We start from the raw sequence: 131,007 nt of genomic DNA on the forward strand, positions 1-131,007 counted from the left end.
CCCTTGAGGGTCCCTCCAGGTGTGGGAACACCTCCATCCTCTCAACCACCCCTCAGGGGCACTGGTCCTGTCCAGCCTCCACTTCTCCCCTCCCCTCAGTCCCCCCACATCCTATCGGTTCCCTTGGGGGTTCTCCCCATCTCCTTGGATGTTGGGGTCCTCCACCAGCATCTGCAGGTGCCCTAGTTGCGAAAGTATTCTGTTGAAACACGTTTATACTCTATGTGAAGTAGTATAATATTATTTGAATTCTTACTACAATAAGAATGAATACTGTAGTCCTAGAATAATTACTAAAAACAACACAAATTACAGGTAATAATCCAATAAATAAGATAGAATGGAATCATAAAATAGTAAATTAATCTGAAAGAATTTGGGAAAAGAGAAAAATCAGAGAACCTAATAACAATTTCAAAACATATTTTAAAAAACCTGATATAACTGAAAAAGGGACACAGTCAAATCCACAATTAGAGTTGAAGATTTCAACACTTCACCCTTAGGAATAATTAGAACAACTAAATAAGGCTATAGAATACCTGAGCAAAGTCATTAGATAATTTTGCCTAATTAATAATTATAGAAAAATCCACTCACAAAAACAGAATCCACATTCAAATCCATATTGATCATTCAACAAGATAGGCAATATTCATAAAAAAATTAAAAGGAATCAAATTACATAAAGTATACTCTGAACAAATTGAACTTAACTAAAAATAAAAAAATAAAAACCTGTCTGAAACACCCTCAAATAATTGAAAACTAAACAATATAATTTACATTTAATTTTCTTTTTTTGTAGTGTTTTTATCTGGTTTTGATGTTAAGGTAATGGTGACTTCATAAAATAAGTCTAGGAGTGTTGCCTCTTCTTTAATTGTTTGGAATAGTTTGAAAAGGATAAATATTAATACTTTTAAAAATGTTTTATAGAAGTGACCTGTGAAGCCACCTGCTTCTGGACTTTTGTTTGCTGGGATTTTTAAAATTTTATTACATATTCAATTTTATCGCTAGTGTTCAGTCTGTTCAGATTGTCTGTTTCTTCCTGATTCAGTCTTGGAAGATTATATGTTCCTAGAAATTTATCCATTTCTTCTAGTTTGTTCAATTTGTTGGCATGTAACTCTTCATAGTATTCTCTTATGATTATTTGTATTTCTATGATATCAGTTGTTGTTTCTCCTCTTTGATTTCTTATTTTATTTATTTGGGTCATCTCTGTTTTCTTCTTGATGAGCCTGGCTAAAGGGTCATCAACTTTGTCTATCTTTTCAAAATACCAGCTCTTGGTTTCATTGGTCTTTTCTATTGTTTTGTTTTTGTGTGGGTTTTGTATTATTATTATTACTTTTGGTCTCTATTTCCTCTCTGATTTTTAAAAAATTATTTATTTGGCTGCACTGGGTCTTAGTTGCAGCACACGGGACCTTTTAGTTGCGGTATGCAGGATCTAGTTCCCTGACCAGGGATTGAACACAGGCCTCCTGCATTGAGAGCGCACAGTCTTAACCACTGAATCACCAGGAAAGTTCCTCCTCTCTGATCTTTATTCTTCCCTTTTGCTGACTTTGGGCTTTGTTCTTCTTTTTCTAATTTCTTTAGGTTGTTTATTTGAAATTTTTCTTGTTTCTTGAGATAGACCTATATCTCTATAAACCTCCCTCTTAGAACTGCTTTTGCTTTGCCCCATAGGCTTTGGAAAGTTGTGTTTTTATTTTCATTTGTCTTGAGATATTTTCTGATTTCCTTCTTGTTTTCTTCATTGACCCATTGTTTTTTTTTTTTTTTTTTGTGGTACATGGGCCTCTCACTGTTGTAGCCTCTCGCATTGTGGAGCACAGGCTATGGACGTGCAGGCTCAGTGGCCATAGCTCACGGGCCCAGCTGCTCCACGACATGTGGGATCTTCCCAGACTGGGGCACGAACCCGTGTCCCTTGCATCGGCAGGTGGACTCTCAACCACTGTGCTACCAGGGAAGCCCGACCCATTGGTTTTTTAGTAGCATGTTGTTTAGTCTCCACGTGTTTGTGTTTCTCCCATTTTTCTTCCCATAATTGATTTCTAGTTTCATACTGTTGTGATTGAAAAAAATGCTTGGTACAATTTCTATCCTCTTAAATTTGTTGAAACTTGTTTTGTGGTCTAGCATGTGATCTATCCTGGAGAACATTCCATGTGCACTTGAAAAGAATGTGTATGCTGCTATTTTTGGATGGAATGTCCTATAGGTATCTATTAAGTCCAACTTATCTGATGTGTCATTTAAAGCTAGTTTCCTTATTGATTTTCTGCCCAGATGATATGTTCATTGATGTAAGTGGGGTGTCAAAGTTCGCTACTATTATTGTATTATTGTTAATTTCTTCCTTTATGTCTGTTAATATTTGCTTTATATATTTAGGTGCACCTTTGTTGGGTACATATATGTTAATCAGTGTTATATCCTCTTCTTGTATTAATCCCTTTATCATTACATAATGTCCTTCTTTGTCTTTTGTTACAGACTTTGTTTTAAAGTCTATTTTGTCTGATATGAGTATTGCTATCCCTGCTTTTTTGTTATTTCCGTTTGCATGGAATATAATTTCTACCCCCTCACTTTCAGTCTGTGTGCGTCTTTAGCTGTGAAGCGAATCTCTCGTAAGCAGCATATAGATGGATCTTATTTCTTTATCCAATCAACCATCCAATGTCATTTGATTGGAGCATTTAATCCATTGACATTTAAAGTAATTACTGATAGGTATTTAATTATTTCCATTTTGTTACTTGTTTTCTGGTTGTTTTTGTAGTTCTTCCCTGTTCTTTCCTTCTTTTAGTTTCTTCCCTGTGGTTTGATGATTTTCTTTAGTGATATGCTTGTGTTCCTTTGTCTCTAGTTTTTGTGTATCTATTGTAGGATTTGATTTGTGGTTACCATGGGATACATATATGTTGACCTCTAGCTATATCTACTTGTTTTAAACTGGTATTCATTTAAGTTCAAACATATTCTAAAAGATCTACACTTTTTACTCCCCTCCCCCACATTTTGTGTTTTTGATGTCATATTTTACATCTTTGCATATATTCTTTTACTGTTTATTATAGTTATAGTTGATTTCACAATTTTTTGTCTTTTAATGTTTGTACTAGCTTATTTAAGTAGTTCGTCTTCAGCCTTTACTATATATTTGCTTTTACTAGTGGGATTTTTCCTTTTCTATAGATACTTCTTGTTGTAGCCTTTTCTTTTCCTCTTAGAGAAGATCCTTCAACATTTCTTTTAGGGTCAGTTTAGTACTGGTGAATTCTTTTATCTTTTGCTTGTCTGGAATGTTCTTCATCTCTCCTTCAGTTCTAAATGATAATCTTGCTGGTAGAGTATCCTAGGTTGTAGATTTTTCCCTTTCAGAATTTAAAATATATCATGCCCCTCCCTTCTGGCCTAAAAATCTTCTGCAGAAAAGTCAGCTGATAGCCTTATGTAGGTTCCCTTGTATATGACTGTTTGTCTCTTGCTGCCTTTAAAATTCTCTCTTTATCTTTAACTATTGTCATTTTAATTAGGTTATGCTTGGTGTGAGTCTGTTTGGGCTCATCTTGTTTGGGATCCTCTGTGCTTCTTGTACCTGGATGTCTGTTTCCTTCTTCAGGTTCAGGAGGTTTTCAGCCATAATTTCAACAAATACACTTTTGACCCCCTTCTCTCTCTCTTCTTTTCTGGGACCCCTGTAATACAATGTTGGTATGCTTGATGTCATCCCAGAGGTCTCTTAAACTGTTTTCATTTTCAAATTTGCTTTACTTTTTTCTGTTTTGATTGGTTAATTTCATTTATTCTATCTTCCAGATCACGTATGCATTCTTTTGTATCACCTACTCTGTTCTTTCTCGTGTGTTTTTCATTTCAGTTATGTTATTCTTCAGTTCTGGATGCTTCCTTTTTGTATTATGTGTGTATAATATTTTCCTATATAGAACAATTTACAGACATGTTTTATTCTCTTATCTTATGTGTACTTTGACTAACCCATGGTTATTTGGACAAATTTTGAATTATTTTCCTTGGTAGGAAATAACCAAGACCATACATTTGCAAGGGGTCTAGCTAAGCTCATGGGCATACCTAGAGCCTTGAAAACATTTTTCTCATGGCAGCTCTGACTGAGGTGACTAGAATTTGAGTGTAAATCCTGCCCTGACCAGTGAGAAGCAGTCTCTTAGTCACTGAGCTGACATGCCAAGACCTCTTCTCTTGCCCGGGATAGGTTTGATGTATACACCTCAGGACTGTGGGTTCAGGATGCTGTGTGTGTCATTCACCACCATGCTCCATCTTCCTTCTCATCATGAACAATGAACACCATGAACAGGTTGGGAGGTGTGACCCTTCTGTCATTGGGTGGCTGCTCACCAGCTTCAGAAGGAATGCACTGACACTAGCAAAACCCTTAAGGAGAGGAAATGAGAAAACCGAAGATGAAAAAGCAGCAAGGCTTCAGAAACTTGGGTGCATGTGGTGCTGAATGGCTCTTCAAATTGCTATGATTTGTTCTTGAGAATTTTTCAGGAGGATAGGAACTGCGAAGAGAGGATCATGCAATTGGGGCTTTTAGCATAACGAAGCAGGGCTATAGGTGCCGTTTTAATAACCAAGCATATTTGGTCAGGTTAATAATTAGCCTTCCCCTTTCCCCTAAGCCCTGCAACACACTAAGCCTGTAAAACAGATATAAATTTGAACTGTAGCAACCAGAATATGCATTAAACATAAAATAGAACTTTTAGAACCTGTGATTCCTAATGAGGAGGTCCAGCAGAATCACCTGGGATTCTTTTTCAGAATAAGCATGTCTGAATTCATCTCAGGCTTACTTTATAAAGGGGGCTGGAGAATCTCCATTATAGTTTGGACTCACCATTGGGAAGGCCCCTCTTCTATTTTCATCTTTTGGAGCACCGGGCTCCTTGAGAAGATTTTCCCTATTGATGTGGACCTAACTTCCCTATCAGCTCACATTTGGCAAGAAGATGGCCCTCTGTGTATATAAAGCACAGGACCTGGTAATAAGGGGACAAGTTGTTTTCTGAAACGCCAGCAGAGGGAGCTGAGATACAAGTTTTCCTCTTGCCAAATATTCCCATGGTTACAGATGAAAAAATACAAACTTTTCCCTACTAGGTTATAATTTGGAACAGATTAAGCGAAGATCCTAATATTCCAGAATTTGGCAAGTGAGTGTGCCTGGTATTTCAGTACCACTTTCCTTCCTGAGCCAGCCATGTGGTCCTTGTCTTTGAGTGATGGGAGAACAGATGTAGCACTGTGTCCCAATGTGGACATTTATGCTGCCTTATGATCCTCTTCTGGTAGAGACAAAGAGAGGAGAATCAAACTGGATTACAAGACAAATGGCTAATACATTTCTCTTCGGATTTTTTTCTAGTAAGTTAAAGAATGACTTTACTTAAAGTAATAGTGTTATTTATTCTTTGTGAGAGATGACTTATTGAGGAGTCTGATGACAAACCCTTCCATTTGATCCATAAAAAGAACAGCTAGGGGCTCTCCTGGTGGCGCAGTGGTTGAGAGTCCACCTGCCGATGCAGGGGACACGGGTTCGTGCCCCGGTCTGGGAAGATCCCACATGCCACGAGCAGCTGGGCCCGTGAGCCATGGCCGCTGAGCCTGCGTGTCCGGAACCTGTGCTCCGCAACGGGAGAGGCCACAGCAGTGAGAGGTTCGCATACCACACACACAAAAAAAAAGAACAGCTAATTACTCAGGACAGATAGTATGAGGTTGAGTTTATGCCAGGTCTGTAAATGAGTCAAATAGATAATTTATAAAGGAAAAGGAGAATCAGTCATAGAAAGGGAGGAAAAAATAATAATTCAACCTAACTTGGCAATTGTGAAGAGAAATGGAAATGCTTAAGAGAAAAAAATACAAACTTGAAATGTCAAAGACGTGCACTGATGAACAGAATCCGTTAAGTTCTTGAGTACATGGAATAATGACAATAATTTTATATTAGTGGCAGAACTTCACATTATTTCCTGGGTATTAGTGGGGCTAATAATCAGGCTAAGAACAGCCGTAGGACTTTTATTTATTTAGCCCCTATGATAAGTCAGGCCTGGCTTTTCTGATTTCTGCATAGATGAACACCAGCCTAGGAGCACTCTGAGTTATTCCATCTGAAGAACATGCTCAGTTTTTGGAATTTAACTCCCAGTCCAGGTGCGAGCTCTGGACACACCTGGACCATCCCCTCTTCCTGGAAGATGTCTCTGCAGCAGTTGAGTAAGTTTCTTCTCAGGAGTTCAAAGCCCTCCGTCATCTGGTTGAAATATTTTTTCCTTGATAGGAACTTGGTGGCTTTTTCTAGTTCTTATATAACTAACTGGTATGTCAACTGGGGGCTGACCTGCCCCTTGAGATGTACGTAAAATTACCTTCAACTCTCTAATAACTGGGCCTGTGGAAAGTGAAACAAGATTTCTGCTACATTTCCCTAGGGCAGACCAGTCTTACAGTGTTCTCTGAGTCTCCTCTGCCTCTTTGGCTTTCCGCTTCCTCCTGGGTTGTCTAGGTCATCCCATGCCAAATGTGAAACATAGTCGCTTTAGTTTCCACCACAAAAACTCACTCAAATAAGCATGTGTAAGACTCTTAACAGAAGAGGGCCCTGAGGAATTGATGAAGGATGTCTAGGTGAGAGGTCACAGCTCAAAATGCAATTCCTCCTTCTCAATGGCACACAATTCTCTCTCTCCTCCTCTCTGCTTTCCAGTGGATTTCCTGAGGAGGTCCAATGACTTCTCCTTTTATTTTCAGAGTATTTCAGCCCTTTTCTCTTGAGCCTTGGTTTTGGCCTTCATGGAGGTCCCTGGTGATGGTGACTGAGGAGAAGTGGAAGTGAACTTTCCCCCCAGGTTCTTCTCAAATTATTTTTCTAAAGGGGAAGAGTCTTCTTCCTAAGACAAATTTTGGTACAAACCATAGGTTAATATTTTGTCAACCTCATGATAATGATTTGAATTCAATTACTCAATAGCAAATCCCACCTACATTAAGCTCCATTCACAACATTGATATTGATACATAGAAATGACTGGTTGGAAAAAGGAGGAACTGAAAATATTCTTTAATAAGAAAAACATGCACTACAAAAGCATTCTTATTAAAGCAAGAATACAGATGAAAAGAAAAATCCAATCAGTTCAGATGGGCATGTAATCATAATAAAATAACTCATTACTTCCTTCTGCCCCCTCTTCTCCCACCTGCTCCCCAGAGGCAGCCACTTTTGACAATTTCTGCTTTTAGTTCTTCTGATGGTTACAATCATAACTTCCCTGAATGAGAGAAATGACTAAGCCCTGAGCATGAGTGCAGACCATGTGCACTAGAAGGCTTAACTTGAAATATGTGGGCAGGAAGTTAGGTTAGAACTACTTAAAATGCTGAAAGAGTATAGGCCCTTTCACTGCTATTTGCCTCCTCGAACCCAGTGATCATGATCAGCATCACCTGGGAACTCTGCAGAAAAGCAATTTCTCTGGACCCATCCTGGGACTAACTGAACCAGAACCTATGGGGTGGGGCCCAGCAATGGGTGTTTTAGCAAATTCTCAGGGTGATTCTGATGCATGCTCAAGTTTGAGAGGCACTGCTCTAAATCAGCCACAGAAATCCTATTCCTCTTGCCCGTGATTGGCTTAGGGTGGACACGTGACCCTGTTCTGGCTAATGAGATGCCACAGGAGGTTTGTTTGAGGGGCTTCTGGGAAAAGAGTTCTTGTTCTTAAAAGAGGTGCATGGAAGATTGGGAGCCATCCTTGGTCCTTTCACCAGATATAGTCATCTCTAAGTGAGAGGATGGAACTGCTGTGGCGTCTATCGGCGGTAGGGTGAAGTGACAGAGTGAAGAGGGCGGAGTTGAGAGGTGGAAAGAATCTGATGCCCTAATGATATCCCAGGGCTCCAAAATTAACAATCTTGGACTCATTCTCCCATGGACTTTTTTTGTTGTATGCATAGGGGAGGAGAGGGGATAGGTGAATGAACCTACTCCAGCATTTATTCCATAGACATTTGTTCAATCATTTTCACACCTGACATGCCTAAATCCAGGACCCCTCTTCTGCTGCAGCCTTCTCTTGGGCATGTTCTGAGCTGATATCCCTTCTGCCAATGTTTATCCCTCAGTGTAATTCTACCCAAGAATCATGAAAATCCTTGGTCTGCTGATCCTCTCCTATGCTCTCCCCTCTTCCTGGTCCTTCCTTATTGCCATTTAGATGGGATGTGGGGAGACAAGAGAGAGAAAGGAATATGCTTAGTTTGCTAACTTGAATCAGAAGGCCTAGTTTGTTTGTTTGCTCTTATTGAGACTTGGCACTCATTGTCCCTGGTGACCCATTTCAAAAGGAGAAGGAAAGATGAAGTGCATGGAGAAGGAGGAGAGCTGTTCAGTGTGGTCTCTTCTGGCACATCCATGTAACTCTTGTGGGACGTTTCCGTATATGGAAATTATGCTTAACTCTTTTATGCCCAAAATGTTGACCCTTCAAGAGAGACGGGAATACTGCAGCAAGTCATTGTGGCAATAGAGAAGGCCAGCAGGGCTCCTGAGCTTGCCTTATGTGGCTTCTACCCTTTCCTGGAGCTTGGGCCAACATCCTTCCCTCCCAGAAGTTATTGAAACTGAAGTTTCAACGGCTGAGCACAGAAGGATTGAAAATGTGTATATAGTTATATCCAAAACCTCAACCACATGATGTAATCTTTTTTAGCATACCTTAATTTAACATAACTTATTTTTTTATTTTTAATTTTATTGGAGTATCGTTGATTTACAAAGTTTTGTTAGTTTCAGGTGTACAGCAAAGTGATTCAGTTATACTATACATATATTCATTCTTTTTCAGATTCTTTTCCCATATAGGTTATCACATGATACAATCTTGAGTTAGCACTTACACTGGTGAGAAACCACCATGGGGTCTCTAGGGACATCTTGGCTAGGCATCTGTATTCTACTTTATAGAATAATTTTCCAGCTTACAAGTCCTTCAACCTGATGTGCCTTTGCCACAGCTATTTCAATTTACTCTTTGATCATAATTGAACAATACATGTGATTCTTTTTCTCTCTTTAAATGTCAGAACATGACATTCTGTTGTTTAGAAGAACAACCCTGGGTTGTTGAGGACGGCCCAGGATGGAGAGGCTTTTACTGCCTCTAGAACTGAGTCAATTCACTCCTTTCTTTTTGAGCTTCAGTTTCTTCTGCTGCAAAAGATGGAGATTAATCACAGCTTCTGACAGGTTTGTGGTGCTGAGGCTTGACAGCAGTTGTAGGTAACACTGCAATGTTGTGTAAGAAGAGCCAAAGGTCTGAAGTATAAGTAAGTACACCATCCCCACCATTGACAGCAGCAATAATCACTTGACCTTTTACATTTTCACTTAAAAAGTTGATGCAAGAGTGCGATTCTTTCCAGGGAGGCGTCCGCATGGTACCGGGAGTGTGTCTGATGAGGAGGATGTGCCACATGGCCTTGGCTTCGTAGTGGTCCAGCCTGAATGCCAGTTCTTCTTCTCCAGATTGCAGTTTCATCTTCCACAGGTTGAGCAGGGCTAGTGGTGCTCACCCATCCCAGGTGGGGGTCCCTGATGCCAGGCCTGGGGTGGGGCTCCTCCCCCACCCCACACCCAACCCTGCTAGAGGCTGGGCCACGTGCAGTTCTGAGTCCCCCAGGGCCACAGCCCAGGAGAGTGAGGTGCCCAAGCCCTGGGCAGCTGAGGAGACGTTGAAAGAACAATGGCAATAGAAAATCAATACAACATGAAAACTGGAATCTGCTTCTTGAATGCATTGGAAAATCAGGGACTAGTAGAAGGATAGCATACCACACAGAAACACTCTTCCATTCGTTGTTGCCGTGTGGCTGACAGGGTCTTGGTGCTCCAGCTGGGTGTCAGGCCTGAGCCTCTGAGGTGGGAGAGCCGAGTTCAGGACACTGGACCACCAGATTGGCAAGAACTCTCCCAGAGATTTCCATCTCAACGCTAAGACCCAGCTCCACACAATGACCCACAAGCTCCAGTGCTGGACACTCCATGTCATACAACTAGCAAGACAGGAACACAACCCCATCCATTACCAGAGAGGCTGCCTAAAATAATAAGTTCACAGACACCCCAAAACACACCACTGGATGCAGTCCTGCCCACTAGAAAGACAAGATCCAGACTCATCCAGCAGAACACAGGCACCAGAAAAAATGGAAAGAACTGAGGAGAGTCTTAGAGACCTCTGAAATTATAGGAGTCCCAGAAGAAGAAGAGAAAAAGAAAGGGACTGAGAAAATATTTGAAGAGATTATAGTTGAAAACTTCCCTAGTATGGTAAAGGAAATAGTCACTCAAGTCCAGGAAGTGCAGAGAATCCCATACAGGATAAATCCAAGGAGAAACATGCCAAGACACATGTTAATCAAACTATCAAAAATTAAATACAAAGGAAAAATATTAGAAGCAACAAGGGAAAAGCAACAAATAACATACAAGGGAATCCCCATAAGGTTAACAGCTGATCTGTCAGCAGAAACTCTGCAAGCCAGAAGGGAATGGCAGGACATAATTAAAGGGATGAAAGGGGAAAATCTACAACCAAGATTACTCTACCCAGCAAGGATCTCATTCAGATTCAAGGGGGAAATTAAAATCTTTATAGACAAGCGAAAGCTAAGAGAATTCAGCACCACCAAACCAGCTTTACAACAAATGTTAAAGGAACTTTTCTAGGCAGGAAACAAAAGAGAAAGAAAAGATTTATAAAAACAAACCCAAAACAATTAAGAAAATAGTAATAGGAACATACATATCAATAATTACCTTAAATGTAAATAGATTAAATGCTCCAACCAAAAGGCATAGACTGGCTGAATGGATACAAAAACAAGACCCGTATATATGTTGTCTACAAGAGACCCACTTCAGACCCAGGGAGGAGAGCCGAGTTCAGGACACTGGACCACCAGATTGGCAAGAACTCTCCCAGAGATTTCCATCTCAACGCTAAGACCCAGCTCCACACAATGACTCACAAGCTCCAGTGCTGGACACTCCATGTCATACAACTAGCAAGACAGGAACACAACCCCATCCATTACCAGAGAGGCTGCCTAAAATAATAAGTTCACAGACACCCCAAAACACACCACTGGATGCAGTCCTGCCCACTAGAAAGACAAGATCCAGACTCATCCAGCAGAACACAGGCACCAGTCCCCTCCACAAGGAAGCTTACACAACCCACTGAACCAACCTTACCCACTGGGGGCAGACACCAAAAACAACGGGAACTACGGACCTGCAGCCTGCGAACAGGAGACCCCAAGCACAGTAAGATAAGCAAAATGAGAAGACAGAGAAATATGCAGCAGATGAAGGAGCAAAGTAAAAACCCAAAAGACCAAACAAATGAAGAGGAAATAGGCAGTCTACCTGAAAAAGAATTCAGAGTAATGAGAGTAAAGATGATCCAAAATCTTGGAAATAGAATGGAGAAAATACACGAAACCTTTAACAAGGACCTAGAAGAACTAAAGAGCAAACAAACCATGATGAACAACACAATAAATGAAATTAAAAATTCTCTAGAAGGAATCAATAGCAGAATGACTGAGACAGAAGAACAGATAAATGACCTGGAAGATAAAATACTGGAAATAACTACCACAGAGCAGAATAAAGAAAAAATGGAAAGAACTGAGGAGAGTCTTAGAGACCTCTGAAATTATAGGAGTCCCAGAAGAAGAAGAGAAAAAGAAAGGGACTGAGAAAATATTTGAAGAGATTATAGTTGAAAACTTCCCTAGTATGGTAAAGGAAATAGTCACTCAAGTCCAGGAAGTGCAGAGAATCCCATACAGGATAAATCCAAGGAGAAACATGCCAAGACACATGTTAATCAAACTATCAAAAATTAAATACAAAGGAAAAATATTAGAAGCAACAAGGGAAAAGCAACAAATAACATACAAGGGAATCCCCATAAGGTTAACAGCTGATCTGTCAGCAGAAACTCTGCAAGCCAGAAGGGAATGGCAGGACATAATTAAAGGGATGAAAGGGGAAAATCTACAACCAAGATTACTCTACCCAGCAAGGATCTCATTCAGATTCAAGGGGGAAATTAAAATCTTTATAGACAAGCGAAAGCTAAGAGAATTCAGCACCACCAAACCAGCTTTACAACAAATGTTAAAGGAACTTTTCTAGGCAGGAAACAAAAGAGAAAGAAAAGATTTATAAAAACAAACCCAAAACAATTAAGAAAATAGTAATAGGAACATACATATCAATAATTACCTTAAATGTAAATAGATTAAATGCTCCAACCAAAAGGCATAGACTGGCTGAATGGATACAAAAACAAGGCCCATATATATGCTGTCTACAAGAGACCCAATTCAGACCTAAGGACACGTAGAGACTGAAAGTGATGGGATGGAAAAAGACATTCCATGCAAATGGAAATCCAAAGAAAGCTGGAGTAGCAATTCTCATATCAGACAAAATAGACTTTAAAATAAAGGCTATTACAAGAGACAAAGAAGGACACTATGTAATGATTGAGGGATCAATCCAAGAAGAAGATATAACAATTGTAAATATTTATGCACCTAACATAGGAGCACCTCAGTACACAGGGCAAATGCTAACAATCATGAAAGGGAAAATTGACAGTAACACAATAATAGTAGAGGACTTTTATTTTATTTTATTTTTGGCGGTTCGTGGGCCTCTCACTGTTGTGGCCTCTCCCGTTGCGGAGCACAGGCTCTGGATGCACAGGCTCAGCGGCCATGGCTCGCGGGCCGAGCCGCAAGGACTTTTAACACCCCACTTTCACCAATGGACAGATCATCCAAAATGAAAATAAATAAACACAAGCTTTAAATGACCCATTAAAAAAGATGGGCTTAATTTTTAGTGATAGGACATTCCATCCAAAACCAACAGAATACACTTTCTTCTCAAGTGCTCATGGAATATTCTCCAGGATAGATCATATCCTGGATCACAAACCAAGCATTGGTAAATTTAAGAAAATTGAAATCATAGCAAGTATCTTTTTTGACCACAATGTTGTAATACTAGATATCAATTACAGGAAAAAATTCTGTAAAAAATACAAAGGCATGGAGGCTAAACAACATGTTACTAAATAACCAAGGGATCACTGAAGAAATCAAAGAGGAAATCAAAAATACGTAGAAACAAATGACAATGGAAACAAGATAGCCCAAAATCTATGGGATGCAGCAAAAGCAGTTCTAAGGGAAGTTGATAGCAATACAATCCTACCTCAAGAAACAAGAAAAATCTCAAATAAACAAACTAACCTTACACCTAAAGGAACTAGAGAAAGAAGAACAAACAAAACCAAAAGTTAGCAGAAGGAAAGAAATCATAAAGATCAGAGCAGAAATAAATGAAATAGAAACAAAGAAAACAATAGCAAAGATCAACAAAACTAAAAGCTGGTTCTTTGAGAAATTAAACAAAATTGATACACCATTAGCCAGACTCATCAAGAAAACGAGGGAGAAAGCTCAAATCCACAGAATTAGAAATGAGAAAGGAGAAGTAACAACTGACACTTCAGAAATGCAAAGAATCATGAGGGATTACTACAAGCAACTATACGCCAGTAAAATGGACAACCTGGAAGAAATGGATAAAATCTTAGAAAAGCACAACCTTCCAAGACTGAACCAGGAAGAAATAGAAAATATAAACAGACCAATCACAAGCACTGAAATTGAAACTGCAATTAAAAATCTTCCAACAAACAAAAAGCCCAGGACCAGATGGCTTCACAAGCAAATTATATCAAACATTTAGAGAAGAGATAACACCTATCCTTCTCAAACTCTTCCAAAATATAGCAGAGGGAGGAACACTCCCAAACTCATTCTACGAGACCACCATCCCCCTGATACCAAAACCAGAGAAAGATATCACAAAAATGAATACTAGAGGCCAATATCACTGATGAACATAGATGCAAAAATCCTCAACAAAATACTAGCAAACAGAATCCAACAACACATTAAAAGGATCATACACCATGATCAAGTGGGGTTTATCCCAGGAATGCAAGGATTCTTCAATATACGTAAATCAATCAATGTGATACACCATATTAACTGAAGAATAAAAACCATATGATCTTCTCAATAGATGCCAAAAAAGCTTTTGACAAAATTCAACACACATTTATGATAAAAACCCTCCAGAAAGTAGGCATAGAGGGAGCTTACCTCAACATAATAGAGGTCATATACGACAAACCCACAGCCAGCATCATTCTCAATGGTGAAAAACTGAAACCATTTCCACTAAGATCAGGAACAAGACAAGTTTGCCCACTCTCACCGCTATTATTCAACATAGTTTTGGAAGTTTTAGCCACAGCAATCAGAGAAGAAAAGGAAATAAAAGGAATATAAATTGATACAGCCACTATGGAGAACAGTATGGAGGTTCCTTAAAAATCTAAAAATAGAACTACCATATGCCCCAGCAATCCCACTTCTGGGCATACACCCTGAGAAAACTGTAATTCAAAAATAGTCATGTACCACAATGTTCACTGCAGCACTATTTCCAATAGCCAAGACATGGAAGCAACCTAAGTGTCCATCAACAGATGAATGGATAAAGAAGATGTGGCACATATATGCAATGGAATATTATTCAGCCATAAAAAGAAATGAAATTGAGTTATTTGTAGTGAGGTGGGTGGACCTAGAGTCTGTCATACAGAGTGAAGTCAGAAAGAGAAAAACAAATACCATATGCTAACACATATTATGGAATCTAAAAAACAAAAAAAGGTTCTGAAGAACCTAGGGGCAGGACAGGAATAAAGATGCAAATGTAGAGAGTAGACCTGAGGACACGGGAAGGGGGAAGGGTAAGCTGGGACGAAGTGAGAGAGTAGCATTGACATGTATACACTACCAAATGTAAAATAGATAGCTAGTGGGAAGCAGCCACATAGCACAGGGAAATCAGCTCGGTGCTTTGTGACCACTTACAGGGATGGAATAGGGAGGGTGGGAGGGAGACACAAGTAGGATGGGATATGGGGATATATGTATACATATAGCTGATTCACTTTGTTATACAGCAGAAACTAACACAACATTGTAAAGCAATTATACTCCAATGAAGATGTTAAAAAAAAGAAAAAGTAGATGCATATCCCTATAGCTTTGCTTGTCTAAGTCTTATCTGTAATGTACTGGCAGGAAAGTTTTGGTTTCTTTAAAATGGGAGTGAAAATTTAAAGGCATATTTTAAAGCATTCTAAGTGTAGACATTTTTATGATTCTCCCTTGCATTTACCCACATGTGATTTGACATATTTTATAGTGCTATGCATTTACTCTCTCTTTCCAAAGCTAGTAACTTAATTTTCATAGAAAGAGTTATGTTTTTTTCTTTGCAGAAACTCATATTTCATTAGTTTAGGTAATCAACTTCATCCTATAATTAGAATAGTAAGTACAGCTTGTAATACCTTGGGACACACTCACTTGGGAACAGATCCAACTGAGTTTATATGTACAATATACTTGGTAGGAGTGGAAGTGAATGAGGCATGACCAGCCCTGGGCACTCAGCGGACCTTGTCAAATTTTACAGAGTACTGGACAGAGTTGGCAAGGTTGTTTAGGGCAGGTACGTTAATGGAGACTTTTGTGTGCCAAGCAAATGTGTTCCCTTACCCTCCCACACTGTTGGTAGAAATGTAAATTTGTGTAGCCACTATGGAAAACAGTATGGAGGTTCCTTAAAAAACTAAAAATAGAACTACCATATGATCCAGCAATTCCACTCCTGGGTATATATCTGGAAAAGAGAAAAACTCTAATTTGAAAAGATACACGCACCCCAATGTTCACAGAGCACTACTTATAATAGCCGAGACATGGAAGCAACTCAAGTGCCCATCAACAGACAATTGGCCTTAGAAGATGTGATATACATATCACATATATATATGTATGTAATGAAATCTTACTCAGCCCTAAAAAAGAATGAAATATTGCCATTTGCAGCAACATGGATGGATATACAGATATTATACTTAGTGAAGTAAGTCAGACAAAGACAGAACTGTATATTCAACATCTTGTAATAACCTATCATGCAAAAAAAAATCTGAAAAAAAATATATTACTGAAAAAATTTTAAAAATCTGAAAAAAAATATATAAAAAATAATTCCCTTCGAATTGGTCCTCTAGAGACTGGCTACTCAAAGTGTGATCTGGGGACCAGCAGTGTTCCATCATCTGAAATGTGTTAGGAATGCAGTGTCTCAGGTCTCACCCCAAACCTCCTGAGTCAGAATGTTCATTTTAGCATGAACTCTAATATTTCAAAATCATAGAATATTCTGAGAATAACTGCTCCAGTGTCTGCTTTAAGGCCTCTGTTCTTCCCACTCTACACACTGAAATAGATATGTCATGAATATGTCAAACCTTGTTCTGAAAAAACAGGAAAGACTGTTTTGTTGGAAATTGGCCCCCAGAGCCAGCTTATGAACTGCCCAAGAAAATCAGTTTTAGAGTCTTTGTATGAGTTTTTGCCTGCTATTACAACAAATTACCAGAAGCCCAGGGGCTTAAAGCAACCCAGATTTATTCTCTGATAATACTGGAGGTCAGAACCCCAAAACTGGTCCTAATGGGCTAAAGTCAAGGTGTCAGCAGGGCTAGTTTGCTCTGAGGGCTCTTAGGGAGGACTTCTCTCCTTACCTTTTCCAGCTTCTAGAGGTCATCTGCATTCCTTGGTCTGTGGCCCGTTTCTCACCTCATTCCAACCTCTGCTTCCATAATTCACATAACCTCCCCCTGCCTCCTTGTTAAAAGGTCCCTTATGATTACACTGGGCCCACCTGGATAGTTCAGGATCGTGTTCCCATCTCAAGATCCTTCTGTTAATCACATCTGCAAAGTCCTTCTACACATTCTCAGATTCTGGGGATTAAAATGTGGACATCTTTGGGCTGGCCATTACTCAGCCTTCCACATACTTGTCAGATATTGTTTTGGGGAAAGTTAGCATTATTATCATTACTATTTAACAATGCTTGCCATGTCCTGGTATTTTACATACATGAAACCTAATCCTCACAAGAATAGCCCACAGTAGATATGATCATCTGGTCCTTGTAGATGATAAGCCTGGGCTTCAGACATCACAGTGACACAGAGCAGAGACTGGCACCCAGACCCTCATGAGTCCAGGCCTACTGAGCACCCCTTGACACCCGGCTAATTAACTCAGCATGAGTGACGTCAGACAGTCCAGGGTGGTCCAGTTGCCTGTTATGCCCACTGATCTAAAGCCCATGTTTATTTTGAGAAGGAAATTTTACATGTTATTCAAAGACCAAAGTGATGGTTTTGATGAAAACCCTGAGAGGCTTCCTGTGTGCTATCAGCTGAGTGATCAGGGCTCGTTTCTAGAAATCACACACCTAGACAGGAAAGGTCCCACGGTTAAAATTGCAGGAGTCAGACAGAAATGCTGTCCCTTGGCAAGAGGCAACTTGTGAGATGCCACTCTAATGAGCTTCCATGGTAAAGTGTGGCTCCAACTTTTATGGGAGCAGAGGAATGAATCTGGGACAGAACAGAGGTGGCAGATGTGGAGGCGTTTCAGGGTTTTTTGCTTGTTTGTTTGTTTAAGTAAAAAATAGCTCTTACACTTGCTCTGGAAGCTGTGCTATGGGCAGAGATCAAATTCCTCTCAATATGTGGCCATAATCACCTTGCTACTGGGATCATCTAAAAGGGCAAGTTCAAGGACCACCACCTGCTTTCAGGATTTCCCCACCTCCCAGATTCAAACGTCGTTTAGCAAAGGTGGGCGAAATCTGTGTGACTCTCAAATGTGTAGATTACCTCTGCTCCACACCAGATGTTCTGGAATATTTGAAGGTGATCCTACTAGGTTCCTCCCTGAGCAATATTATCTTTTAAACCTGAAATAAGCTTTTATAGAAATCCAGCTGTGCTCTCAGACCGAATGCAGAAACATTTAAGACATCCCCAGGCTCCAAGGTCTTATTGTGGGTTAAAGTCTTCATTCTTTTTTCCTGCCCATGTGTCTGGAACCACACATGAAACTCCTTGGTGACAACTTTCTTACCAACTCTCCAAAAGAGTGATGTTACAAAATGTGTCCAAGTTTTAATTTGCGCTGGCTACTTAATTTCATAAACAAAGCTTTTTTTGAAATAACATGTAAAGTGTTATTTTATAGAACTGGCCAAAACTCAGACATTTTACCAAACTCCTCTTTTTACCATCAGAACTAACAGTCAGAAATGAATTCCTATATATAAAATAACCAACAAGGACCTACTGTAGAGCATAGGGAACTATACTCAAAATCTTATAATAACCTATAAGGGAAGAGAATGTAAAATATATATATAAATATATATAACTGAATCACTTTGCTGTGAAACTAACCTGAAACTAACACAACTTTGTTAATCAACTATATTTCAATAAAAAATTTAAACAATAAATAAAATTAAAAAAAAGAAATGAATTCCTTGCTTTATTTTGAATTTTATACTTTAAGGATTATATTGTATGTTTTTGGACTATTAAGGTTTGCGACAACTCATGGACAAAATATAGATCTCTGACCTGACCCTTAAACAAGTTACCTCTCCAGTACATGCCTCAGTTTTCTTATCTGTAAAATGGGATGAGTCATCCAAGTTTGTGATGAAAAACATGAGGGGAAAATGAGTTTGACTGCAAGTCAAAGTGTTCTCTTTGCCGATGTGTGGAGTTAAAGTGAAGTTACCCGCTCGTGTTAACTCTTCCCTTCCCCCAGCGGGGTCTCTCTGTTCTGTGTGTAATTACTCAACGGGAACCGTGGGTTTCATATCACTGATGAAATCAGCTGCCGTTGTCACTTCCTGTTCTGGCAGCGGCCTGCTGAGCTTCTCGTGATCTCAGGAGACTAGAAGCTGGCTGACGGAGCAGTCCAAGATGGACTTAACAGTACCGTTCCCGGATTGTTGGATTAGATTTCCTCTCGGTGGCAAAGCTCCAGGTACCCAGGAGACTACATGTTTACCTTTCTGCAACTTGGATCCCTTTCTCTTGTCTCCATGTCAGGATTAGAACTCTGCCCCTCCCCACAACACCACTTCCTTCCTCTAACTTGTCAAAGCTGATAAAATTGGGTGTGTCATTGTTTGCCCACGTGCTGGGCTGCTGGGTGGGCAAGGAGAGCTCTTGAAACTACACCACTGGTTTGTGGTCCAGAATTAGTCACCACCCTCAGCATCTCAGCCCTGCAGTGCTATGTGGACAGACAGCGCCCTTCCTCACTCTTGTCCACACCCCTCCCCAGCTGGCCCAAGTTGGCTTTGCAGCCTCATACGCCGTTTAAACAAGGCAGGTCCCTCCTGTTCACCAAGTTAGAGCCGACACCGCACGTGTTAATTTGTTAACTATCAGCTTACTTTCTTATTAGATCACATGAAATGGAGCTTTACGGACTCTTTAGGTCACATAATTTCACCAGTGGAAATTAAATTCTTCTCTAAGCTTTATTAAGAACTACATGGCAGACATTATCTTGAGTGTTTTGTTGTTGTTTTTGTTGTTTTGGGTTTTTTTGCGGTACGCGGGCCTCTCACTGTTGGGGCCTCTCCCGCTGCAGAGCACAGGCTCCGGATGCACAGGCTCAGCGGCCATGGCTCACGGGCCCAGCCGCTCCGCGGCATGTGGGATCCTCCCGGACCGGGGCACGAACCCGTTTACCCTGCGTCGGCAGGTGGACTCTCAAAACCACTGCACCACCAGGGAAGCCCTATCTTGAGTGTTTTTGTTGTATGATCTCATCTGATTGTCTCATCAGCTCTTTGAGATAGGTATAATTACCTTCATTTTGCAAATGGGAGAAGTAATAAATCTAGGAGAGGTTCCTTGACATGGTCACAGTCACAGTCACACAGATAGACAGCTGAGCAAGGAGGATTCAAACCCGGGAGTCTGGCTCTAGGGCCACTGCTCCCCAACGAGCTTCTCACTCCAGCTCAGGCTCCTGACCCCCCGACCTTTCCACAGCACTGATGGGATCACGAGCCCTCAAGGACAGCTTCGTATTACCCTGCGTCGGCAGGTGGACTCTCAACCACTGCACCACCAGGGAAGCCCTATCTTGAGTGTTTTTGTTGTATGATCTCATCTGATGGTCTCATCAGCTCTTTAAGATAGGTATAATTACCTTCATTTTGCAAATGGGAGAAGTAATAAATCTAGGAGAGGTTCCTTGACATGGTCACAGTCACAGTCACACAGATAGACAGCTGAGCAAGGAGGATTCAAACCCGGGAGTCTGGCTCTAGGGCCACTGCTCCCCATCGAGCTTCTCACTCCAGCTCAGGCTCCTGACCCCCCGACCTTTCCACAGCACTGATGGGATCACGAGCCCTCAAGGACAGCTTCGTGAAGCCCTGAGCCAAGGATTCCGGGCAAGCAGGAGCCAGTGCCACTAGGTGTGGATGCCCTCGGGCAGGTGGTGAAGAGGTGCGCCATTTCCCCACTCTCCAAACTGGGGGGAGTGAACTTGGCCTGGGTTCAGCTGGATGCCTGTGGGCCTGCGCTGCAGCAGAGGGACACCACCTCCTCTCTGCTCTCTCTCCTTATGGGGCAAGTGTGACAGTGGCTGCGTTTGACCCTTGAGCTGGTCATTTCCATGCTTGCTTAGCCCCATGGCTACAGATGGTGAGGAGGGTGGAATAGCCGGCAGATTCCATGATGCTGGGCCCACTGGGAGGCAGTGGTCATAAATGGAGCTCCTATAGTCAGAGATTCCCAGCACACGATAAAGGAGGTCATTTATCATCCAACAGTGTGTGGCCATCCATTTGGGAGAGGTGGGCAAAAGTGAAGCCCCCTATTCGGGAACAGCGAACCTGGGAAATTCATCTGCTAGTTGTGGCCAGACCCCTGCGGATTGAGGCCTGCTCACTTAGCTGACCAGCAGTGCGTTTCTTTGATAGATTCCTAGCTGGCCCTCCTGGTCCTTGGTGGCTGTTCCCTCACTGTGCTGGGTGTGAGCAGAGATCCCACAGGCCTCTGGGTTCTGTGGGCTCACTCTAGTGGCTGCTGTACCCAAAGGCTCGTCGGGGTTTTTCATTTCAAGTGTTGTTCTTTTTTTTTTCAGAAGTGGACCTCCCAAAGAGCATAACCCCGCACTTGTAGCCCAGAAAAGGGAGACCCTTAGTAGCAGCTGATCCTCCTGCCCGTGGTCCCAGCCTCCACAAGTGATGGCGCCGGTGCTTTGTCTGGTAGAGAGCACTGATACTGGGTAAATGCTGCTCAACTAGGCATGCAGAAGGGCTCGACGGGGTCCTCCAGGGGGGAAGATGTCTCCCCCACCCCAAGGGTGCTAGCAGGTCAGGGGAGAGCAGTAATCAGGGTGACCGTGATGTCTGTGGGCCACTGAAATCCCTGAGAGGGCAGGTCACGAACCTTAAGCTTCTCATGATTGTGAAAGACTAGGGGAAGGATGGGACCAAAGATTCCTCCCCAGGATAGAGCAGTTACTGTATGAATATACTGTCGGCTCTCTGGAGAAAGAGAACTGGGCTTCCTGAGGCCCAAGTCACCAGAATCTCTTGATGGAATCTGTGCGGGGGAGTAAGGCCAGTGACAGACAGTAAAGGGTTAATGCAGAACTTTTTTTGGAAAAATAGGTATGAAGAGTGGCTGATCAAGAAGGCAGTCCTTTTTAATTTAAATTTTTAAATACAATTTTTAAAGGTTACTTTCCACTTACAGTTATTACAAAATATTGGCTCTATTCCCTTGTTGTGCAGTACAGCCTTGAGCCTGTCTTACACCCCATGGTTTGCATCTCCTGCTCCCCCTACCCTTTTCTGCCCCTCCTCCCTCCCCCTACATCCAGCCCAGTCTTGAACCGGACTCACAGTGAATAAGTTTATATACCCGTGTGGGGAACGGAGGAGACCCCAGACGCAAAGTTGAACAGCCCTGCCGAGACCACCGGTAGCACCCGGCTCAGCCTGCCCTGTAAGATCCCAGGCAGGATGGGTGCAACCCGCAGGGCTCCACCCAGGAAAGAGGGGACAAAATGTAGAGGAAGCCCAGAAAGGGAAAGTGGGTCAAATCTGCCATGATAACCCATCACCTAAAGCAGGATGGTTAATAGCATTTTTGTTAGACGAGAAATGGAGGGGTTCCTAATTTTTAAAACATGGGGGAAAGTACGGAAAGCTTGAAAGGGGAAGCCAGGCTCGGCAGAGTTTCGGGAGAACCTGGGCATGTGTGCGTGAGCTCTTTCTCTCTCTGCACGTGGCTTGGTTGGCCTACACAGGGCCGTGGGCTTGTGTTCAAGGCCAGGGGTACAAATCTGGGTTTCAGAGAGCCGGCAGGCGGCCACTTAGGTGCCAGCACTGTGGTCGCTGGTTAATAGCAAAGAAGGCTCATTGGAGCCAAAGCGAGGGAAGAGGGGTTGTCAGCCCACTGAGGGCCATTCTGGTGGGCTTACCCTCTCTGGGCTCCTTGGGCAGTGTGTCCAAGCCTGTAGACCTACTGTGGGACCAGCTGTGAAATAGGAAGCCAGTGGGCTACCCTGGAGCCTGGATGGGCCATTTTTCAAAAATGATTGGAATGGACTTCATTCATTGAGAAACTTCTCATGGCAGTTTGTAGTAGTTGGACAGGGTAAGAAGGGGCAGAAAAAAACCTAGAGTAGGTATGAAAAGGACGGTGACCAATCAGAACACCGTCAAGGTCAAGGAGGAGGTAGGGCAAGAAGGGCTGCCTTTTTGCCCTAGGGCTTCTTCTAGGGATCAGTGAATCCCTACCCCGTACTGGGTTCTGAGGACAAGGGGAAATAAAGGCACTGAATCTTGGCACCTTGACCATTTCCATCCATCTTTGGGCTCTGGTGTGAGCTAAGTGCTTGAGAAATGCTGGCATGGAGGGACTCCCTGGGGGGCAATCACAAGGCCCAGGCTCCTCTACCATGGGGAGACCCCTGGCCCCCTGAGAATGGATGAGTGAGGGGTGGGAGAAGCTAGCCCTGCATCCCTCGCTCACATGACCGGCTTGGCCACGTTAGCCTCCAAGTTGCTCTGACCATCTGTTCTGGGGGTTGGTGCCTTATCTGCAGGATGCTTTTAAAAGGGCTTGAGTGAGGGAGACAGGGAGGAGACAGGCCCTGGTACTGCCCGTAGCCTGTCACTCAGGGATGGACACAAATTGGACCTACAGACGGGCCTTGGGTGATTTTACTAACACACTTTCTGGTCCCTGGAGGTTACCTCTGGTGGCAAGATGGAGATTCCTAGGTCCCCACAGAGTGTATTGCTTCAAAGAGAGGCATACATCACCTGGTTCACTTTGGAAGGAGTGGAAGACCCCCGCTGCTTGGGCATGGACACATCCAACACTGGGAAGGAGGTGGAGTGGGATAAATCCCTAATCCAGACACCACAGAGCTATGCCCTGAGTGCTGAGCCACTGGGGTCAGAGAGCCGAACTGGAGCTGAGCAGGGATGTCTAGTGGGGGCTCTGCATGGCCAGGAAGCACGGCTTCCCTTCTACCAGTGGGATAGGCTGAGACTCCCGTGGACTCAACTTCCCACTGGACTGGGGAGCCCCAACTCTCCAGGTATTAGGGCACGGACATTTCCCCTAGTCTCCTGAACACCTGGCCTGTCCCTGAGACCGCTTGACCTATGAGCCTATAGTGTGTATTTCTCTTGGGCAAGACCTCTCACGCCAGCCCGATAAGAAAGGAAAACACCCTGCTGGGCCAAGGCCCACAGTGCGCGATCTCGGCAGGATGTGGAGAGAACGGGGTCAGGGGCACCTGGGGCCCTTCAGGTTAATACCAATTGCACTTGCTGACGCTCTTCCCGAGCCGCTTGGAGGACCAAAAAGTGTAAGGTCGAGGAAATGTCTATTTACATGATGTACAATATCCACCCAGGGGACCTCAGCCCTGAACGCCAGACTCCTATCCAGCTGCCCACTGGACCGTCTCCACTTGGACGTTTACTGGACATCTTTAGCTCACAACGGGTTGACCTTCTTCACCAGTCTGCTCCACCCCTTCTCCCCAGCCCGCTCCTTCCTCGCCTTTCCATCTCAGCCAGTAGAAGCCCTATTGTTCCATTTTCTCAGGCCGAGACCCTTGTAGTTTCCCTTGATTCCTCTCTTTCTCTCACACCCCTCACCCAATCTGTTAATAGAACTGACAGGATTGGTCCAGGATGTATTTAGAATCTCAGCCCTTCTCACCAACTCCTTGGCCACTGCCAGAGCCTGTGCTGGTCCTTATGGTGTTGCTTTTGGACAGAGTCTTTGAAGAGAAAGGTTCCCTTCCCTCTGGAGGGATGCATCTCCACACTTAGGCCTTGGCTGGATTCCAGTGCCCCTTCACCCTACCCATGAGGCCAGTGCCCCTGCAATGTATCAACTGCACAACCATGTGTGGTGTGCTGGCTGGTCCACACTGGTCCAGACCCACTGTCCCCTCTCACCTGCACTGTTGCAGTCAGCCTCTGAAGTCTCTGCTTCTGTCTTTGCCCTCCTCACCCTTCAGACAATTTACCCCTTTTTGCTTCCTTCCTGCCTACTTGAGCTGGGACCTCTTATTTCCTCTTCCCCAGCCCTCAGCATGGAAACCATAGTGATTTTCTTTTTATTATTGAAGGGCAGTTGCTATACAACGTTATATAAATTTCAGGTGTGCAACGTGTTGACTCACACTTTTTTAAAAGTTATGCTCCATTTATATCCTACTTTTAAAATATTGGCTATATTCTCCGTGTTGTACAATACGTCCTTGTAGCTTATTTTATACCTAATAGTTTGTCCCTCTTAATCCCCTACCCCTATGTTGCCCCTCCCCACTTTCCTGTCCCCACTGGTAACAGTAGTTTGTTCTCTATATCTGTGAGTTTGATTCTTCTTTTTTTTGCTTTTTTGTTTTGTTCGTTCTGCGGGACGCGGGCCTCTCACTGTTGTGGCCTCTCCCGCTGTGGAGCACAGGCTCCGGACGCGCAGGCTCAGCGGCCATGGCGCACGGGTCCAGCTGCTCTGCAGCATGCGGGATCCTCCCAGACCGGGGCATGAACCCGTGTCCCCTGCATCGGCAGGCGGACTCTCAACCGCTGCGCCACCAGGGAACCCCTTCTTTTTTTAATATTCCCTAGTTTGTTGTATTTTTTTAGATTCCACATATAAGTGATATCATACAGCACTTATCTTTCTCTCTCTGATTTATTTCACTTAGCATAATGCCAAGTCCGTCCATGTTGCTGCAAATGGCAAAATTTCATTCTTTTTTATGGCTGAGTAGCATTCTATTATATATATATGTATATATAAAAATATCTGTGTATATATAAAAATCTTCTCTATCCATTCATCTGTTGATAGGCGCTTAGGTTGTTTCCATATCTTAGCTGCTGTAAATGGTGCTGTTATGAATATTGGGGTGATGTATCTTTTCGAATTAGTGTTTTTGGTTTTTTTGGAAATATATCCAAGAGTGGAATCACTGGGTCATATGATAGTTCTATTTTTAGATTTTGAGAAATGTCCATACTGTTCTCCATAGTGGCTGCACCAATTTATATATTCCCACCAGCAGTGCACCAGGGTCCCTTTTCTCCACATCGTCGCCAACCTTTGTTATTTGTGGTGGTAGCCATTCTGACAGGTGTGAGGCCATGCCTCATTGTGGTTTTGATTTGCATTTCCCTGATGATTATCGATGCTGAGCATCCTTTCATAGTGATCTTTTAAAAGTACAAATCAAGTCAAGTTACTCTTCTGTTCAAAACCTCACTCCAAGTAAAAGTCCCGGCTGGGTCCTAGAAAGCCCTGTGCAGTCGGCCCCCTGTTACCTCATCATCCCATCCCCAGCGATCTCCCCCTTCTTCCCTCCACTCCAGGGACATGGCCTCGCCGCTGTCTCTTGGTTATACTTGGCTTGCTCCTATCTCGGGTGGGGCCCTTGCACTCACTCTCCTTTCTTCTGGAATGTTCTCCTGCAGATATTCTCCTGGCTCATTCCTCATTTTCTCTAGGTCTTTACTCAAATGACACACGTCCGACTATTCACAGCTGCAGCCACCCCTCCTGAAACCCAGCACCTCTTCTCCCTTCCCAGGGAAGATCTACTCTTTCCCACAGCGCTCACCCCTCGTAACATAGCACACTCATCCTGCTTTTTATTGTGGTTATGTCTCTCTCTCCTCACTGGAATAAGCTTCACAAAAGCAGTTTTTGGCTGTCTTGCTTTTGGCTATATTCCCAACACCTAGAACAGTGCCTGGTACATCATAGGTGAACAACTTATTTCCTATTTGTCGAGTGAATGAGCACCAAGAAGCAGAATGGAACTCTTCCACAGAAACATATGAAGCTGTTTTTGCCAGTCGAAAGTGGTCAAGTATCAGAAATTTCATGTGGTTCAGCCTAATATAATGCAACCCATGATTATGTTATGTGGGGGACACTTCCCCTTGATTTGCTCTGTGTGCTCCCATTCAAAAACTTCAGGTTCTGTTTAGAACCCTTCAGGGACAAATTTCCCATTTAAATGGACATTTCTCTCTCTAATCCTGTGATCCATGGAGCAGCCTTCCTCCAGGGAAAATTAAAAGACATTATTTTATATATATATAAAATATATATAATATTATATTATTAATAATATATAATAATATAATATCATATATATACTATATATACTAAAATACTATAGTATATTATAGTATACTATATATTATAGTGTATATATACAGCTTTATATACTATACTATATATAAAAATTATATATAGCATAGTGTATATATAATTTATTTTTGGCTATGGGATAGTTGGAAAAACTAAAAGTTAATAGACTATCAAACTGTGACCAGCCATCAGAATCAACATTAGAGCCTTAGCAGAGGTGAGATCAGTAATGAGCAGGGCATGTCCACCTCATGGCTCAGGCCTGGAGGAACAAGGCTCTGAGCCAAGATGCCGGTACCGCATCCCTTGAACCAAACAGATTGTTCAGAGGGTAGAGTCTCGTCCTCTGCCAGTTTGGATTTTTTTTGTTTCTGTTTTACTCATATAGCTAAGGGAAAGGGAATAAAGCACTGAACTTGTGCCTTTTGAATACAACTCTCTTAAAGATGTAGACTATTAAAATCCATATGAAAAAGATCTTTCTCTTGATGTCTCTAAATGCCACACTTCAGGACACACATTCTGTGAAATCAGTCATATCCCTGAAGGTACGGCCTTCAACCCTGCACAGTTGAGTAGTAACTAAAAGTACAGTTGCTGGTCGACTGCACCCCCAATATGGGACCCACATTCCAGTGCCAAAAGGAGCCAGGCAGGGAATATTAGCACATGAAACTAGCTCGCTCGCGTCCACAAAGAAATGTGTTTCTCCCAAACGTCTTGACCTTCCCAGACTACCTTTATTCTCCTCACTTTTGAATGAGACATGAGTACAAACTGTCATACTTTTCTTCTCAAATCTATTCTAAAGAAAACAACAGTCCAAGTGTGACTATAAATGGCACCTGGTCCTGCCTCTCTGGAGCAGAAGGGTCTTGGCACAGCTGACCTGTCTGAAGACCTGCCGAGATTCTGCTGACCATGATCTTGTGGACACGCTGGTGCATGTGACTGAATCGCTGGCTGTTTCAGAAACTCAGATTCCTTTAGGAATCTCTTGATTTTAAAATCATGGCAATGAAAAAAAACCTCTGTGTGAACAAGACGGGAGGATGTCACAAAAGTGGGTGCTCTGCCCAGGGGACTTTTAGGGCAGTAAAACCATTCTGTATAATACCATGATGGTGGATACATGTCATTAAGCATTTATCAAACCTGTAGAATATACAATACAATGAGTGAATCCTAATGCGAACTATGGACTTTAGTTAATAAAAATGTATCAATATTGGCTCATCAATTCTATCAAGAGTACCACACTAATGCAAGATGCTAATGTAACAGAGAAGAACAAACCTGACTCCACATTGGATCTATTCCTTTAGCTCTAATCCTTGTGTTCTGTTGCCTGTGCTTTGTCATGCTGGCTCTGCACCTTTGGTAAAAGAATGTTGCCTATACCCTGAAATAATACATGATAACCCATTTTCAAGGCTTTGACCTTTAAATGTGTAACTTTTTTCCATTTATGTAGAGATAAAAAGTTGCAGAACAGAAAATAAAAATTGTCTTTTTGGAGTTTTACAGGATCATTGTGACCAGACCTACACGGACACAGGCAAGGACAAAAGATTCCAACACCAAGACATCTGCAACAACCAGCCACACACCCTCCACTTTCAGTATAAAAGAAGCTTGAACTCTAACTCAAGTAAGATGGTTCTTTGGGACATGAGTCCACCATATTCTCGGTCTGCTGGCTTTCCAAATAAAATCACTATTCCTTGCCCCAACAGCTCGTCCCTCAATTTCTTGGCCTGTTGTGCAGTGAGCCGTACGAGCTTGCACTCAGTAGCACTAGTAGGTGGGAAAAGGAGGAATTGTGTGGGTGCTGGAGGGTGGGTTGGTGGTATGTGGGAACTCTCTACTTCTCATTCAATTTTTCTGTAAACTTAAAACTGCTTAAAGAACAAAGTGTGTTCTTTTTTTTTTTTTTTTTTAAATATAGGTGCTCTACCTGAATTGTCAGGATAAAGTCATCAAGATGCAGTCGTTCAAGGCTTTTTTTAGAATGGCGTCCTGCAGGTTTTATGAACCAATTCACCTGGTTCAAATTCCAGGCTTCCTGGAAAGCTCACGAGATGAGGGGCGTTGTTATAGACTACTGCTGGAGAAAGTAGGATAGGGGCTGGAATAGGGGTTCAAATCCTCAGAGAGCTGGAGTGGGAAGGATTGGGAAGGATGGGGGATGGTGCTGATATTTTCAGGTGGACAGTGTAGTCAATCAAAATGCACGAGCCCCGGGCAGGTTCCACAGCAAGGAGAGAGTTCTCACGTGGACAAGGTGGGATCATAACCAGCAGGGCTTGTCGGGCCTACCAAGGTGAGGGGTGGAAGGGTCCAGCTAAGGGACCTTCCAGTAGTTTTAGAGCAGACATTATTTAGAATTATCCTGTGTGGTGATAATAATAAAGGAAAGCCGAGGGCTTTTAGTTCTGTTCTATTTTTTAAATTCTCTACAGGCAAACACCTCTATTGCCTGCTTAGGACAGGTGCCTCCCCTTTCCTCTGGCCACTCCACACTCACTACTGAGAGAGGAAGACATTAGATTCAGGGACCAGCACCAAGGGCAGCGCCCTAACCTTTCCCCAAGCAACTCTTCAGGGGCTGTGGGAGACAGGTGGGAAGGAGGCCAATCCTCAGCCACTTGTCTAGAGCCCACGATTTTGCTGTTGTTAGACAGTGAAATTAAAGCCTCTTTTGTTTCAACTCCGACACCAAGATGCTCAAGATTTCTCTTTGTTTCTATCCACCCCCCTCCACCGTAATGTACACTTAATTCTATTAAGAGCAACAACAACAAAACCATTGGGCCAGCACTAGCAACAAAGCTCCTCTCTGTCCTCCTAGGACAAACCTACTGATCAAGAGGTCACTGTCCTATCGCATAAGGACCTGGGTTCAGAGAAACCTCCCCGACTTCGTTTCGTGGGCAGAGACTTCCTTACAAAGGTGGGAACCCACAGCGTGTCTCTCCTCGAGTCTGTTCTTCACTCAGAGACACAGACTGTGGAGAATCCAGAAAACTGAACTCCCCTTCTCTGCTGTACATTTCTTTGATGCTCCTCAGTGAGGTAGCTAGGGTATCATCCTTCCATTCCCTCCCAGGCACTGCTATAAATCCCTGCAGAAAATAACAGCTACACTGGCCATGATGGTGCAGATGATGATGGCAACCACACTTGGGGCATGTGATGGAGAAGGAGAGGGAGAGATCCAGCGGCAAAGGACTCTCTCCAGCAGACCCGGTCACTACTGGTAAGATGCGACTATGTTTTCATACCCAGCGTCACTTAAAAATTTGCCAGGCAGCGGGTAGGGGAAAGTGGTACTTCAGAATTAAATACTGCCAAGAGTTTGGTGTGATATTCAACACAACGTGAATCAGCTTCCCCTTAAAGAAGGTTTTAAAGGAACCAAACCAAAACAGTAGAGTTGAAGCCAAAACTGAAGGCTTAAGTTTTAGCTGAATGTGGTCTTATAGAAATGCACGTTCCCTGTGGCTGCATCCGTGGACGTTTCAAGAAGCAGAACTTATGCTCTGGAAAACCAAACCAGCCAATAAGCACATGGAAAGACACTCAACATCACTGGCCATCAGGGAAATGCAAATCAAAACCACAATGAGATACCAGTCCATACCCACTAGGATGGCTCAAATAGAAAAGACAGATGATAACAAGCTTTGGGGATAATGTGGGGAAACAATGGACCCCTCCTGTATCGCTGGTGGGAATATAAAGTGGTGCAGCCACTTTGAAAAACATTCTGGTGGTTCAAGAGTTTAAACATGAGTCACCATATGATCCAGAAATTCCACTGCTAGGTACAGACCCAAGAGAAACGAAAGCATATGTCTACACAAAAACTTGAACATGAATGTTCACAGCTGCATTATTCATAATACCCCAAAAGTAGAAGCCAAGTGTCCATCATCTGATGAATAGATCAACAAAATGTGCTACATACGTACAATGGAATATGGTTTGGCCATGAAAGGAAGTAAAGTTCTGATATATGCTACAAAGTGGATGAACTTCAAAACGTGATGCCGTGTGAAAGAAGCAAGTCAGAAAAGACCCCGTATCATATGATTCCATCTATATGAAATGTCCAGAATGGACAAATATATAGACACAGAAAGTAGATTAGTGGTTGCCTGGGGCTGGGTGGGGGAAATGGGAAGGGGCTGCTAAAGGGTACGAGGTTTCTTTGGGGGATGACGATAATGTTCTAAAACTGTGGTGACGGTTGAACAACTCTGAGTATAGTAGAAAAATCATTGAATTTTACCCTTTAGATGAGTGAATTGTGTGGTACATAAATTATACCTCAATAAAGCCATTAAAAAAACAAAACCAGGGCTTCCCTGGTGGCGCAGTGGTTGAGAGTCCGCCTGCCGATGCAGGGGACACGGGTTCGTGCCCCGGTCCGGGAGGATCCCACATGCTGTGGGGCGGCTGGGCCCGTGAGCCATGGCCACTGGGCCTGCATGTCCGGAGCCTGTGCTCCACAACGGGAGAGGCCACAACAGTGAGAGGCCCGCGTACCACAAAAAAACAAAACAAATCAAAACTATGAGGCCATTAAGAATGATGTTTTAGGAAAATGTGTAAGGATAGTTAACTATTCATTTTTTTGTCAAGGCATGATAGCAGTTTATAAAACAACACGCATGGTAATTTTTGAATTAAAACAATATATATACAGATATGCGATATCTAACGTACAGCACGGTGACTGTAGCTAATAATACAGTATTATATGTGGGAAAGTTGCTGAGAGTAGACTGTAAGCATTCTGACCACACACACACACACACACACACACACACACACGTAGTAACAATGTTAACTATGTGAGGTAATGGGTGTGTAAATAATCTTAATCTTGGTAATCACACATCTGCATTGTATATGGATATCGAAACATCATGTTGTACACTTTCAACATATACAATTGTATTTGCCAATTATTTCTTAATGAAGTTAAACATAGTATATACATACACTACATCCAGAGAGGAGGCTGAGAAGGAGAAAATTTTTCTTTACATCTTAAATGGTAACAGTGATTTTTATTTTCTTTATACATACTTAAAACTTGCATAGACTTCTATAATGGTAAAAATAACAATAAAAGGAATGTATACGAAGTCCTCCAATGACTGTCACCTCAGAGTGGAGTCCAAGCCCTCAGCCAGTGCCTGAGGCCCTGGCCCAGCGGCCCTCCCCCCTCGGCCCATCTGTCTGTCTCCCCCTCTTCCAACCTTACCCAGTAGCCGTAGCCATATACAATTCCTAGTTCTTCCCTAAGTGGGTTTGGTGTTGTAGCAGCTCTCTGCTCTTTCATCAGCCTGGGACATCTTCCTCTGGCTCCCTCACTATGCTTCCTGCCTGCTTGCTTTCTCCTGGGTCACCTTTCCTGGGAAGCCTTCCCTGGCCACCCAAGCAGAGCTCACATTTCCTGTTCCACCCTACTCCGTGCGTACATTATTTTTTTTTTGTCTCCAATGGCACTGCCGTTATGTTTACATTTCTCTCTCCTGAGTCATTTGAGGATTAGGCCAGGTTCTTAATCATCCTGTTTACTCAGCATCCATCCAGCACAGTCCTGGATAAATGTTTATGGAGTGAACGAGGGAACGAATGAACGTGAGCTCTGGGTTCCCACAGCTGCAGGACATCTGCATTGAGCATCCCGTAGCTCTCTAAATGCAACCTCCCCTGGACTGGCAGAGCCCACCATCTTCTCCTTGAGGTACCTTGACTCTCCCTCCTCATTAGTAACCCTCACTCTTTCTGTCCACACTCCATCTCTGCGATTGGAGCCTCCATCTCTGCAGGGACTGGGGCCAGGACCGTGGGCATCTTTTTTCTCCCATAGAAACTCCCCGGGGCCATCAATCCTACCACCTGGGTGGATTTTGCCTTGTCTTCCCTTCTTTCCCTGAATGCGGCTGTTGACGTCTCCCCCACTCTCACTCTCACCTGGATGTCTGCCATAGCCTCTGCAGCCTCACCCTAGTAAAAACTCCCCAGTAGCTTCTGTTTCCTCCAGTGTAAAGTCAAAACTCTTCCAGGGATCCACCACGATCCAGCCCTGGTCTCCCTCTCCAGCTTCGTCTCTCCTCCATCCCTCCCCTTTCATCCTTTTCTGGAGCAACCTGATGAGTGCTTTCTTACCTCTGTGCCTATTACATGCTGTTTGTTTCGTATGGAAAACTTCTGCAACACTTTTGCTTCCCTAACTCATTCATGAAGCCTTAATATAAAAGACACTTCCTTCAGAAAGCCTTCCCTCACAACACCAAATCCCAATTAGGCCCCTCCAAGATAAAGTCCCATACTCCCCAAACTGCCCCCAGTATACCCTTCTCATGTAGTATTTAATTGTTGACTTAACTATTCTCTCTCAACAGACTGTAAGTTGAATGGAGGCAGAAACAAAGTCAGCTTGTTCACGAACATTCCACCAAAGTCCAGTAAAAATTAAGCCCTTAATTAATGGTTAGCGTTCAGTAAGCAAATAGATGAGTGAATGTTTGCTTTTCCTTTTGCTATGGCAGATACTGATTCAAACTTGGGAACCAGACGAGACATCTGTAGTTCTTCATTTTCTGAAGGTCAGGAATCGGGGAGCAGTGCTGCAGCGATGCTGCCCGTCACCCCTACCCAAGCAGCTGACTGCTCCAGGGCAGGCTTTTCGGAGGGACGGCAGCTGTGCTGGGCCTTTCCAGGGGTGCTTTTCTTCTGGCTGCCTTTCCAAGTATTCATGAACAACTTCCCCATCAGTCACGAGATTTTCCCAAGACTTACAGGAACCTACCCTAAAGAGTAAGGGAAGTTCTCTCCATGTTTCTAAATGCTACCTTCAAGATATTTTCAGAGTTCTTGAGTTTAAGGTCCCAGGATTGAACCTTTGCATGATGTCAAGTTCCCTGTGGAGATGTTGCTGGGCTGGGACTCGGGATGGCTATCCACACCTGCCTCCACCCCAAGTCAGGATAGAACAGAGAAGTGCTCTTTGGGTCAGGCAGGCAGTAATGCCGAGCGGGCGCTCTGAAGTCTCCAACTGAATAAGTTCAGAGGAATCCAGCACGCCTGGGGTGCTTGGAGGGTAGCTGAGCCGTGATGGATTGGAGTATTGATCAGCAAACATTTACTCCTTTTTCCCTCAATCCCCAACCCCCGGGTTGTGTGTACTTCCTGTTTCACTGACTTTGGACTTGGTCACGTGATGTGTGTTGGTCACTAGAATATGAGCAGATATGATAAGAGCAGAGGCTTTAAATAGGCTTATGTGGTTCTTCCCTCTTACACTCCTTTCATTCACAATGAGAAGAATATGCCTCAGGTCACCCCTGCTCCTTCAGCCTGGTCCTCCGGATATCAGTTTTGTTTTTGTTTTTGTTTTTTTGCGGTACGCGGGCCTCTCCCCGTTGTGGCCTCTCCCGTTGTGGAGCACAGGCTCCGGATGCACAGGCTCAGCGGCCATGGCTCACGGGCCCAGCCGCTCCGTGGCATGTGGGATCCTCCCGGACCGGGGCACGAACCTGTGTCCCCTGCATCAGCAGGCGGACGCTCAACCACTGCACCACCAGGGAAGCCGGATATAAGTTTTGGACAGTTGAGTTTGAGGTGGTTATTTGTTATATAAGCAGAGATGTGTATGATTTGGGGTTCAGGAGGCAGTCTGGGGTGAAAACCTACATTGGATGGATCAGTAGATGCATGGCATTTAAAGCCTTGAGACAGATGAGCTCACCAAGGTGTGGGTATAGATGGAAGAGTAGTCCAGTGAGTGAATCCTGGTTTCCTTCACTGTTAAGAGGTCAGGGAGGTGAGACGGAATCAGCAAGGAAATGGAGATGAAGCAGCACGACAGGCAGACAACCACACCAGTGAGGAGCCCTGGGAGCCAAGTGGAGAGAGGGCTTGGGCTTGGAGAAAGGAATCAAATGTGTCAAAGTGAGATGACGTGTGGAATTGACCAGTGGGTTCCGTGACAGGGATGTGGTTGATGTCCTTGATCAGAATATACTCGGTGGAGTCATGGGAGGAAAACATCAACCAAAAAGATTCAGGAGAGCATAGTAGGACAAGTGTTTGCAAGTATAGACAATTCTTATGAAAACTTGGCTCAGAAATGAAGGAGAGAAATGGGGCTGTAGCCAAAGGGGGAAATGACATCGAGAGAGATTTTTTAAACTATAGTATATCAAAGAATAAGTGTGGGGCTTCCCTGGTGGCACAGTGGTTGAGAGTCCGCCTGCCGATATGGGGGACACGGGTTCGTGCCCCGGTCCGGGAAGATCCCACATGCCGCGGAGCGGCTGGGCCCGTGGGCCGTGGCTGCTGGGCCTGCACGTCTGGAGCCTGTGCTCCGCAAAGGGAGAGGCCACAGCAGTGAGAGGCCTGCGTACCGCAAAAAACAAAAACAAAAACAAAAACAAAAACAAAAAACATAAAGCAAAAGATACGTGTGAATGCTGGTGGCAATGATCCAAGAGAGAGAAGAAACTGATGAAGCAGTAAAGATAGAGGAGTGATGACACAGCTTATCCTTCGGAACTGAGAGAAGATTGAGTGTGTGAGCTTCCATGCATGGAAGTGAGGGCGCTACAGTGATGGGAGCTTGCAGACGTTCTCCTCCAGTTGCATCAACTTTCTCAATGGAACAGGAAGCCAGGGCATCAACAGAGTGAGTACATGGAGGCAAAGAAGAAAGTATAGCAGAGTCATCCAGGAGGGCTGAAGAATGAATGGACCAAGGATGTGTAGCTCATATTCTGGCCAGTAGTGACTCTTGTGAGCACTCTTACCTACTATCTTATTAGTCCCATTACCTTATAGCCTTATTAGTCTTATTATCTACTCTCTTTAATAAGCCTCATGATAGCCCTCTGAAGTAGGTCCTATTATTTGCCTCATTTATAGATGAGAATATTGAAGCACAGAGTAGTCAAGAAACTTATCCAAAGTCACACAGCAAGAAAGTGGTTGGGCCAGGATTCGAACACAGGCATTCTGGCTCTTGGACCAAATACTTAATCACTAGGTTAGTCTGGCCCAGTTGAACATACGAAAGCCTGTCATAGAACTGAACTAAATGGAATAAGGGTTGAACTGATGTTTGTGGTGTAACCACTATGCGTCCAGCTCTGTACTAGATGCCTTCACAGCTCTGTGCAGTCACGGTTATTATCAACCCATTTTACTGCTAAGCATACTGAGGCCCAGAGAGATTCAGTTGCTTGTTAAAAGCTGCAGAGCTAGGAAGTGGAAGAACTGAGTTGTGAACACGTATCAGTCTGATTCCCAAACCCACACCCTGTACACAAGGTCAAAGAACCATTATAACACTTAAGTGGGTCTACCCGGCTAAAGCTCACTTATTAGCTAAATACATCAGAACCCTCCTGACATCAGGCTGAGATCACTTGGAACCTTTGTCCTGAGTAGGTGGAGAACTTACTATGTGGGCCTTATAGCAGGAAGAAGGTGACTAAAAGAAGGTGATCTAAACGAAGGTGACTTTGGGGGAAAGCTCTTTGTCTTATTGACCGTTTTTGTAAGCCCACTCTGTTCAATGAGAAGGGAGCCTTAGAGGTAGATGGCCAGAGTCTTAGAATTTTCTTTTCTTTTTCTTTTAATCAAACCTCTAGGCTTATAACCCAACAGCACTCACTCTACCAATATAAGCATTTCCAAAAACCATGTTCTCAAGAAAGAGATTATAATGTATCATTACGCTGAACAACCACCCACTTCCTCAAATGCAAGGAAGCAGACAGTTAAAAAAAAAAAAAAAAAAAAAAAAAAAAAAAAAAAAAAAGCCAAGAGGCAGCCGTTGTTTATCACGACCTCGCCTCAGTGAGGCCTGAGATTCTTTTGAACAGGAGCTTTGCTTCCCATGACGCAGAGTGAAGTGTCAACTGGGATATTTCTGGTAATACTGAAAGCAGGAAAAGCAGGGTGCACACTTCATGAGGTACCAGCCCCGCGAGGGACCGTGGGCAGGTTTGGGTGCCATCCCCGGTGACAGATGGATGGACCTTTCATCTGAGAAAGGAGAAGACATGCTGGCAGATCAACCTCAAACCCAAGATTGCTTGTGAAGCAATCGTAAAGGGGAAAACACACACACACACAAGCTTGTGAGACAAGAAGATCAAAAAGCCAAGAAGGGCGTGAATTGAAGCAGACTCCCTGCTTCAGCAGCAACTCACCCAAACCAGAAGCAAAATGTCCCTGAAGTTGCCAAGAAACTGGGATTTCAACCTGCGAGGGGAGGCTGGGAAAATAGGTATGGTCAACTTCTTTTTGCTGCCTTTGTGGTTCTCATACTTGAGTTCCCACCATTTGCATGTCGGTCTGCAGGGAGCATAGTCTACTTAAAAATGAATCTGTCGGCAGAGCTGGGTTTGGGGTAAAATTTGCATTCAAACTGATATGATGGCTCAGAGTTCCCAAGTGCTGGGGAGGGGTTCTTTTTTGTTTGGAGGTGGAGGGAATGGAGCTCCTTGGTGTGTGGGATCTGGGGTACTTGGGATGGACTAAGGCTACAGATCTCACAAAACATGGTGAGTTTTTCTCTGTTTATCATGGAAGGATAATTTCCCTCCTGTTTGGACACTCATCCGTATTTTGAGTGGATTTTGGTAGGAGTCTTTGGAAATGCTTGATCTGTAAAGGAGTGCAAGGTGTTCTGTTTTGTGAGCCCACTGGGTCCCCAGACGTTCTCTGTGGACTCGGGGCTAAGGTGGTGTTACTTGTAGCAAAAAGTAAATAGTGTGGACAAGACAGGAATATAGAGACCTTTGAAGGTATAACAAAGACACGTTTAATTAAAGGGACAGAATACATTTTAGATTAATTACTTTAGGGGACTGTGGTATGTTTTCTGAGATATTTTGGCCTTTAATTCATACCTCTTCTCATTAATGATGTTGGTGATACATTGATTTTTTAAAAAATTTTTTATTGAAATATAGTTGAGTTGTACTGTTGTGTTGGTTTCAGGTGTACAGCAAAGTGATTCAATTGTACATGTATATAAACATATATATTCTTTTTTTACATCATCTTCCATTATATGTTATGACAAGATATTGAGTATAGCTCCCTGTGTTATACAGTAGGTCCTTGTTGGTAATCTATTTTTTATATAGTAGCGTGTATATTTTAATCTGAAACTCCTAATTTATTTCTTCCCTGCCCTTCCCCCTTTGGTAACCATAAGTTTGTATTCGTGTCTGTGAGTCTATTCCTGTTTTGTAAATAAGTTCATTTGTATCATTTTTTTAAAGATACCACATATAAGCAATATCATATGATATTTATCTTTTTCTCTGGCTTACTTTACTTAGTACGATAATCTCTAGGTCCATTCATGTGATACACTGATTTTAATCTGTTCTATAATTGTTATCATGAGTTTCTTTATATGGGTTCCGTCTACTATTAAATTGACCCCAGTAATTTAGAATAGAGCAGTTGGGCTGGAAATGATTCCCTGTGTTTTGCCCTTATGCTTGTATAGTGAGATAACTTCCTTGTTAATGGACATAGATAAGTATTAAGGTGTTTCTAATGGCTAGGAAAAGTTTTGCTTGGAACAGGTTTAAACCTGGTCCTCTAACAGTGGTTAATGAGCTACTAAAGCAAGGGGTCCACTGCAAAGTCACATATCTGAGTGTTAATGATATAGGTCTGAGAAAGAAGTTGAAAGAAAATTGAGAGCAATCAGAGAAGCCATTTATCTTGGTAACCAGGGAGGATTAGTGGTCCCTAACCAAGCTGGGAATCATCGAAGGTCGGTTCAGAGAATGAGAGATTTTACATAATCAGAGGTTTTTCTCCTAACTACTGTTGATATCAATGTACTTGGCCAATGTTCATTCTATTGTATGTCATAAAAAATTTGTTTTTAGAAGTAAAACTTCTATGATTCTGTTCCTTTTGAAAATGTCTTGCTTCTCTTTACATGGGGTCATTCTACCCTCTCACCATCCGTGTTTGAACAAGTCTTATTCTCCTTCTTTTAAAAATGGAAGCTTGAGACATTAATGGTTAAATGATTAATGGATTAAATGGTTAAATGATTTGTTTTCAGGGATAGAGGACGTTACCACATGAGAGTGAAGGTCTGCATAATCTCAGACCTGGGATGAGGTTGGGTAGATTTCATGATTTCTACCAACGTTTCTTAAAACATGGTCCCATAGTTAGCCTGTGTTAGAAGTCACAAGTGCTCACTAAAAATGCAGATTCCTGGGCATCACCCTGACTTGTAAAATCAGAATCTTTGAAGGGAGATCCAAGCATCTTCAATTTAATAAGCTCCCAGTCCTCCATCTCACCTGATCAGGAAGTCCGGCTGTGGTCTAGGTTAGTAGACTTGGACAATTACCATTCATTTAGCATAGAGCATGGTGCCAGGTCCTAGTGGGCACACAACAAATATTTGTTGACTGAATGAATGATTGAGTACAAGCAGATATTATTTAGTATTTTTTAATGAAAAAAATCATAATTACATAATGAAATACAGAGGAGCCCTTGTCATTTTCCGTGCCATTTACAAGTTTGTCACCCCGAGAGATTGAACTGCAGCCAGAATACTTTTTGTGAGTGTCACCTTGATGAGAATTCAGATCACAGGCTGAGCCTGTAAGAGTCATTGACTCAACCATGGGACCTCTGGTCCCTTCTCCAGCACCCTGTGTCCAGGTGTGACTGTAGGAACTGACTTAAGAATAACCGAAGAAGCTCACGTCTATTAAAAATTGTGTGGAGCTGGGAGTCACGACCTGTGGTTTTTCCAGACTGGGCTAGTCAGGAGTAGGTCTGGGTTTCTCAGTCTGGACACTACAGATATTCTGGGCTGGTTAGTTCTCAGTGATGGAGGCTATCCTGTACATTATAGGATGTTAGCAGCATCCTCAGCCCCTATCCACTAGATGACAGTAGCACTCCCCTACCACTATCAGTTGTGACAACCAAAAATATCTCCAGAGGTTACTGGATGTCTGGGGAGAGATATCTCTCCTAGTCGAAAACCACTGGAATAGATCATCACCAAGAGGGTGTGGTTATCAGGTCACTTGGGACTGGAATCCAAGTATTACCTCATGATTCATTGTCAAGGTCAACTTTCAAGAGGCTCTTAGTAAGATATAACTTCAGGGAATGGGCAGTGCCCTAGGAGGACACCAGGTTCAGCACTTACTTAGGGAAATAGCAAGACACTGATCCACGACGTGTCCCAGGAAGCGGCTCCAACGTCTTTTTGGTGAGCGGCACTTCTAGTTCCCTCTGAATCTTGTGAGTGCTGAGCCAGGGCTGGAATGAAAGTGGAAGTCTCCGAGAGAGGGTGGAGGACTCTCTGTACTTCCATCTCAGAGAGTGGGGAGGGCCCCAGTGGCTGGGAGGCTGACCAGAGACCACACCATGGGTCTGCAAGCGGTGGGAGAATGTGACCCAAGCTACCCTGCGTCTGACCTATTAGTCCTAGGAGGGAACAGGGCTTGGAGGCAAGGGAAACGCAGAGCCAACAGACTTGACTTGAGGTGGAGCCAGGAGCACATACTTCTTCCTTCGATCCTTTGTCATCTTCAATTTTAGTCCAATGGCTAAAATCACGATAGCCTTCCATTTCTTTCATGTAGTGTTACTCATATCTTTTACTCTTTCATTTATTTGTCTTTCTAACTGAACTGTAAGCCCTAGAGGGTGGGTTCTAGGATGCAGTGTCCTTTTTTGCACACTGTCCAAGGGTATGGCACATCCAGAGGCTGGCATGTAGGTGCTCTATTGAGAGGGTATTGACCATCCAGGGAAAGCCCTTCCTGCCCGGCTGCTGGGGAGGGCTTAGTTGGAAGATCTCTGGGTGAATTTCAGGACCACCCACATTGTATCCAGTTGCAGGCACTATTACATTTTTCTCTGCTCCCCTAAGCCAAATGAGGGGAAAATGAGCCCTAGAGAGCATATGACTCTGAGATACATTAAAAAAGTGACTTTGGAGGGACAGTTGTTTTCAACTTTTTTTTACCCTCTGAAATTCAATGTTGAAAAAATATTATCCAGAAACAAAAATTCTTTATTCTAATCTCCCAAGTAGTGAAGTGAAAAACAACAGTAGTGGAGGGCTTTTTTCCACTTGATAAATCATTATTTGTCTGATATGGGATCTAGTTTTGCTCTTTAGAAAATCAGAGTAAAGGGAATAAAAATATTTGTTACTTAAGACTCTGTAACTAGACCAATTTCCAATGTAGGTTATTATTCTTGTTAAAAGCTGTCAGATTTGAAAGTACAGTTTTAGATAAACAGATGCATAGATAGATACAGAGATCCACAGAGACAGAGAGAATTGAATATATAAATAAGTCCTATGAATCAAAAAATAGTTTAAAAAATGAAGAAACAACATGAATAGGCATTTTACAGGATAGGAATAATACTGCCAATAAATATATGGAAATATGGTTGATCACAGTAATAAGGAAATGTAAATTAAAAGCACAATGACATACCTAACCTCACCCACCAAAATTGCTAAAATGAAAAATTCTGACAATACCCAGCGTTGTCGAGGACACGGAGCAATAGGAACTCTCAGACACTAAGAATAAAACAATTTTGGAAAACAATTTAGCATTGCTCAGTGAAACTGATGATGTACAAACTCTATGAAGCAGCCATTTCCCTCTGGAGACTGGCCCTGGAGAAGCTATCGTGTATATGAACAAGAAGAGATGTACGGAAGTTCCATAGTAGTATTTCTTGAAATAACAAGGGGCAGGAAACAACCCAAGTGCCCATCAATAACAGAATAGAAAAATAAATTGTAGTATCTTTATAAAATGTAATGCTACCCAAGAGTAAAAACTAATTAATTGTGGTCATATATTTCAATGAGTCTGAATAGCAAAAACTTAATTTTAGGCAGAAAAGGGAAGTCACAGAAGATCAGAATGGGGATTCATTTACAGGAAGCTTAAAAACTGTGTACGTATATGGCAAAACTATAAAGAAAAATGAGGAATTGATTAATATAAAGTTCTGGATGGTTGTTACTTCTGTAGGGAAAAGAAAGGGAAATGCATTTGGGAAGCTCCAAATGTACCTAACTAACGTTATTGGTAGTAACATGAGAAGTTATTTTATTATTGTATATAAAATGAACAAAGAAACGAACGCGTAAATAAACACTCAAAAATCTGGAAGGAGATATACAATTTGTTAATACAGTTGACCCTTGAACAATGGGGGTGTTAGGGGCGCAGGACCCTCCCTCCCCATTCCGTGCAGGCAGAAATCTGAGTACTACTATCTCTGCCTCAGAAACAAAGGAATTGATAAATGACTCACTCAAGGGGGCAAGATGTTGAAATAGCAAAAGGATCTCCAATCGAACACAAACTTTTCGCTGCACTTAAAGATCTGTAAAATGAAAACACAGGAACTATATTTATCAAAAAAATTCACCTATAAGCGGACCTGCGCAGTTCAAACCTGTGTTGTTCAAGGGCCAACTGGAGTAGCTAATTATGGGTGAAGGATTTATGGGTGAGGTATAACCACACATGTATGTATTATTACTTTATAAGTATTTTCCAGAGTTTCTATAGTGAACAAGTATTAACTACATGATTAAGAATACTCAAAGCTAAAACAAATTCCAGTGCTTGGCCAGACGTGTTGGCACAAGGTCTGCTGGCACATGCTGCTTGGCAGTCGACAGCCAGGTGCCAAGCCCTCCTGCAGCTGCAGAGGTTGCAACCAGCCAGGACCTACACGTGGTCATCGGCAAGATGCTCACTATAGGGGTGTTGGAAAGATCCTGGGACTGGTTAAGAAGACTAAGTTGGTGATGATGGTCCATCACACACAAGACAGCATGAAAGAAAAAGTGCCTCTCACGAGGCAGCTCTGTGGTTTTTCCATTGGATAGAGGAGAAGGGAGTGTGTAAAGAGCTAATGGGAAGCCTCAGCGTTGGCACAGCAATTGAGACAAAAGGGCACCCGTGGAGACTCAGGGAAATACCACAGGAAGAGCCAGGGTGAGGTGCAGGCCAATGGGACAGATTCCAGCCTGGGGGTGGTATGTAAGTATTGTGGAGTCCCCAGAGGGGAACTGAGATATGGGAGTTACAAAGAGAGAAAATAATTTACATTTCTTGTCTTATGCTTTACTCATCACCATTTTTCTTCTTGAAAGCTTTTTTTGTTCTTCCTTTGAATACGTTCTAAAAAATCAAAATCACTTTACACACACACACACAAAATGACACCCATGGGTCTGGCAAGCAAATCTAAAGGCGGTCCTGCTCTCTGCTCCTCCAAGGCTTACAGGCTAGTGTGGCATAGACAGAGAAACAATTACAGAACATCAAGACCAGTCCTATGATAACAGCCGTGGGAGTCACAGGAGGGCTCCTAGGAATCGGCATGCTGGTCCCGCCACCTCTCTCCCCAACACTGCCATTCATTTTTATCTATATATCTATAGATAAAAGATATCTATAGATACATCTTTAAGATATAGATGTGTATGTTCTTCAGTGAGTCCCAGACTTGCCAACCTTCTCAGACTGATTTTCCTGATGGTCCCTGTTCTTTTGGAGAAGAAAAAACTCTATAATTTTGTGTAGCTCCTCCTTGTGAAGGGATTAGACCTGCCCGCTTACTCTTGCCACAGGTGCTTCCCCAAGCAGACGCACGCACACTCTAGACCCCAGCCATGTCCTTTTCAGTTCCCTGCCCTTTCTCATCCACCTGGAGCCTCTCTACTCAGGGCTCCCTTACTACCACCTGATTCCTGCCCGTGCTTTAGCCCACACTTTGTCTCCTTTGAGGGACTGGCGTGCTTCCTCGTTTCTGTTAAGACAGCTGTGAAACTCATTGTATTTCTCTTTTTGTCTTGGCTGCCGGGAAGCTCAGAGCTAAATTAGGCTCTATCACATTTCAGTCACAGTGTAGACATCTTGTCCCCTGGGAGACCTTGAGTCTACCTATCACTGGAAGGAGAGTGTAACAATCTTTTCCCAGGCCATTTAAACAGAGAGACTCACAGATCTAGAAACTGTGGACTTCCTTTGCAGTGAGCTCAGTGAAGCCTCCTGAACTTGAGAGATTTGAGTCAAACCTACCAACTGATCGATTGGCTTTTATCTTTTTAATTAATTAATTAATTAATTTTAAACATCTTTATTGGAGTATAATTGCTTTACAATGGTGTGCTAGTTTCTGCTTTATAACAAAGTGAATCAGCTATACATATACATATATGTATATGTATATATATATATATTCCCATATCTCTTCCCTCTTGCGTCTCCCTCCCTCCCACCCTGCCTATCTCACCTCTCTAGGTGGTCACAAAGCACGGAGCTGATCTCCCTGTGCTATGCAGCTGCTTCCCACTAGCTATCTATTTTACATTTGGTAGTGTATATATGTCCATGCCACTCGCTCACTTCGTCCCAGCTTACCCTTCCCCCTCCCCGTGTCCTCAAGTCCATTCTCTAGTAGGTCTGCGTCTTTACTCCCATCCGCTTGGTTTTTAAACAAAGAAATTTCTCCTTAATCAGTAATGTGCAACCCCAGCGCTCTAGGCCCTCTCTGGAGAGAATTAACTCGAATTGCCTGTAAAAAGTGGCACCGACAGAAGCTTGTCTAAGGGATGAATTGCCCATTGGCTTTTCTTGATAAGAGTGTAGGAGTGCAGGAAGGTGTGTGTGTGGTACAAAAGAGAGTGCGTGAGCTTGGGACCCCTTTGCTGATTTGCAGTAAATCCCAGTAAAACATTCACTTAATTATTAAACAGAATTAATAATATGTATGTTGAGAGGAAGAAAACATTTCATGCACATAACACGTTAGGTGTTTAGCAAACACCTGTTTCCTTTCTTTATAGATAATCTGATTTCTAACCTCAGATCAAACTAGAAGCTGTGCTTGGGCTACATTACCTTGGCATCCTTACAGATGGTCTCACTAAGCTGCACTTTACTGTCACACCATCAGTTTTAATCATCACCGCAGGTAACGATTTCATGAAATCTGCTCCTGATTATTTTGTAAAAATGAGAACAAGAAATGAACAATGCAGGTGACTCCTATGTGTAACCCTAGGTGAGAAAATTCACTGAGACTTCAGTGCTCCTACTTTGTCTCCTTTGAGGGACTGGCATGCTTCCTCCTTTCTGTTAATTGTGAAACCTATTGTTTTTCTTTTTTTGCCTTGTCTGCCAGGAAACTCAGAGCTAAATTGAAGCTCAATCACAACTTTTACCCATTCAATTAGCAGACTTATATTTTCCTTTGTCTTTGGTATAAATTTATGTGTTCATTGCAAATGAGTTTTCTATTGGAAGATGAAAAACCCATGAAGTCTTTTAAGGAGAGAGTGTAAGTATATGCAAAAGCTATCAGTAAACAACTCCTCAGGTAGCCTGTGAATAAATTTCATACTTATTAGTGGCAACTGGGCATTATAATTTTTCTAAAAACAGTGTTCAAAGAACATGGGTGCTGAGAATCAATTCTTTTAGTTCATAAATGAAAACACAATTCTATGACCACTCATATTTTATTTTATTTATTTATTTTTTTTGCGGTACGCGGGCCTCTCACTGTTGTGGCCTCTCCCGTTGCGGAGCACAGGCTCTGGACGCGCAGGCTCAGCGGCCATGGCTCACAGGCCCAGCCGCTCCGCGGCATGTGGGATCTTCCTGGACCGGGGCACAAACCCGTGTCCCCTGCATCGGCAGGTGGACTCTCAACCACTGTGCCACCAGGGAAGCCCCACTCATATTTTTTTTGCTAGTTATATGTAATGATGGTGGCTTCAGTACACCGAGGCCGATCATTTTCATTTCATTCATTCATTCACGTAACATGTATTTGCTCACCTCTACACGACACGTTCTTTCAAGGAACATTCTCAATATTGTGCCCTGTGACAGCTGCTTCACTTCATCCTTATGCTACTCACCCACCTCCAAAATGTGTACACACAGATGTTCCAGATGGGGCTGGTGATACTCTACCGCTGGAACCCTGGCCTATGGCTTCTGAACCATCTGTAGGCTTCCTTGTTGGTCTGAGAGTTTCAAAGTGAAAGAGGAAGTGGTACAGTATGGAGTTTCTGTTGCTGATATAAAATATTTTTTTCATATTTAAAAATGATTTTTATAAAGTTTACCATAAAAGTTTCTAACAAAGTCTGAACTAGCTACAGTGACACAAGCCAACTGTGAACAGTATGGTAGTTAGAAAGTTACCTTAAATTCCACCGTCACTAGTCGCTAGTCATGTGACCTTGGTTCTCACTTTCTTTATCTGTAAAATGGGCATAGTCACAGTGCTAACCCATATGGCTATTGTGACGATTAAAGGAGACGATCTTGGTAAAACCCTTAGCATAACAGCAGACATCGGCATGTGCTTTGTAAATATCACTTGTCATCATCACTGCCGCCAAGCGCATGACTACAATGTGGGTACGCTATCAACTCCTTCCAGCCAAGTCTTTGGTGAAAGCCCCAGCCAGCAGTGCCAGTTTAGTTTGTCTTGGTCCCGTTTAGTTCTTCTCTTTTTTCTTTAGACAAATGGCCTTTTCAGCATCTGCTGATCCCCTTTGCTGCCCAGTGTCAGCCCCCGGCTCACCACAGCACTGCTGCTCTGGGGTTGCCTGGCGCGTCTTGTTTCTGACTCCTTCACCTCCAGTCTTTGACTCTGCAGCCCTTCCTTAAGGCATACAAATTTCATCCACTATGTTTACACAGCTACATCACTTTTCATCGTTTGTCCTTTTCCTTTCCTCTTGCTTTTCTTTTTTTTGTTTTGTTTTGTTTGTTTTTGCCATTTCTTTCCTAAGTTGGTAAAGTACCTGAGTTGTGACTTTCCTATAAGGATGAGGAAGGGCTTCTGGTAAGTGTCCTGCAGGATGCTTGCTGTAGAAAGGTCCCTGTCTCCGTGCTGCTGTGATAGGGACCGTTCCTCATACTCCTCTTACTCTGGGTAGGAAAAGAGTGACTCTGGGCTGTGCACCACCTGCGTGACCCTCTTCCATTGCTGAGGAGCTGCTTCCGCCAGAGCTGCAGACGTCTCCCACTGTCACAAGTATCTCTGGCCATCGAAGTGAGGTTGCATGCTGTTTGTTTGGGCCTCACTGGGGTCAATGGTTAATGTCTGTGATGTCTTACGTGTGAGTTACAGCAGCAGCAGTTTAGTTTTTCCAGTTCTGTAAGAATCCCACGTGTGGCCAACTACTCATTTCCAGGTCGTTATTTTTAGATACAATTGTGAAGAAACAGCAGGACCTTCAAGATGAGACCTCTGTCTTCCTTGGCCTCAGTTCTCCTGTTGCAACCCAAGGGTCCTTGTGAGTGCATTCTCCCCCCTCCTTGCTCTTTTGCAATTTCCTCTGGGCACTTGGTCGTTTAGAACCCAGAAACCCATTTTGCTGGTGGGTGAGGAATCGCACTGGGCTCACAACCCAGAGCTATGATGATCACAGGTACAGAGTAAGTTGGCATCCCCTGTCCATTCTCAGCCAGGGCCCTTTGTGCTCTGTCCCGAGCCCAGCTTGGGCACCAGCCTTCTCCATCTGAGCTGTTCTGAGTTCCCCTGCTCAGCTAGGGTGACCAGCTGTCCCGATTCCCCTGGGACTCAGGGGGTTCCTGAGATATGAGATACTCAGTATGAAACCCAGAAAAGTCACCCTGGTCCCACGCTCTGTGTCTGAGAAAACAAGGCATTTTGAGAAAAGAATGCCATCATTGTAAAAGTGCTCTGTATTATCTATTGAACTGAATTTCCGGTGAGGTCGCACATTTTAGGGTAAAAAAATTATGGGGAATCTTTAAACCTTGAATTGTTGTTCTTTTTTCAGTACTCATGGTTAAAAATCCTGCCAGATTCTTCCTTCAGCCTGCCTGAGTCTGCCATGCTAGCTTCCTCTCTCTGTTTTTATGAAATTTTAAGTTTCTTGCTCATACTTTCTCAGGAAGGATTGGGAGCCACAGCTGTCCTTCATATAACAGGGAACTTCTTTCCAGAATCACACAAAAATCCCTGCCTGGTGGAGTCTCTATCTGGCCCCTAGGTTTGCTCTTCTATTTTCTGGATTCATTTCAACTTTACCTGTCCCTCCCCATCACCATGGCCACCACCCTTCTCCTCTTGGAAGCCTTCCTGAATTGGCCAAGTAGGATTAAACCCTCCTTCTTCTGTGACATTGTACCACTTTGCTCGTTTGCTCATTGCCCTTCTGTTCTGATTGACACATTTATCAGACACCTACAATATGCTGGGCAGGGTACTAGGCTCAGGATGTAAGAAGATAAAAAAATATTAAGGTCTTGACTTCAAGTAGCTCAATCCCATTGGAGAGACCCTCAAGGTGAGGGTTAAGCAGGGCTCTCTTTGAAGAGAATCAGAAAGTCATAAATGACGTAACCGAGACTGTGACATTTAAAATGCTGACGTAGGGTTTGTTCCGTAACTAAAGTTTCCTTGCCCACTTGAGCCATAACCCCTAAATATCTATAAGGGGCAAGTTTTCACTCGTGAATTAAAACACCCACACACCCACACACACCCCCAAAAGCTTCCAACCCCAGATGGCTATTCTGACTAAGTGCCAGTAGAGGGCGCCCACAGACAACATAACTACATTTCTACCCGGAAACTTGGTCCGTTTCCCTTATTTCTCTCCAGAAAGCCCTGGATTTAACCAGTCTCTGGTCATCACAAAGTTATCCCCATATCTCATCCTCTGTGGCCTGAAATGCCCAGCATTATAACGGAAGCGACGGATGATTTCATCACCTTTTGTGTCTTTACAGATACAAAGTAGGGTTCCGGATAAAAAATGTTTCTTGAAAGAAACGGCTCATGGTCCTAAGTAAACCATGTCCTCCCTCATAACTGTACCATCTCTGAAGCCTCACTTGCAGGCACCCACTCCAGCGATTCTCGGCCCTCAGTCAGTGAGCTCCCATTCCATTGGTTCTACCACTTTTTCACCATCAATCCTCCTTTATGTCCTCTTGACCATAGACTGCTAATTCTGGCATTGCAGAGCTGTGGAACAAACACCCTTAACTCCTCTGCCCCTAACCCTGTTTAAACCCAACGAGCCACTTTCTTGGCACCTGTACATGGGCACCTGAACATTGCTGGGGAAAGTGAGACCACTGAGCTGCCTGGATTTACTTAAAATTTGTGAACCATGTGAGGTGGATGTTCAACAGACCCAGACAAGCCTGCTACACCTAGCTAGTAAGTTTCCTTTCCTTTTCCCCAAAACATTTTTTCTCTCCTCAAGGCCTTAACACCTACTCCCACTGTCACACTCTTATTTCTTAGAGAAAAGTATGCGCACCTGAATGAGCACCAACTCATTTTGCTACCTACAAGTGCTTCCGGCTACCCATGTCGTCACCGCCAGGACCGCCCTTTCATTTGGGCACGGGACCACCGTTTGGAGGCCTGGATCTTACAGGGTCCTGCTCTGGTCGGGCTCTAGCTGCCGAGGTGTCTGCCCACCTGTAGCCTGGGCCCTGCTAGCTGTCTAGACCACTCGGGAACGTGAAATTCCCTGCAAGGATAGCCAGAGCTCTTTCCAGGGCCGGCCCGCCTGTCTTCCTGGGTCCTCCTAGTGGTTGTTCTGCAGAAGGTTGATGGCAGGGAGGCCCGGAACAGAGCTTGGATGTCTGGGCTGGCGTGTCGACGTGCATGTGTGTGGGGCCTCTCACTCTGCGAAATGGAGCGAGCGGGCAGTGGGAAGAGAAGAGGTGTGGGGGATAGGATGAGGGGGCCTCCATCTGTATATTCTTGTCATACATTCTCCAGTGTTGGTGGTCACTTGTCTCTTGTCATTCTATAGTCAGCCAAATTAAGGACTGGTGCAGGCCACACTGCCAAGAAGGTCATCGTCAAAGTCACTGATTGTCGGGAACTTGGCCAAGGGTGCATCTATCGCTGTCCTTGTCTCACTCCAGTGCCCTGCGGTGTTTGACACAGTTGGCCATTTCCTCCCAGAAATAATCTCTGGGCTGGCTTGATACCGTACTCTGGGCCTTCCTTACCCCATTAATCACTCTTTTTGAGCTTTCTTTGATGGAGTCTCCGTCTCCACCAGATTCTTAACTCTGAAGTGTCTGAGGCAGAAGTGGCTCCATCATTTGCAGGGCCTGGTGAGGAGTGAAAATGTGGAGCTTCTAGATCCAAATTATGAAGAATTGCAAGATGGCGGCCACAGAGGATTGTACCAGGTGCAAGGGACCTGGGGTTCAGCACAACCGCACAGGTTGCGTGTCTATGAGGCCAGCTCTGGCCCCAGGGCTCAGTTCCCTCGTCCTCTTCTCTCATCCACCCTCACTTGCTGGGTAGTCTCATCCCTTCCCATGGCTTTAAATCCCGTCTATCCTTTTGTACATTCGTCCTGGTCTGTCTGCTGGGCTCCAGACTGCTCACCATCTCCACCTGGATCCCTCTGGGGCTTCTCTCTCCCAGTACATCCGACACAGAGTCCAGAATTGTCTCTCTTCGCATTCCTCCCCACCCAGTTTAGCTGACATCAATAAAAGACTCTACCTTTCACCCGGTTGCTCAAGGTTCCGCCTACGGTCATCTTCCATTCATGTTTTTCTCTACCACCCTGCATCTAATCCACCAGAAAAAAACTTTTGGATTCGTTAGCGATTTGTGTTTCTCATCTGATTATTTTCAATTATCTCTGATACTGTAAACACCATCATTTCTTGCTGAGTATCTTCAATTTTTTGCTAACTAGTCTTCCTGCCTCCACTCTTGCCCTGTAGAACAGGGGTCCCCAGCCCCCCGGGCTGCGGACTGGTACCGGTCCGCAGCCTGTTAGGACTGGGGCCGCACAGAAGGAGGCGAGCCGTGGGCCAGCGAGTGAAGCTTCGTCTGCCGCTCCCCATGGCTTCCCATTGCTCGCATCACCGCCTGAACCATTCTGCCCCCCATGGAAAAATTGTCTTCCACAAAACTGGTCCCTGGTGCCCAAAAGGTTGGGGACCACTGCTGTACAATATACGCTCTGCGCCATGGCCAGACTTGATAGCGTTTAAAAGCAGAAATCAACTTGTGGAACGTCTTCTTGAAAACCATCAGTATGAGATTCAAACTAATTATCCCTGCCTGTGGGGTCTGACCCCCAACCCCTTCCCCCCAACCCACCTGCCTCTCCTCTGCTCCTCTCACACTGCCCTTCAGCCACGCCCACGTCCTAGCTCCTTAAACACTTGGAGCTCAAGGCCACCTCGGGCCTGTCTGCCACTCTCTCTCTGATATACCCTTACCCAGATCTTACCGTGGTCTTTCCTCCACTCCATTCAGCTTCGGCTCAAATATTTTCTCTTTAAAGAGGTCTTTCCTGACCCTAATACCTAGTATAGCATCCCCCTACTGCAGTCTCTCTTTATCCCATCACCTTATTCTATTTTCTTCACAGCACTTTTGTACCGGAAATGATATTCATTTGTTTTCATGTCTATGGTCTCCACCCCCAGTAGACTATAAGCTCCTCGAAGGCCGGGCTTTGTCTGTTTCCTCACTTTTAGGCCGTTGCTGCCAAGAACAGTGCCTGTCATACAAATAGGTGATCTCGGAGATTTTCGTGGGATAGCTGGGGACTGTCCTGTGGCCTGTTAACTTTGCTTCACCCCAGTGAAATCTGTACGTTACAATAAGACCAACACATGTTTTTCTGCTGCCCTTACTGGTGTGGAGCAATGGTTTGATCCAGAGAGACAAATCTGCCTTTCTCTTGGAGAAGGAAGTAGAGCTTTTGGTTTCTGAAGCTAATTTGGAAGCACATGCGGGTGACTGAGCATCCAGCTATTCTCAAGAGAGGTTGGGACCTAAGTCACGGGGCTTAGGCCGCTGAATAGGTGCCAAGGGATACTTCTCGCTCCTATAATCAAAGTCTTTTTTAAAAACTTGACGTATAGCTGATGTACAATGTTACGTAAGTTACAGGTGTACAATAGAGCGATTCACAATTTTTAAAGGTTACACTCCATTTATAGTTATTATAAAATATTAGCTATATTCCCCGTGTTGTACACTATGTTCTTGTAGCTTATTTTATACATAGTAGTTTGTACCTCTTCATCCCCAAAGTCTTCTTGATGATGGGGATTGAAGTGAGGCCAATGAATTAATCCCTCCACTTCAGACTCAGGGACTGGGGAGACATGTTCAGCAGCCCCAATCCCTCTGCCTCCCCTCTTTTTTTTTTTTTTTGCGGTACGCGGGCCTCTCACTGCTGCAGCCTCTCCCGCTGCGGAGCACAGACGCCGGATGCGCAGGCTCAGCGGCCATGGCTCACGGTCCCAGCTGCTCCGCGGCATGTGGGATCTTCTCGGACCGGGGCACGAACCCGTGTCCCCTGCATCGGCAGGCGGACTCTCAACCACTGCGCCACCAGGGAAGCCCTGCCTCCCCCTCTTTAACTGGATATTGGTTAGCGCTAGGGTTAGGGTTAGGGTATCCAGGGAGCTCCTAAGAGGCGCAAAGCAGCTTTTCTCAGGAAATGGAAATATTAAAGTTGTACATCAGTGTGGTCAGCTAGTCTGGGTGGGTAGCTAAGATGAAGAGCGAGGGGGAGCAATGGAGAGGAGAAAGGAGGAAAGACAGAGGGTGGGAGAGGGACCCAGCAAAGGCAGAGGGAGGGAAAGAGGGTGCAGCAGGTGAGGTGAGTGGAAGACAGGTCTTGCTGTAGGGGAGGATGCCCTTCAAAGCCCTGCAGGTTGGCTTTCAACAACCAGCAGTCAAACTGAACTCATCAGCTACGGATTCAGAAAGTTATCCTGCTCTCAATTAGGGATGACAAAACCGGCTATGCTTGTAACCCTGGACTATTTCGCTGAAACGTCCTTCGACCTTTCCTTTCTTTGGAGAGACTGAAAAACTCACACCAAGATTTCTCAGACTCCCTCGTAGCCAGGATTCTAGAAATAGATGACGTTCTGCCGGGTCAGTTCACTGGTATGCGATCTGGACCGTAGAAGTGAAGGGCAGGCATCTCCCTGTGTCTCCTTGGTTATTGCTGGCAAACAAGATGGGAACCCGTGAGGCTCCTGGGCATCGCAGCTCCAGCACCCGCTCTGTGGGGTCTCGGGCATGGGGGGCAGTGGCGGCAGCCTCTGTGGGGGGACCTTACTTGTGGAATTTCCCCAGAGGTGATCTGTCTCTGAGGGGATCAGGTCTGTTTTGCCCTGGTGCCTGAAGTCTGCTCTTTGAGCTCCTCCAAATATTCGATAAACGCTTAAATCCTTAAAAGGCAATTCCTACTTCCCAAACTGAACTTGGATGGATAAGTTTTCATATGTCACCATTGCAGTTTGCACACAACCCTTATCATCTTCTACTCCCAGAATGGTACATTCCACAGACTCCTCCACCAAATGCATCTCCACAGTCCCTGGTGCCATTGACTCCCCAGTAGCCAATAGCAAACCAGAGCCCTCAGGGCAATGCTGCCGTTCAAATATTTACAAGAAATTCACCGACAAACAGGAAAATCTACAATAACAAACAGGAAATCTACCTCCTAAAATAACCCCAGCTAGGCTTCTGTGAGTCCTTCAAAGAGACAGAGTCATCACCCAGTGGCCTTTCATTTCTAGGTTCTCTCTCCACACACCCCCTGTATCGTCCACTCCTAAAGTGGCCAAGATCTTCTCAGTGCTGGTGCTTGGGTGTGCGACCTGGGCAACCGCGCAGGGTCCCTGCGCTTGGTAAGAGGCTCTTGAAATTCTTAATTATTTTTGAACAAGGAGCCCCACATTTTTACTTTGTACTGGGGGCCACAAATTATAGAGTCAACCTTGATGTTTTCCTACCTTGTGTCCCAAGAATGGGGTGATTGTTGAGCCTGACCTTGACCTCTTGACCAGGACCCCTTCCTTCCCCAAGGAGAGCACATCAGTCCTACTAATTCTCTTACCTGTATCTCAGATCCACCCTCTTGTCTTATCTCCGGATTACTGCGAGCTTCTTAACCATTATCCAGCCTCCAGTTTTCACGGTCCTTAACTTATTCTCCACGAGCTCCCCGGTGCCTGCATGTGTTGACAGTTTCATCTTTCAGAGCCATCTCCCCAGGGCTCAAGAGAATCACATGAAGATGGCATCAGGTTCTTGAGCTGAACCTTCCCTACCCCTCCTCTAAATCATTGGTCCTCAAACTTGGCTGCTAAATTCCAACTAGCAGAGACACTGATGTAAGTGGCAAGGGGTCCCATCTTGGCATCTGGCGAAGTTTGGGTTCTGCTGCTGTGGGTGTGGCCAACTGACACTATTTCACCAGCTCTAAGCATGAATTGCTTGTGGGGTAGCCTAGAAGGACTTATTTTTGGCATAACACTGTAGACTCCGAAATCTAAAGACAAATTCTCTTTCCATGTTTTTCATCTCTTCACAGTGTCTCATTCCAGCCCCAAAGGGATTGAGAGATGTTCATCCCCATTCAGAGCCCAGAGACAGGGTAGTGCTTGTAATACTCACTCGGTGAGGTGGGGATGTCGGCTTAATCCCAACCGGTCTCCTCACTCCCAACTCAAGCCTCACTGCCAGCGACTCTGGCCAGAAAGCACAGGGGGATGAGAAAAAACTCAGGTGTGTAAAACAGGAACCCAGAATTAAGGGTGAAAAGAGAAGGTGGGGATACGCAGCATAGATAAATATGTCTAAGGAGCCATACGGACATTTGGCACGTCCTAGAGGACAGTAAAGGGCTTATTATCCTCCAATTGGCATAGATTTTCTCTTCCTTCTCTCTTGCCTACCCCTGATCTTTTTCCTTTCTGTTCCAAATGGCTTCAGAGTGGCTTGGACAGGAAAGGGCTTATTATCCTCCAATTGGCATAGATTTTCTCTTCCTTCTCTCTTGCCTACCCCTGATCTTTTCCCTTTCTGTTCCAAATGGCTTCAGAGTGGCTTGTCATCATACATGTATTACCCAACAAACATGTCTGTCAGGCCTGTATCCCGTGTTCTTCCCTCTGTGTCCTGGACTGGCTTCAGTAAATGCACAACCCTCCCCAAATTGTATGAGAAATTATATGTGTACGTGCAGACTCTCAAAAGGGTCTATACAAAGGCTAAGACCACTGTTTTACGTTTCCAAGCAACAAACCACTCCCCGCACCCCACCCCCAGTAAGGAACCCTGTGATAATTAGACACAGTGTGGTGGACAATGGGTCCATCCTCTGTCCTGTCCAAGGGTATTTTCTGGGTGTCGTGTGTAAGAGAGTGGAGGGAGAGAAAGCTGAGTAGAGGGAAAGTGCTACATGATTCTCTAGTCTACAGCCTTTCCTGGCCCACTGTTCCTGGCCTGGGACAATACATGGGTGACAACTAACTGGGAAATTCTTAGAATTGCTTCTTGTTTCTGACCTGCTGGTCCCGGCATTCTGGACCGCATTCTGGTCCTTGATGTGTAAGCTAAAGCTGACTATGGCCACCAGAGGGCAGCACACTCAGACGCGGCTGGGTCAGGCCTGTCGGTCCACCTGGACCTTTGGAGCTGCCTTGGGCAACTGAGCAGGTTCAAGGTCGCCCTGCCATTTCATTAGCTTCAAAATAACGTGACCTTATGCTGTAGATGACTGATTTTGGCCCCCACTGACTGTGTTGGGACAGGGATTTACTGTACTTTCCGTTATCTCACTCGGTCCTTATAAACTTCAGGTGGCAAAATTACCCTTCATATCCTGACAGCTCTAAGGGGGTAAAACTTGGGACTGACATAAGTAAGCAAAACTTATTAAAGTTCATGGAATCAGCTATGCAAACTGGGGAACATAAGTTACGGTTCTATTTGTTTTGTAGTTGCATAACAACCGCAAACTGTTCTTCAAGGTAAAAAGGGAAGAAAAGGGAGATTATGAATTCCATTTCAAGGAGAGACCTGCCATTTCTGCTTCCAAGAGACCTGTGGCCCACGGTCATTTATTTAATGGTAGGCTTCTAGAGGGTAGGTGGCCTTATCATCCCTTTACAGATACATTTAATAGCCTCTTTGGGGCTGTTTTCCCAGCTCCCCCTCTTGGCTTCCAACCCATCTCCATGGGTGGCCACAGGCTTGGCCTTTGCAAGCCTGTCCTTGGACAGAGCTGACTCAAGCTTGCAACTAGCTTGTTTTCTCACAGCCTGAGGTTCACAGAGAATGGGCATTTAGAACTGAGCCTTGCAAATCGTAGGACACTAAGAGGAAGGGCCTTGAACTCTAAGAGCTCAAAACTTGCAAAATCTACCTTGATTTCTAATCATCCTGAGCCAGGATCTTTTCCCCAAAGTTATCTTAGTTTTTTGAAGAATATTTTCCTTTTAAAAAATTATACACACATGCACATACATCATTATGTTTATACATGTATGTGTGTGTCCATACTTACATCAGGGTTTCTCAGCCTCAACACTGTTGTCATTTTGGGCCAGACAACAGTTTGCTGTGGCAGCTGCCCTGTGCACGGTAGGGTATTTAGCAGCAACCTTGGACTTCTCCACCTCATGGCAGTAGCAACCCTCCTAGTTGTGACAACCAAAATATCTCTAGACATTGCCAAATATCCCTTGGGGGTCAAAATGTCCCCAGTTAAGAACAATTGGTTGATCTGATTATTGGTCCATGTATGTATGTATGTATGTGTTGATCTATCTATCTAAGTATCTGTTATCTATCTGTATTAAACCAGCTTGATTCAGAGTCTGTTTTTTTCAGCCAAAAAAAAAGTCTGGTAAGACAATGATCAAACATGCACTATGTAGACTGCTCAAATATGAACACAGCAAGTTAGCAGCAGAACCAGGCCTGGATAATTAAGTCTCCTGAACACTACCCAGTGGGCTTTCTACTACTTCCCACCAAAGAACTCCTTTTCAGGGTATTTAACGCCACCAACTTACCTATCATTGTGCTTTCCCTTGTACTAAAACCCGGAAGAACTGGAATTCAGAGACCGTGTTGATGGGAGGAAACACCCCTGGCCAGGTTCCCTTATTAGTCTGAGACACCTAAATTAGTCATCTGGGTGAGGATCATGGTCAGACTTTCTTCGCAGGAGTGTGGGCTCGTTGCTGGGGACAGCATGCCATGAGGTGGGACAGCATGCCATGAGGTAGGCCAGCCTTTGAAGGGGTACCATCCGCCCTCCCTGCTTTCTTACCATCTGGGGAGATTTAGCTTAATATTTTGGTCTTCCCTACATTTCCATGTTTTTTTGAGGCCACTCACCTAATCCAAGTCACTGTGGCATGGTAGAAGTCACTTTCCTTTTTTCCATTCAGAACTTCTAACAAACAACCCAATCCAAAAATGGGCAGAAGACATAAATAGACATTTCTCCAAAGAAGATACACAGATTGCCAACAAGCACATGAAAGAATGCTCAAGATCACTGATTAGAGAAATGAAAATTAATACTACAAGGAGGTATCACCTCACACCAGTCAGAATGGCCATCATCAAAAAATCTGCAAACAATAAGTGCTGACGAGGGTGTGGAGAAAAGGGAACACTCTTGCACTGCTGGTGGGAATGTAAATTGATACAGCCACTATGGAGAACAGAGTCAGCATTTGACATTCAAAAAAAAAGAAAGAACTTATATTAGCTATGGAAACTTTTGAAGGTCAGGAGGAAGTGAGAATGTCAGGTGGTTCTGTGTAACAAACATGCAACAAATGAGGGCAGATGAAAAACTTGTTTTGAAATTGACATCTAGTAAAATGTATTTACTTTGGTCTGCAGTTGTATGAGTTTTGGCAAATGCCCAGAGTCATGTGATAACCAACACAATCGAGATATAGACAGGTCCAAGCACCGTCTCTTTTTAGCCAACCCCTCTTGGCCAACCCTGGGCAAACCCTCATCTGTTCTCCATCCCTATAGTTTTACTTTGTCCTAAATATCGTATAAATGGAATTGTATAGGATTTCTTTTAGACAGCAGAATGCATTTGAGATTCATCCATGCTCCTGCTTGTATCAATAGTTTCGTCCTTTTTATTGCTGAGTGCTATTCTATTGTATGGATGTGGCCATTCATCAGTTGAAAGACACTGGGTTTGCTTCTGATTTTTAGAAGTTAGAATCACGTGCTATAAATATGTGCTTACAGGTTTTGGTGTGAATATAATGTCTCATTTCTCTTTGGTAAATTTTGAGTAGTGAGACCGCTGGGTCATATTGTAAGTGAATGCTTAACTTTGTAAGAAACTGTCACATTATTTCCCAAAGTAGCTGTACCATTTTGTATTCCCACCAGCCGTGTTTGAAAGTTCCGGTTGCTTCTCATCCTTACCAGTCCTTAGTACTGTTAGTTTGTCTTTAAATTTTATTTCAGTCACTCTAATATGATTGTAAAGGTATCTCATTGTGGTTTTACTTAATGGTTTCCTGATAGTTGATGATGTTTGGCATCTTTTCATTTAGTGAAGTATCTGTTCAATAGTTTGCCCATTTAAAAAATTGGTTTGTTTGTTTACTTATAGTTGAGTTTTAAGAATTCTTTTTATATTCTGGGTACAATTCCTTTGTCAGATATGTGGTTTGCAAATATTTTTTCCCAATCTGTGGCTTGCTTTTCATTCTCTCAGTGCCTTTCAAAGAGCAAAGGTTTTAATTCTGACAAAAACCAATATCAACTTTTTCTCTTATAGATAGTGCTTTCGGTGTCAAGAGTAGTTTGTAATAATCCCAACCCAGGACAATCCATGGATATCAAATATGTTTTGTAAATTTTATAGACTCTCTGAGTCTCTCATTCAGCTCCTGCCTGCAATGGTTTGCAAACATTTTCTTTCATATTTCCTCTCCAGCCCTGCCCACGTGAACACACCCACACACTTAAGCGTTACAAACACAGATTTCCTGTGCCACTCCGAACCCTCAGCCCTCCCTTTCCAGGCCTCCTCCCGGAGATCACAGAAGTCACATTTTCCAAAGTATTTTTTATCATGCAGGGGAAAGTGCTGGAGATTGGAATGGTCAGTGCTATTTTTATGGCCAAACACTCCAGAATGTCATTGTGAAGCCTCTTTCTCAAAATTATGCAAGTAGAAATGGCATTATGGAAATTCATCCCCCAACATACATCCATCCCTCGTATAACAAAACTCACACTGTATATCAATGGGATTTAACGTTCAAGTGAATTAATTAGCTATGTTTGCCTATTCGTATTTTGAAATATCTTTCAATATATTCAAAGGAACAGATGTTTTCTGGGGCTATTTTTAAGTCTGAGTACAGCTTCCTTCCACTTCTCTTAGGTTGGATTTGAAGTCCTCACATTTCACAGTTGATACAATTAAGGAAATGCCAGAAAAGTGAAGGAGAGAGGGGAAGGGCGGAGATAAGGAGTTGAAGGAGAAAAATGTATGATCCATTTTTGAGCACACGAATAAATCCTTTCTTCCATGTTTTAAGTTCCACATTAAGAGGTTTACTACTTCTTTCCTGATTGTACCCCATGCAAGTTCATTATAAAACATGTCGGTTATTGTATCTCCATTTAGTGCATACACTGAGTTGAGTGAAATGATTCCCTTTCAACAAAACCTCATGAAAACATAAGTGATTTTTCACCTTGAAAAGGTCTTTTATGCTATAAGATGCGCCAGACCAGTGGGACTTGGAAGTGGGGCAAATCCTGCCTGTCACGGTATCAATCACCGAGTCACCCATGCATGGTTCCCCATCTTCCGCTTCCTGTTTGTCCATCTGGGCTTCCTGCTTCTTCAGGTTCTGCACCTACGACTTCAAGGCTTAGTTTGTCTTTCAGTGGCCATCGGCTAAAAGCAAACAAATGGATAAAGGAAAAAGAAAGAAGAATGATGTTCTTTTAGATCATCATTATCATAGATCTTCTGTGGGCACCAAGTGATGTGGTGCAGAGGCTGGGAGGACTGTCAAGGGGTGGCCAGCCACAGAGAGAAGGATCAGGGCGAAGGTCTGTGTCTGCCTGTCGAAGAAGCCCACACTTCAGACAGATGCTTTCAGAAGAAATCCTAACATTTTTCTGAGGACCTTGGGCGATAATAGGGAAAACCCCTAGAGCATTTTTTTCAGACAGCTGATAAAGTTTGACAGCTTTGAAGAGGAAACAGAACTGCAGGATGTCAGCGGCAGAGTCACAGGGGAAATTCTGCCTCCTGCGAAGCCTCACTCAAGTACCGTGAAGCATAGCCTGAAATGGATAGAAATGCTGGTAAATAATAATATTTTATGAAGAAGTAAAATCTCAGTGATTTTCCCACATCAGTAGCTCTAAGCAAGACCTTGACATTGATTTTTTTTTTCTATTGGGTTAAGTTTCATGGATTTTAGAATGATTTCTTCTGTGAATCCTCAAAAAAAATTTAAAGGAATTGTAAAATGTCACAGCAATGGAAATGTTCGCACATTCCACAGCTCTCGAGTATATGCCATAGTAGAAGTGTCAGAAATTTTCTGTTGTGTCATTTTGTGTTTCTCTGAAACTCTCACCTTCATCACTTTTCCTTACACAGCTAAACACCAAACACTTGGCCTTGCTCCTAAGAACTTTTTCTTGAAGTTTTCTTGAAGAGTTTTTCAGTAGTTGAATTTTCAGCAACATAGAGCATTCTTTCAGCTACCTCTCATTGGTTTGAGATAGACACTCCTTACCACCTAAGAAAGTATTCTATTCTTGATAATTAATTTTGCAATATCAATCGATATTGAAATTTATCAAATGTAAATTCACAATGTTTTGAAAACATATGGCTTTTCAATTCTTTTACCTATTGCTGTAATAAACCATTGAATAGTTTTCCTAACATTGAAATATCCTCATTCTTGGAGTATTCTAGACACTTGGGCTACCTGAGTGGAAAAACAGGCAAATCTCTCACTCTCTGAAGTTTATGATCTATTTTAAATGGTCTTTATAAAATGAGTGAGGAATTGGCCCTTGTACAGCAATTACCACAATTCAGTTTTAGAAGACTTTCATCTTTCCAGAAAGTTCCCTCCTGCCCATTTGCGGCCAATCTCTACTTTTACCCTCAGCTCCAGGCAACCTCCCGTCTGCTTTCTGTCTCTATAATGTTGACTTTTCCGGGTACTTTTCTTCCATGGATTTGCGGTATGCTGTCTTTTGCATTCAGTGTCTTTCACTTGCATACGGTTCTTGAGGGTTACCATCTTGTAACTTGTATCAGCACTTCATTCCTTTTTATTTGGGGGCAGTGTTGCGTTGCACAGCTATGCACTTTGTGTTCATCCATCCAGCAGCTGATGGACTCTAGATCGTTTCCAGTTTGACCATTATGAATAACACTGCTGGAAACACTTGCATACAAGAAATCTGTGGACGTGTGCTTTCACTTCTCGTGAGGAGATTCCTAGAAGTGGAATTGCTGGGTGGCATGGTAAGCGTACCTGTAACTTTTTAAGAAGCATTCAGTTTAGGGAGTGAGGCTCTGTTCATGGAGAATTTCTTTCTTTTTCTCCTTGGCGAAGCCCCAGGTTAGTTGGAAAAGTCTTCCCTGCTCTCACTGGTTCAATGGCCCAGGTTAGGAGCCAGCAAGACAGGCCCTCCCACCCCTTGCTTTGCTGGCGGGACTTTCAGCCCCTGGGGTAAGCTGGAGATAGCACAGCATGCCCAGCCAGGCCTTTGTGCTCTGGGGGCCTCCCTCCGTTCCCCACATCGAGTGCTGCTGGCCCCCTCTAGGAGGTGGTGCAGATTCTTTGCGGGACCATCCCACTCTCGTGGACAATTTCTCCTCCACAGACACTGAACTGTGGGTTGGTCGGCTCTTTGAGTTTGGTCCTGCCTAGCCTCCAGCTCACAGAAATCCTCCTCTCCACAAATAGCTCACAGACAGCATGCTTCCTTACTTTTACTTTCATTTCCCATTTCCCATTGTTATCACTGAAGTCATTCTCTGGTCATTTTGATGGAAATTTGGAAATGGGGCGGTTACACCATGGGGTCAAACCGTCCAGAATTTCAGGGGCTCCTTCCTTCCTGGGCTCCCCCAGAGCACCCCCTTGTGCTCCCTCAAGACTTTCTGCTGACTCTTCTCTTTCCCCAAGCCCTGCCCTTTCTCAGCCCCAAAGAACTTGTTCTGGTTCTATGGTTTCCGTGATGTCTGGGCTGACCCTCCAAACTATACTGATCTCCCTCCCTCGCTGAGCACATTCTCTCTTATTTTCTTTCCTAAATAATGAGTCTGCTCTGCTCGCCTTTTCTCTAATTCGACACTCTGAGCACATTATGGTATTAGTAGAAACTGCTCATATACAAAGAGTAGAAGAATTTGGGGTCTAGAAGGACCTTAGCAAACATCCTGTTCAACAACCTCATTTTATATATGCAGAAACTAAGATCTGCAAAAATTATTCTTGTAAATGACAATAATAATAAGCAAACCTATACCTACTGTATATTTCATAAAGGACATTTATATATTGTATCCTGCTGGTAAGTAATCCCATCAGGCAGGGAAGGGTGATTTGCCCAAGAGAGCATAGCTAGCTTCTGAAATGCTCTATTTGAAAACTTTTGGAATTCACTTTGGTTTAGATTATGAAAATTCTTCCTAACGTTGGGACTGATTCCTCTCAGTCAGTTCTTTCTTGACTCATGTTAAGTTTTACATTTTTTAATTTAGGAGACAGCCTGTAGATCATTGAAGAAAAAGCTGATGTAGAGATTTTACAAATAACTTTTGTTCCCTCTACGAAAAAATGACAGCATGAGAAGACATAAAAATTACCCATAATCCCACCTATCAGGAAAATAACCTATAACCCTACACCAGTCTGGTGTGAATCTTGCATTATGTTTTTCTGTGCTATACCACACATGTATTTATGACTTTCTTACACTATAGTGTGTGTGTGTGTGTATTTTTAACAAAATGGAGTCATCCTGTGTATATTGGAGGAAGCAGTTTTTAACCTAACTACATAAATTCAATGTTTTCCATGTCATTATTATTTTTTTTTCCACGTCATTATAACTCAGGAAAGTATCAACTTTAATGGTATATAGTATTTTACTTTATGAGTATACCATACTTCGTTCAACTGATTCCATGTTGTTGGACATTTACTTGTTTACATTTTTCAAGCAACAATGCTGCAGTGAATACCTTTGTAAATAAATTTAAGATACATTCATTATTATCTCAACTAAATTAGTAGAAGGCTTCTTGGTCAAAAAGGCATGGATGTATTTGCAGATATTGGTATGTAAAGCCTGGTTTAAAGTTAGAGAGATGGGGCTTCCCTGGTGGCGCAGTGGTTGAGAGTCCGCCTGCCGATGCAGGGGACACGGTTTATGCCCCGGTCCAGGAAGATCCCACATGCCGCGGAGCGGCTGGGCCTGTGAGCCATGGCCACCGAGCCTGCGCGTCCGGAGCCTGTGCTCCGCAACGGGAGAGGCCACAACAGTGAGAGGCCCGGGTACCGCAAAAACAAAACAAAACAAACAAACAAACAAAAAGCTGGAGAGATGCATCCAGAAAGATGATGGGGTCTGTAATATTTGGGAGCTAAGATATCACCCCAGAATAAATCAATCACGCAGCCTGTTTAATTGTCAGCCCTTGAGTAATAGTTACAGTGGCTTTTGTCTTTGTACCTCCTACCCTGTATTATTACTGGGACTTCTCAGGGGATCTTCTTTAGCCTAATATCGAAATTCACACTCTAACCAGGACGTGTCAAACCATCTGTGTTTGATTAAAATCACCAAGATTATGTCTTTTGCCAAATTCATTTTTCTTAATCAATTACATAAATGTATCACTACAGACCTGTGACCTTGATATGGAACTGGATTCTTGCCTGAGTTGGCAAATTAAGTTAGACATGTTGCACATTAAAAACAGGATTACAGCACAAAATATTGGCTGAAAGATGTTTGATAGGTCAATCAAAAAAATTTAGAGTTGAAAATTTTTTTTTTAAATTTAGAGTTGGAAAAGCATTCAGGATGGTTTATTTCCATCCTTTTATTTTACAAATGAAGAAATGAAGACTCAGAAAGGCCCTGAGAGTTACACAGCTGGTTTGTGTCTGAGCTGGAACTTGAATCTGGGTCTCTTGATGCCCAGTCAGATACGCCTTCCACTGCTCTAGGCTGCCTGCCTGCCTGCTTGCTACAGGGCTGGAGGGGAGACTATCATCCAGTGTTGGCCATCTACCAGGCCCCAATAGCCTATGAACCAGCGCTTCCGCCAACTTTGTCATTGTAAATGCTGATAATCAGTCACTCTATTCTTTCCATTGATCTTGAACTAGGCCTCTGATGTCCCAGACGTTACTTCCGGTCAGAAGGAATTGTCTAGCAAGTCTCTTTGCCTTCCTTGCAACAGCTGTTTTTTTAAGCTCCTTCTGTGACCCTGGGGAATTATATGTGTGTGTGTGTGTGTGTGTGTGTGTGTGTGTGCGTGTCTGTGTGTGTGTACATGTACACAGACAGACCATCACCACCATTAACAGTTTGAGTAAAAGCTGACTTTACAGGAAATATTATCCATAACTGGAAGCATCAGGAGTCCCTCGGTTCTTCCCCTTCATTAACTGATAAAGTGACAGTGCGGGGGCAACGGAGAGGCTGGATCTGTCCGGGGCGGGGGAATGTGTACGTGTGTGGTAGAACATCTGTGTAACATCACTTCACTGTGCTCAGAGGAATAACTAACAGGTCTGGAAATGCAGGCCTGGGAAAACCAGCAAGTTGAAGTTCAGGGCAATAGCTGATGTGTGAAAAAATCTTAAGCCTAAAAGAATTTATTTTTTAAGGCCTAGTAGAATCTTGAAAAAGATTTTTTTATTATACATACATTTCAAACACCAACATAGAGAATAAATATAATGAAATGCCATGTATATCCATTACTGAAATTCAAAATTATGAAGAATTTGTCACATCTGCTTTATTCCTTTGTTTCTCTTTTCTTTGCTGAGATATTTTAAAGCCAATCCCAGACACTGTGTAATTTTATTCCCCATGCTTAGGTATGCATCTTTGAAAATATGGGCATTCTATTTCCTAATCACACCTATGAAACTAATTAATAATTTATGCGTGTCCTCTGTCCTCCATCCATAATCTAATGGCCTCCATTTTTAATAGAATCTTCTATCAGATTGTAGAAAAATGATACAGATGAACTTCTTTGCAAAGCAGAAATAGAGACATAGACGTAGCGAACAAACATGGATAATAAGGCAGGGAGCGGGGTGGGATGAATTGGGAGGTTGGGATTGACATATATACACTATTATGTATAAAATAGATAACTAATGAGAACCTACTGTATAGCACAGGGGACTCTACTTGGTGTTCTGTGGTGACCTAAAGGGGAAGGAAATCCAAAAATGAGTGGAGATATATATATATATATATATATATATATATATGTATAGCTGATTCATTTTACTGTACAGCAGAAAGCAATGCAACATTGTAAAGCAACTATACTCCAATAAAAATTAATAAAAAAAGAATCTTTTTATCAGATTGTAGAGTAAGAGAAACCTATTATGACTTGTATGCCAGGCCCATTCCACTGCAACAACTGTTCATTGTTCACACTCTTATTAGAACTGTACGGTTAACAATCACTATTCCCGAGGACCAGAGAGGGCCTCGGGAACAGACTGGAGTGACATCTGTAGGCTGGTTAATAGCTTGTAGCTTCATCAAGGCCCAGTGCTTGATTATTGGGGCCAGCCCTTAGGCAATGGCCTGGTTGGGTCACTGCTGTGAGTTACTAGAGCCACAGAATTTAGTTGGACTTATAAAATATAAATACTTCAAGCATTCTAATGCACTACATATTTATGAATGCTAGTGACTAAGCAAAACCCCTTACCTGGAGCAAATGACTGGCTTTGACAGTGGAAGGGTCAATAGTTCTTCTAGCTTACTGTGTTAATGATGCAAAGTCCTTCCTTCCATCCATATCTGGGAAGCCAGTTAGCTTGGATACAGTTAAGGGGCCACAGTGTGGACCTCGGGGTGTGTGTGCCACCCGATTGCCAAATCTCCACTACACCATGTGCTGAGGAAGAGGCAGTTCCAAGCAGTGTTTAGTCGGAAGCACTCACAATTCTGCATGCTTCTTGTTTTTATGCTTGGCTTCCTGTTATGCAAAGATAGGCCGAGGGGGCTGGTGAAGTGTTGCAATGGATGGAGACACAGGCCCACAAGAGACAACTGCTCTCCACATTCCCGAGACACGCAAGCTCCAGAATGAACACCAGAAGGGCGGCCCTGGAAAGGCAGCCTAGTCAGGTGGATTCACAGTGTAGAACTTGCAAGCCTCAAGAAGAAACAGAAAGCCAGCTCTCTCTCTCTTCTTCATATGCTACAGAGACCGCATTTTTGCTTCTTCCTGCAAAAGACGTAGCTACGTGTGCTAAATCCCTTTGTGAAGCAGAGTTTGCTTTTTTACACTGAAAGGCTCACTTGTCAAACAATAAATTTCTATGAGCTATAGAACATGGGGAAATTAAACCTGCTCAGTTCCTGGGTCTGGAGACAGGTATTCAGGGAACAACTTTAGGTATTTCTTTGAATTAGGTTGTGTAAATGTGTCTCAGGGCAAGCGGCCTGGGAAGGCCCGTGTGACTGAATTCTGGACGCACAGAGAAAGCCCCTTGGCTGTCCTCAGTCTCACATCTCATTACCTTTTGGGGGGTTGGGGGTGGAGCAAAGTTTTTTAAGCCCAAGTTAAAAAAGAAACGGAGAATTAAAAAAAAAATCCAGGAGAGTAATCACAGGATAAATTTATCCTGAAGTCTAAATGCCAGGTTTTGAGAGTGGAAAGATTTTTAAATTTCCCCACCCCCCTGAATGGTGGGTGTTTCAAAGAAGAGGTCAGTTTGCCTTTGACAAGGAAAAGAGAAAAGAGGTAAAGAAAGTGGGCCTGGAGGTTCTGAAGTTAAAAGACTTAATTTTCTTCTAGGAGGGCTGTCTTCCCACAGTCTGATAACTAGACAGGCTGATGGTCTGCAAGTGTGTTGGGGGTGTGTGTGGATGTGGGTGTGAGTGTGTGCATGTGGGTGCGTGTGTGTGAGAGTGTGCGTGTGGGTGCATGTGGGTGAGTGTGGTGTGCGAGTGGGTGGGTGTGGGTGTGAGTGTGTGTGTGAATGTGTGTGAGTGTGTGTGTGTGGGTTAGTGTGTGTATGAGTGTGTGGGTGTGGGTGAGTGTGTGAGTGTGTGGGTGTGGGTGTGAGTGTGTGGGTGTGGGTGTGAGTGTGTGTCGGGTGTACACAATGGTGTTTGGACCCCTACTGACCATCTCCAGGGAGGCAGCCATGCGGGGGCCTGCTGTTTCCCACGGCTTCCAGGGCTGCCTCTTCAGCAAGGGTGGGGGGCCCTCTGTGAGCTGCCCTGTGGGCCGAGTGCTGGGCCTCCCTCGGGTTGGTTCTGTGCTCCTCTCTCCCACACCTCAGCCCCACTGGGCTTCGGTCAGGATCCTTAGGTCTCTTCAAAGGAGCTTGTGCAGAGAACCAGTAAGTCGTGGCAGGACCAGTAATATGTCCATTTCCCTGACGGGGTGTTAGGACAGCCTCAGGGCTGGGCTGGAGGCTTCAGTGTTACTTCCCTATCACTCTTTCATCAAGGCCTGCCGAGCCTTGCAGAGCTTAGGATGGAAGGAAAAAGTAGCACAAAGTGGTTTATGCGTAACATTGCGGCAGAATGGGTGGAGGCCGAGGCTGGTGTCTCCGTGATGGGGATAGTGGCCCGTCCCCTTTTCATCTCACCCTTACTGTCTAACCCTGTGAATTATTACACGTGATTCTCAGTCTAGGCACCTCTCTTTACCACTAGAGTATGTGCCTCTCTGTGGGCTGTGTGGCCTAGGTATGGATATTGGGCTTTGAAATTAGATTTCTAGCCGTGTACCTGGGCAAATCACTTCAGTTCTGTGAGCTCCAGTTCCTGGTCTGTAAGATAGAGCTTACCATGAAGAGGTAGGGTGAGCCTTCAACCAGGATGCCTTGATAGATAAGTGTGCTTGCGTGGTGTCTAGCGCAGGTAAGACCTCATTAAATCCGTCACTGTTGGGGGGATCATTATTACACCGGGGATTCTATCATCCCTGGCTGCTCTGCTTGCATGGGCTCAAGAGAACACATCTAGAAATCCCACAAATGGGTAGATCAGTCAACATTGCAACGTAATGCTGCAAATGTAAATGTTGCAAATGTAAAATGCCTCAAGGTGACTCACACTTCTCTCTAAAATGTTTATTTTATTCACTCAAGAAACATTTATTGAGAACCTTCAATTGGCCAAATGCTCTTCTAGAAGGTGTGGTTTGATTGGTGAAAAAAATTTATAAAAATCCCTGCCCCTGGGAACCTATTTTCTGATACCTGAGCCTCCGTCTTTTCACGTTTCATGGTTTTTGATTGATTATGAATCTCCTTCTTTATACAAGGAGAACATGACAGAGCTCTGGCCCATCGAGAACCAGGGCTGGGATGGAGGCAGCTATTGGCAGCAGGGTGCAGTAGAATGCATTTTTGTGTGCCAGGGTGCAGAGCAAATATTTGAAGCCTCACAATCTCGAGTTCACTAATTTAGAGAGCTTCCTCTATTTTTTAAACTCTGCACATTACCTAGCACCACGCCCTGCACATAAGAAATGCCCAAGAAATTTTTCTGATTGGTTAATTTAAAGGATATGAATTTCTTTGTTGTAGAGAATCCATCCTATGAATTTTCTATTTGAACTTTATTCAACATAAACGCGCACACACACGTACACTTTCTTCCTCTCTTTGTTCCTTCCAATTAACTTTTCTAAGCCAGACACAGTGAGGGTCCTCAGGCTACTAAAATGAATAAGACGTGGTCTTTGCCCTCAAGAACCTCTCCATAGCTCTAGCACCTTATAACCTGCAGACGTGCAATAAAAGCACAAAGATATTTGTTCCTCACTACTCAGCCATAAAAAAAAAATGCAATAATGCCATTTGCAGCAACACGGATACAAACTATAGATTATCATACTAAGTGAAGTAAGTGAAAAAGAGAAAGACAAATACCATATGATATCATTTACATGTGGAATCTAAAATAAGGCACAAATGAACATATCTGCAAAACAGAAACAGTCTCACAGACAGAGAACACACTTGTGGTTGCCATGCGTGAGGTGGGGGGAAGGAGAGGGATGGACTGGGAGTTTGGGGTTAGTACAATAGCTGCAAATTTTTACATTTAGAATGGATATACAATGAGGTCCTACTGTATAGCACAGGGAACTATATTCAATATCTTGTGGTAAACCATAATGGAAAAGAATTGAAAAAGAATGTATATATGCATAACTGAGTCACTTGCTGTACAGCAGTAATTAGCACAACATTGTAATTCAGCTATACGTCAATAAAAAAATAAGAAAAAAAGATATTTATTCCTGAGCCATAGGGCCTTCTGCTCACCTACACAGCCAAATATCATTTTCTGAGAGAGAACACTGAGATCAGAAACTCAAACACTTCTTTGTGGGCTTCCCTGGTGGCGCAGTGGGTGGGAGTCCGCCTGCGGATGCAGGGGACAGGGGTTCGTGCCCCGGTCCGGGAAGATCCCACATGCCGCGGAGCGGCTGGGCCCGTGAGCCATGGCCGCTGAGCCTGCGCGTCCGGAGCCTGTGCTCCGCAACGGGAGAGGCCTCAACAGTGAGAGGCCCGCGTACCGCCAAAAAAAAACCCCCCAAAAACCCCCACTTCTTTGTAAAGTACCTCTTGCTTCTGAACGGTGCTTTATGTCCTTAAGAGTCCTCTTGCAGAACGTGGATGTCTGTGTAAGTGCATGGTCAAGAGTTTTGGCAGAAAGGGTGAGCAGGGCTGAAACCCAGTTGGTGCTCCTATCATCAAGCTGTTACCCTGGAGAGTGGCTGCATCCATCCATCCAGGGGCACCATCTTCTCCCCCAGGACAGCTCCTGGCCCAGGGGTGTGAGATGGACCAAAACTGGTCCTGGATATTTGCTTGGCACAAGATGGCAGCCTCTCTCCTTTCACTCCCCTTCCAGGAAGCAACCCCTGCTCCATTGCTAAGCTCTTGGGGATAGTGGATTTTCTTGCTGCATTTCTTTTCTCCCACACTGATACCTAATGCAAGCTCTCTGTAAAGTCCCAAGGCAAACAGTAACCTTCTCTGTCTTGTATCTAAGTTGATCTCTGGTGCCTTGAGTTAATGCTAGTCTCCTCTGGGATCAGCCTTTTCTTTGATTTCTGAACATCTATTATGTTACTTTCCAGATCAGAGATTCTCACATCCTGCCTTTCACTTGCACCTCTTTTTCCCCAGTAAGCTCCTTCTGAACCCACAGGCCTCACCCTCATATATCATCACACCCAGAACAGGACTTTCTTGCTTATTCCAACCCACCACGTTCTCTGCTTCCTTCCCAGCTTCTCAGGTCTCTCAGGTCTCTGAATGTTTGTGGGGCAGGGTTGTGTCTGGTTGATCTTAGATCCCAGACCCAGTCACTGCTCCCGGCGCGTGCCAAGGGCTCAGCCAATGTGCATTGGATGAATGGATGGAGAAGGCCCCTCACCTGAGCCACCCAAACCCCAAACTCCCACCCACCTCCTGTTCAGCCAGCTATGGAGCTCTGGTGGCCTGCCTCATCACTGCCTCTCCTACGCTCTCCATTCCCCTGGCCGCCATCCTAATTCAGGCCTCCGGATTCACACCTGGAATTTTGTACACTGTCCAGCTAGTCTTCCGTTTTTCCTTTCCTCATTCTCTCTCCCTCCTTTCCTCTCTTCCCTTTCATCTCTTCTTCCTTTTCTCTCATTTCACATAATATCCAGTCCATCCTACGATAATACTGCTAACAATAATAGCTTCCATTTAATGCCCATGTTTTAAGAGGCAGACATTGGCTGGGGCCCGTCCACTTATCTTTGTTAATCCTTATAGACTGGCCACTCCACGAGCTATGTATTATTATCACAGTTTCACAGAGAAAGTAACCGGCTCTCAGAGACAGAACACGATTCACCCAAGGCTGCATATGTAGAAGCCTGTGCTCTCTGCTACCTCACCCTGCCCTCTCTTTGTCAGCACTGTGCTGGATGTGGGGGATACAGGGTGAACAAGGCTAAGCATGAAAGCAGAGCCCCTGTCTTCTTAGAGTTCAAGTGGAGAGAGAAGACAGAGTAAGAGAAAGCACCAGGAGGGATGATAAGTGATTTGAAGGATATGTGTCCCCAGTTAAGAGGGAATAGAGCCCAGGGTGTGACTCAGTCTGGCTGGGCTGAGAAGGCTTCTCATGGGAGGTGTGGCCGGAAGTAAGTCTTGAAGGATGAACAAGAACATTTCAAGAACTGGGCGTGGGTGAGAATGGGTGGGGAGAAGAGTCCGGCAGAGGGAATGGAATACCGTCATGGATGGCGTGCAGAATGGGTATGCAGGAAGAGAGCAGGAGATGCAACAGGAGAATCACAAAGGACTCTGATCCCCATGGTAAGGAGTTTAGTCTTCATCTTTTAGGATGAAGATGTTGGAGGGTCACTGAAGGCTTCTAGGTCAAAGAGTAACATGATCAGATTTGTGTTTCAGAAGGACCATGTCACAAACAATGTCATCAGTGGATTAGAGATGAGATTGGTAGGAGGGAGACAGGACAGGGAACTATTGCGGCAATCCAGGGAGAGGATAAATGGGCCAAGAAAACCAGGTAGGGGTAGAGAGAAGGGATCAGAGAGAAAGAGAGCTATTGATTGTGAGGACTGTAGGAATGGGTCAGCCTTCTGGTTTGGCTGGTTGACCGGGGAAAAGTCAGTCACAGCAAACCATAGAAAAGCAGGCTTGGGTGTGTTTGTCACATAAGCCAGGGGAGCGGTAGGAGGTAGGGGGACAAAGACGGTAAGTTCAACTAGCATCACGTGACCTGGAGATCCTTACGGAGGTACCTGCGGGCAGTCGGGTAGATGAGTCTACAGCTCAGGAGAGGGTGTCTGGGGGTAAGCTATGTATATTTTACTCCCTTTTCAACTTTATTTAAACAAGGTTCCCAGACTAATGCACTGCTCAGATCAACATATTGAGAAAATACCTTCAGTGGTTTTCCAGCTTTGATTGAACTATTCCCATCTCACATGTTCGGAGCCTCTAAAACAGAATCTAAACTCATGCAGAGTTGAGAGAAGATGGAAGAAATATCTCAGAAGTAGACCCTAGAAGATTTTGTGATTGATTTTCTGTGGGGGGAGGGTGGAGTCAGAAGATGAGAAGATAAAGAGAGGAAGTGATAATGCCTCCCAAGCTGACTTCCCTGTTTATACTTCCTCCTTTAATTTTTTTCTCGCTCCAACTTGGGGCAAAAAGCAGTTACCTTCTACTGCAGAAACAGCACCCCTGAGACTGTGGAACTTCTTTCATGTGTCTTCTTTCTATGTCTCTTCTCACCCTCCCTCACCTGCAGACCAAAATGCAGCCTTTGCGGTTCAATTACTTAACTTGTCTCTATTTTATCATGAACCTCCCTTGCTTAGGTACGTGAGATGGCTCCCTGTTAGCTCTCAGATCAAGGTTGAACTTCTCACTCTGAAAAGAAGCTACTTTTCGGGACCTTCCAGTTTGATTTCTCTCTTTGATGAAATGCTACCCACACCTTTATGGCCCATTTTGTCTCATGCTTGGTAATGGTACTATTCAGATTCCCAGAAGTGCCAACCAATAGACCTTTCTGTGATGATGGAAATATTCTCTTCCTGTGTTGTCCATTACTGTAGCCATGAGCCACATGGGCTGCTACTGAGCACTTGCAATGCGGCTGATGTGACCGAGGAACTGAACTTAATTTATTTTAATTCATTTCAATGTCCGTATCCAGTCACGGCAAGTGGCTACAGTACTGGACAGTGCAGTGCTGGGGGCTTGTTCTTTTTTTATCTACTAGAGTACGGGTGGGTTTCCCACCTCCCTAGAGTGTTCTGCAAACTCTTAGCAACTGCCTTCCAGCTACCGGCCTTTTGCTGGTCTTCCCTCGGCCCCCACTCCAGCCCACAGCCTGGCTCAGACCTCCTTCCCGAAGGGCTGGGATCGTGCGCTCTGTATGTGATGACTGGCTCACAAGCAAAGCTTATCACGGTTATTATTTTCATTATGAGAAACAGCTCTAGAAATAGTAACAGATCTCTTTGTTTACTTTATCCGGGAACATGTCACACCCACAGACAAGAGAGACTGTTCAAAGGAACGAACGAGGAAAGTCGTCAAAAACAAGTCCGACTCAGGGTCCACCAGGCTTTCTTCTCTGCTATTTGAATCACCTCATGATAGGGCTGGCCGATGAGCCATACTGAGGGCCGAGGTGGGAGACGGCTCTGATATGGGACGGAAGGAGCCCCTGCTTCGTTACTGTCTCATCAGAACCCCTGCTGTCATCTCCCCAGTGTTCAGGCCTGATTGGAGCAGTGTCAGTTTGCTCTGAGCCATCTGTGCTCAAGGCCCAGTGCCCACAGTCATATCACGTATGGTGGATGTATGGGTGAATGGGATCGTTTCTGAAATATAACAGATGGTTAGCCAAGACCTTGATCCCATGCATACGGACAAAGTGTTCACCTACTTGTCACAAGGACATCAAGACCCTTCTTGGCCAAGTAGGAGAACATAACATTCTCATATCTACTCTTCCTTCGCCAGGCCATTCTGCAATGCACAGATGCTTCTAGGGGGAGGTTTTGAGTGTTGCATATTTGTTTTTGCTATTATTGTTTTGGCCACTACAGAGCATAAAAAAGTTTCCCAGAGCTATCCCAGCAGCTGAATTCTTCTGTGCTGGGTTCATTCTCTTCAGTCTACGGTGTCTTTTTGGCCCCCGCTCCCCCTATCCTACTTCTCCAATTCTTGTTGGAGTTCTTCAGTTTCTCCCATTTTCTAGAGCAGTCCGAACAGTTCCTGTGGGTCTCTGGGGGTAGCCTGAGTCTGCGGGGACCTGAGTCTTCACAGCCACCACGTGGCACCCACCTGCTTTCCTCCTCTCCTGCGCTGGCTCCTTTGGTGGTGTCACCCTAGAAGCCTAGAAGACCTCCCTCGCAAGTCTGATACTGCTTCGGCTGGCTGAGCAGAGAAGTCACACTGGGCTGGGCAGAGCCTACCGAGGGCAGGGAAAATCCCCGTGCGTCTGCCAGAATCCCTCACTCTTCAGAAATTCTGTGTGCCAACCATTCTTTCCATCTCTGCCCTGTTTCTAGCACGAATGTGAGTCTTTCCATGTTACAGTTGCTGACCTAGAGAGACACAGAGCTGGGTACGGTTCTTCCAGTTCCCTCCTCCCCACTGTATTCCTGCCCAAACCCTCCTCTGTTTCCTTCAGATCACTTAAACAGCCTTAGAGCAAGTGACCAGCTCCAGAGTGGCTGTTCTTTGAGTTACAGATGGAATGTCTTTTTTTTTTTTTTTTAAACATCTTTATTGGGGTATAATTGCTCTACAATGGTGTGTTAGCTTCTGCTTTATAACAAAGTGAATCAGTTATACATATGTTCCCATATGTCTTCCCTCTTGCGTCTCCCTCCCTCCCACTCTCCCTATCCCACCCCTCCAGGCTGTCACAAAGCACCGAGCTAATATCCCTGTGCCTTGCGGCTCAGATGGAATGTCTTGAAGATTGCAATGAACTGAAGATTAAGATCAAAGATAAAATTCTTAACTGGCGTGCCGGGACACATGGATATAAAGCAAACCCTTTGCTAACACACTGCTAAATTTTCATCAAAATGTCAAGTTACTTTTTACTGCAACGGGGTATGGGGGTATCTGCACTCTTATGATATCTGTCTCATAGGAGGTTGAATCAAGTGTGTCTTGTGCCCTGGTGTATAGCATAGGATGATCTCTCCAGTCCCTGGTGGGAGGCGAGGGGTGACTGCAAGTTGGCACCTTGGGAATGAGGGTATGTGACAGGAGCGCAGACCACTTGTGGGGTTGAGGGAGCCCAGTAAGGGTAGAGTCCACTTCAGACAGCAATCCAGGATGAGCTATGTAAATAGGGTGATAATTCCGGATCCAGTTAGACTCAGTGGAAGAAAGACTCTGTAATGCTGTATAAAATTCTGGTATTCGAAAGCAAGTCATGAATATAAATAAAAGACAAAAACTATAGGCCTAGAGGGAGATAGAAAGAAAGGCATCAAAAGCGATGAGAGAAGCTGTTGATTCAATGCATTGAAAATGGGAATAGAGGAAGAGGGAAAGTTTGACAGTGTAGTAATATTTTGAAACGAAGACGGAAGTTTAGGAGGTTCTCGAAGATGATCTCCATCTTCGCAGTAGGAAGTAAAGTCATCTGTTGATAAAAATAATGAGTGACATTTGCTCACCTTGGACCAGGGACTGTGCAAAGTGGTTTATATATATTAACCTGTTTAATCTCCACAACAGTTCCACAGAATAGGGGCTACGATGATCCTAATTTCACAAGCAAGGAAACTGAGGCTCAAAGTTGCATAATGTACCCAGGGTCAAAAAGCAAAGAAAGGAAAAACTGGTCATTACCAGGTGAGATGAGATTGGATGAGAGTGGAGTTGGCTTAGTTCAGCTTCTTCGTGAATGTTCTGGGGACTGACAAAAGCTGGATAAAGGGATTATAAGATGGAGACTTCCTTGCCAGGAGGAGAATGCAACCACTGGGGACTGGCAAGTGTGGAGCATACCGCATAAGGTCGAGGAGACACGGAGCTCCAATGCGGTTTTAAGGGAACTGTTGAACCAGCTGCGAAAGAAGGAAGGGGAGAATCAGAGGAAGGACATGTTGACTCCCAGGGGACCACAGGCCGGCTGATGGATCGCTGTGGAGAGGAGGAAAGGCGAGGTTATCCTGGGTGGGAGTTACCATGGAGACAAGCTGCAGACACCTGGATCTAATCTGATGAGAGGCAGAGCTCTTATGTGAAAAACAAAAGCAAACTACAGGATGCAGTGGGTTGGGGAGGTCTGGATTCAAATTCTGCATCTGTGTCCTGGTGGCAGATTCACGTCATTTTCAAATGCTTGTGTGCTGTCAGCCCCATGGGAGGGACAGCCCAACTGAAAACGTAGTAGGAAGGCAGCTACAGGGAGGCCCTTGGTCCAGCAGAAAGGGCTGTGAACACTCTCCGTGGGCGGGGAACAGAGAGTACTTGAGGACACTGGGCAGGAAGATTCAGGAGGTGCTGGCATCCTGCATGCTGGCTGTGTTGTCAGGGGTCGGGGGGCTTTGGGGGGCCGCTGGGGCAGGGCAGTACTGGACAGTGAGGTTGGGGAACACAGTGACTCCTTGTGAGGAAGAAGCCAGGCAGCTTCTGACTGCCTCTGCAGCTGTGTGGGACTCACCCTGAACCCTGAGAGCAAGAGGCATTATTTTCTCCCCTCTCTTGTCAGATATTGACTCCCACGCAGGAAAAAGGAAGCACCTTTTGTCAGATGCTGCGGCCACTTCCTCTTCAGAAGGCTCCAGCCAATCTCTGGCTTTGCAGAACGAGGGCGCTGACTCCAGCTGCCGGACCTTGAGGGTGTAGGGCCCCAGGGCAGGCACTGATGGGAGCCAGCCCCTCGGCTAGCCCGCTGGGTTCCGGGGCATCCTCTCTGCTGCAGATCTGGACCCCTGAGCCCGGCCTAGCTGGGGCCCAGCGCTTCCCGGCCCCTCCCTGCACACTGCTCACAGCCCCTGTCAGCCCGCCTGTCTGTCCCTCTCCACAGCTCGGTCAAGGAGTGTGATGACCGGAGAGCAGATGGCGGCCTTTCACCCCGCATCCATCCCCAACCCACTGGAAAGACCCATCAAGATGGGTTGGCTAAAGAAGCAGAGGTCCCTCGTGAAAAACTGGCAGCAGAGGTACTTCGTGCTGAGGGCACAGCAGCTCTATTACTACAAGGACGAGGAGGACGTGAAGCCACAGGTACCAGCCTGGCTGTTTGCCCCCTTCCCAGGGCTATCCCCTCCTGGGTGCGGGAGGTGGGTGGAGCCCCGGAGAGCACTACAGACTCGCAGGGGGGCTTCTTACTAGGATGCGACCCCTGTCCATTTGAAAGGACTTCTCTCTCTCCTTCTCACCCTTTGTGAGATACATAAACTGAGTTGCAGAGATGACAGGGTGATCTTCCTTCACGGAGCCCCAAGATGAGCGCTGGGGCTCTTCCTAAACGCAGCGCTAAGTCAAGGTTGGCAGCGTGGTCTTGATGGGAATATGGAGCACAAGGGCTCAGGGAGAGTGGATTTGGGTTCAGGAAAATTGATTTGGGGCTTTCATTTATTTGTCTGTTCAATCAATATTTATTGAGCATCTACTGTGCGCCAGACACTGTTCCAGGGAGTTGAAATAACTCAGTGACTAAAACAGATAAGCACCCCTGACATGTGGAACTTAGAAGATGGGGAGGGGGGAAGCAGAAAGATAAACATAATCAATAAGAAAATTACGTGGTTTGTTAGAAAATGACTAGTTCTATGAGGAAAAAATAGAATGGGCTAGGAGGATCAAGCATTTGGGTGAGGTGGTACAATTTCAAGAAGGGTAGCCAGAATGACTTCATGAAAAAGGGGACATTTGAGCAAAGATTAAGGAGGAGAAGCAATCCGCCAGGCAGATCTCTGGGTAAAGAGCACTCCAGGCAGAGGGGACAGCCAGTGCAAAGGCCCTGAGGTAGAGCATGTCTGATGTGTGTGGGAAATAGCAAGGAGGTCAGCGTGGGAGCAGCAGAGTTAGGGAATGAAAGGATCAGAGGAGATGAGGTCAGAGAGTGGAGCGTTGGGGGTTGGGACGCAAATTGTAAAGGACATCGTAGTCCACTGTAAGGACTTGAGTCTTTACACTGAGGGTGATGGCAGGCCTTGCAAGGTTCCCAGCAGAAAGGGGTCATTCCTGGGTTATGTTGTAAAAAGATGGTTCTGGTTACCACGCTCAAAAATAGATCCAAGGCTGAAGGGAGGAGGTATAAGGGTAATTTAGGTGAGAGGTTACTATGTTTAGAATCTCAGTGGGCTGGAAGAAAATGATCAGATCCCTGATATACTTGAAAATACAGCAAACAGGGCTTCCAGATGGAGTGGATGGGGCTAGAGAGGGCTTTGATTGTAAATCTTGGGCCCGGGTCTTTTCTTCCTGCCTCATTGATTCCTCGTGGCCATCGTGGTGAATGAGAGCAAAAGGGGATGCTGTTAACAGCTGAGAGACCCCAGGTGTAAATTGTATGTCTCAAGGCAGCCAGGAGGACTGGACACCCTTTCTAGAGTCATGCCTGTGGAGGTGGAAGAGTGGGCAAGGAACTTATTAGGGAGGACAGACTCTAAAACTTTCTGGAGCCAGAAAAAATGCCCCAAGAAGGGTGAGGATATTGAAGGTGGATGGCCGGGTAAGCAAAGAAGAGAGAAGGTCATTTGGAAGAGGACAGTTCTCTCTAAGGGCAGGCTTGAGGCTCTGTGAGGCATCGGCAGTGCCCAGTTAATCAGGCCCCCCACTCAGAGGGCTGTGAGTGTCTGTCCCTGCAGAGGCTGGAGAGGGGCCAGAGACCCCACCACTGCCTGGGTTCTTGCCCAGTGTCCTGTGCGTGGTAACCAGACTTTCTTCACTTTATGAACAGACCCTATCAGAGGCAAGCAACTACAAGCTAAGATGGGGTTCCTGGTACATTAATAGCCGAGGCAGGAAGTCTTCCCGTCTGAGGAGTGTGAGGGAGATGGCAATAATGTGTTAGCCTTCCCAAAGCAGCAGAAAGGGAAGTTCAGTGAGGCTTACTTCCGTGAGGTGTAGCAGGGAGCTTGTGTTCTTTTCCTGGCTCTACTACCATCTGGCCGAGTAATTATTTAATTTTTCTGGACCCCTCATTTTGTCTTTTGTAAGATGAGGCAATCATACCTGGCCTGCATCTGTCACAGGATTAAATGATATGAAGCACATGTAAAAAATTGTTTTGTAAAAATATAAACGGATGTCAAAGAGTAAAATAAATTATTGGAGGTCCTGGCTTGTCTCCCTTACTTTTGGAGGAGGAAACTCTGAGTCCTCTCAGGGTTAAATTAGTCTGATAATTAGGTAGAGCTTCTTCTAGAATGACAAGTATGGTTTATTTTTTAGAAAACCTATTAATGTATCAGACCAATAGGTCGAGATCAAGAAGTCAAATGAGAAAACCCACACAACCCCTAAATAGATGGCTGAAAAGAGCATTTGATAAAATCCAAAACTCATTTCAGATATAAAAAGTATTTTTTTAAAAAGGAATAAAATGATAATTTCTCAGAATATTTTATTTTATATGGATGTGAATATCTCGATTACAAAAGCTATATGGGTATATAGTTGGAAATTTGGAGGAAGCAGAAAATCACAAAGTAGAAAATAATAATTATCCCTTCAGTAAGAAATAACCACCTAAATCCTCAATTCTTCCAGTTTTTTCTATGCATGTACATTTAGAAACTCATCTAAATGCAAAATTAGTATAATAGTATTCTTTAATTAAAAATTAACAATATGTCTTGAATATTGTCCAGTATTATTAAATATTATTCTACAATGTAATTCTTAGTTGTGGCCAAATAACTTATTTTATGGACATTCTATAAGTTATTTAACCAATTTCCTCCTAGAAAGTAGTTGAGTATTTGGGCTGATTTTTCTATGTTATTATAACAAACAAGAATTAAGTGGATATCCTTGTAGACTTTTCATATATCCATCATTATTTTATTAAGATAAAGAAAAGTCTATTCAAAATAAAATACTTTCATTATGCTATCATTTAACATTGTTTTGGGATTCATAGACGTTGCAAATATCTAGATGTGAAATGAAAGATATGAACTAAATTCTTGGGAAAAAATAAAGGTCTATTTCCACACTATGTTTCACACCATTCATGATTCTGGATGGGTTAAAGACTTAACGTGTGAAAACGAGTTCATAAAAATCCTAGAAGAAAGTGTAATTATCTGCGTGATCTTTGGGAAGCAGGTGTTTCTTAAGCATAGCAACAAAGACAGCACAAGGAAAAGACTGATTTAATTACATAAATAGAAACGTCTGTACTTTAAAAACCAAAATAATAAGGTGAAAATGCAAAAGTAAACAGAAAAAATTGTAAACAACTATTCTTCCTATTTAAAATAGTCGCAAATCTTATAAGAAACAGCAATAGGAAAATGAGTAAATGACATAAATGGGCAATTTCCCAAAGAAACGTAATAGCCAAAAAGCATATGTAAAAACTCCACTCAGTCATAATTAAAGACATGCAGTGGAAGTTAATGAGATACCATTGTCCCCTTATCAAAATGGCAAAGATTTTCTAGAAATTCCAATGTTAGTAAAGACCAGGGAACAGGAATTCTCATGCACAACTGGTGGAAATGAAAATCTGTACAACCTTTCTGGAGGGTAATATGCCTCTTAGAAATGCAAATTCTTTGACCCTGCATTTCTAATGTAGGGGTTTATAATAGTGATGTGGAAACAATGCCCGGTGGTAGGGGCTAAGTTATGTGAGGCAACTTTTATATATCTATCCGATAGGATATAATTCGGCTGTTGATGTCTTAAATTAATACTTTTTGAAATTGAAAGATGTCCATAATATCATTGCTTTGAAAAAAAGCAGTTAACAGCAGGGGACGATTTATATGCTAATCCTATTCTTTTTTTTTTTTTTTTTTTTTTTTTGCGGTACAAGGGCCTCTCACTGTTGTGGCCTCTCCCGTTGCGGAGCACAGGCTCCGGACGCGCAGGCTCAGCGGCCATGGCTCACGGGCCCAGCCGCTCCGCGGCATGTGGGATCCTGCCAGACCGGGGCACGAACCCATGTCCCTTGCATCGGCAGGAGGACTCCCAACCACTGCGCCACCAGGAAAGCCCGCTAATCCTATTCTTGAGGGGAAAAAAACAATGAATCTGTAATTTATGGGAAAAGGCTTGGAAAGAAGTACACAGAGATGTTAACTGAGTTATCTCTGAGTACCGGAGTTACACATAACTTTTACTTTTCTTCTTTCTCTATGACTAAACTATAAATTAGTTGTAAATTTAAAAAGAACACACATACACTCTGATTCCTAAAAAACTCAAAAAACAAAAATCACTCCAGTAATCTTAAAGCAATCAGATGAAAAATGCCCTCATGTATACTGATGATGTGTGCAGCTTGGTGCAGCCTTTCTAGAAAGCAATTTGGCCAGATTTCTGAAAGCCAAAATATATCATATCCAGAATGACCCAGTCATTCTGGTTTTAAGAAGCTATCCAAAAGAAATAATAAGATATATGCAGTGCTATTTGTAATTAGAAACAGTAGACCAAATGTCCAACAAAGGAGAATGATTAAGTAAATTATGGGGCCCTCTATGATGCACCCTTGTATGTGCTCTTCGAGGGGACCCTGGGGTTCAGGAGAAGGCAGTCTGTGCAGTTTTTCCTCTGAGTTCTCAGAAGGGTCTGTCTAGCCCTAACAGTATAATGCCCTGTAAGTCCATGACCTAGCTTCCTATAACTCATTCCAAAAGTTTCTTTGTCAAGGAAGTTGTTTAAAACAGAATCTCAGTGAATTGCCCTCAAGTCTCTGCTACAATGATGGTTTTAGACAGTCCTGGCTTAGATGTTCCATTGCCTCACCTGCTTTCTCTGAAGTTAGAGCAGAGAGTTGTCTATCAGGGGTGAGCTGGGAAATGTTTAACCAGCAGCCCTGTGGTAGGGGAGTTGTTTTGGACACAGCATTTGCCAATTTCTGTTGTGTAAATACTCCCACTGTGGCTGATTCAAGCTACCAACATCCCTGAACACAGAGTTGAGAAGAGATGTACAGTAGCAGTGTTAGGTAGTATTTCTACCACACAGATAGATTTGATGTAAATGACCGTACGAACAGAAATAATAGTAAAATAGAGCAAATAATTAGGTAAATAGAAATTTTTGTCTTTTCTTTTATATTTATATGAGATGATGGATGTTCACCGAACTTATTGTGGTGATCATTTCATGACGCTTGTGGGTCAAATCGTTGTGTTCTGCACCTTGAACTTGGACAGTCTGGTATGTCAATTGTGTCTCAGGGGAATTGCAAGAAAAAAAAAGAAAAAGAGAATTAGAAAGTGATGAATTCTGAGTAGTACTACCTTTATTTTTAATATAAAATATTTCATTGTAAGTTCTTATAGTTTAACTTTTAATAATGGCTGTGAGTTATGTCACCAGGATAAAACACTATGTTGTTTTTTCAGACAGGAGGAAGCACTGCCTGGTAGGAAGATAAAGAAAGTGTCATTTCAGGGGTACCTGCCTCTCCTAAGTTTGTCTCTAAACGGTTATTTGATAGTTTTATCCAAAAACAGTAAAAATAAAATACAAAGTATGTAAATACCGTTTATTGAACACTTACTAGGTGCCAGGCTCCGTGTTAAATTTCCTGAACATACCATCCAGCAGCACAATCTAAGGGTCATTTTTTTTCTGAGGCCACTGATATTATTTAAAGATGGCGGGGAGCATGTAGGTGGTGGTTATTTTTAAGTAATAAAATTAGAGAAGTGTAGGCAGAATTTTTTTTCTTTCCTCTTGTCCTCCTTCCCCCAGCTCCCCTCCTTCCCCTCCTTCTCTTCCCCTTTCTCTACCCCACCCTCCTCTTCTGCTTTCGCTTCTACTCTTTTTCTCACTCAGTCTTAGACATTTGCATTTATAGACCCCCAAGAAACATTTATTCTTTCAGAATTCTGAGCTGATCTGGGAGTTCCTTAAGACTCTTCCTTTATAGCTTTTCTGCTACCAATCCTTTTCATCCACGGTTTGTTCTAGAAACAAGACATCACTGTTTACTCAGCTCAGAATCAGACACCCTACCTACGACAGCTAGTGAAATGTAAATTATGAGTAAGGAACTCTAGGACAATTAACTGTGCCCCCTCGTGCTGTTACTTAAACTTTGAAAGTGTTGGTTTCCTCATCTGTAATGTGGGAGTAGCCATCCTGCCATGTTTCTGATTTGGGGGCTGTTCTGAGGTCTAAGGAGATGTTGCATGTAACGATGCACTGTCCATGGTGGAGCAATGAGCATACACGTGGTGGAAGTGACTTGGTTTTCTGATGACATATTCATGTGTAGGGTCACAAATTCCACCCTCACTCCACCCCTCCCCCACAACGGATCCATGATGCTCCTCCCCTTGCCCGTTCAAGGGACATCAAGCTGCTGGGTCCCAGCACTTCCACTGTGATGGTGAAGAGCACAGGGTTTGAACACACTTCTGAGATGAATTACCATTCTGCCACTTACTAGCTCTGTGACATTGGACAAATCACAGAACCATTCTGACCCCCAGTTTCCTCACTTGTAAATTTGTGTAGCAATACCTTGCCTGGAGAATTGCTTAAAGGACTAAGCAAATAATACACATTCAAGGTGCTTAGCAGAGGGACAGACACCTGGAGTGTGCTGCTCAGAAGCTCTTGCTGCTACTAAGTACTGCATCGCCTCAATGAACCTGTGGTTCAGTCCCCAGTGCCCCCTTTGGCAGCCCGGCAGGTGGTATGGTCCCCCCAGTCTCAGCATGGCCTCCCCAAAGGTCTGGTGTCTTGTTTGGCAAGGAATTTTGGCTCTTGGAAAGTAGGAAGAGGCAAGTGTTGGTGGTGGCACCCTCTCAGTTCATTCTCCAGTCAGAACCTTGTCCTCCTGTCTCTTTAGGCACCTTGCTTGCTGTCACATAGCCGCCACTTAATTTCACCAAGGTCTGAGTGCAGAAGTGCCCCATTCGAAGCTGGGATACCAGCTTTCCATGCTCCTCTCTGCTATCCCATCATTATCCTATCTGTCCTCCAACTTTATTTTAGTTCATAGCTGGTAATGTTTTTGCTTACCTTAAAGGCCTCGTTTTCAATCTTTCAGGGTTGCATGTATCTACCAGGGAGCACAATCAAGGAGATCGCCACAAACCCAGAAGAAGCAGGGAAGTTTGTCTTCGAAGTCATTCCAGGTAGGTGACGAAATGTGGGATAGACGTGCATCACGTTCCCATGTTACTTCTGACCCCAGAAGTCAAGGTTACATTCAGTGAGTCCGTCAACCAACCTAGTAAGAATGCATAATAGTTCTGTATATAGTTAATGGTCCCATACTAGTTCATTAACAACACGTGAACTAAGTGGGTGTGCATCCGTTTGAGCTCTGTAAACATTTCACGAGCACCTGCTTGGAGCCAGGTATCCACTAGGCACTGGGATACTGATCGGAAAGTGCATCATCCCTGCTCGCTAAAAGGAGCTCAGCTTTGAAGGCAAGTGGGACAATAAAATGAACAGTTAAATTATAAATTGAACCATGTGAAGTCGCCATGGTGGTAGGTCAAAAACGGTCGACAGTCAACAGTCTCATATGGTTCATTGTGACCTATTAAGAAATGACAGCTCCGACTTCCTGACCACTTACTGCATGTCAGGCGCTGTAATTTACCTATTGCACCAGTTAGCCGCACACTGGAGGGTGTCTCTTTCTAATCAAGAGTTACCTTCCTCGAATGCATTTGGGGAAAGGGGAAGTTTGTCTCAGTTTGTCTCAAGGGGAGTTTGCTAGTGTCTGTGGAAGTCTGTTGCACTGAGGCTCTCCTCCCTGTCTCTTGCTCCTTCACCAGCCCCCCGCAACCAACAGGAACTACAGAGCTGCTGGTCCAGCTATGCAGCCAGGTTGCTGCTGCCATGCTGACACGGCAGGGGAGACCAATGTCCCCTGAGTGCCCCTTGCCTTAAATTTCTTCTTACCTCTCACACAAGGCAGCTGTGTGCATAAGAAACTTGATGGCAAAGTCAGTGTAGCAGAGAGGGTAGACATGCCCCATCTGGAGCCAGCCTTCCCGGGACCACATCCTGGCCCCGCCACTTACTATGTGTGCAATTGTGATCAATTTTTTTTTTTTTTTTGCGGTACATGGGCCTCTCACTGTTGTGGCCTTTCCCGTTGTGGAGCACAGGCTCCGGACGTGCAGGCTCAGCGGCCATGGCTCACGGGCCTAGCCGCTCCGCGGCATGAGGGATCTTCCCGGACCGGGGCACGAACCCGTGTCCCCTGCATCGGCAGGTGGACTCTCAACCACTGCGCCACTAGGGAAACCCAATTATTTAATTTAATAATTTAATTTCTCTTTGCCTCTGTTTCTTTACCTGGGAAATGGGAACAATGATGATGGTAGTGAGGATTAAGTAAAGAAGTATATATGCCGCACTTGGTGCAGTGCCGAGTGTCTGAAGTTTTGGCAATAACTAGAGGAAATTGTAATGTAGAAACCAATCCCCAAACTGGCTCTGACTATTTATAGAAAACAAAGAAAAACAGGTTGGTTTTTTTTTTGAAAGTTCAGCTCTTCCCAAGTGGCCCCCTCATGGGCACTCCCTTGCTTTTTCTCTGAGAGTCTATTCATTTTTCTTCCTCCTCAGAGGAAGAGCCTACTTTTCCAGTCTCTCCTTTCTGGGATAACCCCACCCTTTTCCCACGAGGTTTCTTCTATCCCTAGGATCCCTCTCCCAGCACAATTCAAGGGATGTGACCATTCATGATGACACATGTCCTCAAACCTGATTTTTCAATCCGGGGTGACCCTATTGAGAGCTCCAACTGCAAATTTACTGTGGACTTTGCAGTAAATTGAAGATTGCTGTTACTGTAGGATGAAGATTTGTCCTCTCATTGTCACTCACAGCTGTCTCCTGGGCTGCTGGGGGAATTCTTGGACAGATTCACACATGTGTGTACGTGTACACACACACACACTCAACTCATACGGACAAACAACAATTCTAAAGCAATAGTATGGCAGGGAACCATTTTCCTAAAGACACCGCCATTCTCAAGGCTCCACCTAACCTAAAATGAGACAATCCTTTATGTTATGATGTAGAGAATTTTCAGTTCCTCTTTTTGTCGTCCTCTTGAGCAAGACAATTCTCAGGGGCCAGCGCTGGCATCAGAAATGGCCTCCCTAATCGGGGTCCCTTCTCTGTGATCACCAGTTTTAGCTGCACAAAGGCCATAGAGAAGAATTTGGTTGTGGTTATGCTGTTTTTCTTTACTTGGAGCAGGCAAAAATTTGAGGCAAGCTTCTCCCTCCCTAACTACCTCAAGCGGAATAATTATCTGTTCTCTCACCCAAAGGGAGTCATCAGGGATGGGGGGGTTTATTCCTTCTGTAGAATAAGTAGCATTTAATTCTCATACTGCTTTCTGAAATGTTACACCAAAATTATTGAGCACCTGCTACGAGCCGGGCACTATTGTAGGAACTGGGGATCCAGCAATGAACAAAACAGCCTGTATGCAGCTTACAGTCAATGTGGGGAGACTGAAGACAAACCAAATAAATGAGAACATTGTACAGTTTTATTATGGGATAAGTATTATGGGAAGAAAGCAAAGAAAGAGAAAGTACTGGATAAGGTGGGGATGGCAACTGTTGATTTGTCATTTGAAATAGAGCGGGAAGAATAGACATCATTGAGAAGGTAACCTTTGAGCCAAGGTGGAAGGAAGTGAAGACGTGAGCCAAGTGCACATCTGGAGGAAGAACATTCCAGGAAGGGGAGCAGCCAGTGCAAAGTCTCTGAGCCTAATTCTTGTGTTCAGGAAACATCAAGGAGGCCAAGGTGGTTACAGTGGAGTGCTGAGAGGGGAGAAGAGTAGGTGATTTGGTCAGGGGTGGGCACAGGTTTTACAGGCACTGGTAGGCAAGTGGAAAAAGTTTAGTTTTTGTGCTAGAAGGATGAAAATCCATTGGGAGGTTTTGCGCAGAGAAGTAACGTGATCTGACTTTTGTTTTAAAACTCTTTTGAGTTGAGACTAAAAGACTAATAATTATTGTAATTATCCAAGTCAGTGATAGTAACAATGCAGGGGGTGAGAAATGATCAATTTCTAGACACGATTTGAAGCTAGAGAGGACTTCATTTGCTGATGGATTGGATGTAGGAAAGAGAAGTCAAGATTGACTCTAAGGTTTTCACGCAAACAACAGGAAGGATGGCTTTCCTGAGATTTGTGCGTGTGACCAGTTTTGGGTGGAAGATCAGGGCTTTAGCTTTGGACGTATTAAGTAATTAATTCAATTTTAATGTTAAGGAAACTAATGTTCAGGATAATTTAGCTACTGCGGTGATAGAGGTGATGATAGGATGTTAAGAGATTTAGAAAAGGGGGTCCCCACTCCATCTGAAGTGGGAGGTTTGAAGGAAGGGTCCTTAGAGAAGATAACATTTGCACTAGGTTTTAAAGGATGGATAGGAGTTCCTTAGGCAGGGGAAGAAAAGAAGGGAGGTTCCTTTCCGACAGGGGTAGCAGCCCAGTAGGTGACACAGGCTGAACAGACTGTTTAAGTCAGAGAAAGTACGTGCCTGAGGGCAGAGATGCTGTTCATGGGCTTTGTGTTAATGGCAGGCAGTTTCCCTCAAAGACAGCTCTTCCTCGCACCCCAATGTACCCAGACATTCATTTTTTCGAAGGGTAACAAAGAATTTTCAAGTTCCCTTTGGTTCTTGTCTCTTGAATCTATCTTAATATTACCCAGCCTCACCTTCCTTACCCTTTGGGATGACTGACTTCTCAATCCATCTTGTCGTCAGCTCTTCTAATCAGAAAGATCAGTCCGTGGAAGCCCTGGTCATTGAGGAACATCCTGAGAGGTGGATATTTCTCAGTGGTGTTGCCATGATGGAACTAAAGGAATCTCTCAGGAATGAGAGAAAACTGAGAAGGCATGTTCTTGATAACGTAATAGACTGGAGTGTAGGCATGGTGGAGAAGGATACCAGATAAAATTTTGGCCAAGGTCAAATTTGAAGCGCTATGGGCTGGTGGAAACTATTGGGAGAAAGACCCATGGCCTTGCCTTGAGTTTGCTGGTAACTTACTGGGTACCAATGGGCAAGGCCCTTTGCACCTCTGGGCTTCATTTCCATTATTTGTAGAGCAGAAATGATGCTAGAGCTCTTCTCTATTACTAAAGGATGTTGTGTTTCCTATGGGATTCTTTAGTTCTGCCCTGAGGGCTTTTTACTGCCCATCTTACTTCTGGAAACACCCAGTTTCAGGATGTTCCTCAGTGACCAGCACTTCCATGGGCTGACACTTCTGGGCAGAAGAGCTGATGACCCAGTGATAAGATGGATTCAGAATCAGGTTGTCTCAAAGTGTAAAAGAAAGTGAGGCTGGGTAATATTAAGATAGGTTGAAGAGACTGAAAACAAAGGCACTTTGAAAGTATTTTGTTGCTATGCAAGAAAATACAGGTTTGGGCCCAACTGGGCGGCTAGAACAGGGTCTTTTCTTTAAGCTTTTTAAAAGTTGAAGTATAGTTGATGTACAATATTATATAAATTACAGGTGTACAATATAGCGATTCACAATTTTTGAAGGTTATACCCCATTTATAGTTATTATAAAATATTGGGTATATTCCCATGTTGTACAGTATATCCCTGTAGCTTATTTTATACCCAATAGTTTGTCCCTCCTAATCCCCTACCCCGTATTGCCCCTCCCCCATCCCTCTCTCCACTAGTAACCACTAGTTTGTTCTCTATATCTGTGAGTTTGCTTCTTTTTTTGTTATATTCACTAGTTTGTTGTATTTTTTAGATATCACATATAAGCAATATCATACAGTATCTGTCTTTCTCTGACTTATTTCACTTAGCAAGATGCCCTCCAAGTTCATCCCTGTTGCTGCAAATGGCAAAATTTTGTTCTTTTTTGTGGCTAAGGAATATTCCATTGTATATATATACCACATCTTCTTTATCCACTTATCTGTTAATGGACACTTAGGTTGCTTCCATATCTTGGGAATTGCAAATAATGCTATGAACATCGGGGTGCATGTATCTTTTCAAATTAGTGTTTTTGTTTTTTTCAGATAAATACCCAGGAGTGGAATTGCTGGGTCATATGGTAGCAAAACAGGCTCTTTTTGAAGGAAATGCCCTGATATTTTGAGAAGAATGGGTTGATGTCCCCTAAAGCAATGTGAGATTTAATAGTATCCTGTAATTGAAAGGGATTGCTGTTATTTTCTTGTACTTTGTAAGACCTATGTCTGATGTGCCCCTTCTCCCTCTCCTCTCCTCTCTCCCGATGTTTCTCTCTTTGTCACTTTCTCTTATTCTTTCTCTTGGTCTCCTCTTCCCACTCTGCCCCCTTGTCATTTCTTCCACCCTTCTGTCCATTTGATAACACCAACCCAAGGCATACTGCAGATGTCTGTCTGCAATCTTGGGTTTAAAGTGAAAATGATAAAGAATGTCCTAACAAACTTCATTTGTCCATCAGCTATGTATCGAGAGCCTACCATTTGCAATGTCTTCATGCAGGCAGGAGGGCAGTAATCCTGAACAGGAGGCACAGATTCATAAGAAAGGCAACTCCCTCCTGAGTTGCTGTTCCCTCCTCCAACCCCACAGCTGAGCTCAGGGTAGCCTAGGAAGGTATCCATGATTGGCGTGATGGACTTAGGTTTCAGAACCGTATGGGCTGAGCCTGTCTCCTCTTGTACTGACACTGCCCCTTGAACTTCCTCTTAATTTTTGATAGGAAATGGCTTCTGTCCTCCATGGGGACAGATCTCAGCCCAAATCATCTCAGTTGCAAACCACCGAGTTCAATGATTTGTGTATAGGATTAGAGCTCCAGCAAAGACAATAAAGGTGCGTAGATACTCAGTTCTGCTGAGGAAAAGTAGATGCCTTTGTGCTGTTTGACTGCTTGTTTAATTGGACCAAAGAAGCCATTCAGGCTCAGCTTCCCCTCACTGCCCCTTGCTCTGGCCCCTGACCAATGTATGACCTTCATCAGTGTTACTTCTTCCTCCAGCCTCATGTGACCAGAGTCGCACGGGACAGGACCCCTATGTCCTCATGGCCGGCTCCCAGGTGGAAATGGAGGAGTGGGTTAAATTCCTTAAGAGAGTCGCTGGCACACCCTCTGGAGGTAAGGACTCCTGCAGGCTTTCCTGGACAGGTGTCTGTGACATCTCAAGGATGGGAAGGAAGTAGTTTCAGACAAGAGCTTTCCTTGAACAGTGTTCAAAGAAGACCACCAGAGGGCGACTCTGAGGCCGTGCTCATTGCCAAGGCTCTAACTTCCCTCCCTGGGTGATGTCAAAGCCAACTCCAGATTAGCTGGAAGGACCACAAGCCCTTTGCACTCACCGGCAAATGTGTGTGATGCCCTGAAGCAGTCCTTTCTCCTCTCTGGACACAGTGCTCTCATCTGTAAAACGAACGGGTTGGACCGGCTGACCCCGGTTCCTGGCAGCACTAACCTTCAGTGGTACCAAGAGCCTGCCCAGTTATGGGGGTTTGGGAACCCAAGAAGGTTGATGGCAAGATCTATGCTGAAAGCATAAGTTAGGCTGATCAACACAGGAAACTAAAGCTGCTGTCCAGAATTGGGGTGGTCACAAGGAGGAGAGGTTCCGGAATTGTGTCTGCAGTCTTACAGGTACAAAGTGAATTCAAGGTTGAACACTTTTCTGGGTTACAAGTGTTTGAGTTTATAAGCTCAAGTTCAAGGTTACAAGCTCAAGTGTTTGAGCTCTCTGAGAACACTCAGTGTTGTGTCCACACTGCAGGAGGGTCCTGCCTGTGAATAACTAATGTGAAAAAAATCTGAAATTAACAAACAGGTGAATCCAGTATGTGTTTTTTCCTTTCCTAAAAATATGAAAGAACTGGTGACGCAATCTCAAGTGACCATTTTCCTTCAACTTTTTTAGGAACACACTCATTTGTGTCAACTCCAGGATAACGGTATAATTTATGATTATTTATCACTTATGCTGCCCGTTATTTTGGAAATGATTCGGGGGGGGCTGTTATAGCTCAAATATTAAATATTTATTTGATTGCCCAATAACTTCTTTCAAAAATCATGAACATCTTAACAATTTTGTGGACATTTGAAAAAATATAGGAAAACAATCACTCCTAAAACTACCAGAGGTGTTTTTATATTTTCCTTCCAGCTGGTGTTCATATATACATACTTGTTTCTCAGGATGAGAAACACAGGATTTATGCAGTTCAGAACCGTTTATTTTCTAGCTTAATTTTCCCAAAGGGCTATAGAATCTTAATTGATAAATTTTATCCAAATGATGTTAAACAAGAAAGAGGTATTTGCTGGGCAGGTGCAAAGCTACTCCAAGAAACCAAGGGCAGGAACTTCCAGGAGGACTGAAGGGACTGGGGCTGAGAACTGATGCTTCCCTGGGGCCACGCAGCTTCCCATTCCACTTTTCTCTGCCTGCCTGTTTTTGTCTAGTTAACAGCCCTCTGGCGCTCATGCCTGTCCCAAATACTGCTGTGCTAGCCCCAGCTATCCTATATTTATCTCTGGAGTACCAGCAGAGGCTGAGCTCAGCCTCTAGTGCAGCCCCCTTCCAGACTCCTGGCTCAGCTGTGGTCAGGATCTGGGGCAGGGAGGAAGTCCTGTGGCCAGTGACCTGCCCAGGAGGGGCTGCGAGAAAAGAAGTGCCTTGGATGGGACAGCCTAATTTGAGTGCCTGCCTCATACAAATAGCTGCAACCTATTACAAAAAAGAGGAGTGTAGGTTCATTAACCATTTCCCAGTCCCTAAACACAGTATTTTTTATGGTGCTAATCAGGTTGAGATGAGCGGTTTATTTATTAAAGCTCTGTTATGTGCTGCTCAGCCTGGATGGTCTGACCTGTGACCTTCCTTACTGCCCTGGATTGTGAGATGGCTGACATTTTCTGTTTTCCCTGGTCCAGTGCTTTAGGCTGTCTGCACAAGGGTAGCACATGTCATCTAAATTACGTACCTGTTCTGAGCCAAAATGCTGTGGAGGGCTCCCCTGGTGGCGCAGTGGTTGAAGTCCGCCTGCCGATGCAGGGGACACGGGTTCGTGCCCCGCGGTTCGGGAAGATCCCATGTGCCGCGGAGCGGCTGGGCCCGTGAGCCATGGCCGCTGAGCCTGCGCGTCCGGAGCCAGTGCTCCGCAGCGGGAGAGGCCACAACAGTGAGAGGCCCGCGTACCGCAAAAAAATAAATAAAATTGCTGTGGAGGCACTGTGACCGGCATCTATGCCCCGTGTGGTGCTCTGCTCAGCCTTGTCAGGGTGAACCGTTGCAACGGTCATAACCCACATGGGGATTTCTCCCTCACCCCACTTGGAGGCCACCACCGTCAGAAGCAAGTCAAGCGTAAGTCCTGTAGGCAGAGGAAAGTCCAAAGGAGGAGAAATAAGAGTCCAGCACTATTTATGTATTCAAAGAACAAGGTTTGGATTTGATGTGGCATCTCAGATTGAACCAAAATCGGCGATCTCAGGATGAGAAGGCATTTTAAGACAGCAGAGTCCAGTCTGAGGTCTTGGGACACGTCAGACATTTGCTCTTCCTGTTTGTAAGTCAGGAAACTTCAGTCCTGAGGAAGTAAACGATTTGTCCAAGGGGCCCAGCCATCGACGGGTTAGGGCTGGGGCTCCTGCCTTTGGGGAGGCCCTCTTTCGCCTTGTAAAGTGCCTCTCATCTGGGTCTACTAGATCGGCAGGGCATGCCCCCTCACATGCTGGAAAGTCACTGAGGTATGTTGCTGCTCTTTTTTCAGCTCTTCATGAAACTTTCTATGACTTTTCCCACCCAGAACCTACCCACTTCTCACCACCTTTGTTACTTGCCATCCTGGTTGAGGCACCAGACTGCCTTGTTCGAATTGCAGCAGCGGTCTCCAAACTCTCTCCACGCTTCCAGGCTCACCTTCTTATAGTCTGTTTTCAACAGAGAGAAGAGTGAACCTATTAAACCTGTCATCTCAAGACCCTTCTCTGCTCATCACTGTCTAATAGCTTGCTTTCTCTCTCAGAGGAAAAGTCGGAAGCCTTATAATGACTCCACACACAATCTGCCCCCACCCCCATGACCTCTCTGACCTTGTTTTCTAGAACCCTCTCCAGTGCTCATTTCACTCCAGCTTCACCAGCCTCCTTGCTCTTCCCCAAACACCCTAGGTACACTCCTGCCTCACGGCCCTTGCACTGGCTGCTTTCTCTGTCTGGAACCCTCCTTCCCCAGGGTGCTGCACGGCTTGGTCCCTTGCTTTCCTCAGGTCTTTGCTCAAACTTCACTTCAGTGAGCCTTCCCCTGATCGTCCCGTTTCACATTGAACCCCTTCCCTACCAAGTCATTCTCATGCCAATTCTGAAGAGCTGAGGCTTCTTCCTGCCCCGACTCCTTTTCCGGCTCCCCTGATGGGAGAGAGGGTCCACATGTTTCCCGTGGCATACCTAACTTCTTCCCCGCAGCTCCTCCTGCATCCGAGCTGACTCTGGACACGCCTCTTACCTTGTCCGATTTGATTCTGGGACCAATTCCAGTGGGTGTGTGTTGGGGAGAGGGGGAGGGCTCCCCACACGTCTAAGCCATTCTTGGACACCAGCTCGGTGTTCTACAATTTAACTCAATTTTGATGCTATCTACCTGGAGATAGCTTCAGATTTCACGGGTTAATGGCTCAGTCCTACAAAACTGCCCTCATATGCCTATGGCAAGTCCAGATTGTACCCTGTGCGTCTAACCAACCAGCTACCGATAGGAAGTTCCACAACCCCCTCCTTGGGTTCAAAGAATTTGCTAGAGTAGCTCACAGAACAGAGGAAACCAGTTCACTTACTAGATTACTGGCTTATTATAGTAGAACAAAGCTCTGGAACAGCCAGATAGAAGAGACGCATAGAGAAGGTATGGGGAACAGGCACGGAGCTTCCATGCCCTCTCCCAGCGCCATTCTACCTGCACCTCCTTGGGTTCACCAACCCGGAAGCTCTCTGAACTCATCCTTTGGGGCTTTTCTGGAGGCTTTAGTACATAGGCCTGATTGATTAAATCATTGGCCATTGATGATTGAACTCAATCACCAGCCCCTCTCCCCTCCCTGGTGGGTGGGACTGAAAGTTCCAAACCAATAATCACATGGTTGGTTCCCCTGGCACCCAGCCCCCATCCTTAGCTGGGATCCAAAAATTACCTCTTTAACGTAACGAAAGACACTTTATCGCTCTCATCACAGGAAATTTGAAGAGTTTTAGGAACTCTGTGCCAGGAAGTGGGTGGAAGACGAAAAAATATTTATTATTATAAATCACAATATTGTACCTTGGAGAGCAGCTCTTTGGTGCATCTGGGTGTTCCAGCCTTTTCCTTCCTAGACAGCCAATTTCTCTCTCTCTCTCTCACTCCCTTTTTTTTTTTCTTTCTTTCTTTCTTTTCCTACCTTTTCTTAAGGGCCCAGCTGGAAAGGTTAGATTAATTTTTTCCCAGAAATTCTGGATGCAATTCTAGGTTGTCCCGAATTACGTAGGAGAAAGGGAAGGGAGGCGATCGCACCTCAACTTCAGGTGACTTGTTCCCAGGCTCCCAGCTGCCCACTTTCTCCAAACCACCTCCTCCTTTTAGTAAGGGGGCTCTGCCTTCCCTGGATCTTCGCATTGAAACCTGGTCTCCGTCCCATCCCCAGGAGGCTGGCAGCCACCCTGCTAATTGTTACTCAAGCGGGACCTGCTTTGCCTTCTTCCTCTTGGAAGATGGCCTCTGAAGTTTTCCTTGGGCCATCACTGGGCGCAGAAGCACGGCACTAAATTATGCATAATTCTGCTCCACGCAAGCAGGTTGAAAGACCCTGGGGCAGGTCGCATGGTTTAAGCGTCTTTGTGTGTTTGCCAGCACTAGGTATGGATCATATAAATATGGAATTGTTCTATGCCTCAGGTTCCCTTTCTCCCTCTCATTTCTTTAGGTCTCTGCAGCCTTCAGAGCAAGATTTCACAACCCACAGCCCAGCGTAGCCTGTGGGAGTGTGGTCTCTGTGATTCACTGTGACCTCACGTGTCCTGCTTTTTCTCTGTGGCTAAATGGGACATTACGAGGGATGATTTTTATTTATTTTCAATGATTCCCTCACCTCCCTTCCCCTGAGATCCTAACACCAGACGGATACTTATTTAATTCATTTACTCAACAAATATTTCTTGAGCACGTGTTACGTGCCAAGCACGGCACCAGCACTGGGAGTACAACAATGAGAGAGAGAAGAAGAGAGAAAAAAAGAAAAGACAAAGTCTCTACTTTCAAGGAGATCACAGTCTAGCAGAAGACACAGAAAGGAAACAAAAACCTCAAGGAAAACCATAAAATTACAACGGCGAAAAGTACCATGAAGAAAAAACTCATGATGATATGTAGGGGGAAAAAATGTCTTTGTTAAGAAGTTCAGGGAAGGCGTCCCTGAACTAGTGATGATTAAGCTTCTCTCTGAAAGGCCAGTAGAGGCCAGCTAGGCAGAGAAGGGGGAAGAGGAGCAGTGTCCCAGTCAGAGGAATAGCATGTGCAAAGGTCCTGTGGCAGAGAGGAGAATGGGCTCTGGAGCGAGAAGAAGGTGAGAACAGTGGAGATAGCTATGTTAAAGACGTGGGTCTTCATCCTAAAGTGGCTTGGATGAGGGTGGGGGTGGTGGAGATGGAGAGAAGTAAACAGGCTTGCTTGTTTCTGTGGTAGCATTGCCAGGACATGGGAGTGAATTTGACATGGAAGGAGACTGTGGTGTCAAAGATGAGTCCTCCTTTCCTAGGAGCACATGGAAGGGTGAACTTGGTTGGCAGCATCACACTGCCCAGGACCCTTCCTGGCAGTCCTTCCCTGCCCCTGCCTATCCTGCCCATGACGCTGAGAGTCCATTTCAAGGCTCCTGGGCATGTCTAGTTGGCCTGCTGCACTTTTTGCTGAATCTTCTCAATGGGAGGGGGGAAATCCTCTCATTTTACCCGGCAACCCACCTCCAAAATCCTTCTCTCTGAACGCTCCACTGAGCCACACGCAACTCAGTCACTTCCAGGGAAGGGTAGGCCGGCTTCATCAGCGCTAAGTGAAATCCTGTGTTCCTGCCAGAGGCTTTGATATATGGAGCGATGTTGGTAAGGGCTGTGTGTGGGATTTTTCTTTTTTTTTTTTTTAACCCACGTCCCTGGTATTCCTTGAATGGCAGTTGACAGTTCGTTGCTAAGTAAAAGGAGGCACTTATTTTTATTGCGGGGGCCTTGACAGCTTTATGTTCACTCTTTAAAAGCCAAGAGTCATGTGTGTAAAGGTGAGTGGGGAGGAGAAGTAGTGTGGGAAGGAGGAAGGGAGGGCCGGGGCAGGTGCCGACACATCCCATGGTTTCAGTGCCGGAATCAGAACCTGAGCAGTATTGGCAAGCATGTGTTGATCTGGAAGCAAGAGGGGATGGTTCTTGCAGCTTGGGGAGGAGGGAAGGTCTGAGCCTGGCCCAGCAGAAAGTACGATTCCTCGGCCCCCACCATGCCTCATATTCCCAGGATGCCGCGGTGGGAACTGGGCTGTGGCTTTCCTGCCCTGGCACTGCCCTTTTGCTGGAATTTCAGGAAGAAAACCCCCAAGCTCCAAAAGAAAGGTATTTCTTTCCTATTTTGTGATTCAATTCTTCCACGAAAAGACACTTCGCCCAGCTCCCCTTCCCTCTCCTGTCTGAGAGGGGGATGCACCTGGGACTGAGCCTCTGGGGACGGGGCCAGTGGGGAGAGGGAGGAGAGGGGCAGGGTGGGCTCTTGGTGACCTGGGCCGGACTGGAGGTGGGGTGGGAGGGGCTCTTGTCCTGAATCCAGGAGTGTTGGAGCGATGATGAAGTAGGAGCTACGTTAGAAGGGAGGTGACAGCTAATCTTTCTACTTTTGCTTACCGGAACCAACACGGTGTTCTGGGGTTTTCCAGCAAATCTGGGGAGAGGGCTTAAGAAGTAAAGAATGGAGGATGGCTTGTGAGTAGAAACGGCGCAGCTTACCCCTCTCTCTCTTCCCTTGAGCCTTGCTGCTGTCTGAAATTTCACCTAGACAATGTTATTCCACTGAGTTTAAACAAGAAGGACTAAAGTACTGATTTTAGAATCACAGGGCAAATATGACCTTGGACAGATTCCTAATCTGAGTCTCAGTTTTCTCATCTATGAAATGGAACAACTGTAGGGTTCTTACGAGGACTAAATGAGAGCACACGTGAAAGCTTTTAGGGTAGTCTGTCATAAATTAGCTTAATTAATTAAATGTATTAATAATTAGATTACATATTATAATTAATTAAGATTTGTACCTGTTTAGATGGAAATGCGTCTGTTAAGGTGGTGGGTCCAAAGCGATGAGCAGTTCCGGGTGGATGCGTGGCCGGCAGAGGTTAAAAAGGGTAGTAAGTAGGGCACTAGTTCCCTGAAGGACTGAGTGCAAGCTAGGAGGGCTTGGCACAGAAGGGGGAGCTGGGTTTCACCTCTCGGAATCCTTGGGGTGGGAAATGGTCGTTGAGTACCTGTCTGCCGTCTTCCTCCATCACTGGTCCCTTCCCTAGTTTCCCTGGATTTTTTTGGTTCATCTATTCCCTTATACTTAGGCTCTTTCATGTCCACCCAGGGTCAAAGGGTAGCAATCAGGATCCATAAGTCAGCGGTAGGTAGAACTCACGATTGGGTCTTTGGAGTTCCAGGGATACGGAGTTCATCATATGCGATGTGAGATGAAAAGTGACCATCCCTGACCTAGACAAACTGAACAAACAAGGATGCCCTTTCTCTCATGTTAGAAGGGACCTGTGGGTCCTGATGTCTCTAGAGCAGGTCGTGGTCATTTCTTGGTAAGAATAACTTGGACTGATTTCTAGGCTGGAGATGGAAAGTTTGGAACCTTTGACATATGGGTGATATTTAAAGCCGTGAGATTATGAAGTAGATGCAGATGTAGAAGGAAAGGCCTGAGACACTGCAACCTTTAGAGGACAGGGAGGAAGGAGGAATCATCGAAGGAGGCAGGGAACGAGAGGCCAAACAAATAAATGGAGAACCAAAAGTCACGTGGGAAACTGTCTCAAGAAGGAGGGATGATTTGCTGGGTCACATGTTGCTGATGGAGCAGTTCAGATAAAGACTGAGAATTTGACCCTGGACTTTAGAAATGTAGAGGCCATTGATTTCTTTGACAAGCCCAAGTTTGAGGAAGTGCTGAGAAGAGTACATTTAGGAGAGGAGAGATGGGCAACAGGAGGAATGGAAGACAGCAGGTAACATCACTTTGAGGACGAGTCTGTCGTGTGGCAGGTTCTGTGCCAGGAGGTAAAATTAGATGGTGAGCCAGGCAGGCTGTCTGACTCTGAGGAGCCCACAGTCCAGTGGAAGAGAGATGCTTAACTAAATCATCATAAAGGGACACGAGAAGCGATGAGGTATGCACAGGGAACGCCATGAGCACAGCAGAGGGAGTAACCAGTTCCCTCTTAGAAGAAGGTGTTTGAATTCAGGCTGCAGGAAAATCAGGTTTCCAGGTGGGCAGGAGGGAGGGCTTTTACTCCAGTGATTTTTTGTTTTTGTTTTTTGCGGTACGCAGGCCTCTCACTGTTGTGGCCTCTCCTGTTGCGGAGCACGGGCTCCGGACACGCGCAGGCTCAGCGGCCAACAGCTCACGGGCCCAGCCGCTCCGCGGCATGTGGGAACTTCCCGGACCGGGGCACAAACCCGTGTCCCCCGCATCGGCAGACGGACTCTCAACCGCTGCGCCACCAGGGAAGCCCCTTCACTCCAGAGTTTTTAAGAGAAAGACTATTTTTCCTTCTTCCTATCATAATCTCCAGCTACCAAAGAAGCTGGTCCACAGCAGACGCTCAGTCTATATTTGCCAAATGATTTCATGAGTTCCAGTGGAAGGAATTTGCAAGAAAAAGAACTGCAAAAGAAACCATTACAATAATGTGGACAGTACGAACGAGGATAGAGAAGAGAAAGAGTTTAAAGGGGATTTAAAAGGTCCTGATCTGTTAAGAAGGAAGGAGGGTTGTTGCAGATACTTCGAACGCTCACACTTTTGCTAACTGGGTTAGTTGAGGGCGGGTACCTTGCGTTAATGGCTTTGTACTCTCAAGGTCTAGGAGAATGCGCGCTGCTTGACTGCTTGATTGAAGGCTATTGCCTGTGGGGAAGTGTGTAGGAGAAGCAGTGATATGGGAGAGTTGGGGACGGGATAAGAGTGAGATTGGAGAAGACAGTGGGAGAGCTGCCATCAGATGTTGGGCTTATAGGCTCAGAAGAGGGACAGAAAGAAATAAGGGAGATAGAGATGATAGAGAGAGAGAGATTGGACCAGGTATGCAGATTTATGTGTCAATTTATAGGTGATATCCAAATGCATGGAGTTGCATGAACTTTCGCAAGGATAACATCTAGAGGGAGGAGAAGTCTGAGTCGGAATGCTAGGAAATGACACACTGAAGGGGCAGGTGGAGGAAGGGCAAGTACTGGAGCCTGCAGAGCAGCTTGCAGAGAGGTGAGACTAGAGTGAGGGTGGACTGTTTCACAGCCACATAAGGAGAAAGTCTTGGGGAAGGAAGGAGAATCAATACCACAGAGTCTTCAGAGAAGACCAGTAGAGTGTGGAATGAACATAGGTCAGATCTGGCCATTAGGAGGGCACGAGAAATCTTAGTGAGCAGATTGGATGGGAAGATGCAGCTTGTGAAACAAGGTTGAGATGGATTGAGAGTTTACATGAATAACAAGGGAAACAGTAGAGGCTATGAGGGTGGATGACTCTCTCCAGAAGTAGACATGTTTTTCTATGAGCATATTGGTGAAGAGAAGAAAGGCAGGTATTAGTTGATTGCATGAGAGCAGGGGTGGGAGATGATTCTTTAATAAATTGGTAAAGATTTAGACTCACATGCTCTTTCAATCTAAGATATAATAGAGGAGTGAAGACCTAGGAGAGGTGAAAAGGATGGAACCCACAGTTCAAGAAACATCATCTTAGAGGAAAGCATACGGTACTTTTCTTCCCCTGAGAGAGGACAGACAGACGGACAGAGGAGGAAGGATAGGAGAGGCAGAGACTGGAGACCGGGGGGCTCTCTCATGATGCCCTTCATTTGGGGAGAGAAGCGAAGGAGGAGACAAGGTCACCTGCTGAGGCAGAGGGGAGGGGATGGCGTGGTGAAGATTTGGACTGAAGGTCTTGTGGAGATCGGTATTCTCTGTACCTCTGCGGCCTGAGAAAGGCATGGAGGGGGTGGTGGAGATGCTGGACGGAAAAGGAATGTTGGAAAATGAGTGTCTTGGGGAGAATGACATTGAAAGGCTTGACTGTGGACATGGGAGGAAGAGAAGATGAACACAGGACACGGCTGAGAGACTCGGTTGAGGAGAAAAGCTGGTGGGCTGGCTGTGCAGAGGGCTGGAAGAAGGAACTTGATTCCAGATCGTCTGCCTTGGGACCTCAGAGTTGGAGGTCATGTTTGATAGCTCTGACGTCTCCATGACGGTATCCTTCTCCATGGGCATCCAGTGGGCTCCTTGAGCCCAAGTTTCAACTGCTCTGAAACACATCTGCTACTCCCTTTGAGGTGCCCTCCCTGGACCCCTCAAAGGGAATTTTACAAATGTCTCCTCGTCTATGTTTTGAGTCAGATCATTTTAATCATTTCCTTCCAGTTTGGTGAAAACAGAAACCTAATGCTGTATAGTTCCTCACATCCTCTAACTGTTTCTCACTATTTTGCATGGAGTCCTTTCATTTTCATAACTTGGTAGTAAGCTAACTGAAAGCGAGAACCACATCTTCCAGTCCCTCCTTTTCTGTATAACCCATTTCACGTGACCTGCTGTTAACACATGCAGGGCACTCAATAGATGTTAGTGTGACGCTGAATTCATTTACTGATGGGGGCCCTACTATGGTTTAAACTATAGAAATGCCCAAATTGTCATGAATCACGGAAAGCACTTGCTTAAAGATGACATAATTCATTAAGTAATTCAGCAAAACTGGTTGACTGTCTACGTTGAGCCAGGCCCCATGCTGAACAAGATAATGACAAGAGACCCCTCCCCATACTCCCGGCCTCAGGAAGCCTACAGTCTTGCAGAGGGCACAGTACTTACAAATGACAATAGCACAGTGGAAAAGGGATTGGGGTGTTACAGAAGGGATACAGGTGCACAGAATGGCAATGGAGCCCCTCGGGCTGGGTCAGGGAAAACTTGGCAGAGGTGATGATATTGAGTCGGGCCAAGGAACACATAGAATCTTAGTAGACAGGGAAGGGAGAGATAAACAGACTGCCTCAGCAAGGGCATGAGGGCTAGAGAGCACTGTGGGCTTTGAGATCATCAGGTTGAGATGCCAGATCAGGCAGAAAGGTAGGTAGGAGCCAGTACAAATGCCAACCTGGTTTTCAAACTTTAGCCACAGAAATATTTAAGCAAACAGTCTCACTGGAATGCTGTAAGTAAAACAGACAACAACCCAGCAGGTCAGGTTGGGAGGAGGGAGGAGGGAGGCCCACGTGCTCAGCTCCTCCGAAATGCTCTCACCTCTCAGCATCTGAGGGGCCTCTGAGGAACCCCTGGAGCTTTGAAGGGGGAATTTGAAAATCGCTGCTGTGGCAATTGGGGAAGAAGTGGGTGACTATTAAAAACAAGGACAAACGTGCTCAGGTAGACCAGTTGTTTAAATAGCAGGAGGGTTTTGAACAAGTACAGGAGAGGAGACCACAGCAGGGGGAGGTGAGAGAGGAGTCCAGCCTGGCCTAGGGCAGTGGGAAGTGGGGAGGACATGGTGGATTCCAGAGAGATCGCTGCAGCTCTTTACATGTGGCATCCGCGTTAATTAGAGACTGGATAAAGGGGACCAACCAGAGAGAATCATGGGGGAAACTAAAGGGCTTTGGGAACAGTGTCCTAGCGACTGGAGTGGTCAGTGTAACAGAGCCCTAATTATGCCAGAGAGAAAACCAGGCAGGACAGAGCTGAAACCATGACTGTCTTCTGAATCTCCGGGACATAAAGGCATGAGGCCCTGGGGCCCTATGGGGCCCAGCCAACCAGTGTCCTGATTTATAAACAAACCTTGTTACACTGATGGGGTGGGGAAATTATAGAGCCAAGTGCTGACAGGGCTCAGTGGAGATGGTCCACACATGCTGAAGGGAGGGAGGGAGGGAGGGAGGGAATTACACTGAAGGCAGTGTAATTTGGAAAAATATTTTTAGAAAGCAATTTGCATGCTGTAGTCATTAAAATGTTCAAACCACTTAAACTAGTAATTCTACATGTGGGAATGTAGAATGCCCTAAGGAAATAGTCCAAAAGAAGGAAGAGCCTAGGTTCATGCATCCAAATGTTAATTAATCAATTAATTAAGAATTATACATTGCACTATACATTCCAGGAACTCTGCTAGGGGGGTGGCCATGTTCGCTCACAATAGTAGAGCCCGGTAAACAACGTAAATTCTTTTAAATGCCGCAATGGTTTAATACAGTATGAGACATCCGCATGATAGACTATTATGCTTTAATGCTACATGACACAAGCAGAATTCAAGATGGCCTGCTTGCTTCTCTTCAGTTTACTACCTGGGCTTGAACTCTGATGGTACTGTGTCCTGGCCCCTGACCTCGGCAAGTTCATTAGCACCTCTAAGGCTCAGTATCTTTCATCGGAAGGCGGGCACAATGATATCAACATCTCATGGGATTCCTGTCAAGATTAAATGAGAAAAGGCGTACAAATTTAGCACGATTCCTAGCACAAAACAAGCACTCATTAAAAGTGAGTTGTTATGTTAAATATGATAAATGTGGACAAACAGAAAAAGACTGACAGACTGCTTCAAGTGGACCTCCCCCAGTTTATAGCCCCAGGAAATATTGTGTGATTTGTCTTCTGTGTCTTGTTTAGTATCATTGCAGAAAATCAAGACATAGACAAAGCACTTTGACCTATCAGTTCCTCCAAGGGAAGTCGGAGTGACGGGCAGGCTCTGCTTTTTTCTCTTCCCAGCGGTGTTCGGCCAGCGCTTGGATGAGACCGTGGCCTATGAGCAGAAATTCGGCCCCCACCTGGTGCCCATCCTGGTGGAGAAGTGTGCCGAGTTCATCCTGGAGCACGGCCTGAACGAAGAGGGCATCTTCCGACTGCCTGGGCAGGACAACCTGGTGAAGCAGCTGAGAGATGCTTTTGACGCAGGGGAGCGGCCCTCCTTTGACAGGTATGCCGTCCTTGCCTCGCCTCCCCTGTGCCCTGCTTGGCTGACAGGACCTCTTTCTACCAGTTGAGCTATGGGACTCGGACAGGTGCTTCCAAAAGCCCTGGTTTGCAACAGAAAGAACCTTTTGTTTTGCTCATAACTCAGAATTTGGGAGCCTGGAACACAGTTAGAGGGGCATTCTGGTCATTTAGGTGAGAGATGATGGAACTAGAACTGGGGCCTTGCAGGGCAGTCAAGGGGTGTTTAGGATATGGTGGGAGGGGAAGGGTGGACCAAGGGAGGAAGATGGGACTTACCTCAAGGCACGCACTTCGGAGCGGACGAGGGGTGGAGAATTGCCGAGCTGCCTGTACCGACTCTGGGTGGTGGATAAGGCACCATGTCCATATCCAAGGGCTCCACGGTCTTCCTCAGCTTTCCAGAAATGGCCAGAGCCAGGACTTCTTGTTAACTTGGGCGACCACAGTTCTGTGCAACTCTGAACTTGGTCCTGAACCCTTTGGGAGGGGGTGCATACCGACATCTTGGCGTTCTCCCAATCTCCTCCGTGGAGGTTGCCCAGTCCTGTTTGGGGCATTCCAGACGCAATGACATTTCTTCCACCATCCCCTTCCCGCCCCTGCTGCTGCAGCCACCCTGCCAAGGTTTCCTTCTCTGCCCTGCTCAGCGGGTACAACCGCCACCCGACATTGTATACTTTCTGTCTGTTGTGCAATATTTGCCCCAGTTGCCTGCACGTGCTTGTCCTGCTGGCAAGACAGAGCCACTGTTGTTTCCAAATCGGCAGCCCATAAACCAAGATTCATTGAGACGGGCCTGAACTCTTCCAGTTTCCAAAGGCTGAAATCCCCCCAAGAGCTTATTTACGATAGAGGACTCGGGCTGATCCTGGGAAAATCGCGAACAGCTAAGTGTGGTGCTGTGTGGAACGTCTCACCCTCCCTCTCCCTCACCTCCCACTCCAATCACCAACGATGCCCACCCTCCCTCGGAAGCATCGCCGAGACCCGTCTGTTTCTCTCCATTCTCGAAGCCACTGTCTTAGTTTGGATCACCATATGTCTGTCTTTGCTGCCCTTGGCATGCAATAGGTTGATTTATCAAGGTGCTGTGTTGTATCAGGAAAGGAACAGGTGAAGATGGTACTGGAACTAGAGCAGGTTATGGGCATCAAATTTAGAGAGATTTCAGCGGGACCATAAGTCACATTTCATTATCGGGTACCTATTCAATCAAGTTCACTACCTTTATATTCACTTTTCTTTTTATGGTTTTAACTAGCTTTATGTTGATCAAAAAATACAGATGGGTTGTTGCTAAGGCAATGAGAACAGTCAGCCAGGAGGACGAGAGGTGATCGTGGGGATTGCCAGACACCTGCCCAAGGCTTGAGCTTCTGCATCTGTAAAGTCAGCCTAGGTGGTAGACTTGGAGTCTTTGATTCTGTGAAATATTTGGGGCTGGAGGGAAGAGAGTTACTACACCTTGTCATGATAGCTCCACCCTCTAGAACTGAGGAAAAGAGTTTACACATCCAGTAATAAGAAGGGTGGACTGTGGCTCTTTGGAGTCCTCCCAGGGATGACTCTTGTGTCCACGTGACCCGTGTGGGGGCTCACCTAGATCCTCTACATAGGTCATGTATGCAGTTCCACCAGAGATCCCCCAAATTGCCTCACTAGAATGAAGAAAAACCAAGGCGCTCTTACTTGATAGATTCTACTGGATGTATCTGGCGCTCATTAAACATATAAACAGTATGGGATGGATATCCATCTACTGGGATGGATACTGCCAATACACGATACACTTCCCATACCTATATTTCTGTGAGAAAAGGACATACGTGCCACATTATAAGGTCAGTGCTACAAGGGAAGAGTAGGCAGACCACCTGGGAGACCCTGGCTAATCTCTGATGGGTCAGGCATTGAACTCAGAAGTTCATATAACCTCATATAGGGATGTTCCATTAGGTTGGAGGAAAAGCAGACTCAGGAAAAATCATGCTGGAAACTTAGATTATAAGCATGACATCTGATCCAGCTCTGTTACAATGGGGGCACAAACATTAAACCAAAAATGTAAAGACGTAACTGTAGACTTTCCATTGTGTTAAATGCCAAAAAAAGAAAAGTAGATGGTATTAATACCATCTATTTTTCATTTCATTCCATTTTTTCATCATTTTTCATCTCAACAGGAGGCTTTTGACATGGTCTGCTGGATTTAGAATGCCCCCCCCAAAAATGACACTTAAGCTGAGACAATAGATAAGCCTGAGGACTTAGCCCCAGACCAAGCAGCATTTTCTTCCCCTGGCAAAATAAATTGGGAAGTTTTCTGTGGTTTGCAATATTCTATGATGATTTAGATGGCTAACTGTGTTTTCTGGTGATAATTTTGAAGTATCACTCCTATATGTGTGGTTACAACCCCTCTCTCTTTTCTAATGTTGGCTATTAGTTTCTCCTGATTGAACTCTCTATAGAGTTTGTCTTTTTTTATTGCTGTTTCTCTTCAAAAGTTTCTGGTTCTCGATGTATCATCTATGCTGTTTTTCTCATTTCAAATTCTTTGTTTCCCGTATTTGTTCTGTGGGTATGTTTTGAGTGTTGGGGGCTGTGCCAGTGATGGACAGTGCATTGGAGAATGGAGTCGAGGAGCCAGGAGGCCAGAAAGGGGCTGGCAGAATCTTGGCAAAAGACCATGGCCTTCTGGAAAAGGACAGGACGTGAGGGCTAGAGGGATTCCTGGGACATTTGCCGAGTAGGATTAGAGGATGTGGGGTGAGGAAGAGACTTCAATCAAACCTGAGACCCTGGACTCTGATTAAGACCACTGGGTGGACCGTGATGCAGAGGATTTGGGACAAAGGAGATTTTAGGATTTAGGAGAATGCTGCCCCTGCAAAGTGTCAGCTGGCAGCTGTCCTGCCATTTTCTGGGGAACTTCTCCTGCATTTTGACGAGAGGGCTTTGCCAAGGTATTTTTAGGCAGTGACTCAGCAGGGAAGGCTTTTCCAGAATCCCCACCTTAAGTGAATGGTCTCCACCCCCGATTTCCTGAGGGCAGCAGTGGAGCAGAGGCAGGGCTCTGTGCCAGCTCAAGTTCTCCTTCGGAGGCAGAGTTCACAGGCTGCAAAGTGGGGAACGTTTCCAGAAGACAGTTCCAACCACTGGCTGTCAAAAACCAAAAAGAAAACATTTACATGAAACGTCAAGATAGAGAGCTCCACAGTCAAGCCTTGATGTTCTGGTTTCTGAGGCCTCAGATGCCTGCCTTCTTCTCCTGCCCAACTCCACCCCTCCCGGCTCTCCTCCAGGATGTGATCCCACCCAGCCCAGCCGCTTCTATGTCCCCATTGCTGAAGCCCAAGAGCCACTCAGATCAGCTGGACCTCTTGCCCCATCACAGCTTTTCAAAATACTGCTGGGAGTGTCTCTTACAGATACCAGTTTTTCTTTTTCTTTCTTTCTTTTTTTATTGAAGTATAGTTGATTTACAAAGTTTTAGGTGTATAGCAAAGTGATTAATTTATATAAATATGTGTGTGTGTATATATATATATATATATATATGTATATATGTATTCCTTTTCAGATTCTTTTCCATTGTAGGCTATTACAAGATATTGACTATTGTTCCCTGTGCTACACAGTAGGTCTTTGTTGTTTAGCTATTTTATATATAGTATTGTGCATTTGTTAATCCCAAATTCCCATTTATCCCTCCACCCCCCCTTTCCCCCTTGGTAACCATGTTTGTTTTCTATGTCTGTGAGTCTATTTCTGTTTTGTTAATAAGTTCATTTGTATCAAATTTTTTTAAGATTCCACGTATAAGTGATATCGTATGATATTTGTCTTTCTCTGTCTGACTGACTTTACTTAGTATGATAATCTCTAGGTCTATCCATGTTGCCGCAGATGGCATTATTTCACTCTTTTTTATGGCTGAGTAATATTCCACTGTGTATACATACCACATCTTCTTTATCCATTCACCTGTCGATGGACATTTAGGTTGCTTCCATGTCTTCGCTATTGCAAATAGTGTTGCTATGAACATTGGGGTGCATGACCAGTTTTTCTTGATATGAAATAAATATTCTTCACTAATGAGTTTCAAGTATATGGTATATTCTGACTCATTTTCTCTTATAGAGCTGCGGAATAAACACAATAGCTCCATAAACCAGGGATCAGCAGACTTTTCTTAAAGGGCCACGTATGAAATATTTAGGCTTTGCAGACCAGACAGTCTCTGTTGCAGCTACTCAACTCTGTTCTTATACCAGAATTCAGCCAAAGACAATACAAAAATGCATGAGCATGGCTATGTTCCTATAACACTTTATTTATGGATGCTGAAATTCAAATTTCACATGATTTTCACATGCCATGAAATATTCTCCTTTTGAGTTTTTTCCCCAACCATTTGAAAACGTTAGATCCATTCTTAGCTCACAGGCTGTACAAATAAAGGTGATGGGCCAGGCTTGGCTGGTAACATGTATATGACTTGGTAACATTTGAGTCTGCATAGCTCTGTCACTCCATGAGGACAGGGATCCTGTGTGTCCCTCAGGTTCACTGCTGAAACCCCAGTGCCTGACATAGTGTCTTGCACCTAGTAGGTTCTCTCAGCACACTTGGTTGAATAAATGATTGTGTGACTATGTGAATGAATCCCAGACCTACTTTAAGCTCTCTGATAGACTAAAGGGATCAATGGGTCATAGCTATGAGGAGTTACCACATGAAAAACTAGAGACTAAGTAGAGAATGCTCAATTGTACTAAGTGACTTGGAGAGAGAAGAAAGCAATGAAGACTAGAATAGTTTAACAGGCTTATTGGAAGAGTAGACCTTAAACTTATCTTTGAGGCAGTTAGGTAGAAGAGATAAAGGAAAAGGTCTTGGGGGTTATTATTCCAGAAGGGGGAGTTGCAAAAATATTTTGGTCAGATACATCTTTATCAGACTCTACTCCTCTGCAAAATTTCTTTTTGGAAGCTGGGATCTTATTCAGTGGATCCCCAAGGGGGAGGTGAGGAGAGTTCTGGAGTTCTGTTTTCAAAAAACATTGTTTGTTTTTTTCCAGAGATACAGATGTGCACACGGTAGCCTCCCTGATGAAGCTCTACCTCCGAGACCTCCCAGAGCCAGTAGTCCCCTGGAGCCAGTATGAGGGTTTCCTGCTCTGTGGGCAGCTCACGAATGCAGATGAGGGAAAGGTTTGTATCTCAATAGAGTTAGTTGTCCTGCTTCAGAAGGTGAGGGTTACTGTAAAGCCCTTATAGTCAACATGTTAAACAAACTAACCAACCAGTAAAAGGAAATCTGACTGACAACAAACTAGCCAACCAGCAAAAATAAACCTGACTGACAACAATAAAACCATTATGGTTTTTAACCAAGATTTGCAAATCTAGATGGCCCATGAATGCATTTGTTACACAGCTAATAAAGGGGTCTAACTGCCCACTTTGGGGAGGTTAGTGTTTAGCACTACTATGTTAAAAGTTCTCTCTGGCAAAGTGGTGCACAGAAAAACTTGCAGTGAATTTCACTTTGATTTTGCCATTGAGCAAATGATGCATCTTCTGTGAGACTCAGTTTATTTACTTAGCCCGAGAGAACTTTCTACGATGGTGGAACTGTTACATAACTGCACTGTCCAATGTAGTAGCCCCTAGCTATACATGGCCACTAGGCACTTGAAACGTGGCTCACACAACTGAGGAGCCAAACTTCTGATTTTATTTTATTTTATTTTACTTTCTTTTATTTTATTTTATAATAGTCACATGTGTCAAGTTGCTGTTGTACTAGACAGCACAAACTTAGACACATTTCATAATAACAGGATCGTTTTGAGGACCATGGGATGTATGTCACAAGTGAGTGACATTTTAAAATTATTGATTCAAGGGGATGTTTAGTCTCTGCTCTACTTCAGCATTTATTATATAGTATGCTCCCAGAAAAAGTATATATCTATAATATAAAATCATTGAAGAGATAGTGCCCTAGCCCTGGAAGAAAATACAGCTGTGAGAACTTCCATCCTGATTGAGAGGGAGGAGACTCACAAATTAAGTAGATCCTGGTACAAGAAAAAAGGTGTTTTTATATTTAGCGATAGGAAAGAAAGAGCACGATAAGGATGCAACTAACGCACTATAGCCTTTGTAGCTATTTCCCAACGCAAAAATTAGGTTGCATGATCTGATTTTAGGATATCTTGTGTATGATTTATGAATTTGGGGGGGTTAAAATAGGATATGGAAAGTCTGAATTTATACAGACATATCAGCTCACCTTTGCAAAAGTAATACAATTTTATGGAATAAGGTTTAAAAGTTGGCTAAAAAGGTGAATGCTTCAGATGATGTCTTGCCCCACAGCTTCAGGGAAAGGAAAGGAGGTCCATGGATGCAGTTCTGACAAGCAGACTCCCAACCCCTGAACTTCTTTGATTTAGACCTGCTTCTCCCAACTTTTCTCGATCTCAACATATTTGAGAGTTTCTAATCCATGGTAGCACAGATCTGGACAGAGTGAGGGGTCACAGCCTCTCTCATGGGTGAAAACGTGGCAGAGGCGATCACTGGGAGGCGTGAGTCTAAAGCAACCTTTGCAAAGAATTTACTTGACTAAACTGAAGAGGAGGGAATCAGTATGAAGCAGGCATTCTAGATCCAGTGGGGCTGCACCAAGTCACTGCATGCAGGCCGACACGCCATAGGGTGCATTTTCTCCTGGAGGAGCTGCTCAGGTTTGAGGAGAGCCTGTGTGTCTCATGTGCACTGGTGCCCTTTTACAATCACGATGTTGTAGATGGTGACTGCAGACACTGTGAGCAAAGAGAACAAAGAAAATTCACTGTCCTTCCTCTTCCTGGCACTTGCATTCCTTGTGGGGCTGTCTCTAATATTCAGTGTCATCGTGAAGCTGTAACCTTCGGACCTCTCGCCTGCCTTCCAGCTTGGTCAGCTGTCCCTGGGTTCTAGCAGCTCCCAGCAAAACCATATCACATGAAACCTCAGTTCTCAGAAACATCCTCCTTTTCACAATACTTTTAAAGTGACTTGGGGGGCATTTGGTTCTGGTCGAATTCTTTATTGGAGAGTTACAGCTCAAGCATTTGTTAAGCAAACAATTATTTGGAGTATGGTTATCAAATAGTTCTTGCCTTAGAGTAGCTCTGAGGCAGGGAGGAGGACATAATCGCAGATGAATAAAAAAATACAAGGTACAAAAAAACAGTGAACCTTTCCAGGCTATTCTTGCAACTTCCTGTGGAGTTATAGTGATTTCAAAATTAGAAGTTTTATAAAAATAAACAAATGGGACCTAATGAAACTTAAAAGCTTTTGCACAGGGAACAGGAGTGACTGCCAAAGTGTTGCTTCTGCAGAGATACACCAGTTATGCTCCAGGGTCCCATTGCTGGCAAGTGAGCAGGCTCTTCTACTGACATTAAAAATCTCTTCCCAGGCTCAGCAGGAGTTGATGAAGCAGCTCTCCATCCTTCCTCGAGACAACTATAGCCTCCTGAGCTACATCTGCAGGTAAGAGGCACCTGGTATCAGTTCCATAATTTTCAGCCACACCAGAATGAATTCCCCAGTTAGAGGAGGAAAGAGTATCTCTGTGAACTTAAGAGATTCTGTTCCAAACCTCTGGAAGGTCAACTCTATTCACGTAGCACTGAGGTAGTTTCCTGTGTCCCCAAGATAATTGAAAGGATCCCGGAAAACAAATCAGCATAAAAAAGAAACATGCTTCCTTCTTCAAGCCTGCCCCAGTGCTGCCCAGAGTCCTGGGACAGGCATTAGAACCCAGAATCCTTATAATATTTCTACAATTGTCTCCCATCTTCCTGTCTCTGGACCATAACTTAGCACCCCAGAGACATTCATCCCAGGCCACCTTTCTTAATTCCCTTTCTGAGGACGGACCTGCTATGTGCTGCAACACATAGCATGTGGATTGACCCAGATCTGGCTGAGTTGGGAGCCTGGATCTCCATGTCAGACATAGCTGAAAGTTATCTTTATTTTTTTTTTAATTTATTTATTTTTGGCTGCTTTAGGTCTTTGTTGCTGTACGTGGGCTTTCTCTAGTTGCGGTACGCGGGCTTCTCATTACTGTGGCTTCTCTTGCTGTGGAGTACAGGCTCTAGGCGCATGGGCTTCAGTAGTTGTGGCTCGTGGGCTCTAGAGCACAGGCTCAGTAGTTGTGGTGCAGGGGCTTAGTTGCTCTGCAGCATGTGGGATCTTCCTGGACCAGGGCTCAAACCTGTGTGCCCTGCATTGATAGGCGGATTCTTAACCACTGTGTCACCAGGGAAGCCCTACTTTTATTTTTTTTATATAATTTTTTGTAGTTTCCAGATGATAAAAGAGTTACATGCTTGATATGGAAACTAGGAGAATATGAAATCCTGTAAATAAATGAAAATTTCCCCAAATCTCCTCACCCAGAAAAAGTCACTGTTAATATTTGAGTGTGTTTCCTTCTGAATGTTTTTGTCTCTGTGATAGATGATCACAGGCATCAATATAAATATAGGGAAACAATTTTTATACCAAATTAGAAATATATTTTTAAATAAAATATACATACATATATGCTTGTATCCTGCTTCTTTTGGCTGAATGTTGTATTGTGAGCATTTTCCTAGTCACAAAGTAGGATTATACATGACTCCATAATATTCCATAATGTTTCCTCATTTGGACACCCCTCCCCTGCCACTTATTTGATAATTTCTCTGTATTTGGAATTTTATGTTGCTTCAGCCGATTCACTTAAAAATGGTTTTGAGAGACAATATTTAGAAGTGTTTTTTCCTGATCTTTTCAGGTTTTTAAAATAGTGAATCTGAGAGCTTCATTCCTCAAATAGGTGGGATTACAGCAAAAATTCAGTGTTAGTTTTTGAGCACTTGCTGAGAATTTGAGATGCTTGGTAGTGTAACCTGAGGATGAGAGCAGGGAGGCACCATGAATCCCCATTTCTGAGCTCTTCCCACGATGAAGTTTTCTTCTCTGGAGACTCCGCTGGGATAGGTGCTGAGAGCCTGGGAGAGAAGCCTGTAAAGTCAGGACCAGGGATAGTCAAACACCCATTTTAGTCCTTCTTGTCTCCTCTTAGCTCCCTGAACTGGACCCTGCCTCCTGCTGATGTGACTCCACCCCCGGCCCCAGTGCCACCATCACCAGCTGGGTTGCTTGTGTCTCTTCTTCCTTGATCTTGACTCTTTCAGGGGGAAGCTAAATTCTTGTAGTCAGAGCAGACTGGTCCCATTCCTGAGACCAGAAGTAAAGAGTTGAGACCCACCTCTGGGATCCTGTGGGTACCTGGAAGTGCTTCCTTGTGGCAACTTCCTATTTCCTACTCTGGGATTTCCTGGTTGCCCACAGGTTTCTCCATGAAATCCAGCTGAACTGTGGAGTTAACAAGATGAGTGTGGACAATCTGGCTACTGTGATTGGTGTGAATCTCATCAGGTCGAAGGTCGAAGACCCTGCTGTGATCATGAGAGGTACGCTGGTCCTGTGGTGAATGTAGGGGCAGAGGAAGTAAAGACAGTGACATTGCTACCAAATTGCTCTGCAACTTGCCAAGCATTTTCCGTTGATCATCTTGTCTGAGTTGTAAAGTAGCCCTGTGAAATAAGCAGGCAGGAATTATGTTCATTTCCCAGGTCACAGCAGAGCAGAGAGGTTACAGATTTACCAATCATCACACAGTATGATAGGCTAGCACCAGAACAGTTAGTTAGTGTTTCTTAGTCTTTTAGTACTTTTAAACATCCTTAGCCAGAGAGAGCAAACAAGTGTGATTTTATAAGACCACTCCCAAAGAGGTTACTTGTAAAGCTGTGCTGAAAAGACTTCTGAGGCAGTGTCTTGCTTCAGTGAACAAGAGTCCTGACACAGAGTACTGATGTCTGCCATGGTTTGGGGGAGGCAGTATGCCTGGTATGCATCCTCTATGCATGCAATAAGAAATCAGATGTCATACTGAGGGTCACATCAAGAGAGAAAAATGTCTTCATTTTCTTTCCTGTCGTATTGCCTATAACCTGATCAAAGACTGATCCAGAGGACTGTAAGCCGAAAATAACCCTCTTTCACCCCACTGCCGTATCCTTCTTCTATCCCATCCCATTCACCACAATCTCCTACCCCAAGCAATTAAGAAGGATCCTGTGAGGAGCAAATGAGGTCCTTTGGGGGCCGTGTGGTTTTAGAGTCAAGTTTAGAGACAGACGTCTCATGGGTGGAGAACCTTGAAGACCACCTGCCCTCTGCCCCATAGTCCAGCACTACAAATCTCTTTCTTCTTTCTTTCAGGGACTCCTCAGATCCAAAGAGTGATGACCATGATGATCAGAGACCATGAAATCCTCTTTCCCAAGTCCAAGGATGCACCCTTGTCACCCCCTGCCCCCCAAAATGACCCCAAGAAACCTCCAGTGGCTCGAAGCTCTGTGGGCTGGGATGCCACTGAGGACCCTCCGATTTCTAGGACAGACAGCGTCAGTAACATGGTAAGGTGCAGAGAGCCTTCCTCCTTCCATCCGACTCCTCCTTCAGTCCAGGTCATTCCATGTAAGAGCTGCTCTGGAGTGGCGATTTAGGGAGTCCTGGGTGATGCTGTGGCAGTGGGCACAGCTGATCTAGACCCATGTGAATGAATCTTGAAAGCCTGGCCTCTTTCAAAATCTGGTTTCTAGTTGGTATCCTGGAGGTGGGATTGGTGACATGTGTGCCCATCCCCCAGTGACTAAGCAATGGGAGTCCTCACTAAAGCCCACTCTAAACCCTTTTAAACTCAGTCCAGGGAATTTCGATGGGGAAGCTACATATCGCAGTGTTAACGTTCTAGTGAGAGTTGTTGAAAATTCCGGGTGAAAGTCCAGAGAGAACGGTTTCCTGCTAAGCCATGAAACGTGATTCCTTTCTCAGAGTATGTGATGTGTTTGTGTAATATTTCTCATTCCCTGATAAGCTGTCTCAGCAATGTCAACCCCCTCATTTGTACTTAAGGGTTGGGGCTCACGTTCACAATGTCAAAAAACTCTGCAGACTCTGAAATTATTTAGGCCAATAATTTACAAAGCTCAGATATTTTAACGTATTTATAGGGGCAAATATTTTTTAAAAGAACGTGTGAACTTTATATAGCAGCTTAATTCTTTATGTGCAGTCAAGGAATGAATGTAAAATTTCCAGTTCGCCAGGTAATGTCAGTTGCCTACTGTTAATCCCAAGGATGATTAAGAATGTATTGGAAATAAAGATGGTGGTAGTTGTGATTTTTCTTGGGTGATGCCTGTCTGGACACAGTGCATTTACTAATACTCTAAAATCAAATTAATATTTAGAAATGTTTATACGTCATATAATGAAATCATCCTAGACGTCTTTGAGAGTAGCCAGTGTTGTACTCGTTTGACAGGTTTCTGTATTTATTGTAACAGTATGGGCAGCAATGGACAGGCAGTGTGCTGGGAACCTTAAATAGATCACATCTGGAATCCTCACCGTTACTCTGTAGGGCAGAATTTATCATCCACATTTTATAGATGAGGCACTGAGGCTCAGGGAGGTTGACCAGCTGTCCCAAGATGACAGCAGTAGAATGGTAGAGAGTGGGACTTAGATCTAGTTTGCATCTCAGGGCCCAGGTCCTTCTGATTCCAGGCGGGGTTGCCAAAGCAGGTGATGACCTAGAAGCATCAGACAGACAGCTTGAGACCTGATTCTCTCATTTTAGGGCTCAATCTTTTTCTTTTAAATGTAATCTAAAAATATATACGCGTCACTCAAGAAAGTCAAAACAGAAGAGATATGTTTAGAACTCCTGCTCCCTCTGCTGTCTTCACCCACCTTATTTTTCCCTGCCTTTGTCAGTTTCTTTTTTATCCTTGCAGTGTTCCTTTATGCAAATATAAGCAGATATGAGTGTAAATTGTTATTTACCTCCCTTTTTACACAAAGCATAACATACTCACTCTTCCCTCTCCACACACACACACACACACACACACACACACTACTGTGTATCTTGAATTTTTCTGTTTAACGGATACCCTGGAGACCTTTCCATGTCAATACATAGGCAGTACCTCATACAACCTCAAGTTTCTGGCAGATGTATGGTGTTCCATCCTGTGCATGTACCGTGATCTACTCAGCCAACCTCCATAGATGAACAAGTTTCTTTTACTCCTTTGTACTACAAGCAAGGAGGCAATGAATAACCTTGACCATACTTCATTTTGTGCTCAGGCAAATGTATTTCTGGGATAAATTCCCAGAAGTACGATTGCTGAGTCAGAGGGTAAATAGATTTGTAATAGGTAATTTTGATTAAAATTGTTAAACAGTGGTTGTGCCATTTTGCACTTCCACCAGCAATGCATGAAATAACCTATTTCCCTATAGTTTCACCAGCAGAATGTGTTGTCAGATTTTGGAGGATTGACCGTCTGTTAGATGAGAACTAATATTTCAGTAATTTTAATTTCAGTTTGAGTTTTTCCTGTTATAAAAGTGTTCAAACATTTTTTTAATGTTGCACTTTTCCTCCATGAACGCTTTGATCTTGCTCTTTGCCGATATTTATATTAGTCTTTTTCTTCTCAATTTTTATGAACTTTATGCATTATGGAGAGTAGCCTGTTGTCTGTGATATACATTGCAAATATGCTTGTCAGTTTGTCATTTCTTCTTTGATTTAGCATGTGGTGATTTCTTTGTCTTATTTTGTGGGTCATGGAAAGACATGTGGGTTGACTTTATCAAATTATTCTTATATGGTTTCTGTATTTGGGTCATAGTTAGAAAAGCCCCCCTCCCCACCCCCCATTCTAAGGTTATAAAAGAATCCTAGTTTAGGGCCCCTTACCACAAGCAAACCATTGATTTTAGTCAGCAGTTTACCTCTAGAGCATGAGTTCCTTCAAGTATAATATCCTTTTGGAAAAATGCCACACAGATAATCAACTAATGTGACAAATTAGGAGATTGTCTTCTAATTGAGTTTCATAGGTGTGTGGCCAGGAGATACTTTCTTTCAAGTCTCTAATCCTTATCTTGGGAACGTGATACATGTGGGAAAAACCCATGTAACATCCGTGGTCACTTTTTTCTAGGCCAGCGACTCAGATGCAACCAGCCCCACTGGACAACGGCCAAGTGATGGGTGTCTAGAAGACAAAGCATCCAGGGAAAAGCCAGGAGATTGGAAGCTGCAGTCACGAAAAAGGACTCAGACGCTCCCTAACCGGAAATGCTTCTTGACATCAGCTTTGCAAGGTGCCAACAGCTGCAAAGTAGAGGTCTTTAAAAATGAGTTCTGGTCTTCTTCGGAGGGGAAGGCAGGGGACGGGCACAGGAGAACGATGTCTCAAGGTGTGCCACAGTTTTTCGACTCCCAGCGGACTTCCACCTATGATAACGTCCCCACACAGCCGGGGTCCCCTGGGGATGAAGCCGGTACACTGTCATCCCAGGCCTGTGACTCCAAGAGAGATGCTTTTGCCAGCCTAAACTCTGAAACCGGGCCTGGGAAAAATAACTCCGGAGAAGAGGAACTTGAATCCTTGCAGAGGATGGTCCAGAAGCTGCGAAAGGAAATAGAAACACAGAAGCAAATGTATGAGGAACAGATTGAAAAGTAAGTCAAAAGTAAGAGGGCCCTGGGCAGCCACTCGCCTTCCATCTTAAAAGCAATAGGGATTGCTCTCCTCTGCCAGAGAAATGACATTATAAAACTTCAGTTACAGAAGACGCTATCTACAGCAGTTGGGCCTAATGAGGAACAGGGCAAAGGCATTGAGGAGATGACTAAATTAGTGAAAACTCTAAGCTTTACCTTACATTCATGAAAAGTTAAATATGTAGCTTAAGTAGTTTAATCAACTGGTTCCAAACAGTGGTTGTTTAAGCATCAACATGTTTTAATGAATTAAGAGAAATTTTAAAAATTTTCATATTAATGTCATTCATCAACTCTGCAAACATTTATTGAGCATCTACTACGTGCCAGGCACCATCTCAGCTGTTAGAGAATAGCACTGAACAAAACACACAAAAGCCCTTTTGCTTATAGAGCTTTCCTTCTAGCGGAGACAGACAGAGAATACAAACAGATAATTTAAACATATGCTATGTTAGATGGTGGAAAATGCTAGGGAGAGAAATAAAGCAGGGCAGGGGGTTGGGGAGCTCAGGAAGGGGGTTCCAGTGTTACATAGGGTGGTTGGGGAAGACCTCACTGAGAAGGTGACACTCGAGCAAAGGCCTGAAGGAGGGGAGGGAACTAGTGAGGTCCACGTGGGAGGGGTTGGGGTGGGTTTGGGGGAGAACAGGCAAGGCAGAGAGAACCGAAGTGCAGAGGCTATGGGAAGGGAGGGGTCTGGCGTGTTCATGCAGAGGAAGAGCGGTGGTTGGTGGCAGCAGGGGAGTGACTGAGGGGAGAGGGCAGAGAATGCAGAGGGCCTGGTCAGCCACCTGAAAGCCTAAGTGAGGCAGAGCTTCTGGGCACCCCTGACCTGACTGAGGCTTCACTGGGTCAGGATCACTAACTCTCCACGATCTCAGACTGCAGGGGGTGAACGGAAGTGAGGCCGGTGACATGGCCGTTGCCACGATTTCACACAAATCTCTAAGATGCTCGGATATGATTTGCTCACTTGAGTAGATAAACTACTTCCTTGAAATCTTTTTCACACCACTTATTTTTCCTGAGAAGAAACCTCAATCCAGGTTTGCCTAAAGTCATACTAATCAAAAGTTAGTGAAATGTGAACCTAGTGGGGTTTTCGAACGACGGGTACTTTTCAGTCCCTAGAGACTCAGGTACATGAAAGAAAGACTTTGGTTAGCCTGATCCTTTGTTCCCTGCAGAGGGCCGCCCATCTAGAACAACACATAACTTCTTGTCTAAGAACCTGAAATCAGCTGTTTATAGACTCTGAGACTTGGGCGACATCTTGGCAGTGACCGAGGTAGCCCCAGAGCAGACACTGAGCCCCAGTTTCTAGCACGGGGGTCTTTGACAGGGTAGGGAAGAACTGGCTGCCACTGAGGTGGCCGCTTCTCCTGAAGGGAACAAAGTCTTCTGAATCCACTGTCAGGGGAGCCTCCCATTCCATCCTCGGGAGAGGAAGGAGAATTAACATTCTACAGTGCCTGCTCTAAGCTTCATGCTTCAGACACACCTTCTCATATAATCCCCTCAGTTTTCCCGTGAAATAGGTAATACCCCCATTTTACAGAAGAAATGGGAGTTTAGGAAGTATAAAAAGGTTGCACAGCTAGTCATTGGTGGGGCTGGGATTTGAACTCGGGTCAGCCAACCTCCCAAACCCACTCAGATTCTACCTCTCCACTGGAGTCAGTGGTCAAGATCTAGCATGGTGTCTCTTTTGAGGTTTTCCCCCCAAAACAAGAAAGATATGGAGACCTCAGAGAAGAAAACTAAATTTGTAATGGGTGGAATTCCAGAGAAATGAGACTAATTTGGCTTTAAGAAGAAACAGGCAGGGGCAAGCAAGGCTCTGAAGAGAGGCCATTGCCTGCAAAATGGACCAAGGCCCTTGAAGATAGCAGCCAGAGATGGGCTCAAACAGGAGCTCAAGTCTCCGTATAAAAATGAGCAGGCCATTGGGTAGCAGGGAAGCTTCATCTCACAGAAAGAAATTCTGAAGCCATTTTCCAATCACAGTCTCCTCATAGGCCTGAAATTCCCTCCTTTGGCTCAAAAATGTCATATGTACTCTCATTCCCAAGGGTTAATTCAGCACAGCCTGGAGGGAGAGAAATGGGCCCCTGAGACTAGACTAAGATTTTGGCCAGTAACAGTGAAAATCCTGCGAATTCAGGAATCCAACAGATCCTTCACTCGGAGTGGGATTCAGAAGCAAGGGTGGGACTGGCAGGACAGTTGCTCCCAAGGGGCAGCTCCCCCAGATTCTCCAAATCTCGGTCCCCAGGAGCCTTCATAAGAGAAGGCTCTGGTCCGTGCTCTGCAATGAAGCAGGATGAGAAAGCTTGCATGTGTACACAGGTGCCGAGAATCTGGAATCTGGTTGGGGTTCAGCAGTCAGTCAACCTTGCAACTGAGCAGGACAGATGCAAGGCGCTGTGGGGCTGTAAATATTAGAGGTGGTCTCTTCATTCAAAGACGTTATTGTGTGGTGGGGGATACAAAACACAAAATGACATGAAAAACAACACAAGAGATGTCATGATATGGATGACAAAATGGGGACAGGCTCTGGGAATTCAGGTTTACTGGGAAGTCCTCCTGTCGGGGGTGGGACATAACTAGGAAGTACAGGTTGGAGATGGGTCTTGGGATGTGGAAGGTTAAGTGGACAGAGGGGGTTGAGGGCAAGGCTGAAGAGAAAGTCCAGAGGTCACACCTCGTCCTTTCATTCTTTTCCTTCCTTCCTCGTAGCCTTGAAAAGGAAAATTACGATGTGTGGGCTAAGGTGGTGAGGCTCAGTGAAGAACTGGAGAAGGAGAAGAAGAAGTCTGCAGCCTTGGAAATCAGCCTCCGCAACGTGGAGCGCTCCCGGGAGGATGTGGAGAGGAGGAACAAGGCCTTGGAAGAGGACGTCAAGGAATTTGTCAAATTGATGAAGGAGCCCAAGACCGATGCTTGAGCGTCCCAGGAGCACCACAGAGACAGCCTGCAGAGACCTAGCAATGCTCCCTTTCTCGCTGCTAGCTGATGACCAGGAAGCGATATTCCTCCCTAAGGAGGAGAGGACATTTTGGGGGGGAAAACATCACATTTCCCAGTAGGTAAATCAGTGGAGTTTGCAGGAGGATAAGCGTGAGCAGGGACTTGTGTGGACATCTCCGAGCCCCGGGGCTGTATTCAAAGGGATTGCATTATTCCACTGTGGTCTCAGGCCGAGTGAAGCGGCACCTCCCATGGCTGAATAGCTGTGTCCAATGGAGACTCTGCTGTAGGCCACATCCCAGGACCCAGGCAACAGGCTGACCCCAACAGAGGCTGGACTGAGGAGTTGGTTCTTTGTTTCCTGTGTGGGACATTTCACCTAGTCAGATGGCCTCCGGGTGTCTCTGAGACACAGGGGCCAAAAATGATATTCAGCTTTTGATTTCTCAGCCATGGTGGGCTGTGTTTTGAAGGGCTGCACTTACTGAAGCCAGGACCCCATTCTGCCACCCGTCCCCCTGCCATGATGCACACTCTCCAGGGCTGCAAACTCAAAATTAGTATTAGGCGAAGACAAAACAAGCAGTAAACTGGATTTATGAAAGCAAAAGCAATTAGAAAATTAGATTCAAATTTTAAAAAAGCAGAGCTATTGGCAATCCATACAACACCATTATGAGAGTAAAAGTCTCCCCTGCCTGGGGAAAGATGTGCCCCTCTCTGGGCACATGGCTTGATGAGCAGGTCACGGGCTGCATTCCAATCCCACTTGCCTTTCAGGGGCCACGGTTGCATAGGGCAGGCCCACTATGATACAGCTTCCTTAGATGCTAGTTGGGTGTTTAGATAGTAACAGTCATCCTTCTGCATTAAGCCACCCTGGCCAAGGCCCCTGGTGAGGCCCCAGGCCTTGATACGTAGGATGGTGGAGTCTTTCGTGGTTTTTGTCATTGTTCTAGTTAGGTGGTCTCCAGGCTCTTTTGACCATGTACCCCATCAATAGAAAGTATTTGAGCATACATTCCTCAATATAGGTATATTTATTTATTTATAAATTATACACATGTTCTACTGTATTGCTATATCATAAAACATACACAGGACAAAAATTGAATCATGGTGAGATAAAAACAAATATAAGTAGATGTTCTCAACTGTGCTTTTAGCTCTGGAAACTCCTGGCCCAATTTCCCAGCAGGTATTACCTGTACTAATGTTCCATAGTTCATCCCATTACTCCCATAATTTTCTTGAACTCTTGAAAGCACGTGGCTGAATTAGTGGTTTGGAATCTCTGGTTACCACAGTGAGAGTTTAGCCTTCTGCAGCATCTGTGTCTCCTCCTTTATTCCTTTCTCTCCCTTCGTTTTCCGCCTTTTTCTCCTCCTCTCTGTGCTTTCTTCACTCTAGTTATTCCCCACTGCCTGTGGCCGTGACATATTACTCACAGAGTGAAAGGGATGGACAAGGGGTCAGTGTTTCTCAGTCCTGCTCCGCAGGCCCTGCTCCGCCCACCTCCAGCCCCCCAAGGACCAGACTGACAGAGGGCAAGGATGACACCTAGAGCTCCTCGTAGAGACTTGCTTACAGCAGATTGGGGGCGGGGAGACTGATTTGGAACATTATTAAGTAAAGCCATAAAATATTTGATTTCTTGGAGTTGATTTGTTTTTCAGTTACAGAGTAGCAAACATAGAAACACTTCCTGAACACCTAATGTCCACTGATGAGTGTCTATAGTTCTGCCAGACGTGTGCCATGTTCTCCCATGGGTTCCTGGCATGGACCCTTTGAATGCTAATATAGACTTGAGTATGGAAGTAGCCAGCTTCACAGTTCCAAAGGGAACATTTGTTTGAAGGAGCAAAGAGGAAGCCCTGAAGCCTGTTTTCTTGGGGGTCCACGTTATAGGACCTTGCTGGGTCTCAGGCTGGGTGGAAGGCCCATGTTTGAATCCCAGGCCCCTCCTGGTCAGGTGATACCTCTCATTCCACACCTTTTACCAGAACTGCAAGATCACAGAGCGGCAGGTCCAGCATCAGAAGCCAGAAAGTCAAGTCTTCACAATTGAGAGGGGACCTGGCTTGCCTAAACTTCTCCTGTGCCACCCTCCATATGAGGAGAACACAAGAAAGAGTTTCTCCAGGACCCCAGGCCGTCGTGAGTCCAAGGAAGGGCCAGGGAAGAAGATCTGGGGTCTGAGGCCACTGTCCTCAATGCCCCAAAAGACCACCTATGCTATGCATGGCAACGTAGCTCCAGGCCTCACTTGGACCTGGGAGCCAGTTTCTGGAAGGCAGAACCAGACTGACCTATGTCACCGGTGCTCTCTTGGACCCAGGAGCTCCCACTGTTACTTTCAAAGCCCTGCCATGGGCAGGATCTACTGAATCTGCCTTTTTCCAGCCACCCACTCCTTCGCCATCCCCCCTCTTCTACCGGCACAGGTGCTGAGAACTCCAAAAGGTCTGCAATATGCATGTTCAAACCCCTTGCCCTCTTCCCACCAACATTCTGCATGTCCTCACAGCCTCGAGCATGACACGTTAGGGCATTTTCTCCTAAGCGTGAGGCACATCTGCTGGTTTTCCATACGTGTGTGCACTGGGTAGGACACTTTGCATTAGGGGATTGGCTGGGATGAGTCCTGTCTACATCTGCTTGGACCACTCTAACGAAATCCCACGGACTGGGTGGTATCCATTTGTCACAGCTCTGGAGGCTGGAGGCTGAGATCAAGGTAGGTGAGGATCCTTTTCTGGGTGGCAGGCTTCTGGCTGTATCCACACATGGCAGAAGGGGGTAGGGAGCTCTGTTGGGCCTATTTTGTAGGATATTAATCCCATTCGTGAGGGCTCTACCCTTATGACTTACCTCCCAAAGGCCACATCTCCTAATACCATCTCTTTTGGGGGTTAGGATTTCTACATGTGAATTTTTCTGGGGGGTAGGGTGACAAACAGACCAGAGCAATTCTCTTCCAGTGGATCTTGGTCAGTCTGAGGCCTGGAGAGATGGAATGTGACGTCACTAGTACAGAGTCTGCTGCCAAGGATGCAAACAATAGATGTTTTGTTGTTGTTGTTTTGACCAATTGTTTAAGTCCTGCTCAGAGACCCATCCTCTCAGGAAGCATGGAGCAGGGGACTCCAAAGCAGCCCAAGGCTCTCGAGAAGGGGGGGAAAGGATGCAGCACAGCAGCTGATGGCTGGGCCCCCAGCTCAAGGCAGGAGGATGTGTGTGCCCTGACGTCATGTAAACTTCCACATTCCACCCCTTCCTCTGCAGATACCATCAGGCTGTGTGCTGGCCCGGGAGCAGAGAGATCACCTAGAGGCTACTCCTGCCATTCATGTGGGCTGGCTTCACAAGAATGGCATGAAATCTTTCATCCTGCAGGAGAAGCCCCAAGGATGGAGATTCACCTGTTGCTCAAGGCTGGCCTTTGGTCAGCAACAGAGAGCTGCCAAGTGACTTCAGACAAGGAGTGAGCAGAGAATACCAACAAGGATGTGCAATGCCAGCCTCTCTTTCCTCTGATGCCTGGAAACTATCTTAGGATCCTAGAACAGCACTGGAAGGCACCCTTGAACTTTTCTAATCTAACCTGTTCATTTAATGGATAATGAAACCGAGACTCAGAGACAAGTGAATTGCCAGAGTTTATGCAGCGTTGAGGAAGAGGATTAAAGGGCTCCTCTGATCCACTGTTCAGGGATTCTTATGATTCTTGGCTTCTGTCCAAAAGTTCTTTCCCCCAGTTTCACTACCATGCTGTGAAACTCATTGAACAGCAGTCGCTAAGTGCTTCCAGAATATAGAGCTGGACTCAACTCTTGGTCACAACAAGACCCACCTCATATGATGCCAGTTTCCACTTCCTCTGCATTACCAGTGCTGTCCTGAGACAGTGGTTCTCAGAGTTGGCCTCACAATAGAACCTCCTTAAGGATCTGATGCTCAGCTGCCACCCCATATCAACTGAATCAGAACCTTAGGGGTGGGGCCTGGGAATTTTCTTTTCTTAAAAAAACTTTCCAGTTAATTCTAATATGCAGACGGGACTGTTAAACATGGTTCTAAAACTGCTAAGTTTGGCTCAAGTCATGATTAATGATAATATTAAATCTACCTGTTCCCCTTTCCCATCTCCAGTCAACACAACTGTTGACTGGAGGATACTCTCTGTCCTCCCTTCTTGTTGGTTTATCATGTGTTCACCCATTTAGGGTAAGAGATGCCTATAAGACAGAAAATGGATTTAGGATATGAACCCATTTTTTAGATGGGGAAAACTGAGCCTGAAGATGTTACCAAAGAATTTCAGTATAACAGTAGTTTAGTCATTGGAGAAGTCCCAGGAGTTTGAGACTTCCTTAATGCCTGGGGATACACTCAACTTATACTTTAAGGGTTGACATAGGCCAAGGAGATAAGCACTTCAGGGCTTGATTTAAAGAGTCCTGAGAACAACTCTGATTAAAACCATGTCCCTTTCAGACCCATAGTAGATCGAGAAATCTCTACCAGGAGCCTTTGGGATATTAACCACAAATGTGACATTCCTGGGAGACACCCATGAAACTTGCGTTAATCATTAGTACCATCTTTATACCATGTAGTTATCTGATTCCTAGCAGAGAGCTGTGTAATTAGAACGGGAGCCTGGTGGGGTCAGTTGTGCTGTGGGTGGTGAGGTGGATGCAGTGTGAGACTTCACCACGGAATAGCGAAGTGGGGGACGCCGGTCACCTGAGAGCACAGGGTGTACAATCTGAGATGGGTGAAGAGGTAGGGACTTAAAAGGGGACAGGGGGACTCAGGTAGCAGGACGGAGAGCTCATTTGCTCTCAAACAAAGCTGACAACTGGTCAAAGTTGGCACTTTGACCACCTTTCTGCTCCCTTCTCCCCTTAACCGATTGGTGTCCTCCCAGCCTGCAAGGCCCATCATGTTCAGACATCATCCTGGATCCTTGATCCGTGTCATCATCAACATCATAACAGGAACCACCATTAATAAGGAACAAATACCATATATTCTTTGTGCCAAGGATTTTGTACATGTCATCTCCTTTAGATCTTAAATCGACTCTTGGATTAAATGCTACTCTACCAATTTTACAGATGACAAAATTGAGGTTTCAATGTAGCAGAGCTGGGAACTGACACAAGTCTGTCCAATTTGCCCAATGCTGTGGCCCTCATGTAGAGGAGTACAACATAGAAAATTATCTCTTAAATAATGATAGTTTAAATTAAAATTTCCAAGAACGTTCCAAGTTTTTTAAGGAGAGAAGACAGGTATGGGTCCAGGGAAAAAAATCACTAATTTCGCCTTTTCTGACTCAGCATCAACGTGGAGAAACATCTGCAAGGAGATGCCTCCCCACAACCCCGGATCTCACCCCACCTGCTTGCCCTGAAGATGGATGGAGGCCACACATCACCTGGTCTTTGCCTGGAGTCAGTTCAGGGTCCCATGTCATCGGCTTCACACTTGAAAGATCTCTTGGGAATAACTCTGGGACTGGGGTCTCCTAAGAGCCTCTGGTTCTACTGTGCTAAGAAGTCAGTCTCTCTACTCTGAACTTTCTCACTTATTCTCAACCCTCTTTTCCATTTATTTAGAAAACACTTTTCTCTTCCCAGGAGCCTAGAAGGGCCCTCAGTGGGCGTGCTGGATGCTTTTGAAGGATGTACTGCCAATGAGATCGTTGGGAGAGAGAAAAACCTCCCCCTGTTCCACGTGGAGGCGGATGTGGTGGCAGGGGTGGGGACACAGGGTCACGCGTTCCCCATCCTTTCCTCATCTTAAGATGTGTCATAAGTTAAATATATGCTCTGCCCTGTGGAACCTTAGCCTAAAACAGACCATTCTGGCTGGAAGCTTGCAGCTTCTGAGCAGAGGGCACCGGACAGTCTTCAGTCTGTTTCACGTGACCTGTTTTCTAAATACTCCTGGTAGATCAGCGAGCAGAGGAAATGTCGCCATATGAACTGCTCTAAAAATAAGGCCCATCTAATGATGCATTTACCCATACCTGCCCTCTGCTTCTTGCTTTTTATCATTACTGCCTTTCGGCTAGGATGCAAAGCCCTTATTTCTCTTAGAAGCTGTCCTGGGGCTGCCACCAAACACGTTCATCGGGAACTTGAACTTGATGGCCAGGAAGCAGGTGGTCTGGATTAGATATAGTGTTTATTTTAGGACCGGATATTACCTTCAACGAAAAAACAACCCCAATCAGAAAAAGCCAATACCCTGTTCTGCAACTGAGCTTACTCACCTGTGGAAATGCTGGTCCTTAAACAAAACTAATACCCTCAGAATCCAGCTATCGCCTTCAAGATTCTCATGCAGGATTTCATGGTATTGGACCCGATTATGTGCACATCGGTTGTTTGGCTTGCCCTTCGTAATACTCACTTAGTCTTTGACAGACATTATTGTGTGTCTTCCTTGCTGTTCTGAGAGTAGTGGAATCCATGCCCCAAAGAATTTGAGAATTACTGAAAAAATAAAATACATGAAAATCATATGGCATCTAGAATCTTCCATTCCTGATGGTTTATCTCTACACAGTGATAATCTGGGTAGCTGTGTTGCCAATGATATCTTTACTCAGTACAGGTAAACTGCGCCTAAGATACAGCAAAATATTACAATACTGATTCTTCCTCCTACAGTTTAGTGTTTTAGAAGAGCTACATTTGTATGGACATTTTAAAAAACATAATATACTTATTGAGTGCTTCTATTCCCCAAGCATGGTAGACTCTGATTTACCAGCAATATTTCTATTACATCTCACAGTAAACTATGAGGGAGGTGCTGGTATCATCTCCATTTTGCAGATGAGGAAACGAGCTTCAGGAGGTTAAGTAATTTGCTTAGGTTCATAGTTAGTGTCCCGCTAACTAATTTCAAGTGTGCAGATGTTTTTTCTCATTTGCATACCTGAAATTAATATGTCCAATGTGTGCTTTTCCAACACCACAAGCAGTTAATTCTGAGGCTCTCTGCAGGGAGATGGCATCAGAACCCACAGGTTAGGGGCTTAGTCCTGCAAGACTGCTCCCCCGTTCAACCCTTCAGGTACCAATTGTCACCTGTGCCTCTAACTGACCCGCTACAGATCAGAGGTTCCCACCATCCCCTCCTCAGTTGTGATTAATTTACTAGAGTGGCTCACAAAATTCAGAGAAGGATTTTACTCACTAGATCATAGGTTTATTATAAAAGAATATAACTCAGGAACAGCCAGATGGAAGAGATGCACAGGGCCAGGTACATGGGAAGGGGCGCAGAGCTTCCTTGATCTCCCTGCATCTCTATGTGTTCATCAACCCAGAAGCTCTCCGAACCTCATCATTTTGGGTTTTCTGAAGGCCTCATTCCATAATCACAATTGGTTAAATCTTTGGCCATTGGTGATTGAACTCATCTCCAGCCCCTCTCCCCTCCTCGGGTAAATGACGAGACCAAGGGTATGGACCACTGAATTGGCCCTAGTGATTGTTACCTATCTTCCTTACCTGGCATTCCTATTTAAATTGTTATTTTAATTTTTCATCAAATGTGATGAAAAATTAATTCATGAATTAATTCATTAATTCATATAATTTAAATGCATGTGTCAATTAAAAGTAATAATTATTATAATGGTAATAATCACCAACTTTTATTGGGTGCTGAATATTGCTGGCCAGACTGTTCTAAGTGCTTTTTTTGTATTAACTGAGTTAATCCTAACAAAACCCCCAGAACTAGATAGCACTCTCCCCTTTTTATAGCAAAGGAACTTGCTTCTGCTTTTGCTCCTGCCTTTTACTGTGACTCTGCAAACCGTCTCGCATCCAGAGGAAAGCATTTTTCTGACAGCTTCTGGGGTCGGAGATGGATTTGGGGACACATGAGGGCAATGCTAACACTTCAAACAACCTCCAGTAATTGGGTGAATTGTTCATCTGACAAACTAGTCTGCTTCACATGCTAATAGCCAAGCTTGGCCAACTGGAAACAGAGATTTACCGGAAACCCCAGTAAAGCATAAGTGACGTTCGCACCTGGTAGGAAAAGAATTAGACAGAGGGTACAAGGAAAGGCAGAGGCCGCTTCCTGGACCAGTGAACTGAAGATCAGGGCTGGGACAAGGTGGGATGAGGCAGTGGTTAGAGACCCTGCAGAGAGGATCAGCAGGGCCAGAGAAAGCTCGCCATTTGGAACTCCGGGGTGCGGGGCGGGGAGTGCCTCCTGTCTCGGGGTTGCCTGTGCAGTTGTACAGCTGAGGGGGGCGAATGCAGCTCCTTCGCTCTGCTGTTGGCAGCCTGTGCTCTGCCCTCCAAGCCTCCATCCTGACTGCTCACCCCAAGGAAGGGGGCCTTTGCTCCACACAGAAGCACGTGCAGCTTGCTAAGCCCAGCGCCTGCAGGGCTGCACCAGCCCACGACGGGCACAGTCTCCACCCGACACCAAGGAGCCACACAGGATGCTGATGGCTCTCCAACAGAGGTCTTGGTGGAGCGGAAATGGAAGCCTAGCTGTTGAGAATGAGGAAGTTCAGGCCTGCCAGGCTTGTTATGAGTAACTTGGTAAAAACTCAGAGACAGAGGGGAAAAGAAGTTCCTTAGATCTCAAGAGATCTGCAAGGGGTCCATCTTAAGATAGTTCTTTATTAGTAATTGAAGATACTATTATTACTTATAGCAGATGAAAAGCTCTCTTGTGGATAAAAAAAAAATCAGTATCAAAAAGATTTTGGAATGAAATAGAGTTGCCATATGATCCAGCAAACCCACTCCTGGGCCTATATCCAGACAAAACTATAATTTGAAAAGATACATGCACCCTAATATTCAGAGCAGCTCTATTTACAATAGTCAAGACATGGGAACAGCCTAAGTGTCCATCAACAGAGAAATGGATAAAGAAGATGGGGTACGTATATACAATGGAATAGTACTCAGCCATAAAAGGAGTGAAATAACGCCATTGAGAGAAACATGGATGGACCTAGAGATTAGCATACTAAGTGGAGTAAGTCAGAAAGAGAAAGACAAACACCATATGATATCACTTATATGTGGAATCTAAAATATGACACAAATGAACCTATCTACGAAACAGAAACAGACTCACAGAGAACAGACCTGTGTTTGCCAAGGGGGTGTGTAGAGGAGGGAAGGATTGGGAGTTTGGGATTAGCCGATGCAAACTATTATACATAGGATGGATAAACAACAAGGTCCTACTGTATAGTACAGGGAACTCTATTCAATATCCTGTGATAAACCATAATGGAAAAGAATATGAAAAAGAATATATAGGGCTTCCCTGGTGGTGCAGTGGTTGAGAGTCCGCCTGCCGATGCAGGGGACACGGGTTCGTGCCCCGGTCCGGGAGGATCCGACATGCCGCGGAGCGGCTGGGCCCGTGAGCCGTGGCCGCTGAGCCTGCGCGTCCGGAGCCTGTGCTCCGCAATGGGAGAGGCCACAACAGTGAGAGGCCCACGTATCACACACACACAAAATGAATATATATATACACAACATTGTAAATCAACTACACTTTAATAAAATTAGAAAACAAAAAGTTTTAGGAATGGAGAGAACCATTGGGCTGAGAATTTAGCAACCGAGGCCCAGACTTCCATTCTAAAATTACTTCCTTTCTCTAGGGGGTGGGTCGTACTCGTTAAGTGTAAACAGGGTTATTACCTTGGGAGAATTGTATCTAGTTTGTAATTATTTAGTCTACTTCGAGGTGTCCACTCTGCCTCCTAAAGCTTTACCTGCCAGCAGGACAAGCTCAACTGCCTTCACTCGGTGTAGGGGGCACTTAGAGCACGCCCAGGCCAGCGCCACTATGTAGGACCTGCACCCCGTCCCCGGCTCCATGCGTGCACACACCCGTGGTCCCCATGTTACCCTGGGACCCGCCGTGTCAGCTGAACATGGTCCTCGGCCCAGCTTGGCTGTCTTCATCTGGGGCCCAGGACCAATGCCACGACAAGGCTGCCATAGCAACGTGCAGTCCGCCGCTTTAAGGTGTCTCCTCTGTCCCTATCGTCATGCCATTCATTTGACTAGCAGTGCAAGTGTCCCTCAGAGTGACCTGTGAGACATCACTTCCCTCATCCATAAACTGGGCCAGTGGGGAGATCTGTCTTACCCATCACACATGATGACCGAATAGGATGGTCCCTGTGAAAGGACGATACAAACGTGAGACCTTGGTCTGAGGATTAGGGTTCTGTACTTCCAGATCCCCAGAACAGGAATTCTCCTGAAAGCAGGCTTTGCACCCCGTTTCCCTGTCAGCACTCTGGCTCCCAAGCAGGAGCAGGGCACAGATTCTTCCCAGCCCCTCTGACTGCCTGGGTTGAGGATGAGGGTCCTTGCCCAGACGGAGGGCTGTCACGCACATAAAGTCACTATGGGGAGTTTCACGTCCCTGACCCACGGGGAGCCTCCAGGGCAGGAATGTGCTTACACAGCTCGTGGAGACCCCAGGGATCTGGCTCCTCCCTTTTGCCTTCCAGAAACTGTGCTCGCATCGGAGCACTTGGTGTGGAGGAAACGTCTGAAAGAGATACAGAAGCAAAGCTTGCGCCTTCAGCCGAAGCCTCCTGCGCTAGGACAGAGGGATGAAGAGACTCTGATGCACGTCAAAGCTTCCTGTTCACTCCTGCACACCACTAAGAAAGCAGTCTTTCTATTAAAATAAAAACAAAAAAAAACCGCATTTCTCCCTCAGATGTTCTTTTTTAAAGTTTTTTATTGGGGTATAGTTGATTTACAATGTTGTGTTCTCTGCAAATGTTCTTTAATAGCCTTTTAAAAGGCATTGTTTCAAAACAGCTCAAGGTGGTGAACAGTGAAAACATTACCATTTGTGTAAAGACTCCTGAATTTGAATCCCAGTTCTTGTCTATTCAATAATGTCATTTTGAATTCTGCATCACCATTAAAAATCATCAGAAAACCTCCCACCCTTGCTGTATTAGTTTTCTAGGGCTGCCATAAACAACAGGAATTTATTTTCTAATAGTTCTCGAGGCTAAAAGTTCAAGATCAATGTGTGGGCAGGGTCGATTTCTTCTGAAGCCTCTCTCCTTGGCTTTCGATGACTGCTTTCTGCCTGTGTCTTCACGTGGTCTTTCCTCTGTGTGTATCTGTCCTAATCTCCTCTTCTCGTAAGGACATCAGTCATATTGATCTAGAGCCTACCCTAATGACCTCATTTTACCTTAATTACTTCCTTAATTACAAAATCTCTCCAAATATAGTTGCATTCTGAGGTGC

At 44.6% G+C, this 131,007-nt stretch overlaps 1 protein-coding gene and 1 long non-coding RNA gene across 5 annotated transcripts; one reads left to right on the forward strand and one right to left on the reverse strand.

The window, feature by feature from the left end:
* The first annotated feature begins 36,690 nt into the window (after positions 1–36,690).
* Positions 36,691–121,351, forward strand: ARHGAP25 (Rho GTPase activating protein 25). 4 transcript variants are annotated; one of them, XM_024741619.1, is made up of 11 exons: positions 36,691–37,161; positions 76,614–76,813; positions 83,781–83,868; positions 89,742–89,858; positions 102,773–102,980; positions 108,087–108,219; positions 110,486–110,559; positions 112,417–112,538; positions 113,353–113,549; positions 116,160–116,683; positions 119,471–121,351. In XM_024741619.1, exons 1-11 carry the CDS (start codon positions 37,101–37,103, stop codon positions 119,676–119,678), a joined length of 1,932 nt encoding a protein of 643 aa, XP_024597387.1. In that variant the 5' UTR covers positions 36,691–37,100; the 3' UTR covers positions 119,679–121,351. The 4 variants fall into 4 exon arrangements, with proteins under 4 accessions (XP_024597387.1, XP_024597386.1, XP_024597385.1 ...); XM_024741618.1 differs by lacking the exon at positions 36,691–37,161 and adding an exon at positions 37,337–37,438; XM_024741617.1 differs by lacking the exon at positions 36,691–37,161 and adding an exon at positions 71,243–71,389.
* On the reverse strand, positions 52,243–66,090 carry LOC112397431 (uncharacterized). Its single transcript, XR_003002799.1, has 4 exons — positions 65,770–66,090; positions 65,210–65,249; positions 53,854–54,487; positions 52,243–52,953 (listed from the first exon to the last, which is right to left on the reverse strand). It is a non-coding gene; the product is annotated as an uncharacterized LOC112397431 (long non-coding RNA).
* Positions 121,352–131,007: the final 9,656 nt, after the last annotated feature.

This window comes from Neophocaena asiaeorientalis, unplaced genomic scaffold, assembly GCF_003031525.2.
Source record: "Neophocaena asiaeorientalis asiaeorientalis breed wild unplaced genomic scaffold, Neophocaena_asiaeorientalis_V1.1 scaffold381, whole genome shotgun sequence".
Lineage (NCBI taxonomy): Eukaryota > Metazoa > Chordata > Mammalia > Artiodactyla > Phocoenidae > Neophocaena > Neophocaena asiaeorientalis.

Excerpts from the sequence above, each read along its gene's own strand:
- ARHGAP25 (XM_024741617.1), top strand. The coding sequence starts at position 71,314 with ATGGCGTGCAGAATGGGTATGCAGGAAGAGAGCAGGAGATGCAACAGG. Across the intron at positions 89,859-102,772 it reads CGCTGGCACACCCTCTGGAG|CGGTGTTCGGCCAGCGCTTG; the intron begins GTAAGGACTCCT and ends TTCTCTTCCCAG. Across the intron at positions 113,550-116,159 it reads CAGACAGCGTCAGTAACATG|GCCAGCGACTCAGATGCAAC; the intron begins GTAAGGTGCAGA and ends ACTTTTTTCTAG.